The sequence below is a fragment of the Notechis scutatus genome, chromosome 6 (genome assembly GCF_049901735.1).
Source record: "Notechis scutatus isolate UNSWTSFEM ecotype Mainland chromosome 6, rNotScu1.2, whole genome shotgun sequence".
In the NCBI taxonomy this organism is placed as follows: Eukaryota; Metazoa; Chordata; class Lepidosauria; order Squamata; family Elapidae; genus Notechis; species Notechis scutatus.
Window position 1 is genome coordinate 23,139,266 of NC_142014.1, and position 106,010 is coordinate 23,245,275.

The 106,010-nt window shown below is 43.7% G+C and overlaps 5 protein-coding genes across 5 annotated transcripts; 1 reads left to right on the forward strand and 4 right to left on the reverse strand.

The window, feature by feature from the left end:
- Positions 1–1,674: 1,674 nt before the first annotated feature.
- On the reverse strand, positions 1,675–7,545 carry PKDREJ (polycystin family receptor for egg jelly). Its single transcript, XM_087969096.1, has 2 exons — positions 7,071–7,545; positions 1,675–6,599 (listed from the first exon to the last, which is right to left on the reverse strand). The coding sequence occupies exons 1-2, from the start codon at positions 7,543–7,545 to the stop codon at positions 1,675–1,677; spliced, it is 5,400 nt and encodes a 1,799-aa protein (XP_087825222.1).
- A 4,457-nt stretch (positions 7,546–12,002) lies between these two features.
- LOC113419698 (polycystin family receptor for egg jelly) lies at positions 12,003–19,727 on the reverse strand. The gene has a single exon (XM_087969097.1). It carries the CDS (start codon positions 19,725–19,727, stop codon positions 12,003–12,005), a length of 7,725 nt encoding a protein of 2,574 aa, XP_087825223.1.
- Positions 19,728–21,897: 2,170 nt separating this feature from the next.
- Positions 21,898–29,598, reverse strand: LOC148130143 (polycystin family receptor for egg jelly-like). The gene has a single exon (XM_087969119.1). The coding sequence runs from the start codon at positions 29,596–29,598 to the stop codon at positions 21,898–21,900; it is 7,701 nt and encodes a 2,566-aa protein (XP_087825245.1).
- A 4,847-nt stretch (positions 29,599–34,445) lies between these two features.
- Positions 34,446–67,862, forward strand: TTC38 (tetratricopeptide repeat domain 38). The gene is made up of 14 exons (XM_026679257.2): positions 34,446–34,533; positions 43,920–43,997; positions 47,315–47,396; positions 48,400–48,571; positions 49,031–49,204; positions 50,385–50,460; positions 53,079–53,198; positions 55,261–55,320; positions 56,748–56,786; positions 58,812–58,893; positions 59,897–60,062; positions 61,635–61,794; positions 64,593–64,666; positions 67,442–67,862. Exons 1-14 carry the CDS (start codon positions 34,510–34,512, stop codon positions 67,533–67,535), a joined length of 1,401 nt encoding a protein of 466 aa, XP_026535042.1. The 5' UTR covers positions 34,446–34,509; the 3' UTR covers positions 67,536–67,862.
- Positions 67,863–72,096: 4,234 nt separating this feature from the next.
- On the reverse strand, positions 72,097–104,175 carry LOC113419719 (protein mono-ADP-ribosyltransferase PARP12-like). The gene is made up of 13 exons (XM_026679258.2): positions 103,618–104,175; positions 96,267–96,399; positions 93,779–94,019; positions 92,747–92,866; positions 89,904–89,996; positions 87,998–88,121; positions 86,965–87,133; positions 81,971–82,091; positions 80,637–80,730; positions 79,830–79,938; positions 79,088–79,218; positions 75,991–76,142; positions 72,097–74,097 (listed from the first exon to the last, which is right to left on the reverse strand). The coding sequence occupies exons 1-13, from the start codon at positions 103,896–103,898 to the stop codon at positions 73,817–73,819; spliced, it is 2,049 nt and encodes a 682-aa protein (XP_026535043.2). The 5' UTR covers positions 103,899–104,175; the 3' UTR covers positions 72,097–73,816.
- Between the last annotated feature and the right edge of the window lie 1,835 nt (positions 104,176–106,010).

Genomic DNA, 106,010 nt, shown 5'->3' on the forward strand with positions numbered 1-106,010 from the left:
GACTCTGTCGAACTGGATCAGCAGCTCCTTGGGCAGTTTGAGCTTTCTGAGTTGGCGCAGAAAGAACATTCTTTGTTGTGCTTTTTTGATGATGTTTTTGATGTTAGGTGTCCATTTTAGGTCATGTGATATAGTAGAACCTAGAAATTTGAAGAAATTTGTCTACTGTTGATACTGTGTTGTCTAGTATTGTAAGAGGTGGTAGTATGGAAGGGTTTCTTCTGAAGTCTACCACCATTGCTACGGTTTTGAGTGTGTTCAGATCCAGATTGTTCCGGTTACAAAACGAGGCAAGTTGTATAACCTCCTGTCTGTATGCAGATTCATCGTTGTCTCGAATGAGACCAATCACTGTTGTGTCATCAGCAAACTTCAGTATTTTAACAGATGGATTTTAACAGATGCAGTCATCTTGGAGGTCTTCTAGTCCAACCCCTTGCTCAAGCAGGAGACCCCATACCATTTCAGACAGGTGGTTGTCCAGTGTGATGATGATGCCCAATTAAATAGACTTGCTGGAAGGAAATCCCGTGCAAATCAATCATTTTGGTTTCTCCATGAATTCAGGGGATAAGGCAAGACTCTGCCTACCCAGCCAAGGGCCACTTGTCCACCTGCTGAGACTCCCCGAGGAAGCAGCATTAGCCCGGGGCAGGGCTGAACCTGCAGAGGTTACCTCGGATGGATGACCACCAGGTAATCCCAGGACAGGATTGAGTGAGCCCGGCGAACTTGGAAAAGAATTGATGAAGTGGGGTGTGGCGAGCTATGTCCACTGTGCTGGCAAGAAGATTTGTAGGGATGTGTCAGCATGTGAGAAAAGGACATTTTTAATACACACACACACACACACACACACACACACAAAACACACATGGTCATAAGTGTGAAAACGGTCATACGTCATTTTTTCAGTGCCATTGTAAGTTCAAATGGTCGCTAAATGAAAGGGTATTATCTGTACACACCTGTGCACACACACACACTTGCGCACTCGGATTATTTATCATTTATTATCCTTGTAGACACCCCTAATGGATGCCAATACTTTATTGTGCTAATTCCTAAGGCAGAACATAGTGTAGCAGCTTTGAAAACGTTAAAGATGAAAACAGGACAATCCAAAAAAGACTTAAAATATTATTTAATCTTGAAGGTGATCATTCTTTGGCAGTTTAAGGTGCTCTAATGTTTGTGAGATTCCCTCTGAAACCTTTAAAAAAAAAGATTAATATTTCTTGCTTTAATTTGACTTCGATTCTTCCTGTCTAACAAAGATGCTTGAGACAGTTCAGCCACTGGCTTCCGTGAGGAATAAAGAAAGGAGCTTGCATTTAAAAAAAAGTGCGCTCTGAAATAAATACAGAGGTTTTAAAATAATTACATAAAAGTCTTTGTTTCTCCATAGCCAAGATGATAAAGTCCAGCAGGCATGAAAATGGAAGAAATCAGGGTAAGGTATATTCGTGTTTTTCCTCACGATTGGCTGTATGCACGGTTGCCAATAATTAAAGAATAATTATTCCAGAAAATTGTGCTGTGAATAAGAGAGTCTAGGCTGAGGAGATTTTAGGAAAAAAGGATTTTAGAAATTTGAGTCCTGCTTTGAGCAACTCGTTTGTCGTCACTTCTTTTTTCCTTTTTTTTTTTTTGGGGTGGGGGGGGAAACAGCACTCAAATGACAAGATACACCATTTTCTTCCCATTTATTTTCCGGGCTTTGAGTCCAAGATGATGCATGTTTTTGCGCTCAGGAAGCCCAAAAAGGACCCGATTAAAAAGTTCCGTATCTGTCGTTGATACCTTCCTGAAGGTGATGAGAGCCCATATTTGGCGGATTTTATGGAAGAGAAAATTAACCACCTCGGCTTCATCGGAAGGCTCTTCGTAAACTGGCTGCTTCATGTCCTCATAGGCCGACATAATCACTGCTTGGAATAAATTGATCAAAACGCAAATCATCACCATCATGAAGGAGGCCAGGAAAAGCCCTCCCAGAGCACGGTTGGATCTGAAGGCCGTGTCTTTAAAGGCTGAAACACAGTAGGAGAAGATGGTCTGTGCTGAATGGGTCATCGTATTGTAGTTCCATTCGTATTGGCCAAAGACAAGGTAGCCAAAGGCCATGTAGACGAAGAAGTAGACTGCCACCACTAAAGCCATGGAGCAGATACCCGGCAGGGCGGCCAAAATGGACCTCTGGGCCAGGCGCACGTCGTAAAAGAAACGAGAGTACCTGAGAGTTTTCAGGATGATCAGAAAGGCCAAAAACCCTAGAGTGATCCTCAAAGTTTTATCGACAAAAGAAACTTTATGGAAAGGGATGTATTGGTTCGGTTGATGAAGATAGAGCTCAATTAGGCTAGAAGCCAGTTTGAACTTGAATGCAAGTTGCAGGAGGAAAAAACAACACACTGCCTTGATGCCAAAATTAATTAAATTAGAAACACTTTTTAGGTAGCTGAGCCTCTGTTGCTCCACTACGCAAAACTCGTCGATGATGTAAAAAACTAGCATGTAGCCCACCAGGATGAAAACAAACTTTTCCCTTCGGTCCAGCTGCTTGAAAATGGGGAGTTTATAGGAGTGGATCCACAAAGTTGTGTTAATAGGGCCTAAGTGAGAAACTTCAAAGATCACCGATATGCTGCAAAATAAGTTCGTATCAAAGTTAAAAGTTGTCATCTCGACGATTAGTGCCCAAGTATTTTCATCGAGCCAGCTGTTTTCTTCCAAAGATGCCATTCTTTTCACTGATTCAGAGAGAGTCTCCTTGGGATAAAAATTGAATGTATATCCTCCTGCTTTGTACTCATTTCGCTCTCCGTAGGAATTGTATCTCCAGGGGTCTCGGACTTTGTGATAAGTGAAGCCTGTGAAATTGCCCAAATGATTCACCACAGATTCGTTAACTGGGTTTTTCCATGACCCGAGATAGTTCTTATGATCTTCTTCATCAACACCATATTTGTGAAGACAATGGCTTTTACTAATCACAAATTTATTTACAAAACTGTGCGGATAGAAGCATTCTTTTTCACTATGCTGTGCTCTTATCTGCCGCATTTTGGGTAAACCCAGGATTTTGGACCAGGTGTCTGGGAGAAAGGTTGGCTTCAGGGGGTTGTGAATCAATTGCAAAAAGACTTCTCTCAACCAGAGATAAATCTCCTTTATTTTACCAACTTCAAAAAGCTCCTTCGACAATTTTGAGTTCATATCTTGATTGTAGTAAAAACTCGTGGTATTTTCCATGGAGTAGGCAATGTTCAAAATAAGGATTAAAAAGACAAAGTGGCATAGGACGTCCTTCAGGAAAACAAAGGCTTGATGTCGGATCTTCTCCCTTTTCTTAAAAATGGTGATCTCGTCTTCTTCCAAAGGCTGGTATTGCTTGCTGCCTCTCATTCTTACAAGATCGTAATGCAGTTCTCGCATGTCGTCAGCATTCATACGTGGTTCATTCAGTTTAATCTCTAGGAAACTTTCTTTGATTGACCATGGAATGTTTTTGCAGGAATTGGGATGAAGCGATTTTAAGGCTGAAAAAAAAAGGATGTTCAGGGTTTGAAGGAAGACCATACTGACAAGGAGCGAGATGGCCGAGGCCGCCAACCACTCTAAAGAGGTTTTGTAGTCCTGAGATGTTCCATATAATATGATAGAAAAAGAGGATGAGGCAGAAATAACCAAGACCAGAATCCATGAAGCATACTTGTTCCACCAAGATACGATCTGGGGCCTTTTGAAGAAAAGCATGCTGGGAGTATTCAGTGGCCTTGTTTGGTGGTCTGCCTCCTTCTCCATGGAATTATTGTTAAAATTGATGTTGGTATAGCCAACTTGCGAAGCCTCTTCCTCTGTTGAAATTATATTGGCATCCCCCTCTGGAATCGTGCAGTTGTATCGGGTTTTTGCTGTCTGCCGCCACCTAATGTTTTTAGGTTCTGTCAGGTTTTGGGGATTGGAAGCAGCAGCAAAGCTGCTGTCTGGAAAACCAGGCCCTGGGGATTTCGAAGCAGTTTCTAGAAGGTAACATTTCCGCAAGAGTTCTTTCCAGTTCCTCAGATTTCCAGTTGTTAAATTGGAACATACTTTTTGCTGTGTTTCAGTGGCCTTCTCATCAGAGGGCTCCTTCTGCGAATATTTGAACAGAACGGTTATAATCATCTGCAAAGGGATCGAAATGAAAGCACTCTGAATGCCGATGATTAGAAACCTCAGATACTGCAGTTGTCCTGGATACATCTGCTGATCCACGTCAATCTTGAAGAACAACATGTTGATTAGCAGGATGCAGAAGAGAGTGGCTAAACAACAAGACAGCCTCTGAAGTCTGTTGAAAGAACCAGTGCACACGTGGGCAAAAGGGGAGAACCATAAGTGGTTGTCTGCAAGGTCCTTGGCAAAGCTGATGAGGAAAAAATCCATTTTGTTTAAAGTGGCCAGTGGCTGGACCACAATAAACACCCTCTCAATCAGGCCATTGTCCTTATCCAGAGCAAGCCATTTTTGGCATATGAACATCCAAGACTGTTTGGTGTACATATTTTCCACCTTGACTCTACTCAGGAACCAGCTAGGGGAAGAGCCGCCATTATCATGCCAAGCTTGAAGGCAATAAATATCTCCCAGGTCATTCTTAGTGGTCAGGAGGAAGGTATTGATGGACCCACGGAGGAAAGGCACATGTTCAGGATGGCTCAAGCAATGGACGTCACTGACTGCTTGGTCCCCGATCAATTGGATGAAAACAGTGGCTGTTGTTCCTGCCCCAATGCGGCTGCCTGTATAGATGGTAACCAAGTAGCAAACTTTATCAAAGGGATCGTTGTCAGGCAAGACAATGGTGTGGGCTCGGCTTTCTACATCAACCTTATCTTTTCTCATTGCCCAAATAGCCAAGAAGATATATATAAGAAAAATGAAAACGACAGTCAAGATTATCACTGGGTTTTTCTGGATTTGAGCCAACTGGATCTTCCTCATCTCTGCTGGATTCGGATGGATGGTTACCTTCCCTGCTAAAAATGTGACATTTCCCATGGAGGTTCCTCTTGTTGGTTGGTCAACAGTCCTTGCAGTGCGTCTTTTGCCTGCACAGATGCAGTGTAGCTTTCGCCATGTAGTCTGAGGTCCGAGATGACACTTATCTTGTCTCCAAAGTGTTTGGGCATCATCCAGATACAAGCAGTCCGCTGTAAACAGCGCGAGGCCAAGTCTCTGCGAGTTGTGGTCCCCCAGAAAGTGGTCAGATTGGAGAACAATGGAAATGTTTTGTTTTTCAGATTTGCTACCTCGGAATATGGATTTGAGTAACGTCTGCGAAAGGCAAAAAATGTAAGGCATCTGAAATAGACAATCATTCCCTGTGGAATTCTTAGTCTTTGAGATCGCTGGCTTATTGTAGGAAACATTAAAAATAGCTAAGGGAGGATGACTAAGCTTGAGACCTACATATATAAAAACCTGGAAAGTGAGTTTTAGTTTTGTCACTATCTGGATTAAGATGTCTTTGGAGTTTCTACAGACTTCGAAACTGAATCCTCCAGAAGCTCCAGGAAAGTTTTGGTTGCGTTCCACCGTCATCTCAAATACAGCTGTCTTTTCCTCATTTCTGGTCAGGATCATTTCAGCCACATCAGGCACAATTTCAATCACATCACCATTAGATTTAATTCCTGCCATTTTGAACCCTGCCACCCTGGTGCTTATGTCGTCTGAAGAGGGCAACCAGAAAAATGGATTCTTGTCAAAGTCATAAAGTACCGTAGATATTACTGCATCATCAGGCAACTGGTCATATTCCACCTGCTTCATTTTGGGATAGAAACAGTTTTGGCAGTCTCTTCTCTTAGCAAAAGGTTCAGAAATATCCCACTTTTCTTCTTTCTTTAACGTGATGGTCCAGTCATCAGCTCCTACGATGGTTGCATGTTCTCCTGGGACTTTGCCTTCTAAAAGGAGGTCTACTAACATGTCAGTGACAGACATGATTTCCTCAGCCATGAGTCTGTGGCTTTGTGGGTTTTTTAACAGAGAAGCTTTCAGAATATTGGATAACCCCGCAAGAATAGCAGTTCCAAGATCATAGATTTCCTTAGAACCTCCATTTTCTCTGTTATGTCTTCTCAACCCATCAGTCATGTTCTTGAGCTTTTGGACTACAAGAAGCTGTGATTTCCTGTTGATTTCCCCAATTTCTTGGGTTATCTGCAAAATACTTGAGATCACGTGACTTGCCTCCATTATATTTGTTGTTGGAATCCCAGCCAAATGGTTTAAAAGAATTTCACGCAGTTTGGTCTTTGAGGAGTGAAGCCCTGGAAGCCCTTCTAGGTCATTTAAAGCAGAAGCCACCATGTGGACAAAATATCCTGCACTAAAATAATTTCCACTGTTGAGAAAATATGGGATGGGAGCCGATGTTCCACCGGTTAAGCTATGCAATTCCTTTAACACAGCCTCTGGTTCCTTGGCTTTCAGTGGGCTGTGCACTGTGGTGAGTAGTGTAATTTGGGAATAAGCACCAAGATCGTCATATACTTGGACATATAAGTTCAAGAGATATTGCTTAGAAGGTACACCAACGGGTAAAAAAGATGGCGGACTTTTGGATTGATCACCAAAATAGACAATGGTGCCCAAGGTACTGTTTCTTTTAGTAGACATTTCCATTGAATCTAATGCCACTTTGACCTTATAGGTAAGAGGCAAATGTTGATCTCTAAAACCACTACAGTGCACAGAGAATTTTGTTAGAAAAGCTATTCCTGTGGGAGGGTTAAGGCGGCACTTTCCAAGTGCTGGAGGTATATTTACAACAAATTGATAGTTATAGCGCAATGGTTCACGTCCCTCCAGGCTCACTTTTAATACAAGTCTAAAGTCTTCTGCCATATGCATCAAACTCAATGGTTTCATACAGAGGTATGGATTAGTTCTCCCTGTTGAAGTTCTGGAGGCCCAGTCAAACTGGAGCTCAGAGGAGTTTCCTGAAAAAAGTGACCAGTGAAACCGAGGCCTATTAAACCTTTGACAATTTAGGCATTTGCCAAAAAGGCAAAATCTTTCTGTGGGAATCACGGACCTTCCACAGTTCTCAATGCAGGTGACGTTCAGTGCTAGCCAAGCGTCAGGCTGCACCTGGACCCGTTGCCCAGCCTGACCCTGTCTCTCTCCTTTATGAACCACCAGAAGAAAATAATACGTGGCATTTTCTTGAAGTGTTCTAGGTAGAACAGTTTGCACTGGTTCTGAAGAAGCAGTCCATTTCAAGTCTGCCTGATCTGGATGACACTTCCCAGTCTTGCTCAAAGTCATGGAAGTATAGTCTGCTTTTCGTCTGGAGCAGTACCAAGTGAAGGTGAGGCCTTCAAAAGGTTGCGAGGCATCTGGATCAGAAGAGGCAGATCCATTCAGAATCCATCGGTCAGAAAATCCAACCATCTGCAAATCACCTCCAGCAATGACCGCCCAAAGTCTGTTGGACCTAATCCTGACAAACACAGAATCAGAGTCCTTTACTTTCTCTAAAGTGTCCATTGTGATTAATGATATGGTCAAATTAAATAAATACAAGCCTTCATCTAGGCTATCAGCAGGAATGTTTAAGATTAAAATATCTTTTTTCCCAACTCCAGGAGGGTTCAAAGGTTTTGACCAGTCGGGACCAGTCTTCATATCTGGAACTTTATAGATTCTCCAAATTATATGTGTTTGCTTTGGTTCTGGACAATTCACCTCAACATGAGCTGAGAGGTTGAATGAGACCTTTTTACTATAGCTTAATCGAGGATTAGTATAATGAGACTCCCGGATTTTTACTTTTTGAAGGAAACAAAGTCTTTGAAGGCAATCCACTGTGGACTTCAGGATCTTTGAAGTATAAGTACTGACGTTGGTTTCTAAAATGATACGTATTTGGCCGATTTGTGTGCAATTGACTTGCGCTATGAAGCCTGCATATAAAGCAGGGTTAAAAGGAAGATCAGATATAAAACGGGCAGCGTTTTTGACACGATCTCTGTAACTGTAAGTAGCATTCCAGAGAAGATCTCCCTTCTCTACACCCAAACATTGTAGATGGAAGGTCCACTTGTGCTGGAGTAATGGGTTCTGCAGTGGAATAAACCAAGCAATATAGACCGAACTTGGCACAAATGAAGGGCCACTGTTGAAAATGTGAATTTCTACATCTTTCTCTGAATAAGACTTCAAACGGACTCCTTTTCTGTTAAGATACAGATGGAGGCTGAGCCTGTACCAGCACTGGTGGACAAATTCAATGGTGATCAAGTAAGAGAGACTTTGCTGTTGGTAAAAAAGGTAGTAAGCACTGGAAGGAATGTCCAAGTCACTAGAAGAGCCTTTGATAAGATAGGAGAAACCCCGTCTGTCAGTAAAAAAATAGATGCCTGCCTTGTTTTTCCATGAGTTGACAGTAAGATAAGCCAGAGGCTGATTCCTAGTCCTAAGACTTAATATGGCACCTGAGAAATCTAATGCCCCACTCAAATCCCCAGATTCTGCCTCTTCAAGAACCAAAGAGAAATGAGCCACAATTTTGTTTCCGAAAGATGGTGGACTAGGAGCAATGGAATAATTGTTCCGTAAAGCATATGGATTGTATGTGGTAGACCAGAACCATCTGCTGTGAGCATCCACCAGGCTGTAGGTCTTTCGTTGGGACTTGGCTGAGGAGACATTCCAGAATAGACGGATAGTCCTATGAGGGATGCGGAGTAATGTGGAATGGGCACTGTAAAGATGTAATATGATGGGTTCCACCTGCATGTCCAAACTGACCAAAGGGCCTTGCTTGACATGGAAGGAAGGAAAGCATAGTCCTTGGTGGGTGTAGTGCACCATTTGACAATGCCTGAAATGAGAGGAGCACCTGTGAGGCAGCCGACCATCACAGTAGTGGTTGAATGGTGAAGAATATGGATGATGGCTGGTGGGAAGGAAAAGGGCTGGAGGGCCACCCCATCTATAAATGCAATGATGGCACCATCTTGCTTTATCAAGGCATGCCCAGCAGCTTAGCCACATTTGTTTCCAGTCATGTTTGGGGAATGTGGATGGCCAGAGCAGGAACAGAGAGACATCTTGGCGATGCAACTTAATTCTCAGATGTTGGTGAAGATGACTAGGCACACTGCAGGAACAGGAGACACCCTGGATTGTGATATGAATGGAGGTTGGAGAAGGATGGAAGTCCCGTTCTTCAAAGACTAGTTCCAGCGCCACATGTCCTGGGCACAGAAGCATGCTATGCCTCAGAATGGATCTCCAAACCCAATGATGCTGGAGAAACTTCCAAGTTCTCGAAAGAAGCTCTACAACTCTGAATGAACCATTCTCACAGTTAGTGTTCCATGCAGACGAGGTGTGAGGTTTGCCTTCTTCCTGCCCATAGGTGTGGTTAGATATCACCAGTGATGGAGGCAGGTAAAAGGAAAGGGGCATGATGACCGCCCATGGGAAGCAAACCCTGAACATGAAGAAGAAATGCATCTGGCTAGGTTTGGATCAAACAGCCTTAACTGCTGAAGATGGAATGACTGTGGGGATTCTAGAACTTGGCAACTGGGCAACCTCTGTTGGAGTTCTGTTGGGTTGTAATTCTGACCACCCTTCCACATGCTCTTATGTCAGCGTTTCTCAACCTTGGCCACTTTAAGATGTGTGGACGTAAAAGTGCTGGCTGGAGAATTCTGGGAGTTGAAGTCCACATATCTGAAAGTGGCCAAGGTGAAGAAACACCGCTCTAAGGGGCAGGAATTCCTCAGGACCCGGGTCAGAATTTTTCCCAATGTGCTGAGAGAGTGACAAGAATTTTTTATTGTTGAAATTATTATTATCATCCAGATCAAGATCATCATCATGTGCTTTATGTCAGTAAGCTAGATTATGATGATACTTTTTAAGTTCTTAAATTTGATACTCACTGGCTGAAGGTTGACTGAGCCTTCCATCCTTCTGAGGTAGGTAAGATGGGGACCCAGATTGTTGGGGACAATAGACTGATTACAAAGTTTACAAACTGCTTAAAGGGGGAGTTGTGGCCTGCTGGCAGCTGACAGAGCTGGCAGCAGAGTCAGACAGTAGTGAGGAAGTTGGGAAGGAACCTGGGCTAGCTTTGGAGGCTGAGGAGGGCTCGGATGAGGGCTCTGCATCGGAGGCAGGGATGGGGCCAGGGCAGGCTGGCAGTCACCAGTTGCCTTCAGACTTAGACAACAGTGAGGCAGGGAAGTTTCTGGAACTGGTTTCCAGCCTGCGCATGCGCAGAACTACCAGAAGACAAGAACAACTGAGAAAACAAGGTCGACTCAGGAGTAAGGCCACACCTTCAAGATGATTGGCCCCTCCCATAGGGCATAAAAGAGCGAACAGGACGTGACCTTTTGCAGGAAGCAGTTAGGTTGTCTGGTCGATTCAAGTTTTGAAAAGTTGTGTTTGACTCTGTGTCAAGTTTGGTCTTGCCCTGCGTTTGGCAATTAGTTCTCTGGCAGGATTCCAAGTGCGATATGGTGGGTGTTTATAAACGTTCCCCAGAAAGACTATTTGTGAATGAACGTTAATTCACAGCCGTGGAAATAAGCCGAGGCTTTGCGAGGAGTAAGATTGTGCTTTATGCTTTCTAAGGAAGCCTAGGTCAGAACAGAGGGCTGTAAAGCACTGTGAAGCGGTGTATAAGTCTGAGTGCTAAATGCTATTGCTATTCCAAATTGAAGAGGGAGATAGAAATCAAATTGAATTAGAAACATTCCAGAAAGGTATAATAAGGACAGGCAATGTTCATATCAAAGAAAGACTAACTGAACAAAACTGCAGTATTTATTGAGATAAACAGGAAAGTTTTAACACAGAGAAATGCTTACAAGTGACTGATTAAAAAAGAACTTTCAGTTCACTTTTTCATATATCATATAAAAAGTGCAAAAAAAGTCGCAATCCTAAAAATGTCTCCTAAAATAAGAAGCTGTGGATAAAGAAAGGAAAGATAGGAACCAGGAGGAAAAAGTTCAAGATTTCAGTAAGGAAATACCCCAACTGCATAGCATTTCTAGGAATCTCATCCCACAAAAGATATAAACATCTGGGGGGGATATTAGTAGGACAGGGGATCAAAAGCCTAAATGAGAAGCTGTGAGTTGAAGCTTTTCTTTTCTTTTACATACCTCACAGGCAGGAAGTACATTAAAAGGGGCCAGGTGTCAATCAGATAGTCACAGCCACCATCTTGAATTTCTTGTCCCTATATCTCCCATCTCCTCTGCAGCCCCTCCCCCTTGCAAACATTTCTACTCTCTGGGTATCCAATGTTTCTGAACATTCTATAGGACAGGAGTCCCCAAACATGGCAACTTTAAGACTTGTGGACTTCAACTCCCAGAATTCCTCAGCTATTCCTCAGCTGAGGAATTCTGGGAGTTGAAGTCCACAAGTCTTAAAGTTGCCAAGTTTGGACACCTCTGATATAGGGCATCGTGTAGTGGTGTCTTGGTTCTCTGTAGTAGCTGATTGTGAAGTGGAGAACTTTCCACCACTGTGTTGACCTTCCAAACAGGGTAGAGCATGGATTGTGAAGGACCTAGTGACCAAAAATGTGCTTGGGTTTTCTCGTTTCTGCATTGTAAACCTTCTTGTGGTTTTTTTTCTGCTTAGCTCAATGTGTTTGGATGAGTTGGTCAGATCATAATTACTGTCTGAAGTCCTCGTTCTGGACAGATTTTGAGGAAGCTAAATATCTCCCCAGAAAGGACTTCACCACTAACCTCTGTCATTCAGTCTTTGTACTGATGAAAATCAGATTGGTCACTAGCCCAGAGCTAGGAACTGAACTGCTACAGGGCTTCCTGAATAACACATAATGGCCATTTTAAATCAAAGCAGCGGAAGACTATCTGGGATAGTAGAAGATGGTTTGGGAATTCAGAATGATCCAAAGGAATAGCCCAAGGAAATAAATTAACACATGCTTCTGATTGTTTTCCTCAAATAAGAACATAAAGTCTTTCGTTCCTTCTCAAGTGTTTTCCCAAGGGTGGTTTTCTACGTTTCTTAAATTTCCCATACAGTACAGTGTTAAAAACATCGGTCTCTGCTGTTGTGTAGGTACCAGTGCGAGCAAAATACCACATTCTGTACACCTTCTGTAGTATAAAATACATGACCTCTGCTTCATTGGAAGGCTCATTGTAAACAACTTCCTTCATGTCCAGGTGAGCTGATATGATGACGACTTGACTTAAATTGACAAAAATGCAGATCATCACCAAAAGAAAGGATCCTAAAAAAAGACCCCCTAGAAATTTGTCAGACAAAAATTCAGTGTTCTTAAATGTTAAGGCGCAATAAGACAACACCGTCGTGAAGGAATACATCATGCTACGGAAATTCCATTCATGTTGGCCAAATCCCACATATCCAAGTGCCGTGTATGCATTGAAAAATATGCCACCCATTACAACTATATTGATGATACCAGGGAGGGCTGTTCTGAGGGATTTTTGGGCTAAGCGTAAATCAAACAGAAATCTGACATAGCGATACGTTTTCAGAACCAGGAAAAAAAGCAAGATCCCCAGGACACCTCTGACTGTCTGGTCAAATTGGGAAGCCATATGGAATGGAATAAACTCTTCGGAATGGAGTAAGTAAAATTGCACCAAGTCAGAAGAAAGCTTGAATTTGCACAAAAGCACCACCAGAAAGAAGATGCAAACTGTCTTTATCCCAAAGTTGATCAGGTTGGTCGCAAGGGTAAAATATCTCAGTCGTTCTTGGTACACCATGCGACATTCATCAGCAGTATAAATAATGAGGAAGTATATTGTTAGACAAAAGAAGAAAATTTGGCTCACGCTTTGATGTGTGAAAAACGGGAGCTTGTAAGAATGCAGAGAGATGCTGGCATTTACAGGGCCAAATAAAGAAAGTTCAAAAATGACAGAAATGCTGCAGAACATATGCTCATCAACGTTAAAAGTTGTTAGTTCTAAAATCATGGCCCACGTTTTGTTGTCAATCCAGCTTTTAGTTTCCAAAGCTTCCAGCCTTTTTGTTGAATTCACTTGTGGTTCTTCGGGGAAAAAATAAAAAGTATATCCCCTGGAAGGATATTCATTTAATTGTCCCTCGGTGATGTAGTCCCAATGGGTACTACTCGGCTCATAACTGAAGCCTAAAAATTCAGCATGGTTCTTGGGAACTGAGGTGTCGGTAGGAGTTGACCACGAGCCCATGTAGTTACTTTGATCTTCCTGGCTAAATCCATATTTGTTCTTGCAGTGAACATCATGCAACAAAAATATGTTTTTCACTTCATGGGGAAGTACACACCTGTCTGCAGATTTCCTTCTTATTTGCCTCATTCTGGGCAATCCCAGGATTTTGGACCAGGTATTCGTAAGATAGCTTGGGTGATCGGGATTGTGTATCAGCGGCAGAAAGTTATTGTTTACCCATTTGTAAACATCCTGTGCTCCATTCAAGTTGGGCAAATTAGGAGAAAATTTCCTAGACATGGCTCGATTGTAAAAGAAGGCAGTAGTAACGTCGATTGGGTGAGAGATTGTGAAAATTAAAGCCAAGAAGATAAAATGGCAGATCATGTCTTTCACATACTTGTAAGCTAAATATTGGATCATCTTCTTCTTTTGCAAGGCTGTAACGTCTTCTTCTTTGATGGGTTGGTAATTCTTGGAAGCTCTCAGTTCAACCAGGTCGTCGTGCAACTTCACCATCTCGTCAGCTTCCATCGTTCTTGGTTTGTACGTCATATATTGATAGCTTTGCCATGGGATGTCTGCACAGTATTTTGCCAAACAGATATTCCAGCCGGAGAAAATAACGATTTGTATGGTCTCAAAGAAGCTGACGTGGAGACAGAACGATATCAGAGAGGCTAGTAGCCATTCGGTGGATGTTTTGTTGTCAAAAGACAGGCCAATGAACGTGATGAAAAATGATGCCACCCCAGATATAAAGAAGACAAAGAACCATGCACTGCAAGACAAGCATCTGTGCCATTGCGATTTCTGAGTTTTGCCCAAAGTTGCTTTCTTGTCTGTTGCATAATTGTTACTAAAATTGATATCTGCAGCTGAAAACTGCTGTGATTTTATCTCTGAAAGTTGGGTACCTGCATTAGGAGGGCTTTCAGGCGCGCAAGTAAAGCTTTCCTTTCCCTGGCCCTTGGTGATGTTACACTGGGAAGAGGACCCCTTCATGGAGTATTTAAACAAGCCCACTGCAATCCATTCCACAGGAGTGGAGATGAGAGCACTGAGAACGCCCGCTGTTACGGATTTCAAATACTGCAGTTCTAGGAGGAAAACCTGTTCTTCTTTCTTACTGTTGAAAATGACTGTGTTGACCAGCAGGGAGGTCAAAAGTATCACTAAGCAGCAGGAGAGCCTCTGGAATCTGTTCCAAGAGCTGTCAAGGCTGCGAACAAAGATAGAGAACCAGAGGTGGTCTTGGACCCAGTGATAGCTAAACATTATCAACACATAATCAATTCTGCTGATGGGGACTTGTGGATCAGTGACCTCAAAAGTCCATTCTATTTGGTAGTGACGCCTGCCAAGGGCCAACCATTTTCTACACAAAAACAGCCACGACTTGTTTGTGTCTACATTGAGGACTTTGATTCGGCTCAAGTACCAGTTAGGCCCAAAGCCACAATAATTGTGCCAGATGTGGATAGAGAGGAGGTCTCCCAAATCTTCCCTGGTAGTTAGCATAAAAGTATCGATGCAGGTGTTCTTAAGGATCTCTGGAAATGATGGGTGCTTTAAGACATGCACATCGCTTGATCCATTCTGGCCAATCAGTTCAATGAAGACATCTGCTTTGGTCCCTGCACTTGGGCGACTCCCGGTATAGATGGTCACTAGGTATCTCATGGTGTGAAAGGGGTCATTATCTGGCAAATCTATAATCTGCTCTTCAATATCACTTCTATCTTTTCTTCTCACCCAGACAGCCAAAGAAATGTAGATTAGGAAAATAGCAAGCACAATCAACCCCGGGACAGGATTCTGTCCCATTGGTTCTAAAAGGTAGTCTTTCATGTCAACTTGATTGGGAAATAGTAGTAACTTCCCAGCCAAAAATCGGATTCCGGGTTCTGAAGGCCCTCTTGAAACAGATCTAGTTGATTTTGTGGTCTGTTTTTTTGCTTTGCAGACACAGTGGATTTTTGACCAGCTGGTTTGAGATCCAAGGCTGCAGGTTTCTTCTTTCCACTGATCTTGAATGCCTTCAAGAGCCAAACAGCCTGCTCCAAAGACAGCGATGCGAAGAAACTTTGCAGTTTGGTATCTCACAATAGGGTGTGACTGAAAGACAATAGAAAGGTTGAGCGTGTCTACTCCCCTGTTATAGGCTGGAGAGGAAAGCAATGACTTTGGAAGGCAAAGGAGATATGGAACTTGGAGAGCACATCCAGCGATAATTGTATCCTTTTGGATAATTGTTGGAGGACTTAAATGAGAAGCATTATATAAAACTAAGGGGGGGTGGCTCAGATTGATGCCTAGGTAGATAAATACCTGGAAAGTAACTTTCACTTTGGGCACAAGTTGGATAAAAATATCACTGGAGTTTCTTTTAATTTCCAAGCTGAAGCCGCCTGTTGTTTTAGGAAGTTTTTTATCTTGCCCCATAGTCACCTCGAAGATGGCCTTGTCTTTCCTAGTCAAGATAATTTCAAACACATCAGGAATGATGGTGGTTAGGTTCCCTTTAGAATCGGTTCCTACCATCTTGAACCCCGTTACCATTGTGCCAATATTGTCAGCAAAAGTCAGCCAAGGAAAAGGATTCTGTTCAAATTCATATAGAATGGTGGAAACAACATTATCTTCTTCTAAGTCCACATGAGACCCCTGCTTCAGTTTTGGATAAAAGCAGCTCCTACATTGCTTCCTGTTTGAGAAAGTTCCAGAAACATCCCATGTTTTGTCTTTCCAGAGGTGAATGGACCAGTGTCGGGTGGCCATTTTAGTTTCATGCCCACCAGGGACTTTGCCTTGTAAAATGAGATCTGCTAATATTTCAGTCACAGAAATAGCTTCTTTAATGGCATCCACATTAGGATTTCTGTAATTCAAGAGGGAAGCATCCAAGATATTGGACAATCCTGTCAGAATCCCGTTGCTAAGAATCTCCGTTTCCTTTGAGCCCAAGTCTTGATTCCTGTGTCTTTTCAGACCTTGGCTGACTGTTTTTAATTTTCTTACTGCAAGCAGCTGAGATACTTTATTGACTTCAGCAATTTCATATGTTACTTGACAAATACTTAGGACTGCCTGATTGATTTCCCCAATACCAGAGCTAGGAATCCTTGTGGTTATATTGAGGAGGTGTTGACGCAAATCTGCTTTAGGAACCTGATTGGAGGGTGAAGCTTCAATATTGTTTAAGGCCAAGGCCGCCATGTATATGATATACCCTATACTCAGGTAATCCTTGGTGATGAGCAACTTGGTCATAAGGGCATTTGATCTATTAATCAAATCAGGTAGTTGTTGATGGCGGACAGCATTGGTTGTTGGTTGTCTTTGATCAAGCACCGTTGCTTGCAAAGTGACTTGAGAAGATGCACCAAGGGTATTGAAAACTTGAACATATATAGTCAAAGCAAAGTTATGTGATGGTCTACCAGGAGGAAGGAAAAACCAGGGAGTTTGGGATTCATGTCCAGCATAGATGATTATCCCCAAAGTATTATTTTGAATTGAGGATATTGAACTAATTGTCATTTGATCTGACCCTGCTATTATTTTGTATACAAGAGGCTGATTTCTGTCTTCAAAACCATGGCACCAGATAATGAATTTTGTTAGAAAAGCTACTCCTTTTCTTGGATTAAGGACACATTTTCCTATCTGTGGTGGAGCATTAACATAAAAAGAATAGTCACAGCTAGAGGACAGTCCATCTTTGGTGATGACTTTTAGGCTCAAAATATAGGACTCTTCTGCCATGGAGACCAAAGCAAAGACTTTGAAATGTAAATATGAGCTGAATCTTCCAGTAGTTGTTCTGGAAGACCAGTCAAATTTGATTTCATGGGACTGGGATGAGCGCAGTGACCAATAATACCACGATTCGATTTCCCTGCAGTTCTCACATTTGCCAGACAGAGAAAATCTTTCTGTTGGAATTACTGAAGTTCCACAATTTTCAATGCATGCAATGTTGAGAATGAGGGCACCAGGAGCCAGCACATATACAGTTTGCTGAGCATGAGCTATCCAACTACCATTTTGAACTACCAGGAGAAAATGGTATGTATTATTGGCTTGAAGAGTTTCAGGAAGTATCACCTGAATTGAATCAGAGGATATGGTCCACTTCAAATCCACCTGATCTGGATAACATTTCCCATCTCTGCTGAGAGTCATCGATGTATAGTCTGTTTCCTGTTTGGTGCAATACCAAGTACAGGATAGTCCCTGAGACAGACTGACTAGCTCACCATTGGACAGGACGGATCCTTTTAGAATCCACCGATCAGAAAATCCAACGGACCGAAAGTGGCCTCCCGTAATGACAGCGCCCCAACGATCTGACCCAACCTCTATCAACACTGCATCTGAGCGCTCTATCTTCTGGGGTAAAGTGGATGAAATTAATTGCACAGTAAAATTAAAAAGATACAAGCCATTATCCAAGCTGGAGCAAGGGATTTTTAACCTGATGAAATGTCTTCCTTCAATGCCAGGTGGATTAAAAGGTTTGGACCAGTCTGGTCTCTTTGACAGATTAGAGACTTTATAGATGTTCCAACTGACTTTAGTTGCTTTGGGGCCTGGACAACTGACCCGCATGTCTGCTGCAAGTGTAAATCCAGTCCCCTGTGCGTAATGCAGGATGTGTTTGGTATTAACCGCCCGGTGGATCCTAACTTTTGGAATGGTGCAAGTTTTTTGCTGGCAAGCGATTTGGGATTCTATGACTTTCAACGCATAAATATTAAACCTGGCCGTGAATACTATAGGAATTTTTGCACTCTTTGTGCATTTCACTCTGGCAACAAATCCCGCATACGAGACAGGATGGAAAGGTAAGGCAGAGTCAGGAAGGAAATGAGCTGCATTTCGGGTCTGATCATTGTAGGCAAAACTGTAGTTTTTCACCAGACGTCCGCCCACGGAATCAAAAATGTGCAGATTGAAGGCCCATTCACACTGCAGAAGGGGATGCTGCACAGGGATGAACCATACAATATAGGACAAGCTATTTTCAGAGGAAGTGCTGTTGAAGACATAAATGTCCATCTCCTTTTCCTCTAGAGATTGGAAGAGAGCCCCTTTCCGATTCAGATATAGATCCAGGCTGAATCTAAATAACTGTAGCCGCATGAATTTAACCGTAATCAGGTAAGAGAGGCCTGCTTGCTGATAAAATACATAGCAGAGGCTGGAGTTCTCAGCAAGGCTGTTGGTCAAGTTGCCTTTTTGGGTGGAATAGTAGAGGCCTTGGGCCCGGCTAAAAATATAAGTGCTGATTGTGTTTTCCTGTGGGTTGAGTCTTATGGAAATTGAGCTTGTCCTGCTTGTTCTGAAAATCAAGGTCCTGTTTGAGAAATCCAGTCTTCCGGTCCCTCTCTCTGATATCCTCTGGCTGGTATGGAAGTACACACTGGTCACGACTGTTTCCTTGGTCTGGTGTGATGTGGGCACAGTGCAGAAATGGCTGTGCAGACCAAACGGGTTGTAATCATAGGAATGGGCCCACTCTAGGGAACCCTGTGTGTCCAGGAGTTGGTAGGCTACTATTTCTGGGCTGAGCTGCTGCAGGTTCCAGGAAAAGCTCAGGGCCCCTTGTGACTGTCTCTGCAATCGGGAAGTTACCCTGAAAACAAAGAGCAGAGCAGGCTCCACAAAGAAATCCAGGCTGAGACTGATCTGGGGTCCCGGCTTATAGCTGACCGAAGCGATGTAGGTTCCACGAAGTGGGTACTGCACAGTCAAATGGTAGCTATAGTAAGACATACAGACCTGGTACAATTCGGCACTGGGGTAGTCACTAAGTAGGAGGGGCTCATTGTGCTGGTTGGTGGGAATGAGGAGGTCCTCAGGAAGACCCCCTTGGCTCTTGAAGTAGTAGTGCCAGGCCGAACTCTTGAGGCGTGCACACCAGCCCAAGCGCACTGGCTGCCTCTCCAAAAGGGGAAATGTGCGAGGCTGCAGCTGGAAGAGATGAATATCTTGCCCCACAACCTCAATGCTCAGGTTGTGATACAAGCACAAGGGAGCCAAGCATGACGCTGAGATGCACTGTACAGAGATCCGAGTATTAGCCCAAGGTGGATGGGGACTTTCCTTTGATAGGCCTGGACCGAGCATCAGCTCACCTGTCCAGGAAGTTGTCCAGTTGACCCGGATGGCATCCCGATACCAGTGGCAGAGAGGGGGCATTAGTGATTCCGTGCCTCCCTTCTTGGGGTTTCGCTTGGGGGCTTTTGAGTAGTGCAACACCACATATCTGTCCCAAAGACACGAGACCTGGAAAGGGCGGTCTTGTTGTTGATAGACACGGTTCTCAGGCTTGGCACAAGTGATGGACAGCGGTGGTGGCATGAGATGAAGCTGTGCTGCCAGGGTACTGGGGCAGCCACCGAAGCAGCAGAAGAGGGAGAGCAGAGGCCAAAGGAATGGCCGGGCTCTCACAAAGAAGAAAACGGTTTCAGTAGCTCCAGGCATCACACCAGCTGTTGCTTAGTAACCTTAGAGATCCCAACGAGAGGAAGTGAGCCAGTGGATTCTAGAATCTTTCTTCGGTTTCCACTTTCAATATGGCCACCAAAGTTCGTGCCAAGTTAAAACAAAGCAGACCAAATAACTTGGGGAAAAAATTGAGAATAATAATTATATATGAGAATGAATGTGTGTGTGTGTGTGTGTGTGTATGTATAAAGGTATATATATGTGTGTGTATATATGTACGTGTATATGTATGGTATTCAGCTTTGTTCGGGTATTTTCCCACGTCATTATAGTTTTGCTTTTAAAGTTGTAGCAACGTTTTGGCAGAATCTCATCTGCCATCATCAGGCTTCTGTATAGTGTTCGTCTGTGAGTCAGGCTTTCACAGCCGTTTACACACACACACACACACACACACACACACACACACACACACACTGTTGCCTTAAGAAAGTTCAAAACATTCTTAAATGTTCATCTCATCCTGGGCACCCTTTTTTTTGAACTATTACCATCTGGCAGACGGTACAGGATAATAAAAACAAGGACAAATAAGCTGAAAAATAGCTTCTATCCCAGAGCAGTAACTATATTGAATTCTACTGTATAGTGCAATATTAATGCAACATCAGGGGTTTTCAATGCAATCGTATAGAATGCGAAGGAGGTGTGTTTGTGTTTTATTTTTATAGTTACAATGTACATTGAAGATAGCATTTAATTTCATTGTAAGAGATGCAATGAGAATAACTAAAAGAAAAAGAAAAATAGTGAAGTATAAATTTGACTAATTAAACAGCATCATTAAGTATTTCAATATTTCAATCGTTTGCATTAATCTAACCAATTTGATTTAGACTTCCACAATTACAAAGTCCAAAGGTAGGAAATATGCTATGTCCTCATGCTATAATGTCCTCATATCTACGGGTAGCATTTGTTGGGTATTTTTTGAAGATGCTAAGTGTAAAATTGGTGAGCAAAATAAATTCTTCAAAGAGGAGGAGCATGTTAGCAAAATAGAAACATAGAAAATACATACTGATTGGCACATAAAAAAGATAACCTTGAAGTGTCTGGTTCTCAAAACAGTTGTATCAAAATTTCTGTGGCAATGTAAATATATTTCTTTTATATGTATGTATGTATGTGTGTGTGTGTGTGTGTGTATGTATGTGTATGTGTATATATATATATATATATATATATATATATATATATATATATTTGTTTTCTTAATTTTGTGTTCATGTATGGTGCTTGGTTCGGGTATTTTCCCACGTCATTGTAGTTCTTTTAAAGTTGTAGCAACGTTTCAGCAGAATCTCATCTGCCATCATCAGGCTTCTGTATTGTGTCCGTATTGTGTCCATGTATGTAATAGTAACAATAGAACTAACTTGAAGTTTGCTAATTATGAATACCTATGCTTACATCATCTATTACCTATGCAAATGTGTGAATGTATCTTCTTTTCCTCCTTTCCAAAATATATACATATGTTGCCCCCTTTTATCTATAGGAATTACCCCCATTATTCTCTGGAAGAAAGTTCTATATAGTACAGTGTTCAAGGAATAAATACTGCCATGAGCCATGATTATTTGCTTTGGGTCCTACATTTTGATTGCACAACTTCCAGGGATGACTTTTTTAAAAATACAACTATATCAGAACGTTTACAATCACACAAAATACTGGTAATGATTTTAGAAATACCAGGCTAAAAACTAGAAAAGCGGTAACACACTATCTATTGTCTTGTCTCACACTGACTTGCTTCCATTCGTTACTTGCTTTTATTTGTTCAACCTGATTGCAAATGCAGTGCAAATAGAATTTGCTGCAATGGCAGAATTATCTAGTCTTACTAACTCCCCCTTCCTAAAAAAAAAAAAAAAACACTTGAAAGAGCACATGGTTTAAATAGATTATTTATTAGGATAATAACTGGAATATAGAACAAAACAAGTTTTTTTTTAAAATGGCAATGTGTATGAAGTAACGGGCTGCTTGTTGTTACAGGAAAAATAAGAATTTGGGGGGAGTCAAAATTGCATTGAAGATGAAGATGGTTGCAAGAGAACCTTTTGAAACTGAAAACTCTGTGGAACTCAGCTTGAGACAGAAGCAATAAAAATGTACCTGGTTTTTACTGAAGCCTTTTTCAAATGGTAAGAGAAACCATTTTCTTGCCTTCTATTTTATGGTATTTCAGCCCCGGCTGTCGACTATCCCTATCCACTGATTTACCAAATATTGTAACATTGGCATAATCATCTCCAGAGTCTGGCTGGCGGGTTAAATTACGCCATATGCTTCGCAACTTCAAATACAAAAAGTTGATGGCTTCTGCTTCATCTGAATGCTGCTCGTAAACGGTCTGTTTCATCGATGTGTAAGTTGACATTAATAGGCTTCTCCACAAATTGACGAAGATGAACACCACCGTAAACAGGAACGACACTTGGAAAAATATGGTGAGCCACCATCGTGATGCAACATCCAGCTGTTTGAATCCCGAAAAGCAATAGAAAACGACAGTCTGCAAAGCGTAAACCCAGGTACTGAAAGACCACTCATGTTGACCAAATATGAGATAGCCAAAGGACATGAACGTGCAAAACAACAGAACGGCAAGGATTGTCAGATGAAGGAACACGGGGAAGACTTTTGACAAGGTTTGTTCCGCAAGGCGCATCTTGTACAAGAACCTGAAATATCGGTAGGGTTTCAACACCAGGAGAAAACCTAAAATACCCGCCACCATTGTGTAGAGCTGGTCAATTTGAGAAACAACGTGGAAGGGGACAAATTCTTCTGGATTAAGCAGATAAAACTCCAGCAAGGTAAATGCCATCTTGAATTTCAGGGCAATGAGTAATATAAAAAACATACAGATGTTCTTTATGGCGAAATTGTTTAAATTGGTCGCTGTCTGGAGATAACCTATTCTTTCTTGACGTAACATGTGAAATTCATCTGCTAAGTAGAAGACAAGAATGTAGATCATGATTCCATAAACTACCAAACGAGGGGTGGTTTCATACTTGAATTTAGAGAGCTTATAGGAATGAATTGACAAAGTTGAACTAATAACGCCAAAGTTGGTAAACTCAAAAATGATTGTGATGCTGCAGTATAGGTCTACATCTAGAGTAAAAGTTGTCAGCTCAAAAATCAGAGCCCGGGTCCGTTTATCAAGCCATTTATTGCTTTGTAATCCTTCCAATCTCATTGTTGTATTTAGTCGTTGTTCTCCTGGAAAAAAATAAAATGAGTATCCTCCCGGGCCATATGTATTTACCACACCGAAAGACTTATATTCCCATTGATCAATATCTGACTGATACGTGAATCCTTGAAAATTGGAAATGTGGCTGGAGACGGACATGTCGATCGGCTTGGTCCACGACCCAAGGTAATGCTTTTGATCTTCCGGATCATGAGCAAAATCATAGTGACAGGGTTTTTTGCCAATCAGATAATTGTTTGCAAAGTGACCTGAAGAAAAACAAGGCTTTTCAAGATGCAGACCTCTGACCTGTCTCATTCTGGGCAAACCAAGGATTTTGGACCATGAATCTGAAAGGTAGGTGGGTTGATAGTCATTATGTATCAACGGTACAAAAGTGTCACTCATCCAAAGGTAAATGTCCTCAAGTTTGGTTACTTTGGATAGACCAAGATTAAACTTATCATGGATGAATTTGTTGTGGTAAAATAAAACAGAGGGTAGAGTCGTGTAAGCCACAATTAGAACGCAGGAGGCAAAGATAATATGACAAATGATGTCCTTTATGAAAACAAATGCTAGGTGTTGGGCCCGTACTCTTTTCCTTAAGATGACAACTTCGTCTTCCTCCAAAGGCTCGTATTCCCTGGTCTGCCTAATCCTGACCAGTTCGTGGTGAACCTTTCTGACCTCTTTAGGATCTATATTCACTTTGATCAGCTTCATCTTCTGGTATTGCTCTGCCGATATCCAGGTGATGTTCTTGCAGTATTTGATGCTGATGGTACTGACTCCTGAGATGAGGGCCATCTTTAGGGTTTGCAACAGGAAGACACTCTCAAAAAATGATGTCATGGATGCTATGAACCATTCTGTGGAGGCGCTGGAGCCGTAGGTGAGGCCATATAAGATGATGAACACGGCAGAGACGAAAGACATGAAAAAAACTATGGCCCATGCGACGTATCTCCACCACCAGGCAAACTGTGGCTTTCGAGTAAACATCTTGATCAGCATAATTATTCTTTTTCTTGTACTGATTTTAGGGGGCTCCTTTTCTGAGACATTAACTGTGCTACCAGCTGCTTTGGCCTCCTCTTCTTCATCAGTAGTGGACGAAGAGGAACTTTCCTCATCTTCCTCACTTGTTTCTGAAGACGAGGGACTATAGTCAGGCATATCTTCCTTGTCATCGGAAGGCTTTTCCATGGAGTATCTAAACAGGACAGTCATAGTCACTTGTAAAGGAACACAACAGAGAGCACTGAAGAACCCAATGTACATGGATCTCAAAATCCGGAATTTTAATGGAATAATTTCTTCTTCCTGACCGCTGTAGAACATGATGTTCAGGAGCAATGTTGAAAGCATTATAGCCAGGCAACAAGAAACTCTCTGTACCCTGTTGAAAGTACCAGTGACCACTTGAGAAAATATGGAAAGCCAGAGATGATTATCTTCTAAGTCACTAGCCAGGTGTATCAGAAAGAAATCCATTTTCTCTAACCTTGTTTTTAGATTTGAAGCAAAAATGTATCTTTCTATTTTGCCATCCGCCTTGCCAAGGCCTAACCAGTTCCTACATATAAATAGCCACGATCGTTGAGTATCCACATTAAATACTTTGACTCTGCTTAAGTACCAGTTTGGGGAAGATCCAGCATTATTGTGCCAGATGTGAATGCAATAAATATCCCCTAAGTCATATCTTGTAGCGAAAAGAAAAGTATCCACAGCTGTACGATACTGGGTTGGGAATTTGGGGTGCTTCATACGATGGACGTCACTGTAACCATCCTTCCCAATCAACTCAAGAAAAATATCAGCTGTGGTTCCAGATCCCAAGCGACTTCCGGTATAGATGGTGATCAGATAATGCATTCTGTGATAAGGGTCATTATCTGGCAAGACAAATATTTTTCCCTTTCGTCTCATGTCATCTTTATCTCTAATTATGGCCCAGGATGAACAGAAGATGTAGCCAGCAAAAATGAAAAACACGGTCAAAACTGTCACTGGATTTGTGTCAAAATCTGCTAAAAGTACTTTCTTGATGTCCAAAGGATTGGGATAAATAACAAATGTGCCGCTAACAAATCTGACTTCAGGTTTTAAAGGCTTTGATAATTGGAGCTGAGCCATTTTGGGATTTGCTCCGCAGACGCAGTGCAGTTTGGACAATCTGGTCTCAGGGCCAAGGTGGCAGGTCTCTTTGGACGGTTCAAAGTTTGGAAGGTGGCCCAGATCTCGGCAGCGTGCGGTAAAAACCACAATGCGAACTATCTTGGTGGTCTGCTTTCTCACCACGGGCGGAGATCTTAAGACCACTGAAATATTCCACTTACTCCCAGGTTCAGACCAGAGCAAGGCCCGTGGGAGGCAAAGGATGTACGGAGCCTTAATTGCACATTCAATATTGGTCCCCCTTTTCTGCGGGGTAGGAGGTTTGTCAGAGAAAGCAACGTAAGACACAACTGGGGGGGAGCTAAAATTGAGTCCCAAGTAGATGGAGACATTGAAGGTGATGTTCCTATGGCACAAAATCTGGACGTATATGTCTGGAGAGGTTCTATTGACTTCTATGCTAAACCCACCAGCTGTTGCAACACGCTTTTTGTCCAGCCCTATCGTCAGATTAAATGCGACAGGATCCTTATCTATTCTATCCATGATCACTTCGGCCACTTTAGGGATGACCCCAATGACGCCACCATTTGCTTTGGCACCAGCTACTTTGAACCCCATCACAACTGTGTGATTATCTACTGCCTTCATAAGCCAAGGGAAAGGATTCTTCTCAAATACATAATGAACCACGGAAATCGGAGCATCGGCTGGTAACTCCGCCTGGCTTTCCAACTTCACTTTAGGATAAAAACAATTCTTACAAGATCTTCCCTCGGAGACAGTCCTAGAAATGTCCCGCTTTTCATCTTTCCATAAACGGATGGACCAGCCTTTGGCTTCCATGTTAACATGGTCTTCCCCGGGCACCTTGCCTTGCAGAACTATATCTGCCAATAACTCTGACACGGAAATGATTTCCTTGATGGTGTTCACAGGCCCATTCCTGGGGTTCAAGAGGGAAGCTCTTAACACATTGGACAGCCCAGTAAAAATGCCACTGGCAAGGACCTCAGCTTCTTCAGAGCCAAGATCGATGGCTCTGCGCCTTTTCAGAGCTTCACTGGTTTTTCGCAGGATTCGGACTGCAGCCAGCTGGGATTTCCTACTGACTTCATTTGCATTCTGCGTTATTTGACAAAGGCTGGAGATTATTTGGTTTAGTATTCCTGTCTCGGTCATGGGAATCCGCACAGATTCGTTTAGAAGCATTTCTCGTAGTTCAGTTTTGGAATGGTCAAAACTGGGCAACGGCTCAATGTTATTTAATTCGGAAGCCACCATATAGATAACGAAGCCCGTGTGAAAGTAATCTTCAGTGTCAAGCAAGACAGAGGCAGAGCTATTGAGCTGTCCGACTAGCTGATACAGTTCATTGAGAATTACATCTGTTGGCTTGCTGGTCCTTGACTCGTATACTGTTGCCTGCAAGCTGACTTGAGAAAAAGCACCATCGGTGTCGTAAACTTGAATAAGTATGTTCAGAGCATATTTTTCAGATGGTGTCCCGCTGGGAAGAAATGAGGGTGGGGTGTTCTGCTGATGACCAAGATAAACTATGGTTCCAAGTGTGTTATTTTGCAAAGATGATATGTTAGCTATTTGGGCTAGATCAGAACGGGCAATAACTCTGTAGAGAAGAGGTCCTTTCTTGCCATCAAATCCAGTGCACTGGAGAGTGAATTTTGTCATCAGCGCAAAGCCTTCCCTTGGCTCGATGAAACATTTTCCAATCTGAGGGGGGATGTGGACATAAAAGGAGTAGCTACCCACAGCCAACTGCACTCCCTGCATACTCACTTTCAGTTTAAGGATATACAACTGGCCAGCCATGGATCTAAAGGCCAAAGAATGTATGTGCAAATATGGACTTGTTCTCCCAGTGGTTGTTTTGGAAGCCCAGTCAAAATATATTTCCTTGGAATCTGCTGAAAGGAGGCACCAAAAGTAAACCAGGTGGGCTTTTTCACAGTTCAGACACTTTCCATACAAAATCAATCTTTCCGTGGCTTGGATGCCTTTCTCGCAGTTTTCCAAACAGATGATGCGCAGGATAGGCCCAGAACCAGCAAGAACCTGAACGGCTTGAAATGCGTGTGCAGATTGGTTTGTCTTGATAGTGACCAGCTTAAAATAATACTTTGTGTTTTCCTGAAGGGTCTTCGGTTCCACGACTTGCACTGGCTCTTTCAAGTGGGTCCAGTGCAGATCACGTTGTCTTGAGTGGCATTTCTGACCTGGACCTAACTTCATAGCAGAATAATCTAATTCCCGTTTGCTGCAGAACCAGTGAAACAGAATTCCTTCCAGAGGCTCAATAGAATCAGTATCCAAAGATAAGGAGCCATCCAAGGACCAGCGATCAGAAATGCCAACAATCCGGAAGAGGCCTCCAGCTATAACCGCTCTTAACCCACTTTCTAGAATTTGGAGGAAAACTGAATCAGACAGAACGAATGTTATATTTTCTGCAAGTAGATGCACGTTCATGGTCAAATTAACATGATAGAAACCACACGACAGGGCATTTTCAGGTATGTGCAACACAATACCCCTTGTGTTCATCCCTTCGGAGATTGCGAGAGGATTCGGCCAATCTGGAATGGACCACACAGTGCTGAGCTTGTATATTTTCCAAAGGAAATCTAGATCTGGACAGGTCCTGCATTTCACTTCTGCTGTCGCTTGCAAAGTGATGGCTTTCTCTCTCTTATAACGCAGCACGGGTTCCAAAGGGTTGGGTTTATGGATTACAACGATCAGTTTACGGCAATAACTTTTCTGGCAGGGCACAGCTGGCTCCATCACTTTTGAAGCATAAGTCCCAAGAGCGGCTGTTAAAACAGCTCGTACGAGTCCATTTTGCCTGCAATTCACTTCTGCTACGAAGCCTGTGTACTGTGTGGGTCTGAAAGAAAAGACAGAATGAGGAAGAAAACGAACGGCATTTTGAACACGGTCCCTATATGTGTATGTCTTATTCCAAAGGAGGTGTTCTTTCCTGGAATGAAAAAGCTGCAGATGGAAAGCCCAGTCACACTGCAAGTCGGGGTGTGGCACAGGAATAAACCACACAATGTAGACAAAGTTTTTATTGGGAGAATGTCCACTGGAAACATGAACTTCCATTTCTTTCTCGGCCAAAGATTTGAACAGACTCTCTTTTCGGTTCAGATATAAGTGCACGCTGAACTTGAACCATTGCATCTTCACAAATTCAATAGAAATCAGGGTAGAAAGGGCCTCTTGTTGGAAAAAGAGGTGGTGGAGACTGGGTGGCCCACTGCTTTCTAGAGTGGAATACGAGAACCCTTGCTCCTGGATGAAAAAGTACATCCCTACTTTGATTTTCTGTGGGTTCAACCTGATGGACATTGGGCCAGCACTGCTTCCTTGGAAAACCAAAGTGTCATTAGAGAAGTTGAAATGTCCCCTCAGCATCTCAGAGAATGTTTTGCTGGTACGGAAGTAGATTCTGGAGATCACCTTTCCCCCAGAAGCTTGCGAGGCGGGCAGAGCGCAGAAATTGCTTGGCAGCGCAAAAGGGTTGTAGGAAAGAGACCATGCCTCCCGACCTTGTAGGTCCTCCAGGGTGTAGGCTGTTACGCTGGAGCTCAATGGCCGGAGACTCCAGGAGAGGGTGAAAGACTTCTGGGTTCGGCTAAGCAGGGCAGAAGCAGCACTGAAGACATGGAGAAGAGCAGGCTGCACTTGGATGTCCAGGCTGAGGCTGAGGGGAGGCCCATTCTCTAGGTGCAGCAAAACTATATAGAATCCACGCTGGAGATAACGCAGAGTGACGTAGTAGTGGTAATAGACTGCGCAGACCTGAGGCAATGGTGCGGGGAGGCCTTGAGTGGAGGCAAAGGGTTCGCCATATTGGTTGCTGGGAATGAGGCGGCCTGCCGGGCTGCCCCCTTCACTCTTCAAGCGGTAGCTCCAGGGGGAACTTTTGAGGCGGGCACACCAGCCTACTGTCACAGGCTGCCATTCCCAAATAGGAAGGCTCTGTGGCGATAGGAGGAAGAGGTGGATGTCCTGCCTGGAAATTTCCACACTGAAATTATGGTGAGGGCAGGGAGGCTGACCACACAGGGCTGACACACATTGCATGACAATCCGAGTCAGGGCCCAGGATGAGTAGGGCCTTTCTCCATCCAGGCTTTTGTTCAGGACAAGCTGTCCTGACCAGTCATGGGTTTGCATGACCAAGGTGGCGTCTTGGTACCACTGACAGTGAGGAGGGGGAGGAGGGAAAGGAAGAAGTTGGGGATCTGGTTCTCCTCTCTCAGTCTCTGGTGTCCCTGCAGGCATCCTGGAATACCTCAGGTCAACCTGTCCATCCCAAATGCATGAGAGGCTCAGTTCGGTGTCGTGCTTCTGGTAGACGCGGTGCTGGGCGTTTGAGCAGGTCACCTGCAAAGGGGGAGGCCAAATATGGGACGGCGTGGCTTTTGTACACTGACCGACGTACCCCAGGAGAACCACCAGGAGCTCTGGGCAATGCATTTGGGGGTTTGAGCACTCAAGGAAGAAGCAGGTTGCCAGTATCCCGCTCAAGCCAAACACACGGATTGTTTGAATTCTAGAACCCCTGGACGGTTGCCCTGAGCAACTGGAATTCCGGGCCATTGTAGAAGATCCTGTAAAATTCCTGAATGCTTGATGCATCCTGCCTGCTTTTCTTCATTAAAAAAGGGGAAAAATAAATAAATAGCCGAGCTTTTAGTGCTTGGCTTTTGTCTTTATAGGTACTCCCCGATTTACGATCACAATCGAGCCCAAAATTTCTATTGTTAAGTAACAATGGCAGCCTCATATAGGGAAAATCTTTACAAGATTTTTTATCCTTGGCATCTAACACTATCGAGATTGGCCAAGATATATCCAAATTTGAGTCCAACATGTTGGAAGTGTAAATCAACAACTTGTTGGAAGTGTAAATCAACAACACCTTCTCTCATATGTGGTGGTTGTGCCCGAAAGTTAAAATTTTTTGGAATAAAATTAGAATCTGGCTACAAGAAATAACAAATGAAAAAAATAGAACTTAAACAGGAAATGTTCTTATTAGGAATAATTAGAGGCAAATATAAAAAAGAAATTGAATATCTTATACATTTTGATAGCAGCGAGATTAGCCTATGCTCAAAATTGGAAATTGGAGGATAATCCCATGGATACAATGTTGATTAAAAAATTGTGTGAAAATAAATATGCTTACGATGGAGTTACAAGAGAAAGACAAAAAAGAATTTTATACGGTATGGGAGAAATTGTATGTTTGGATAGACAACAGAAATAACAGATAAAGTATAAGATAAATATAATGGATGGATGGATGGATGGATGGATGGATGGATGGATGGATGGATGGATGGATAGATAGATAGATAGATAGATAGATAGATAGATAGATAGATAGATAGATAGATAGATAGATAGAGGGAAGATGGGGAAAATCGATGCTATGGCAAATTGCAAAAATTATAAACATGATTCGTGTTTTTTAAAATTTTGTAAAACTTTAATAAAAATTATTATTTTTAAAAAAGAGTTGTGTTTTCAGATGAACAATGTAGAAATTTTTTGATTTCATTCATTCATTAGCTGAAGACTATCCCAAAAAATGTTCCAAACATTTTGTCCTGGATGTGCCTTGGACCCAAAGCAAAGCATGCGTCTTTTGAGAATGTGATTCAATCAGTGGTGGGATTCAAAATTTTCTGCTACCAGTTCTGTGGGCGTGGCTTGGTGGGTGTGGCTTGGTGGGCGTGGCAGGGGAAGGATACTGTTGTCAGCTTTCAGATTCGGGATAATGTCAGCGTTTCAGAAATCCTCCACTCCAAACAATAACTCCGAGACAGGCATCTTCTCAAAAGTTCTGTTTTATTTGGATAGCAAACTGGCACATCTGGGAAATCCTGAATCTGAAAGTTCCGGGTTTTCTTGCAATAAGTAAAAACTACAAATCCACCCCTTGCACCCATCATCACATCACATGCCCCAATCACCATCCATTCCAACTTAAGACATCCCCTCACCCAGGTGCAGAAAGAACATGACCTTGACTTAGAAGAAGAATGCTGTTATGTCTAACCCCATACACTCCAAGAAATTCCCCCCTCCCATTTTCCCACGCTCAAGAATGTGGCAGTGTGGAAGCGTCTGGTGTTAATATGGCTTCCAAAGCTGACAACTATAAAATCCCCATTCCCTCCCCACCCCATTAACCTGCTTTCCAGCTCCGTTCTCCTATGAAGGGCAACCAAAGAAGACCCAGCCAATCAGCTGAGACTCGGGAGGCAGAGAGTAGATGGGGGTGGGGCCAGTCAGAGGTGGTATTTTCTGGTTCTCCGAACTACTCAAAATTTCCGCTATCGGTTCTCCAGAACCGGTCAGAACCTGCTGAATACCACCTCTGGGTTCAATCCCATCCTCTTTTGAGCGTTATGTTTTGAGGCCTGCTCCAGTTTCCAAATGTTTTCATTGGGCTGTTGGTTTACCCACCAATCTGTGAGTCACCATTTTGCAAATGTTTTCCAACCTCACCGGGATTGCAGCAATCATGCCTCAGATAAGGCAATCAGCTTTAGATAAGGAAGAAGAGATGTGTGAGTCTGGAAAGCAAAGAGGAAAGAACAATTAGGGCAGTGTTTTCCAATCACGACCATTTTAACTTGTGTGGACTTCAACTCCCAGAATTCCCCCAGCCACATGCTGGCTGAGGGGATTCTGGGAGCTGAAGTCTAGACATCTTAAAATGGCCGTGGTTGAGAAATATTAAGGATATGGTCAAGCCTCAAATAGATTGCTCTCAGTTCATACATGCTATATTTGATTTGTAAGGAAGGCAGGAAGGAAACATTCTGGTGTTGCTTACAGAAACTGCCTCTCCATTAACCCTTATTACATTCTTGGCAGGACTAGACTTCCTGTCTCAGGAACTTCTCTGGAGTTATTTTCCCCTCCTTTGCTGGTACTTTGCTTGTGTGGAGTGACCATTCAAAGTTACAATGGCACTGAAAAAAGTGACTTATGATCATTTTTCACACTTACGACTGTTGCAGCATCCCCACAGTCATGAGAGGCCAGGAGAGGAGATGCATGCCTCGATGTGAGTGATGTTGAGTTGGCCACACCCAGCCAGTCACATGACCACCAAGCCACGCCCACCACCTATGTCACGCCCACAGAACCGGTTGTTAAAAAATTTGAATCCCAACCCTGACCTGAAGGCAGGAGAAGAAGCAATGGATGGAAACTAATCAAAGAGAGAAGCAACCTAGAACTAAGGAGAAATTTCCTGAAAGTGAGAACAATTAACCAGTGGAACGGCTTGCTTTCGTCAGTTGTTGATATTCCATCACTGGAGGTTTTTAATAAGAGATTGGATAGGCATTTGTCTGCCATGATATAGGGCAGTGATGGCTAACCTTTTCCACGTTGTGTGCCTGCACCCAGGATGCAATGCGCGTGCGACTCCCCCGCCCTCTGCGCATGCATGCATGACCCCCGCACCTCGTGCCCCTGTGCATGCGCACACGCAAACCCCCCTCACACGCCGCATGCCTCTTTGCATGCACGCATGTCTCCCCCTGCACATGTGTGGCAGATACCCGACAATCGGCTGGCTCGTGGGGGGGCACATGCATGCGCAGTGGGGCTCTTCTGGGAGACCTCTTGCATGCCGGCAGAAGTGGCTCTGTGTGCCACTTCCGGCACGCATGTCATAGGTTCGCCATCACGGATATAGGGTCTCCTGCTTGAAAATGAGGGTTGGACTAGAAGACCTCCAAGGTACCTTCCAACTCTGTTATTCTATTATCATTCTATTACTATTACTGCTATTATTATTGATTTTCAATCACTGTGTATTTGCGACAGGTAGACACATTTTCTTCCAGTAGTTCTGTAGCTGCTAGCCCTGGTTGCCCAGCCAACAGTCCTGAATCCTGCAGCCCATTTTTCACCAGATATTGAGGAACTCCAATATCTAGTTCACCTTGTTAACCTGGGCAATATCCAAGCCAGTAAGGATTTCTGAAATTTACCCTATTTTTAATGGGAGTGACATTCTTTGTCTGATTCCTCTGATGAGATCTGTGCAGTACGGTTGGACCTGTGGCACAGCTCTCATCTTCCTCAGAGCACACAAACCCCACAACCACATATTATTATCATCATCATCATTATCATTATTCTTGGTCATTGCACAGTCAGACAGATGTCCAGACTGGGTTTGGCATTTTCGTCTGCCTATCAAGTCCTTACCAAGGACCTGGGATAGGCAAATCTGGATGTTTGATGGTGTTACAGATATTGTTGTAGGATGGAAGCTGTTCCAAATAAAGCCATTGACTGATGGCAATTGACTTATTATGGTTTATTATTATTGTTATTATATTATTATCATAATTATTATATTGTTATTGTTATTCATCGCACAGTCAGCCAGATTTCACACTGGGTTTGGTATTTTTGTCTACCTATTGAGTCCTTACCAAGGACCTGGGTTGTTGTTGTTGTTGTTGTTGTTGTTATTATTATTATTATTTTCATTAAACATGAAACACAGTCAACTGAACATTGAAAAATGTATTTTTATTATTATTTTTTATCATCATCTTTATCGCATTCCGTTCTTCAGCTTGCTGGTAGTTGTCAGCCAGGTCAAGAGTGAAATCTTGAAACATTCAATCTTCTGCCCAGCAAGGAATAACAGCATAACAGGGTTGGGAGGGTCCTAGGAAGTCGTCTAGTCCAACCCTCTACTCAAGCAGGAGATGCTATATAATACCATTTCAGCCAAAGGGTTGTCCTATCTCCTCTTAAAAACCTCCAGTGATGGAAGTCTGTGGAGATTCTTAGTCATTCAGGTCATGGTTGTCCCAAAGATGCTTTTTCAGGAGGCAACTGGACTTACTTCTTTGTTTCTTTTGAGGGCGTCTCTGGATCCTTTGAGGATCCTTCCTTTCCCCGCTACCCTGTCAGAACTGAGGAAGCTTCTTGGATAAGAAGCGAAACGTCCCCAAAGAAAAAAGTCCTGAAAAAAAAGCACCTTTGGGACTCCAGTGATGGGAGCACCCACAATAAGGGCTGTGGGGTTAGGCCGCCTCACGAAGGGACCATAACCCGGCTCGGGTGAGCTGCCGGGGGCAGCCCGAAGCTCCGGCGGAGGAGAACGGGGAGCCAAGCACCTCTTCGCTCTGGGAACGCCCCGAGGGAGCCCGGCAGGCTGACAGGCCGGGGCGGGTTGCTTTCGTTTCGGAGGGCGGCTCCCGGCGTCGGCCTGCCTCCGCCCCCTTCCTCGTTTAAGAGGCCGGAGCTGCCGGGCTCGGCTCCTCAGACGGGAGGCGACAGGGTTGGGAGGGTCCTAGGAGGTCGTCTAGTCCAACCCTCTACTCAAGCAGGAGGAGCATGACGGGGCTACGGGACTGCAAGGTGAGGCGGGGGCTCCGGCCCGGGGGGGGGCAGGCCCAGCGGAGACCTCTTGACCGGGCTGCCCGCCGTTGCGGCGTCCAGGACCGTTTTGCCCCACTTCCAAGTTTTTGCACCCGTCGGTGGGTTTGCCGAGTCTCCCGCTTTGCCAAGTGGGCGTTTCGGGTGGGCTCCTGCCCCGTCCTGTTCCTTTGTCCGGACCAGCCGAGATTGGGGTGGGGAGCTTCCATGGGTTCCGTCCGGCCAGATCTGGTTTGGGGCCGAGCAGAGGCGAAGGCGGTTCTTACAAGGGGCGCTGCGCAGGAACGGAGAGAGCCGGGTTCAAATTCAGCCCTAAGCATAGAGCTTTCCGCGGGTGGACTTTGGGCCAGTCTGTCCACCCACTGCAGAGTCAGAGCCAGAGAAGCCAGGGCAACTTGCATGCCATCTTGAGCTGCTGAACGAAGAGAGTGTCATAACTCAGAAAATTGATCTTTTCTTGACTGCTGTAGTAGGAAAATAATTTGCCATTGCAAATCCAAATTTCTTGGATGTTCTTTTCCTGGTGGTGTCCCATCCATCCTGCGCACAGACTGTCATAAAGACCCAGCTGCTTGCAAGAGAAGCTTGTAGGGTCAAGTGTTTCCCCCAAGTTGCATCAGAAGTTATGCTGGGGGGGCGCGGGGGGGGGGAGGTGTAAGATACTGGATGGGGAGAGCCATGCCAGTTTGCTTGCTTGACACGGAAGACCTTGCTGATGGTCATCTGTTGCAACTCCTGGAGGCAGAATTGAATTGATCGGATTGGGAGCCGTTCCAGAGTGTACTACCGGAGTGGGAAGTGTGAGGCGAAGGAGGGAAGAGGTTAGGAAGCAGGTTATCCATTACCTGGGCAACCGAATCGTGGACAAAGTTCAGGAAATGACATTTGGGACTCTTGGGCAGGACTCTGTGGTTGAAGCTACTTTTGCAACCATCTCGCAAAGGTTGCTAGAACTGGCTTTAAAAGAAGTTGGGTTAAGGATTTTTGGAGTTTCTGCCTAGCTAGGTTCTTGCTTGGGTGGCCCTAAATAGACGTCCAATTGGGGGAAAGGGTGGTGAATGACATGACATAGGCTGCACTGCATCATTGCTCACAATATCTGGTGCACGGGATGATACGTGATGACATCTCAACCCAAGGGGTGTGGATAAATGACCACGAGAACCAATTTAGTGTAGTGGTGGACGCATCAATTACTACCCACCTGCCTTCAATCGAGGACCTGTATACAGCAGGAGTCAAAAAGTGGGCTGTGAAAATATCTACAGACCCCTCACATCCCGGATATAAAATGTTTCAACTCCTTCCCTCAAAATGACGCTATAGAGCCCAGCACCCCAGAACAACTAGACACAAGGACAGTTTTTCCCCTAACGCCATCACTCTGCTAAACAAATAATTCCTTCAACCCTGTTCAACTATTACAAAGTCTGCACTACTACTACTGTTAAATCTTCTCATCACTCCTTATCACCCATCCCCTCTCACTTGTGACTGTAAGATTGTAACTTTGTCGCTTGTATCCTTATGATTTATATTGACTGTTTCCTAGTATGATTTGATTGCTTATTGCACCCTATGACTATTATTAAGTGTTGTACCTGATGATTCTCGACTCTTGACAAATATATCTTTTGTTTTATGTATGCTGAGAGCATTTGAACCAAGACAAATTCCTTGTGTGTCCAATCACACTTGGCCAATTTAAAAAAAAAATTCTATCAAGCTAGAAACCAGGAGACTGGGAGTTCTAGACCCACCCAGCTTGTGCCAGTCACTTTTTCTCAGCCCTAAGAAGGAGGCAATGGCAAAGCACTTTTTTTTTGAGACAGATTTTATTAATTTTAAAGACAAACAAAGCATCATTAAACATTGAACACATAAAACCTCTTTCCATTATAAATTTTTACAAGGCAGATAAAACATTATTTTATACAACATAATTCTAATCTATCCCATTTCCATATGGACACATAAATATCTTTTAGCAAATTTCTCATTATTTCTCTTTACTCTTATTCAATTACCTTTCTTTTCTATATTCATTTTATAGTCATCATATTCATATTTCCCTCTGACTTGTTTACAAGTATTCTCATCTGACATTCCTCCAAGGTTTTATTAATTCTCAAACATAAACACACAAAACACAAAAACATAAAACTTCTTTTTAGAAAGTGGCTTGGCCCCGGATTACCTCTCTTTATACGGACTTCAATTAAATTCATGCTCATCTTATATACCATTACCTATCTTATTTACCATTCTATATCTTCTATATAACTTCTCCCCGCTTCTCACTCTTCTTAATTCTATTTTATTTATTTCATCTTAGTTTAAATCATTATACTTGTATCTTTTGTCCATTCTTTTCCAATTATCCATTTATCTCATTCCCTATAATAAAAAAAAGATTTCTCCTGAAATCACTAATCGAAGTATGATGCCTTTCTATCGTTCCCCTAAATTGACATTTAAAATAACACCTAGTTCCCAATCTGATTCTGCTTAGTACATTCTACCTACTAAATTTTAAGGAAAAGAGAAAATAGTAAATCTATAAAATAATTAAGTACATAATTAAATATTAAATCTTGTAACATTCCAATTATCTATTTCAAAGACAAATGCTGCAATAATAAATTTATAACATTAACACAATAATCAATTAAACTCTATAATTGAACTAAATATTTTAAACATTCCCTTTAATATTTTATTAAATCTTAAAATCTATCATTATTAAGCATTTTAATATTTTAATCTTTTTTTAGATCTTATAAAATTCTAATTTTCTATTTCTAATACAAATACTACAATACTATCTTATGTACCTTGCAGAATCTTTTTTTTTTAAAAAATTATACATTACCCTTTATCCCTAAAAAATTTTTGCTTTTTCCCATCTTGTTTCATACCTTTGTGGCTTTCCCCCTTTTCCCTTCCTTTTCTTATCCCACCTGGCCTTTTACCCCCCACCCTCTCCTAACCTCCGCCTTTTAGCTTCCCCTCTCTGTTGTATTTCTCTTTTCTTTTGCTTTCTAACATTGTATTGATTTTGCATCTTATTTTTCTCTTTCTTGGGTGTTTTTTTTAGGTCCATCAGTTGTTGTGTTTGCTGATAACTAGCAAGCGCCATTTCTAAAAAGTGAAAAGCTTCTTCCAAAGCATCCTTGCCTTCTTTCTTTGTTTTTCCATATTCCTTTCTTAGTTCATCAACAGATAAAGCCATTATAAACCTTTTCTTCTTTTTTCTTTTTCCCTCTTCTTCTTCTTAAAACAACCAAGATATTTCAAAGCTTAAAACAGTTCCCCAAAGTCCCAGAGTCATCAAGCAGTCCAAACAGAACACAAAGTTCTTCCCTTTACACTTTCTCTTCCTGGGGCAATGTCAATTGGAAAAAAAAACCCCAGTCTGTATTTTAAAGCCTTATTGCAATTAACTTCTAGTCTCAAAATCTTCCAGGCATCTCCTCCAACAAGATCTTAATATAAATTTTTTTTGTCCTCTCCCTTCCCACTTGTAACAAAGTGCTTTAAATTTTTACCTTCTATAAAAAAGCAGGTTTTTCAATGTCCATTTGTTAACTCCATAGGGAAGGAGAGTAAACTTTCTCTTTCAGCACTTCCATTCGCCGCTTTAAAAATCTCCTTTGGAAACAAAGTATCATTCAAAAAATCAAAGTTTTCAGGATGTTAGATGTATCTTAAAATCCCGGTTCAGCCAAAGAACTTTCACTTCAAAACTTTCTCCTTCTTCCTCCAGCACTCTCTTGTCCAGCTGCCGGCTTCTTTGTGGCGGCCATTGCTGACCGCCGCTCCACCGCCTTGAGAAAAGGGGTTTTGCCGGCTGGGGAGGGGGTCTGCGATACCCCCAAACCCCTATCCGGATCCCCCCTATCTTTGGCTGCCTCTACGGGGCAGCCTTATCCTCCAGACCCGTCGGGATCGGAGGCACCAAGACGGCTAGCGCAACAGGGATCGCGCAGGATCGCGAATCCCTGCCGCCGCCGAAGCCTGGCAAACCGGAAGTCGGCAAAGCACTTCTGAAAAAGCTTGCCAAAACACTGCAGGGTCTTGAAATCTATGAGAAATGTACAGGATTGAACAAAAGGGGGGGGAAAGCCCATCTATGCGCGATGCTATATTTGTAAACACTAAAAGTAATACCCTGCCAATGTCAATGAGGCTCTTTGAGGCATACTGGGGTGTGAAGAGGTGGACTTTGATCTGAAAGCGAATGCCAGGTTGTGGGGGGAGGGCTTGAAGAATATACTTTGAGAGGTGATTTTGTGTGTATGTGTGTGTGTTTGTGTGTGTTTGTGTGGCCAGCACATGCAAGTGTGTGTGTGCACTGCCTTCAAGTTAGCCTTGACTCCTGGAGACTCCTTGGACATTTCTTGGCAATGTTTTGAAGTTTCAAAACCATTTCCCAGATGGTTTTTGAGACTGTGGCTGGAGTAGAACTCACCATCTGTTCTGATCCAAACCCTTTTCCAATAAGACAAACAATAACCAAAGGGAACAGAACCTTTTAATGAGTCTAACAGTTAAAAGGCTGCTGCAAACTAATTAACTTTGATAAGCACAAACCTTGCCAAAACTGTGCGAGACTGCCAAGAGTCACAGATAAGAAATATTTTACAACACAAGAGTCTTCAAATACCAAATTAAGATACTGTAATGTCCATGAGGCTGAGTTTCAAAAGGTCTTTGCTTCCTGCAAAAAACGTTCGCTTCACGGCTGGCTTTTATCTTCTTGAAGGAGGGGCCATTACCTTGCAGCCTTACTCTTGAGTTGCCTGTGCTGTTGCAGCTGCTCTTTGCTGCAAGCAATCATGCACACACTCGCACTTGGCACAAGGTCCTCAGGAACCTCCTCATTGTTGCTACCAGCCCCCACAATCTCTGAAAGCAGCAGTCCACTCCCTAATATAAGTATGCTCACTGCCTGGAGTTATTTATCAACAATAATAAAGATGGGATATAAATAAATAAAACCACTACAACTTTGAGGGATGAAGCCAATCATTAGTTGCTATTTATAGAAAATACCGGGTTTTGCTAGTTATGGAAAGTACTGTTGCTACTATTGATTGAAGCAACGGTAGATTATGGGATGGAGGGGAAGATAGACTGACTAGCCAGACGGGTAAAATATAGCATGATTTTCTGAACATATAAAGCTATGCAAGATTGGGCTTCTTTAAATGCTTCGATGGGAGACTACCAGGAGATCCCAGGCCTGGGCTAATTGGAGAATCAAAAGAACATCCCAGAAGAAGGGACTGGTGAGGCCAAGAAAGCAACTTGAAGTGAGCAGGTGTTTAGCTCAAATCAAAGAAAGATTTACACTATCTCTTTCCTGCCTGCCATGTCTTTTGAGAGAAATAGTAGTGCTATTATGAAAAGCAATTATGTCAGCCTTGGCTCCTGGGGGAAGAATTTCAAAACCCTAGTTGGGTAATGATAAATTTTGTCTCAGGATGTATTCTCACAGTGCTAAAAGCCAACGGCATTCGCAGGGGTGGCTGTGAATCAAAACCTTTTCAGTAAGGCATTTGACAAAGTAGACCGCAACCTACTTCTTGGTAAACTAAAAAATATGTGGGATAGACAGCATAACCCATCAGATGGATTTGTAGCTGGTTGACAAATTACACTCAACATATGGTCATCTGCATGGAAGGAAGGAGGCACAGAGATACCTCAAAGTTTTATTTTTAGGCCCAATTCTCTTCAACATCTTCATAAATGATTCAGGTGAGGGGATAGAAGGAGAACTCAGCAAATTTGGAGATGACACTAAACTAGCTAATACTCCAGAAGATAGGCCCAAAATCTAGATGGATCTCGACAAACTTGAACACCGGGCCCTTTCTAACACAATGAAATTCAGTCTATGTAGAGTTTTACATTTAGGCAAGAAAAAAAAATCAAATGTCCAGATACAGATTAGGTGAAACCTGACTCAATAGCAATATCTGAAAGAGGGATCTTGGAGTCCTAGTGGATAATCACTTAAATATGAGCTAGCAGTGTGCGGCAGCGGCCAAAAAAGCCAATGCAATCATAGCTTGCATTAACAGAGGGATAGAATCAAGATCACATAAAGTATTAAAGTAAAGGTAAAGGTTCCCCTCACTCATATGTGCTAGTTGTTTCTGGCTCTAGGGGGCGCTGCTCATCTCCGTTATAAAGCCAAAGAGCCAGCGCTGTTCGAAGATGTCTCCTTGGTCATGTGGCTGGCATGACTAAATGCCGAAGGCGCACGGAACGCTGTTACCTTTCCACCAAAATGGTCCCTATTTTACTACTTGCATTTTTTACATGCTTTCGAACTGCTAGGTTGGCAGAAGTTGGGACAAGTAACGGGAGCTCACTCCGTAACGCTAGGGATTCGAACTGCCAAACTGCCGACCTTTCTGATCGACCAGCTCAGCGTCTTAGCCACCGAGCTACCGCTTCCCTCAGCCACCATGTCCCTCGTGGTGGCTGAGGTACTAATGAGGTACTTATAAAGCGGTACTAATGAAGTATTCGTACCGCTTTATAAAGCCTTAGTGAAACCACATTTAGAATATTGTATCCAGTTTCGATCACCATATTATAAAGAAGATGTAGAGACTCTGGAAACAGTGCAGAAAAGAGCAACAAAGATGATTAGGGGACTGGAGGTTAAAACATATGAAGAATGGTTACAGGAATTGGGTTTGTCTAGGGATGACATAATAGCACCGTTCCTATATTTGAGGGCCTGCCTCAATGAAGAGAGGGAGTCAAGCTAATCTCCAAAGCACCTGAAGGCAGGACAATAAACTCTCCAATAAACAATTTGGTTTCAGAAAAAAAACTATCCTGTAATCTGCAACTCTTACACTGCAAAAACATATGGACGACACAACTCGACCAGGGCAAAGCAATAGACGCAATCTACATAGACTTCTGTAAAGCCTTTGATTCAGTGGTACACGACAAACTACTCCTAAAAATAAAATCCTATGGTATCTCTGGACAACTGAATAACTGGATAGAAGCATTCCTGTCAAACAGACAACAAATGGTCAAAATCGGGAGCGTCCTATCAAATCCAGTACCTGTCAATAGTGGTGTCCCCCAGGGCAGTGTTCTAGGACCAACTCTCTTCATACTCTACATAAATGACCTCTGTGATCATATTAAGAGCAATTGCGTTCTCTTCGCTGATGATGTAAAGCTGTTCAATACCACAGACAATACTGCTACCCTACAAAAAGATCTTGACTATGTATCAGAATGGTCAAACAAATGGCAACTTCAAATCTCAACAAATAAATGCTCTGTCTTACATATTGGCAAAAAAATCAGAAAATAAAATACAAGCTGAATAGTCAAGATCTTGTTGATGACCTTGGAATACTCACCTCTAAGTGCTAGAGCCCACTGCAACTACATAGCCAAAAAGGCATTAAGAGTTGTTAACCTAATCCTACGTAGCTGTAGCTTTTTCTCTGGTAATATCACACTACTAACCAGAGCATACAAAACATTTGCTAGACCAATACTCGAATACAGTTCATCAGTCTGGAACCCTCATTACGTATCTGATATTAGCACAATTGAGAAAGTCCAGAAATATTTCACAAGGAGAGTTCTCCACTCTTCTACTCGTTGTAGAATACCTTATGCCACCAGACTTGAAATTCTAGAACTAGAAAACCTTGAATTACGCCGTCTTCGGTCTGACTTAAGCATGGTATATAAAATCATACATTGCAATGTCCTACCTGTCAATGAATACTTCAGCTTCAACCATAACAACACAAGAGCACACAATAGATACAAACTCAAAGTAAACCGCACCAAACTTGATTGCAGGAAATACGACTTCAGCAATAGAGTGGTCAATGTCTGGAATACTCTACCCGACTCTGTAGTCTCTTCCCCAAACCCCAAAAACTTTAACCTTAGACTGTCTACTATTGACCTCACCCCCTTCCTAAGAGGTCCGTAGGGGGCGTGCATAAGCGCACCAACGTGCCTACCGTCCCTGTCCTATTGTTTCTCTTATTCTTTTATTTTTTCTTATATGTACCCATATCATGTATTCACAACTATGTATACACTTATACTTATTATCTTGTAAACAATTGGCAAATCAAATCAAATAAATAAATAAATAAATTAAATAAATAAATAAATAAATAAACAAGAAGCAATGGATGGAAACTAATCAAGAAGAGAAGCAATTTAGAACTAAAGAGACATTTTCCATCGCTGCAGGCTTTTAAGAATCTGACAGAATCAATGGGGAAGCCAGATTCACTTACACAGTCATGTAATAACTTAACAACTACAGGTAGTCCTTGACTTACGACCGTAATTGAATCCAAAATTTATGTTGTTAAGTGAGACATTTCTTCAGTGAGTTTTGCCCCATTTTTACACATTTCCTGCCTCAGTTGTTAAGTGGATCACTGCAATTGATAAGTTAGTAACCTGGTTGTTATGTGAATCTGGCTTCCCCATCGATTTTGCTTGTCAGAAGGTAAGCAAAAAGTCCCGTGATCTTTTGGGACACGGCAACGGTCATAAGTATGAAGCGGCTGCCAAGCACCTGAATTTTGATCACATGATCATGAAGAAGCAGCAACGGTCATAACTCTGAAAAACGGTCATAAGTCACTTTTTTTTCAGTGCCGTTGTAACTTTGAACCGTCACCAATTGCAGGAAATACGACTTCAGCAATAGAGTGGTCAATGTCTGGAATACTCTACCCGACTCTGTAGTTTCTTCCCCAAACCCCAAAAACTTTAACCTTAGACTGTCTACTATTGACCTCACCCCTTTCCTAAGAGGTCTGTAGGGGGCGTGCATAAAGCGCACCAACGTGCCTACCGTCCCTGTCCTATTGTTTCTCCTATTCTTTTATTTTTCTTATATGTAACCATTTCATGTATTCACAACTATGTATACATTTATACTTATTATCTTGTAAACAATTGACAAATCAAATAAATAAAAATAAATAAATAAATAAATAAAATAAATGAACCATTGTAAGTCGAAGACTACCTGTACAATGGTTTACTTAACCACTCTGGCAGGAAATTTTGTAAAATGGGGCAAATCTCACTTAACAACTGTCTTCCTTAGCAACGGAAACTTTGAATTCAATTGGAGCACCTGTACTATACTTTAACCCATTGAAGGTAATGAAAAAAATACATTTACCAGAGTTGTATAGATGTTAGGCCTCTTTGTTGTTTAAGAAAAGGGGGGGAAAAGCAACATAAACAACCGTTTGAATTGAGAAAAGCGTCTTTCTTTTGTGTGTCTTCTGTATTTTGTGCTTCTGTTTCAGTTTTCCATTTTGCATCTTTTCCAGGCCTGGCAGGACGCCGGACTTGTCCTTTCAACCACCAATAACGACGCTTGTAAACTGTTTGATGCTGCGTTGACTCAGGTGGGGATGAGGAAAAGATTATTGAAGAGACAGGCATAAACATTCTTTTATTACTGTTGGAAATAACTCAAAGCCAACAAAAGAAACTTGGATCATTGAAAACAAAGAGAATTTATTCAAAAAGAAATAATAGGTGGTTTGCAAAGCACCGGTGGCCCCTTTGAACCTTAACAAGCAGGTTCAAAATCAAAAGCCACATCTTTAAATTCCAAAACACACTTTATATACAGTTTCATCTCCTCACCCAAGTCCCCTCCTTCTTGAGTCTCATTCCCTCCCAACTTCAAATTCATTGGATATGCCCTCAGGTGTTGCAGATAATCCTAGGATGTCTCCAGGGTGAATTATCTCCTTCCGTTATGTTCTCATCCGTACCCCTCCGTATCTCTTACTTTGGCTGCCCACGTGGCATCTTTCCTTAGCGTTAAGGAATGTAGCATCCCCTCATCAGGGCCTCTTTCTAACTTCTGAAGATACAATTTTACAATTTCATCTTATACTACCATTTTTCCAAAGAGTTTATAACAACCCCTCCAAAAAAACATAATAATAACATAAAAGGCATAAGATAAAAATATAAAAAGGCTTAACAATGGAGCATGTTAAAAGTATAAAAGCAAAGCATGTATATACAGGGAGTTATATTTCATTTGATAACAGATTAACAGAATTGGAAGGGACCCTGCAGGTCATCCAGTCCAACCCCCATTTGTGAAACCTTTCAGCATCTTATATACCATTTTATTTTTGAGTTTACTTATTTCTTACATTACTAATGGTCAGTGGCAGACATTGTGACAAGGATGGGGGAAAATGGCAAGAGTTTTATACCGTAAAGGAAAGCAAGTTGATGGATGCTCCATCATTGGAGGCTTTTAAGAAGAGACGGGAAAGCCACTTGTCTGGAATGGTGTAGAATAGATTCTCCTGTTTGAGCAAGGGGTTGGACTAGAAGACCTCCAAAGTCCCTTTGAACTCTGTTATTTTGATTCCGGTTATAGTTTTTGACAGGTTTCGTAGCACTTCATACATGCAAAGGAAGATACGGGGTGTGTATGTGTCAGGATGCCTACTTTTCTTTCCCCCTTTTTGAAAAATAAGATGCACAAACTGGTGTCTTGTGTACAATTCTGTCTAGATGACAAATATACACGTGTGACATTTTTGGGAAGGGGTCAATTGTGAATGGGTAACAGATGTGAAGTATCCCCCCTAAGAATTCTCTTTATCAGTGGCCGCACACAAAAGGAAGTCAAACCAGAAATATCCAGGCAATAACTGGGGAACTTTTAGTTCCAAGAACATGCTATTATGGATGAGCCATGGTGGCCCGGTGGTCACACTGCAGTACTGCAGGCTACTTCTGCTGACTGAAATTTGGCAGTTCAAATCACATCAGGCTCAAGGTTGACTCAGCCTCCCATCCTTCAAAGGTGGGTAAAATGAGGACAATATGCTGACTCTGTAAACCGCTTAGAGAGGGCCGTAAAGCACTGTAAAGCGGTATATAAGTGTAAGTGCTATTGCTATTCCTGGCCGGATGGCAACCATTCTTGAACAAACAGACTTATCCCAGTCAGTTTGGGTTGCAATCTACGAGAGCTAAAATACAATTCATTCAAAAATGCCTGAAGGGAGAGAAAGGTTTAATTCTCAATCAGCATATATGTTCATTAACCATTCAGAAAAAAACAGTATGTTCTTGCCAATAGCTATTTCCTGAATGATCCTATTAGTTACTGACTGTTTGATCTGTTTTATTTCCCTTGATCTTTATGTTTCTCAGATCCTTCTTTCATGCTTAGGTTTCTTAAGCATCATAAAACACCCTGCAGAAAAATTGGTACCATTCGTTAACCTGCAAGTTAATGAATATACCTCACAAAATACTAACTTCATAGATATTTTTTGGGCAAATCCAAAGAGGCTTGTGGCATCTCTAAGACAAATTTTCTGTGCTGGCAGTTTTGGCAAGAAGGACTAAGGAAGACATGATAGCAGTGTTCCAGGGACTGCCACAAAGAAGAGGGAGTCAATCTATTCTCCAAAGCACCTGAGGGCAGAGCAAGAAGCAATGGGTGGAAACCAATCAAGGAGAGAAAGAACGTAGAACTAAGGAGACATTTCCTGACAGCTAGAACAATTAATCAGTGGAACAACTTGCCTCCAGAAGTTGTGGATGCTCCAACACTGGAAGTTTTTAAGAAGATGTTGGATGACCATTTGTCTGAAGTGGTGTAAGGTTTCCTGCCTGGGCAGGAGGTTAGACTAGAAGACCTCCAAGGTCCCTTCCAACTCTGTTATTCTAAAGAGTGAAAAGAAGCCATTTTAGTTTAGTTTACTTTATTGCCATTGCACCTCCTACAATGAAATCAAACACCATCTTCAGTGCACATCATGACCATGAAAATAAACACAAACACACATCCTTCACACTCCACACATTGAACCGAAAGCCCCCGACACTGCACCAACACTGCACTATACAGTAGAATTCAAAAGAGCTACTGTCCTGGGATAGAGGCTGTTTTTCAGCCTATTTGTCCTTGTTTTTATTATTCTGTACCGTCTGCCAGAGGGTAATAGTTCAAAAAAAAGGGTGCCCAGGATGAGATGGATCTTTAATAAGAATGTTTTGAACTTTCTTAAGGCAGCGGGAGCTATAAAGCTCTTCCAAAGAGGGGAGAGGGCAACCCATGATCCTCTGGGCAATGACGTTAACCCTCTGGAGTGCTGTTCTATCTGCCCCTGTGCAATTGGCAAATTTTCATTTGGTCAGGTGCAAATTCCTGTACGTGTTGAACAAAATCAAATTGAATAAACGCTTGCTGAATTTGAAAGTGCATTTTGCATGAAAATGCTGGAAGTAAATTCTTGAAGTTAAAGTATGTAATTCATCATAGTACTCGTGACGTGGTTGGAAGGCTTGCATAAGCGCACCATCGTGCCTACCGTCCCTGTCCTATTGTTTCTCTTATTCTTTTATTTTTCTTATATGTACCCATTTCATGTATTCACAACTATGTATACACTTATACTTATTATCTTGTAAACAATTGGCAAATCAAATAAATAAATAAAAGAAATTCAAAGACTAGTGTTCAGTTTAATGACCAAAGAAACGGAAGCTAAACAAAACCCACTAGTAATTTTTTTTAAAATACGTATAGAAATAAACTAGCAGCCTTAAGAATATTTTGCTACATGGCCCCATTTGGAAGAAGTGGCTTTTCAGCTAAAGTTGTCATTCCTCGATCTCTTTCACACAAAAGTTCTCCTTGGATTCTTCACCGACAGAGCTCTTTTCTTTATTCCAGTATGTGACTTGGACAAACGACCAGAGTCTCGGGGGCCTGGAAGGAACCCTTTCAAAACTACAGGTTGCAGATCCTAACTTTGGTAAGCAGGCCTTCCAGGATAATCTGGGAAGGATCCAGGATGTGGAATCGCCTAGAATTCTAGGGGAAAGGGATATGGCATGTCCTCTCCTGAATTTCAGAACTTCGATATAAAATGCAGCAGGCCCACCGCAAGAAAATTGGGAACACAGATGTGAAAGCCTGAAATAGTTTTTCTAGTGCAACAGCAGAGGCAAACTCTTGGCATGGAAAAGGTTGGCCGTTAGCTTTCCATTATTTTACACGTTCATTTGGGAGCAGGTTCTGGTTGAGGAACCTAGAATTGTGGGCTGAATGGCATTAGCATGGTTCTGCTAAATCTGGTTCTGCCAAGAGTTTTCCACTTCACTTCCTTCCTCCCTCCCTCCCTTCCTCATCTTCCTTCCTTCCTTCCTTCCTCCCTCCCTCCCTCCCTCATCTTCCTTCCTTCCTCCTTCCCCTCATCTTCCTTCCTCCCTCCTTCCCTCATCTTCCTTCCTCCCTCCCTCCCTCCCTTATCTTCCTTCCTTCCTTCCTCCCTCATCTTCCTTCCTTCCTCCCTCCTTCCCTCATCTTCCTTCCTTCCTTCCTCCTTCCCTCATCTTCCTTCCTCCCTCCCTCCCTCCCTTATCTTCCTTCCTTCCTTCCTTCCTTCCTTCCTCCCTCTATCTTCCTTCCTCCCTCCCTCCCTCCCTCATCTTCCTTCCTTCCTCCTTCCCTCCCTCCCTCATCTTCCTTCCTTCCTTCCTCCTTCCCTCATCTTCCTTCCTTCCTTCCTTCCTTCCTTCCTTCCTTCCTTCCTTCCTTCCTTCCTTCCTTCCTTCCTTCCTTCCTTATTTTATCCTTTAAACACTTACAATATCATATACAAATACAACCTAGAGTATAACAGTTTTTTTAAAAAGTTTAGCATTAAGCTTTTAATTTCGTAAAAATATTGTTAGTTGGTTGAATAATCGGTTGGTTGGTTGATTTGCTGCCAACCTGCCTAAAGACTTGAAAACCCGTCTGTTCTTTATTGGCAGTCATGGGCAATGTGATTGCCAATGGTTTGGTCCTAATTGGTACTGGGAGTTCGGTGCGGCTGGACAAGAAACTGGACAATGCCATCAAGAACATGGTGTCACTTTCACACTCTCAGTCCTTGAGCGAGCGGGAGAAAATGCACGTGTCTGCTGTGGAGCTCTTTGCTCGTGGGTATGTTCACTCCCTAATGTTCCTGGCTCCTCATCTGAGTCCTCGCTTTCCTCAGCTGTCCGCACCTGCTGCCGGCTAACCACAACACTTGCTTACTGCGCAACTGCAACTCTTTATCAAACTAGGCCAAGGTCAACAGCCAGATGTCTGCATCATCACCTGAAGATGCTCCACATGACAGTATTCACATCTTTGATTGGATGGACCGTTTGAACTATTGTGGGTGGGACCGTTGCCATAACTTTGTATATGTGATTTCCGCCCATAAATCCTCACATCTAGATTTCTTTTGATGCTACCGCTTGATGTCCAGTAAAAGTCCTTTTCTCTATAACAATGCAGTCTAAGAGCATCTTTCTTGGATTTTGAATGGAGCACTATCTGACACGTACGTTGAAGACTAGTTTTACTTAAACAGCCTGGTGTGACCATTAATTTGTAAACTGTTCTCTTCTGCAGGCAGATCAACCAAGCCTGTGATACGTGGGAAGAAATCCTACAGAGCAATCCAACTGACATGCTGGCCCTAAAATTTGCCCATGATGGCTATTTTTATATGGGATCCCAGACTCAAATGAGAGACTCAATTGCCCGAGTTTATCGTTACTGGACTCCAGATATTCCTCTTAGTAGGTAAGGCCCTTTTTCGTTCCTGATACAATTTTTTTATTTATTTTGTTTATTTTGTCAAGCGATTATAAGACAACAGGTATAACATAGTTATGAATACATGAAATGGATACATATGAGAAAAATAAAAAAAACAATAGGACAGGGACGGTAGGCAAGTTGGTGCGCTTTATTTTTTAAAAAATAATTAAGGCTGTAATATATCCTACTTCTTAATCATAAGAGTGCAAAAGTGAATCAGTAGAATTACCTTTTAGAGCCAAATTTGAGCTCCATGTTTTATAGGCTATTATTTTTCCACTAGTGTAACACAAATGGTTCCAGTGTGAAGGGTTTCTATTCACAATTCAAGTTCTTCCATTTTCTTTCCTCCCTGCTTTTTTTTTTTTTTGTCGTGTTTCTCCTCACACATTGGTCCAAGCTCCAGTAATGTTGCATGCACTGTGACATCACAACCCCACCGTTTGCATTGTATGACACCATTTGCCTTCCCAAAAATGCCCTTCAGACCCAAGTATCCTAGTTTCCGCTCCTTAAGAGGGTTTTGTGTGTGTGCGTGCGTGCGTGTGTGTGTTAACAACCATAAGAGAAGATGGAAGAATTGGGTAGAAGATCTGAGAAAGAATGGAATGAACCAGGATTCCATTAGCAAACTTGTGATGAAACACAGAAGAAAGTCCACCTGCTCACCCTTCGTGCTTGGTCAATATATTGGCCATGTTAAATTATCCCATGTTCAGACAGGGCACAGCCCCTGAACAGACTGTAGGCCAGGTTCACTTATCTTGCTAAAGCACAAATAGAATACAGAATAACAGAGTTGGAAGGGACCTTGGAAGTCTTCTAGTCCAACCCGCAGAGAGGCTTGTCCTGCTGCCTTCCTGCCATCCCCAACTTCAAGGACTTTTTGAAGGCTTCAAAAACTCACCTTCAGCAGACTACAGATTCAGCCCTAGGTGAGGCAGGGAGAGGGGAGTCATGCCATGGCCCCTCAAGACAAACCCCAAAGTTAGGATATTGTCTGGAGTTGTTTAACTTGATCTGGTTTGGGAATTCAATGACCTCTAACCCTAAACCAGATTGACTTGGCCTATCAGCGAAGGTCAAAAATATTGCTTTGAAGAGGCATATCAAAGCACTGCTGATTAACCTTTTATGTGAAAGTTTTCTCTTTTTCCTTTAGCTACATTAAAGGCATGTACGCCTTTGGCTTGGTCGAAACCAATTTCTACGACCGTGCTGAGAAGCTGGCTTATCAGGTAACTGAAACCAGACTTGTGCAAATGAAGAATCTTACCTTTCATTTCTTGACAGAGAACCTGAGTCAGGGGAGAGAGAGAAATCAGAAGGGATTGATCATATCTTTCTGAGCCACGTGTTTTATTCACAGGCCGATGTTTCCATGAATTCCATCCTTGGATACAGAAAAAGTTTCTTTAAATAAAATTTGTTGGAAGAAGCTCTATCAGACATTATCTGATGTTATTTTTGCCATCCTGGATGTGTGAGAATGGTTGTTGATGGCAAAATGTGACTGTGTTAATTTCCTCAGAGCTCAACAGGAGATTCCTTTGAGATTTCCAAAATGTTGGTTGCTACCCTGATTTTTGCTCCCAGGGGCAAAGAGGAACCAGAACTGATGCTCTTAATGCAAATTGTCTGAGCATTATGTTATCTTGTCTGACTAGAGCATTTCACACACCCCTCTACAGAAAAAAAAAAATCTACTGGAGCATTTACAGGAATGTTATGATCCCAGTGGGATTGACAGAGAGGGAGAAAGAGTGACATCCTAAAAACTGACCAAGTGGAAGAAGGATGGGATGAAAACTTTGATGACTCTTGCTTCTGATTTGAGGTCCTGCTGCTGAGTCCAAACTTAATTGTTTTCCTTGTGGGAAGATGGGTGTTCAAGAAGTCCTCCAGGTGAAAACCCAATATTACACTTGGGAACCTTCATAGAGGACATGCACCCAGTTGGGCCTCTTGTTGAGCTGACCCAAACTCAGCTTCTTCTCTTCATCAGTGAAGAGGATCTTCTGAAGTCACCAGCTTCATTTCTTCCAGGAACCCTGGAGAACAGGTGTCTTCTGAACTTTTTGCTCATATATCAGGCAGCCCGGTGTAAAGGAATGTAGGGATGGTCACTGACATAGAGTAGGAGTGAACAAGTTGATGGGGGCTTTTGCAATACACTTGCACAAAATGTTATACAGTCATGAGAAAGAGGGAGGTGTGAGAACAAAACTGAAAAGAACCTCACCCTAACTTTGTTAAGTAAAAGACAGGAAAGAAGGAAACTCAGATAGGGTTCAAGATTGATGTTAGCACTGTGAGGCAGCCCAGGTTAAGAAACATAAGCTAGAAAAAAAGTGGAATAGATAGCACCACCACTAGATGGACTCGCAACTGGCTGACAAACCGTACTCAACGAGTAGTCCTTAATGGGTCTAAGTCTACATGGAGGGAAGTAAGCAGTGGGGTACCACAAGGTTCTGTCTTAGGCCTAGTACTCTTCAATATCTCCATTAATGACTTAGATGAGGGAATAGAAGGGGAACTTACCAAATTTGCAGATGATACTAAGCTGGCAGAAATAGCTAACACTGAGGAAGATAGGCTCAAGATCCAGATGGATCTTGACAGACTAGAACACTGGGCCGTATCTAACAAAATGAAATTCAATGTAGAGAAAAGTAAAGTCCTACACTTAGGCAAGAAAAACCAAAAGTACACATATAGACTGGGTGAAACCAAGCTAATAGCAGTAACTGTGAGAGGCATCTTGGAGTCTTTGTGGACAACTAGCTAAATAGGAGCCAGCAGTGTGCAGCAGCAGTCAAAAAAGCTAATGCAGTCCTAAATTACAATCAAGATCAAGGGAGGTACTAATACTACTCTATAAAACCTTAGTAAGATCACACCTAGAGTACTGCATCCACTTTTGTTCACCACAAAAAAGATGTTGAGACTCTAGAAAAAGTACAGAGAAGAGCAACCAGGATGATTAGAGGACTGGAGACTAAAACATATGAAGAAGAGGAACTGGGCTTGGCTAGTCTAGTCTAGTAAAAAGAAGGACCGGGGAGACATGATAGCAGTCTTCCAATATTTGAGGGGCTGCCACAGAGAGGAAGGGGTCAAGCTATTTTCTAAAGTGCCTATAGGCCAGACAAGGAACAATGGATGGAAACTGAACAGGGAGAGATTTAACCTGGAAATAAGGAGAAACTTTCTGACAGTGAGAACAATCAACCAATGGAACAGAAGTTGCCTTCAGAAGTTTATTTTATTTATTTATTTGATTTGTCAATTGCTTACAAGATAATAGGTTATATATAATGAGCTGTGGGAGCGCCATCACTTGAGACTTTCAAGAAGAGATTGGACTGCCATTTGTCAGAAATGGTGTGGGGTCTCCTGCTTGGGTGGGTGGGGGGTTGGACTAGATGACCTACAAGGTACCTTCCAACTCTGATTATCTGTTAATCTGTTAATACACAAGGATTTGAGCAATGCTTTTTATGGTAATAAAGCAGAATAACAGAATCTTGAAAGCTTGGTTGAGTTCTACTCTGTCCCATCTTAACTCTAAACAAATTCAAGATGGTGTTCTTGTCAATTTCTCTTTTGTGCTTCTGACTTTCTCAGGATTTGTGATCTTTCCTGCAACTCTCCCCTTAATGCTTCCTTCCTCAGCCACCCCAAACCCAGCTCTACCCTCCTTTACACCTCACTCATTTGAATCTGGATTTGGGGTTCTCCAACATTATTACTCATGAAAATCTAAGCAAGTCTCGTGTGAAGCTCTCCTCGTAATGCGATGACAGCTTCATTAGAATGTATAATTCTTCTTTTCTCTGCATTCTTCAATTAGGCTTTAGCCATCAATCAGAGAGATGCTTGGTCTGTCCATGCTTTGGCTCACGTGAATGAAATGAAAGCGGATTTAAAGAGTGGGCTGGCATTCATGAAGCAAACTGAAAACAACTGGAAGGTAACCGTCTACTTATCTGGCTATTCTAAAATGTCTGCTAGCTTCCTCTCAGCCTGAAGGGTTTGTGGTGCACTTTGGCACATGTCACATTAGGTAGCAATAGTGGTTCCTTAAAGGGTGCCTGCAGGTTGGTCAAAAGAGTCAAGATGGCGACTGAAGCATTGGCCCTGTTTTTTGTGTATGTGGAGAGCTGTTTCAATGATACTTGCAGATCATTAGCGGATTTTGAATGCTTTTATCAATGGCCCAGATTTTTGTTGCACTTTAATTTATTATTGGGGCCTTGTGTGTGATCTGTTTTGCTAACCTTGGATAGTTCGCAGGAGACTGATTAGGAAACCAAAAATAAGCAAGGAAATGAAATGATCCATGTTTGGTGATCCATCGGGCAAGCAGTTAAAGCAGGAGTGTCAAACTCCAGCCTGTAAAATGCTTAGATCTGGCCCGCGGGTGGGGCCGCCCTGGAAAGAGGGAAAGACTGCCCCCCTGTGCTCCATTTTTGCTGGCAGAGGGCTGCAGGAGGCTGTTGTGGCTGAAAACAGCCCAAAAATACGCACAACACCCAGGGCCCTGTTTTCGCTGGCAAAGGACTGCAGGAGACTGTCGTGGCCAAAAATGGGGGCCAGGCGGGCCACGCACAGCTCCCTGGAGCTCTGTTTTTGCTGACAGAGGGCTAGCAAAACAAAACAAAAACAAAACAAAGAGAAAAGTGTTTCCCCTTTTGCATTTGAGGATTCAAGAAGGGACAGGAAAGGAGAAAGGGAAAGAGGAAAGAGAAAGAAAAAGAAGGAAAGGGGGAAGAGAGCAAGAAAGGAAAAGAAGGAAAGAGGGGAAGGAAAAAGAAGGAGGGAGGGAGGAAATGAAGTGTGATGATCCGTAGTGTCTTAAAATAACCCCAAACCCAAAACATACATTAAAGTCCGGTAAGGCCTTCAACTTAACTTCACTGTTTTATTAGGCACAGTTTAAAGTCACAAAAGTAAATAATGAGGCAAAAAGAAAACCAAAACAAACCGCATTGTCGAGAGTTCCGAAGCAAGCCAAGATAACTAATCATAAACTCCAGGAAAATAACCAAGGAGAGTCCATGGGAAGAACGCCAGCAAAGATAAACCTCTTTCAAAGTAAACACTAAACTTTGACTCCAGCAATTCTGACTGCTCAGTTGCAAACTTATATACATAGCTCCCACCTGCAAGCCACGAGGAGGATCATGGTAATCTCCTCTTGAGTAGACCTCGCTTTTCCCTGATCCTCTCCTCCCTGCGTGACCTAGGATGGATAGGGGATGGGCCTGGACTGCTCAGCTGGCCTCTGCCCTTCCCCAGCCTCCTCCACCACCTCTGGGGGCACACTCCCACTCCCTGTTGGCTGTTCCTCCTCTTCCTCAGAGTCAGTCTCCACCAGGGGCATGACAGGAAGGAAGGAAGGAAGGAAGGAAGGAAGGAAGGAAGGAAGGAAGGAAGGAAGGAAGGAAGGAAGGAAGGAAGGAAGGAAGGAAGGAAGGAAGGAAGGAAGGAAGGAGATTATAATGAGAGGGAGGGAGGGTCTAAGGGAAGTCCTGCCTTAGAACTTGGCCACCACATGAGTGACGTCAAGCTGGCCATGTCCACCCCAGCCATGCCCACTCTGGTCCCCCCGAGGTTAAACACAACCCTGATGCAGCCCTCAATGAAATCGAGTTTGACACCCCTGAGCTAAAGGATTGGTGGTGAGAAAGCTCTCCACTCAGATCTTGTCACTATTGCAACGTTGCTAGCAGGTCTTAGTCAAGTCACTGTTTGCTTAACTCCAATCCTTTAGGAATATGGAAGTTTATATCCTGATCTATCTTAGCAGACGGTTCTGAGAATGAATATTGCAACAGGGTCTGTCAGCATCAGGAGAGGGATGGGGGAATGTTTCACATCTGGAACAGCAACAGACAAGACCAATCTTGGGTTGATTATCCTGGCATTTCTCTAATGATAGTTTCTGATAATATAATTCTGGAGGGTGTTTATCTTTTGGTTGGACCAGAATAAGTTTCTAGCTTGTGATGATTGTGCTTTCTCCATTCCAGGACAGTGATATGCTTGCTTGCCATAATTACTGGCACTGGGCTCTATACTTTATTGAAAAGGTAAGCGGATTCTTCCACCACTATCTATCCTTTCAGAAGGAGTGAAATGCATATGGAAAGTGGAAAGTTGGCATGCCAAAGGTGATTGTTTTTTTTCCAAGCGGCAACTGGACTTTCTGGTTTTTCTTTGAAGACTTTTTGCTTCTCATCCAAGAAGCTTCCTCAGCTCTGAAGAAGATTCTTGGATGAGAAGTGAAACATCTTCAAAGAAAAACAAGAAAGTCCAGTTGCCTCTTGGAAAAAAAAAAACCACTTTTGGAACAACCATGACCTGGATGTCTGAAAATCTCCGTAGACATTTGGCATTGTCACCAAGCAGTAGAAATAAATATGTTAATCAGGCCCTTTTGCTCTAGATGTGCAACTGGGATGGAATCGGGGCCATTCACCAGCAGTTAAAATTAAACCATGAGAATCAACCATGGATTTTGCTTTGACAACAAAATAATCTTGGGATAGATGTGGCATCCGGTTTGTGTGTGTTTTTTTAGTGGGATGATGGGACCTGTTGCATATGTGTGGCTATTTCCTGAAGGTGATGGTGGAAGTGATTTTAGCAACCACAGTGCTAAGAAGACTCCCATGAAAGGGTTGGGCCAGGAAAACCTTCTTCCTTTGCCTAGTTTGGCTAGTCTAGAGCAGGGGTCCCCAACCACCGGTCCACGGACTGGTACCTGTCCGTGGAACAAGTCCTACCGGGCCGCTGGCTTGCTGGGCGCCACCATCTTGTTTTGATGAAAAAGTGCTTCCGGTGAGCTTTTCCGGGTAGAAAGCTCACCGGAAGCACTTTTTCATCAAAACAAGATGGCGGCGCCCAGCTGATGTCGGTACCGGGCCACGCCATTAAAAAGGTTGGGGATACCGGGCCGCGGCGTAAAAAAGGTTGGGGATCACTGGTCTAGAGAAAAGAAGGACTAGGGATAACATGATAGCAGTATTTCAGTATTTGAGAGATGGCCACAAAGAGGAGGGGGTCAACTTATTTACCAAACCACCTGAAGGCAAGACAAGGAATAATGGATGGAAATTAATGAGGAGAGAAGCAACCTAGACTTAATGAGAAACTTCCTAACAGTGAGGATAATTAACCAGTGGAACAGCTTGCTTACAGACGTGGGTGATTCACCAATGGAGGCTTTTAAGGAGAGATTGGACAGCCATTTGTCTGAAATGATATTTGAGCAGGGGGCTGGACTAGAAGACCTCCAAGGTCCCTTCCAGCTCTATTTTGATTGATTGATTGGCCAGAAATGTGTTTACAAATCATTGTATGTTGGGCTTTTTATATTCTCCATTTTCTTTTGGATCCCAATGCACAGTGATTGCAACTAGGACAACAGGCTACTTGGGTTAGAATCTGAGATACTAAAATTCTAATGACTCTTTTTCCTTCTTCTTCCTCCCTGCTAACATTATTATGCATGCAGGGTGATTATGAGGCTGCTTTGACCATTTATGATACCCATGTAAGTACTAGATTTTCTTGCTTTAATTGTATTCTTCTTATCAGTTGCCCTTCAAGCAGTGAGTTTACTGCCTGTGAAATAACTACATTTCTCTATTAAGTAAAACTGGATTTGCAAATTGAGCATGCCAATATGATTTACATAATTGGTGCTCCTTTTTGGTCTGCATCCAGTTTTGGTCACTATACTATAAAAAGACATTGAGACTCTAGAAATAGTGCAGAGAAGAGCAACCATGGTGATTAGGGGACTGTAGACTAAAACATACAATGAACGGTTGCAGGAACTGTGCATAGCTAGTCTAGTGAAGAAAAGGACCAGGGGAGACATGATAGCAGTCTTCCAATATCTGAGGGGCTGCCACGGACAGGAAAGGGTCAAGCTATTTTCTAAAGCGCCTGTAGGCCAGACAAGGAATAATGGATGGAACCTGAACAAGGAGAGATTCAACCTGGAAACAAGGAGAAACTTTCTGACAGGGAGAACAATCAACCCATGGAACAGAAGTTGCCCTCAGAAGTTGTGAGAGTGTCTTCACTTGAGACTTTCAACAAGAGATTGGACTGGCATTTGTCAATGGCTTGGGTGTGTGTGTGGGGGGGTGGACTAGATGACCTACAAGGTCCCTTCCAACTCTGTTAATCTAATCTAAGCTAATCAATTTTTTAAAAAAACAATACATGCTCCTGAGTATGTGACAAGAGAGTGTTTCAGAGTAAAGACATGCTTCTCTCTACACCAGGTTGCCCAGTCCCTGTTACCGGTGACCCCTAGAGCAGTGGCCTCCAATCTTTGGGGTACCAGGGACTGGTTCTGTGGAGAAAGGTTTTTCCGTAGAGCGGAGGGGGCCGTGATTTTGCTTGCTGCCTGCATCCCCTTCACTTGTTTGTACGGCCTGGTTCCTGGCATGCCGGATGGGTGCCAGTCCACGGCCCGGGGGTTGGGAAACCCCTGCATTAGTGGGGTTAGCTTTTTGTTTAGTTATTAAATCAACCTGGAATATTAGAATTCTCTCTGGAGTTAAGAGATCTCTGTATCTCTACTGCAAGGATGTCAAACTTGATTTAATTGAGGGCTGCATCGGGGTTGTGTTTGCCCTCGGGGGGACCGGGGGGGCATGGACAGGGCGGGTGCAGACAGCATGACCTCACTGGTGTCGGGGGCGCCTAAGCATTCTGCCAGTGAAAACGGGCTCCTAAGCTCCGTTTTCAGCTGTTACAGCCTCCTGCAACCTCTGCCAGCGAAAACGGAGCTCGGGGGAGGGGGGCATGTATGGCCCTCACGAGCTCTGTTTTCAGCTGGGACGGCATCCTGCAACCCTCTGCCAGCCAAAACGGAACTTGCGAGGGCCGCGCGCAGCTCTCTCAAGCTCCATTTTTGCTGGCAGAGGCACCACGGGCCGGTCCTTCGCTGCTTCCAGGGTGGCCCTGCAGGGCCGGATCTAAGCACCCCGCTGGTCGGATCCAGCCTCCGCCCCTTGAGTTTGACACTCCTGCTCTACTGCCATTTAGAGATAATCCAGATTCAGCAGTTAAGCTCTTGAGAGTCCTACTCTACCCTCCAGTCCGTTGTGTATGAGTCAGTGCTCGCTTAGCCTGAGAAATGAGTGTGAGAAGAAAAATCTGTGCCGTAGGAAATTGTGGTTTTTGTGGATCTCATGTATATATTGAGGCCTGTTTTCTTGTGGGCAGACAGTATCGTTTGAGGGCGCTTCTCCTTTGATATCTCTAGCATGTGGGCACTTTGATTTGTCATTTAGGATTGCAAATAGCCAGGTCCAGACCCTGAAGAAATGTACAAAATTTCTGACCCTTAATTTAAAGGGCTTTCCTCTCTTCTATGGAATCCTTTCTTTTTTAATCAGGAATCGCAGCCGTAAAGAAAAGCAAAGTAGGAATAAGGTAGAGGAAAAATTATTCTGATAGTTCTGTTGAGGAAATTGAACGGTTCAAGAAAATGCTCTTCTTCCCCTCCCCCACCCCCCAAATATCCCAGTCTAAACTCTTAATGGTTTGGGGTTTGCAGATTGCTCCCAGCTTACAGCAGAGTGGAACCATGTTGGATGTCGTTGACAACTCTTCCATGTTATATAGGCTTGAATTAGAAGGTAAAAAGAGTTCTCATACGTATATTATCTAAATATTTTCCAGAAGAGATCTCCTTCATTTTATTTCACCTTCTTCTTTACAATTCAAGTTGATATTTATATTCCCTTTCAAACAAAAAGCTTGTTCAACTCCAAGTGTTGGATGTCCCATTGGTGAGTTGTGTTTAATTTGGGAAGAGTGAGCAGCTGAGTTAGGAACTGAATTATTATTCTGTTTGGTTCCATTCTATTCTGCTCTGTTTTATCCCACCCCATCCCATCCCATCCCATTCCATTCCATTCTGTTCCTGTTCTGTTTTATTCCTGTTTTGTTCTGTTTCTATTCTATTCTATTCTATTCTATTCTATTCTATTCTATTCTATTCTATTCTATTCTATTCTATTCTATTCTATTCTATTCCATTCCATTCCATTCCATTCTGCATTCTATTCTATTACGCTATTCTACTCTACTCTGTTCTGTTATTCTATTCTGTTTAGTTTTAATCCAGTTCTGTATCCAGTTTTGGTCACCACACTATAAAAAACATGGAGATGAACAACTAGGATGATTAGGGGACTGGGTACTAAAACATACGATGAACGGTTGCAGGAACTGGGCATAGCTCGTCTAGTGAAGAGAAGGACCAGGGGAGACATGATAGCGGTCTTCCAATATTTGAGGGGCTGCCACAGGGAGGAGGAAGGGGTCAAGCTATTTTCTAAAGCCCCTGAAGGCCAGACAAGAAATAATGGATGGAAACTGAACAAGGAGAGATTCAACCTGGAAATAAGGAGAAACTTTCTGACAGGAAGAACAATCAACCAATGGAACAGCTTTGCCTTTGGAAGTTGTGGGAGCACCATCACTTGAGACTTTGAAGAAGAGATTGGACTGCCATTTGTCAGAAATGGTGTAGGGTCTCCCACTTGGGCAGGGGGTTGGACTAGATGACCTACAAGGTCCCTTCCAACTCTGATGATACGTTATCTGTTTTAAAAAAAAATGCTCCTTTATTCTTAGGGGTGAATGTGGGTAACAGGTGGAAAGCAATAAACCAGCTGACGAAGAAACATGCGCGGGACCACACCTTGCTCTTCAACGATGCCCACATCCTGATGGCCTCCTTGGGTGCTCAGGATCAGGAAACTTCCAATGAGCTTCTGACCACTTTACAGGACCTGGTCCAGTAAGTGACTCACCACCCTAACTCCAGGCTTCCTTGGTCCTACCTGTTCTCTGGGGGTTCCCATGGGGTGTTTACGAGGAGCATATAAAGTCAATAGAGAGAGTGTTTTGATTTTCCAGTCTAGCCTGCAGATGTGGGTCGCTGTTCTTATCCAAGAACTACAGGAAGTCCTTGACTTAAGGCCATAAATTGGAAGTAGAATATTGTTGCTAAGCAGGGCAGTTGTTAAGTGAGTCAAACCCCATTTTACCACCTTCTTGATCACAGTAGAGGTGGTTCTCGACATACGACCACAATTGAGTCCCCCAATTTTCTGTTGTTAAGCGAGACATTGGCTAAGTGAGTCCTGCCCCCATTTTACGACCTTCCTTGCCACATGTTAAGTGAATCACTGCAGGTGTAAGTCGGTAACATGGCTGTTAAGTGAATTTGACTGCTCCATTGACTTGGCTTATCAGAAGGTTACGGAAGCTCATCACATGACCCCAGGATGCTGTGTCCGTCATAAATACGAGTCAGTGGCCAAGCTTCTGAAATTTTGATCACGTGACCAGGGAGGTCATGTGAGCCTGAACTATCTTAAATACATGCCCAGGTTTTTATCGCTTGACTGTCAAGATGCTGCAGTGGTCGTAAGTGTGAGACCTGATGGTCTCTTTTTTTGTGTTTCTTCAGTGTGGTAACGTCCAACATTTGCTTAAATGAATGGTTGTAAGTCAAGGACTACCTTCAGTAAGATCTGGCTAGATTAGATCTGGGCAATTCTTTCATTTGGACTCCCTGGCCTTACAGTCTCAGTTTTCATTCAGGGTTAATTCAGTGGTGGTATTCAGCCGGTTTGCACTGGTTCAGGCGAACCGGTAGCAAGGATTTGGCATGAGTCGCCAAAACCGGTAGTAAGTACTGGCTGGCCACGCTCCTGGTCCGGTTGCCCAGTCGCCACTGGCTCGCTTGCCCCACCCACCCAATGCTCACTCACCCCGCCCACCTGACGCTCGCCCCTTAAGGTATTTTTTTCCCCTCTCCCGACGATCAGCTGTTCATACAATCAGCTGTGCTGGGATTCCCCTTGCTGAGACCCAGCAGAGCCTTCTGGGAGCAAAACCGCCCCATCCAGGAGGCTTGTCTGAGGCCCAGAAGGCCCCAAAACAGAACGAGGGGGGTGTTGTGTGCCCTTACTATGTTCCGTTTGTTTTCTTCCTGCGCCCCAGCAAAAACGTCCCCCCAGAGGCTCCTCTGAGGCCAGGAAGGCCCCAAAATGGAGCGAGGGGGGTGCTGGGCTCTCTCCAGGCTCCGTTTTCTCTCTTCCTGAGCCCCAGGGGAGCCTTCTGGGAGCAAAACACCCCGCCCGCAGGAGGCTTGCTTGAGGCCCAGCAGGCCCAAAAAAATGGGTGAGGGGGGGTGGCTGCAAAAAAAAGCAAATAATTAAATAAAGCCACACCCACCCAGTCACATGGCCACGCCCACCAAGCCACGTCCACAGAACCGGTAGTAAAAAAAAAATTGAATCTCGCCACCGGGTTAATTGGTTTCATTGTACACGGTCACTTCTGATCTGGATGTCTTTCCTAGGACCTGTACAGAAGATCACGAGCTGAGCCTGGTTCCAACACTGGGAATGCCTCTTCTACAAGCGTTTGCGGAGTTTGACCAAGGACATTACGAGAAGGCAGTGGAACTGTTGTACCCCATTCGATATCAGATTGTGAAAATAGGAGGGAGCGATGCCCAGGTGAGAAGGGAGCTGGCTTGTTCCATAAGCGTTGTTATTCCTTCATCCCAGACTTGGGTCACTTTAATTATGCTGGCTGGAGAATCCTGGGAGTTGAAGTCCACGCATCCTAAAGTAGCCCTGGTTAAGAAGTAGGGTTGAAGTTAAAGTTTTGTAAACCAAAGAGAATGGAATATAATGGACCAATATGAGATGATATGAATGCATGAGTATAAAAGACGGTTGTAAATATGTATATAATTGTAGACAAATGTAGATAAATGTAAATAGAGATAATATGCAGCTAGCACTATACTAATAACATAAGGGAAAAAGGAAATTAACTGTTATGTGTATCTCTATACTATAGTTTGTATGGCCAAAATGATAGCCAAGAAAGTCACATTGTGTTCAATTGTTTTTAATGTTTATTCAATAAAATCCATTAAAAAAGAGAGAGAGAAATAGCAATAGCAACTGCACTTAGACTTATATACTGCTTCACAGTGCTTTAGAGCCCTCTCCAAGCGGTTTACAGAGTCAGCCTCTTGCCCCCAACAATCTGGGTTTACCCACCTCGGAAGGATGGGAGGCTGAGTCAACTTTGAGCCTGGTGAGATTCAAACTGCCAAATTGTAAGCAGCTGGCAGTCAGCAGAAGTAGCCGGCAGTACTGCACTCTAACCACTGAGCCACCGTGGCTCATACTGGTTGTCCTGTGGGGGAACCTCAGGAAGTCATGTCCTGCACACTTACATACACACATAAATAAAAGAGTGACTTGAGAAGCCCACAGATCCATAACTTAGATTTGGAAACTGAATTAGTGAAGGCCCAAAATGTCAAATGGCCTCCTTAACCCTGGTTCCAGGGCCCTCCACCTCCAACTCTGAGCCACGTGCAGGACAGAAGACTTTTAGCTGGCTGGTGGGACTTGAACACCCATTTTGCATTCTCAAAATTTGTCTGGGATTTGTCAGCTTGTTGCTTCTTTGCATTGTTAATTCTTTAGTTTTCAGTTTTCCTGGGAATTGGGTCCCTATCCCGATTTCGTCTTTCTTTCACCTAGGAATTGGGCTTGCCAATCTTCTCCTGCGTGGGAAGGGTGTTCAGCCTTAGGCATCGTACTGCTTCCTTGTTTCTCTCTCCTCAAACTGTTGGCTCTTCCTGTGCTTTATTTCTCTGTTTTAGAGCACAGCTGGTTCGCGTGGAAGAGCGGTTTGCAGAGCCTCAGCTGTTTTATTCACAGGGACTGCAGTAGAAGGTGTTAGAGCTGAAAAATGTGCTTTTTAAAACACGGAGCACGCGCTCCCCAAACTGTTTGTTACACCGGTTGAATCACACCACTGGTTCCAGGACCTCGGGACCCTATAAATACATGCTGGTTGCATGTCACCCAAAGTTTGATCACGTGGGGATCAGTGGTGGTATTCTACCAGTTCAGCCCAGGTCTGCTGAGCCAGTAGCGGCGATGAGCAGCGGAGACGGAACCGGTTTTCTCTGCTGTTCTGCTGTTGGGTCCACTTGCCCACCTGGGCATTGTGCTGCTTCCTTGTTTCTCTCTCCTCAAACTGGTTGGTTTTCTGCCCAGAATGACCGCTGCGTTACTAGTTTCGTTGGTTTTTAAAGGAGAGGAAGAAACTAGCTCAGAAGGCAGTGAAATGAGCTCATGGAAGCAAAGAAGAGGGAGGGCACTTCCTCTAAATTGGTCAGTTCCTTATAAGCCAAAGTAGGAGGTATCCATGGGGGGGGGGAATCGAAAAAGGTCCAGATGGTAGCCAAGACCAGGTGATCAAAAGCCCGCCTCTTTGTTTGTGTGTACAATGGATATCAAAAAAGAGGGGGAGTGTTCTGACCCAGCTCCCCAAACATGAGAAACCCTCTGAAGTTAATTCAGAGGTTCCTTTACTGGGAGCGCCACTAGCCCTAGCAAAGAGTCTCTCTCTCTCACAGCAGGTTAACAAGGTTGTCCGACAGGGAGATGAATAGTTGTCTGCCAGTTGTCTATTCATCTCCGCCCTCTGCCTTTTATCCCCTAGAGCTAGGGTGGGGCTTCATTAGCAGCGGTGGCTCTTCCGTCCCAAGGACCGGCCCATAGATTTCCACTGTTCTCCTCTCCTCTGCCTTCAGTGCATCTGTACATCAGGCACTGGACCCAGCTGTTCCTCCTCTTCCTCATCAGCCACCTCCAGACCTGGGGGCTGTTGACTCTCCATCTGAGGGCTGATGGACGGCCCAGGCTCTGCCTCTGTCTCTCTCTCTCTCTCTCTCTCTCATTCTCTCTATCTTCTCTCTCTCTCTCTCTCTCTCTCTCTCTCTCTCTCTCTCTCTCTGACAGCTCCATTCCCTCTTCCCCCTCAGAGCTCTCAGGTTGTCCTGATGCTGACCCTAACTCCCATGCCGCCTCCTCCTTCTCTTTCTTTGCGGCCAACAGGCGACAAACATGGAGCTTCATCCTGGCCAATATCTTGACTTTTTCCAACCTTCCTCTGCAGATCTTCCACTCAGTCTGAGGATTTGCCAACCTGAGCAGCAAGCGTGAATATAATTCATCCCGAGCACCACATTCCGCCTTGTAATATTTCCTTAGAGCCCATAGCAGCAGCCATTGATTTAGAACAAAAAGGGAATCTGCTTTATGCTTAATTTTGGGGAAAAAACCAGACACTCCTTTCCTTTCTAATTCCATGTTGGCTAACTGGTTCCTGGAAGTGGGCTGCAAATTTTGTCGCATTTACACCTAATTGGTTCCAGATGCTGACCTTGAAGTCATCTTGCTAGGAGTGAATAACGCCTCTTCTACGTTTCCTTCTCTTCCAGAGAGATGTTTTTGACCAGTTGCTGATTCACGCTGCTTTAAAATGCAAATCTAAAGCCAACCAAAGACTTGCCAGGTAAGTACAGTGTCATGCCTCTGTTGGAGTCTGACTCCGAGGGAGAGGAGGAACAGCTGACAGGGAGTGGAAGGGTGGCTCCGGAGTTTGTTGAGAAAGCTGGGGAAGGGCACAGGCCAGCTGGGCAGTCAGAGGAAGACCCAGGCCCATCAACTCTGCATCCTGGGGCACGCAGGGAGGAGAGGATAAGGGAGAAACGTGAATGGCGTGGTCTACGGGGGAGGAAGGGGCCCTGATCCCCTTCATGGGTTGCAGCTGTGAGAACTGTTTATAAGGACAAACTGCACATGGGCCAGTGCTGGAAGCAAAGCGTGTTTTATTCTTGTCGGAGCTTATCTGTGTTTTGGCTTCCTCCCAACTGGGATGGCTGCGTTACCTGGTAGAAGTCTGCAATTAATCATCCTTGCCTGCCATAGTAATTCCTTCAGTGTGGTTTGTGTGTGGTTTTTAATTTCAAATTAACTTTAATTTGGGTGCAGACTGCATTTACTCCCTTCGTAAACTGTTTTCTTTAAGAGTTTGATTTCCAGCTGAGGATAATTGGACATTGGGGCCAACTTGGAGGCATTAAAGGAACTTTATTCTATTTTTGTGACTTGGTTATTTTTGTGTCATGCCCCGGGTCATCACATACAGCAAGTACTAGATTCTGGATTTTACCTGGTTGAAAGATAGCCATGAACGTAGAGGAGAATCATGGTTGCAATCAGTAAGAGGAGCAGAGGTTCAAATTTTGACTGGCTCATGGGTGGAAAGATCTGCAGTCATCACCGGATAGCAAGGAAGACAATTTTCTTGGGAGGAGACAGGGACATCTGTTGTTATTTGGAAGAAGACCGAGAACTTTTCGCTTTTATTTCCAATGCCTACAGTTCATGACAAGACTTCCATTTATTGGAGATGTGCAGAGAATTATTATTAGCCCATCTCCTGCTATTAACGAATTGGCAGCTAAATTGTGTCTGCCTGGAAATGCAATCTAAACCGTTTTAGAGTTTCCAAAAAAGCTAACCGCGACCCTCCATTCCAGCTGGAGGGTTGTGACTGCCTGGAGACTGCCTTGCTTCCTTTGATGATTGTGTCTTTATTTCAGGGTGTTTTTTGATTTCTCAATGTAATCCACATCTCCGTCTTAACAACTTTTAAGATGATCATGGAGTCCTTGACTTATGACCCCCCAACGGAGCCCAAAATTTCCATGACTAAGCAAGGCAGTTGTTATAGTGAGCTGCGCTCCATTTTAGGACATTTTTGCCACGGTTATTAAGTGAGTCGTTAGAGTTGTTAAGCAAATCATTCCATTGTTAAATGAATCTGGCTTCCCCCATCGACTTCACTTGTCAGACGCTCCCTAGGAAGGTTGCCAATGACAGTTCCAGGTAGGAGTGGGATTCTACTGGTTTGGACCGGTTCAGGCGAACCGGTAGTTCCGTTGAGCATTTTCCCCCTGCCCCTCTGCTCTTTCCTGTACTTTATTTTAGAGCAAAGCTGATTCACGCGGAAGAGCAGTTTGCCGTGCTTCCGCTGTTTTATTCACAGGGGCTGCAGTAGAAGATGTTAGAGCTGAAAATGGACTTTTTGAAACACGGAGCGCGCACGCAATGTTGCGCGCTCACCAAACCAGTTGTTACACCGGTTGAATCACACCACTGGTTCCAGGACCCCGGAACCCCATAAGTACATCCCGGTTGCCTGTTATCCAAAGTTTGATCATGTGGGGATCAGTGGTGGTATTCTACTGGTTCAGCCCGGTTCTGCCGAGCCAGTAGCGGCGATGAGCAGCGGAGACGGAACCGGTTCTCTCCGCCCGGGCTCTGCTGTTGGGCCCACTCGTCTGCCATAATCACCTTTATCCTCTGCTTTTGAAGCACAGCTGCTTTGCGCGGCACCGCAGAGTGCCGCGTGGCAGCTGCTGAAGCGACCAGGAAAGTGCAGGCTTGCAGGAAGTGAGTTGGAACCCCTCTGTGCCTGTGTAAAGTGTGTGTTCGTTGCGCACACGGAAAGTGTGTGGATGTGCATGAAGCATGCCCACCAAGCCACACCCACCGAACCAGTGATAAAACTTTTTGGAATCCCACCACTGGTGTGGATGTTTCAGTGGTCACCAGTGTGAGAATTAGTGATAAGTCACTTTTTGCAGTGCCATTGTAACGTTGAATGGTTCTTAAACAAATGGTTGCAACTGGAGCACACTTGTATGTATTTCAGCTGCAGAATTCTGGGATTTGAAGTCCACCCATTTAAAGTTGAGCAACTTTGGACTAGATGAGCCATGAGTTTCCTTCCAAGCGTGATTCTATGCCTACCTTTGATGTCCGCAAAGAAAGTTGTACTTTTTTTCACATGGCCGTTCCAGGTCTTATTCGGGGGGAATCTAATGATGCGCTTTGGGTTTTAAGGGTTTTAGAGCCAATGGTGAGGCTGTGGTTAGAATGCAGCATTGCAGGCTAATTCTGCCGACTGCCAGCAGTTCGATTCTCATCGGCTCAAGGTCGACTCAGCCTTTCATCCTTCCGAGGTTGGTAAAATGAGGACCCAGATTGTTAGGGGAATATGCTGAGTCTGTAAACTGCTTAGCGAGGGCTGTAAAACAGGGGTCTCCAACCTTTGCTGGCTGTGGAATTCTGGGAGTTGAAGTCCTCCAGGCTTAAAGTGCCCAAGGTTGGAGACCCCTGCTGTAAAACACTGTAAAGCAGTATATAAGTCTAAGTGCTATTGCTATTTAAAGAGTTCTTCTGTTTCATGTTTTAAGAGCATTGTCCCTTTGTTCCTTAGATGCCTCCTTATAGAACGTGATGAATTCAGGCCAAACTCTCCATTAACTGAACGACTGATGCGGAAATCAGTAGCTCTTCATGCTCTGGAATAAACCCAACATCATCAAGAAATTTCAAGTCAAGGAGATCGTTGTAGTCCAGACTTGCATGAATCCAAAGAATTTATGCGTCCTTCAGAAAACAGTACCTGGAAGATTTACCCTGGCTTAATTTTAACCCATCTTGATCTTGTCCTGATTAGTTTATTGAAGGCTAGTTGCTTCCATGCATCTCTACAGAAACAAAAGGCAAGGCAACCAGATATAGAAGGCATCTGCTTATGGTCCCCTGGCAATGCCAGTTTGCAAAATGGGGCTCAATTAAAAGCTTTTGGGCTGCAGGGATATCAAATAAACATTTGGTTATTCAGAAAGTACAAATTTATAGATTGCCTTTTCTTTTAATGTTAAGTTTTAGTTTAGTTTACTTTATTGTCATTGCACCTCGCACAAGGAAATCAAACGCCATCTTCAGTGCACAATCATGACCATGAAAATAAACACACTTCCTTCACACTCCACACATTGAACCGAAAATCCCCGACACCACACCAACACTGCACTCTACAGCAGAATTCAAAAGAGCTACTGTCCTGGGATAGAAGCTGTTTTTCAGCCTATTTGTCCATGTTTTTATTATCCTGTACTGTCTGCCAAATGGTAATAGTTCAAAAAAAGGGTTCCCAGGATGAGATGGATCTTTGATAAGAATGTTTTGAGCTTTCTTAAGGCAGCGGGAGCTATAAAGCTCTTCCAAAGAGGGGAGAGGGCAACCCATGATCTTCTGGGCAATGACATTAACCCTCTGGAGTGCTGTCCTATCTGCCACTGTGCAATTGGCAAACCATACAGAGGTGCAGTAAGTTAAAATGCTCTCTCTGGTGCAGCGGTAGAAGGTCACCAGGAGTTTTTCATTCAGTTGTTGTTTTCTGAGAAGTCTCAGGTAGTATAATCTCTGCTGGTCCCTTTTGACCAGGGCTGCAATGTGAGCACCCACAGGTCAGGTCCTCTTTTAGGGTAACACCCAGAAACTTAAAACTGGCCACTTGCTCCACTCGGTCTCCATGGATAAGCAAGGGCTGGATGTCTGATCTGTTCCTTCTATAATCCACTCTAAGCTCCTTGGTCTTATTGGTGTTGAGGACCAAGTTATTGTCTCCACACCATGAAAGCAACTTCATCTCAGTAGGCAGACTCATCCCCCCCGGAGATGAGTCCCACCACTGTTGTATCTGGATTTCAAACATGTTTACAAGCACAGAAATATTTTATATCATGAAAGTGTCAATAAGCAGCACTATCCAAAGCTTTTCTGCTGCATTTTGAAATATACCATGTACACAATCTAAGGGTCTATGGAGCCTGTTGAACATTTCCAACTATCCCCCAAATAGGGTCCAGGCAGCCCTTGACTTGCCATCACACCTGGGACTGAAGATCTGGTCATTAAGTGATGCAATCACTAAGTAAGGCATTATATCACTAGACCTGACTTTACGGCCATTTTTACTCTGTCAGGTGAAGCACCAGTTGTTAAGCAAATCCCATGGTCGTTAAACGAAACCGCCTTCCCTCGTTGACTTCGCTTGTTCAGAAGCCAACTGGGAAAGTTGCAAATCAAGACCCCATGACTGCAGGATGTTGCAACAGGTCATAAAATGTGAATTGGTGGCTGTGTGTCCCAATTGCAATTGGGCGATAGTGTGGGTGGGTGTGACATAACAGTCATTAATTTTGAAGAAAGGTTGCAGTCACCTTTTTTCATTGCTGTTGTAACTCCAAGCAAAAGGAAATGCATAAAGGAGTGCAGTCATAAAACATTTTTTTCTGCTATGTATTTATGTACGTATTGGATTTATAAGCTCCTTAGGCAGACATGCAGAACAGTATAATCTCTCCATCTGCGCAACCCACTTTCTAAGATGCATCTGACTGCACCCACATACACGTTTATCAGCCTGTCATACTAAACCACCTTTTTCCATGGTCTTCAGCTCAGGTGCGCTACTGACAAAAGTTTGCAACCACTTTCTTCTTCTTGTGCCCTATCTGTCTGTTCTGACCCACGCCCTTTTCCAACAAATCAAACACAATCCAAAAAGAGCAGAAATCTTGTAATGCTTTTACAAAATAATTAGCTGTGATAAACACAAGTCTTGCCAAACTGTGCAAGACTTGCCAAAAGATAACAGACAAATAATTTGCAAAATAAAATTTTTCAAATACAAACTCAGGATACTGGAATATCCACGAGGCTGGGATTTCAAAACGTCTTTGCCTTCTGCAAAGTATGTTCGTTTCACAGTTGGCTTTTATCTTCTTGAAGGAGGGGCCATTACTTTGCAGCCTTACTCCTGAGTCGCCAGTGCTGTTGTAACTGCTCTTTCCTCCAAGCAATCTTGCGCGCATGCGCACTTGGCACAGGCTTCTCGGGAACCTCCTCATCACTGCTGCCAGCCCCCACAATCTCTGAAGGCAGCAGTCCGCTCCCTAATAGTTCTGGCCCTTCGAGTCCTCGCTCTCCTCAGCTGTCCGCACCTGCAGCAAGCTAACCACAACATCGTCATTGGACGTTGACAATCATGTTGGTGATCCTATTTTTATCAACAGCCACACGAAAAAGTGCTGTTTTGTCCAAACCGGTCCCTTAGATGTTGAAGCCATGATGTTATTCTTTTGCCTGGACCCTGTTTGCCTTCAGTCTTTCCTTGGAGGATTAAGTGAAGTAGGACGTATTTTTCTGGGTGTCGCATCACATGTCTGAAATATTCTAACTTTTGCTTTTTTTTAAATGGTTTTGATGATTTCCCTTGGTTTTCCCAGGCGGCTTATCAACTCCTTGTTTCTGATTTTGTCAACCCAACTTAACAGCCGCCTGTAAAGCCACGTTCACATTGCAACCAGCAGGGAAACAAATAGAGCATCCATAGAAATGTTCTTCAGGCAGGGTGGGAGGATCCCAAAAAGTCATGATGGCTGCAGTCAAGATCAAAACCTTGCCTAGTTTCTTCATGCAAAACATCACTTAAAAGGTGGGTAAATAACTCAGCCTTTTATCATTGATCATACAAATAATCAAGAATCCTCAACTGGGAATCTGTGACTGGAAATGAAAGCAGGAAACACCCCACTCACACTACTTCTTCCCTCGCCCTGCCAGGGAAACCCTACCTGCTGCAGATAACTGAAAAGTGATGTCTTTTTTTAGATTGACAATGCATGGAATGGAATGGAATGGAATATTTTTATTTGGCCAAGTGGGATTAGACACATCAGGAATTTGTCTCCAAGGTGCAGCTCAGTGTACATGCAAAGCAACAGAATGATAATCATAAAATAATTAGACCTCTCACATCCCGGACATGAACTGTTTCAACTCCTACCCTCAAAACAACGCTATAGGGCACTTTACACCAGAACAACTAGACAGGACAGTTTTTCCCCGAATGCCATCACTCTGCTAAACAAATAATTCCCTCAACACTGTCCAACTATTTACAAAGTCTGCACTACTATTACTATTAAACTTCTCATCACTCCTGATCACCCATCCCCTCCCAGTTGTGACTGTATGACTGTAACTTTGTTGCTTGTATCCTTACGATTTATAGATTGTTTTCTAGTATGATTTGATTGCTTATTGTACCCTATGACTATCATTAAGTGTTGTACCTTATGATTCTTTACTCTTGACGAATGTATCTTTTATGTACACTGAGAGCATTTGCACCAAGACAAATTCCTTGTGTGTCCAATCACACTTGGCCAATAATTCAATTCTATTCTAACAATAAGAGGGAGGAGTAAGGATAAGGATAAATAAATAATGCCATGCTACATGGGGAAACAACTTGTGTAGACATTAGACAGCCCTGTGAGAATTGTGTGTCCGGCAGAGTGATGGCATGAGGGAAAGGAAACAACTGTCCCTGTATCTAGTTGCTTTGGCCTGCAATGCCTTGTAGCGCCATCCCATGGGGAGAACCCAAAACACTATATCCAGGATGTGAGAGGTCTGCAGATATTTTCCCAGCCCTGACTGTGCAGTATACAGGTCCTCAATGGAAAGCAAGGTGATTGCAATGACACTTTCTACAATCTTACCTATCCGTTGGGAGTCTGCACCTGTCCCCGTTTGGTTGCTGTATCAAAACGGAGAGTTGTACAGGTACAAATGATAGACTCAATAATTCCTGTGTAGAACTGTATCAACAGCTCCTGGGGGCAGTCTAAATTTTCTGAGTTGACACCGGAAGAATATTCTTTGCTGTGCCTTTTTAATAATGGTTCTAATGTTAGGTATCCGTTTTGCGTCCTTGGGAGATTCTAGAACCCACACATTTGAAGGATTCCATTGCTGCTACTGTGCTGTTGAACATGGCCAGAGGTAGTAAAATAGAAGGGCTTCTCCTAAAATCCACTGATCTCTTAGTTTTTTAAGCCTATTCGTCATCAAGTTACAACTGCACCACAAGGCCAGTTGTTCAACCTCCTGTCTACATGCAACCTCATCACCATCTCGAAATGAGGCCAGTGACCATTGCACCATCTGCAAATTGCCCAAATGTACACAATTTACAGGTGAGGAGCATTAAAAAAAAAGATGACACACTTGTTAAAATTAAACTGTTTTATTCTGGAAACACTTTAAGCAGGGAAGTACAAAAATCACTACAGAAGTTCGCAACTTAGGACATCAGGAAGTGGAATTTCTGTTGCCAAGCGACGTGATTGTAAATTATGTGACCGAGTTACAACAGCAATCCCGGCTCTCCGTTGCGGTCCTTAAGTGAGTACCCACACCAATCCAAGCCACATAGCACTGAACCTTGGTAAGGGCTTGTCTCCAGCTCCTATCATCTCTCTTCCATCCTTTTGCACTCTGCCTTGTGGGGTGCCGGGCAGTTCTAGAACTGAACCATTCAGGGACTGTTGGCAATACCACCGGAAGCCACGGCCATCTCAGCCCAATCCCAGCCCCCCTTGCCATCTTATACTCCAAGACCCTGCCACCTGCACTCCGCCATTTTCTTACTCCCACTATGAGGCGTGCTCGGCTGCCAGGTGTGAGAAAGGAAAAAACGCAAGAGCAGTGCCTAGTTTGGTATGCTGTTGTTCGACTGCTTTTGGCGTTTATATTTTTCTTTCCGCGGCCCTAAAGTCCAGCTCAGTAGTCAGGCCCAGCCCCCCTCAGCAGTAGGTGCAAGATTGAGTTCAGCTAGGGTGGTGGAGTGCAAAGAAGGGCATATAAATGGAGGAGAGAGGCAGGGGAGGGCGTTAAAGTGCCCCTTTAGGCATAATTTTGAGTGGGCTGCCAAATCTCCAAATTCAAATCATGTTAACAGCTGTTAACTTCAGGTGTGGCTCTTAAGTCTCAAGGACCATTATGAGTTTGAACAGTCACTGAACAGAAACAGTCATATGTCAAGGATTATCTTTATAAAATAACAGAGGTTTTCTTTATAAGGCACAACTAGACGTTTCTTGATAGCTAGGGTCTAACGCCAACCCCAATCCTAGCGCTTCTATTACCACAATGACATTTTTCAAGCCAAACTGCAAAAATCAGCATCGCATTTTCCCCAAATATTCATGTTGTATAATCAACAGGCAAATATACAAAACAAGGAAATGTAATACTAATCTGGTCTAAAATGAAAAAGTGAGGATCACATGCTTGCTAAACTGAAAATACGAATGTTGAAATTGGATGCCAGAAAGTGTTACATTAAATCATTAAAAGAGAATACAACAAGAGGAGGAGGAAGATAGGTACAGAAACATGATTATGTTAGTTGAAATAGAAAACGAAGAACTTTAATCATGGATCCAGAACCACAGGTATATTTTCAAACCGTTAGATCTTATAGGTGATGCGAACTTACACTTGTACGCAGAGCAAACAGGAGTTTCTTTTGATAATCGCTCACTGTATGTCTTCAATAATAACAATTTGCATCCGTCTAGGTCGACAAAAGAATATAATTTGTCCAACCTTATTGATGGATTAAACACCCATCCATAATAAACGTCATATATTAAAAACTAAAGGCTGAAGGAGGACAAAAACTTTGTTTACTAAGAAACAAAGTTAGTAAAAACGGATTAAAAACCCTAATTATTATTATTTGTAGAAAATTTCCGGTATTCTTTCTTAAAACATCTTTTGTGATTAAAAATAAGAGTCGGGTTTCCATTCCATCAACAATAGCGGTTCAGCCTTTCATACTCCTCTGAAGGTACCTATTGCCTCCATAAAATTGGACTGATTTGAAAAAAAGGCCTTTAAGGCGTTTAAACTACTAAGAAGATTATGGTAATGTAAAAGCATTTTTTTAAGATAAAATGCATTTCTTTTCTTCCCTGTAAAAGATAAGATACGCAGGATAAGCCTGATGCTTCTCAAAAATGACAAAGATAGACGGGTTTATTGTGTTATCCACACAGCTGTCGTAAGAGTTGAGCACGTCGGCCAATTTTGCAGGTGGGCGGGTGTAGACCTGACGCCCCACCGCAAATTCTCCCACTAGAACTTGAGCTAAAAACATCGCCTTCTCATCCTCCTTAGCCTGACTGTAGTGGTCTGAATAACTGGCATCTCTGGCAAAGTAGCTTCCTGGAAAGGAGCACAGGGGGTGGGGGGGAAACATTCAAATTGCTTCATGCAGACAGAGCAATTCCTTGACTCTAACCTAGGGGTGTCAAACTCAAGGCCTGGGGGCCGGATCCAGCCCCCAGTGCTTAGATCCGGCCTGCAGGCCTGCCCTGGAAACAGTGAAGGACCGGCCTGTGGTACCTCTTCCAGTGAAAACGGAGCTCTGGAGGGCCACATGTAAGGCAGGAGCCGCATGCCGCACTCAAGGGCTCAGTTTTCACTAGCACAGGGCTGCAGGAAGCCGTCGTGGCTGGAAACAGAGCCTCGTTGAGTGACGTCGAGCTGGCCATGCCACCACCACCCCGGCTCCCCCGAGGTCAAACACAACCCTGATGCGGCCCTCAAATGAAATCAAGTTTAACACCCCTGCTCTAACCAAACCCCGTGGCCTTCTCACACACGCATGCACACGCGTGCGTGCGCGCACACACACACACAGAGTACATGGCTGGGCTCTGCTCCTAGCCCATGTACTACCCCTACTCATCACTTTCACCAAGTTGCTGGGATGTCACGGAGCTTCCGGTTTCGAAAGATTCTTATTTTCCTCCCAAAAAACTAAGCCCGACCACATAGTTTCATAGTGAAGCAGGGGTATCAAGCTAGTTTGACATATGGGAGTATTGTATTTCTTATAATTTATGTTGATTGCGCTGCAGTGGGCTGAGAAGCCATGGGCTTTTGGATAAAGTTGCTTGGCATCCGTTTTGTTGGAATAAAGTTGTGTAGATAGTCTGCTTCCTTTTTCTGATATTCTGGGTAGCTGCAGTGTGTTTGTGCTTCTCTGAATGATATTCTCACACGCAGCAGCTCCTCTTATGGCAGTTGTGTTATTACTTTGATAACAGAGGACATGATTAGGGTCTGTTGTTTCTCTGACAGACTTGTGGTTCTAATTTGCCATCATTTCCTCTGCTGATGAAGAAAACCAGGAAGGACAGTGTGGTTGTTGTTTTCTTCTTCCCTAGTCCCTCCTCTTCTCTTTATTCCCAGAGGAATAAAATTCACAAGGGAGGAAGGCAACAGCAACACACTCCTCTTCCCAGATATCCTTTATCAGCCAAGGTCAGAGAACACTGAATCCTTTCTTAGATGGAAAATATCTCAGCCACAAATCATAGCATAGGCCAGTGGTGGTTAACTTTTCGGTCTCCTGTGCCAAAAACTGCATGTGCGCCAGAGCGCACGCATGTGCCAGCACCCAGAATGCAATGCGTGCCCCCCCACGCCCCCTGCGCATACCGTGCGCAATCCCCACCCCACCCGCCTTACCTGCACTGTGCCTCACAGCTGATTTTTCGGCTGGTTTGAGGCCTTTTTCAGCCTCCCAGAGGCTTGGAAAAAGCCTCTGCAGTATTACAGGAAGTGATGAAACGGGCCTATTATTCGTCCTGAAAAGCCTTGCAGAGGCTTTTTCCAAGCTGTGAGGGGCGTGAATGAGCAGTGAGGTAAGTTTGCCTGCGGCTTGCGTGCCAGTACAAATGGCTTTGCGTGCCACGGGTTCGCCATCACGAACGTAGGCAATAGTGTGGGGAGAAAAACTTGTGAGTGGTTCCTGATGACTCCTGGGTTCCTAATGACTTTAGGGACATCTCCACATAGTTTCCTCAGCAACTTTTGCTCATTTTTTTAACCCCCTAATCTCCAAACCAGGCCAACCACCCTAACGTTTCCCACAGCCTCTTGTTCCAAGTACCAACCAGATCTTCCTAAGCTTCGGAGAAGCTTCCAGGCAAAGTCAGGGAAATGCTGCCCCCTAGTGGGTCAAAAGGAAGAGCCGCTCAGCATGATCGGTCTTCCCTGGGAACAAAACTCCTTCCTGTTTTGGTTCCAAGCACCTTAAAAGTGACGTACCTTTCCCGTAAACGGTCCCATTTGTGCCACAGAGTCTCCAGTCAAAGTTGTCGGTGCAGATGGCTTTCAAGCTAGGGGAGCTTGTGCCATGGAAGAGGAGCCTTTCGTCAATTTTCTGTCCCCCTTTCTTCTTCTTCATCTGCTCCTTTTGCCTGGAACAAAGGGAAGGTTTATCTTGTTCTACCCACCGCTGAGGCTGAAGGCAACTACGTTCCTCCATAGGGGCCGGCTGGCTGCTCAGTTCAGCACCACAGAGAAAAAGGGGGCACTTAGGAAGGCAAACTTTCTGGGACGATAGAAGGATGGATCGTGTCCGATGAGAACCACATTCTTCTACCACTGAGCTACAAGCAAGACAAAATGTTCTGACCTAGGCTTCCCCCAAAGCAGAAGCCAACTCCTCATCCCAAGAAATCCCTTTTATTTAGTTCACAGTGAATTCCTCTCCAGCAAAGTACCGGCCAACAGTCTTTACAGAGATTTCCCAACTTATCAGGCTTGGAGAGTTGCCAGGCCAATATCTTTCAGACGCCACACTGTAGCAGACAATACTTGGCAAGAATGCAGGAACAGATCTTCACCCAAATGAACTAATTGTCTCCTGCGAAACCCCACTCCCCCTTTGCTCCTCTTTTATTCCCTATGGGAGGGGCCATTCACTGTCCACCTGTGGCTTTACTCCCAAGTCGACCCTTGTTCCTTAGCTGTTCTCTTCTCCTGGCAGCTCTGCACATGTGCACACAGAACAGGCTCCAGCTGTTCTTCTGCCCCACTGATCTCTGACTCCAAAGGCAGCTGATAACTGTCGGACGGCCCTGGCCCCATCTCTGATGCAGAGCCCTCGTTAGAGCCTTCCCCAGACTCCAGGACTGGCCTATGTTCCTCCCCAACCTCCTCACTGTCCAAGTTGACAGAAAATAGCTTCTCCTTTCTTAGTATCTCCTCTTTTCTCTGAATGAAGGAGCTCTTATTCCAACCCAGTTCCAATTCCACACCATGTCAAATCTCCATGCCACAAATATTTTGTACTGCTGTCTTGCACAAATGGGTTCATCAATACCATTTATGTTGTTGTATAACAGGGAGTCCTCGATTTAACCACAATCAAGCCTAACGTTTCTGCTGTTAAGTCAGGCATTGGTTGAGTACCCCCATTTGATGACTTTTCTTGCCACAAGTGAATCGCTGAAAATATGATAGTCACGCGGTTGTGGAGTGAATCTGGCTCCCCAATTGACTTTGCCTTTGTCAGAAGGTCACAGGAAGGTCTCGCATGACCCCAGGAATGCTGCAACCGTCATAAATGTGAACCAGTGGCCAAGCTCCTGAATTATGATCACAAGACCACAGGGATACTTGCCAATGGTTGTAAGGCCATAAGTCATTTTTTTCAATCCTACGTAACTTTGGATGGTTATTAAATGAACTGTTGCAAATCAAAGACTACCTGTGCTCACTTTTAATTCAGAGATTTGAATTCGGAGCTTTGATTCTGTTGGGGGTGTTACTGACATCTGCATTCTTTTTTGAGGGGGGAGGAGACCCTACCCATCTTAAATGGACTCCAGAAGATGATAGAGGACAGGAAGGCCTGGAGGAAGCTTGTCCATGGGGTTGCGATGGGTCGGACATGACTAACCACAACAGATTCTGGATTCTGAAAGATCATCAGGCATTTCTGCCCTCTGTTAAGGCCAGAAACTCTACTGCAGGGGTGGGATGCAAATATTTTTACTACTGGTTCTGTGGGTGTGGCTAGGTGGGCATGGCCATGTGACTGGGTAGGTGTGGCTTCTTCTTTTTCCCCTCCCGACGATCAGCTGTTCCGATGATCACCTGGTGCCAGGGCTCGCTGTCTTACTGCTTTGCCCAGGCGGCAAAAAACAGAGCACACAGGGGGGGCAGGACATACACACACACACACACACACACACACACCCTGCCCCTTTTTGCCTCCTGGGCCTCAGGGAAGCCTCTTGGGTGAAGCAGGAAGACAGTGAGGGGAATCCCGGCACAGCTGATCATTGGAACAGCTGATCGTCGGGAGGAAAAAAAGAAGGAAAAAAAAAAGAAACACCGGTTCAGCCAAACTGGTAGCTGTTTTTTTACTACTGGTTCAGCCAAATGGTAGCATTTTTTACTATCGGTTTGCCCAAACCGGGGCCGAACCAGTAGAATACCACCACTGCTCTAATGAAGTTGATAATAATCCCATAATCAAGATGATATACTTTTGCTAGTTTGTCTATAATTTATTTTACCCCTCAGTCTAAGAAATTGTGCTTGTATGTGTTGGAAGAGACCCTGAAAGGTCGTCTAGTCCAACCCCTCTTTAAGCAGAAGTCCCCCCCCCTTACCTTCACAGGGATTTGCTTCTGATCATAGGAAAGACAGAAATCAGGCAGGCATGTAGCTTGATGGTATTCCAAACAGTGTTTAAAATTGAGCTTTTTTGGAGATTATCTGGAGAAGGATCAGGTTGGCATTCCCTTGTTCTGCAGCTAATTATGACAATGTTTTGTGGACTCCACATTCTCATTTTTTTATTAAATTAATTACTAAGAAACTTCATTGTCTATAGGGCAATGTTACTCAAGCAGGGCCACTTTGAGATGCGTGCACTTCAACTCCCAGAATTCCCCAGCCAGCATGTTTACCATTCTGAAAGTGGCCAAGCTTCAGAAACACTGCTATAGAGGTATAAAAATTAAAGATATCATCCTCTTTTAACCAACCCACAATCCCTTGTGGGGTGGAGTCTGGGCAACTGAATGGAGCAGAGTGTTTACTGGCTGGATGCCTTTCCTGTCACCAATGTGGAGTTATATTCAGCAGATATTATCTCAACATGCCCAGAGAGAGAAATATCTCTCTCTACCTAGGGTCAAACTCAAAGCCTCCTGACTGTGAAGTGACAGCTCCACCTCTAGGCCACCACACCACTTCTATAAGATATGCATCTAATAAATTTTGAGGGTCGACTGAAATGTCCTGGGTAATTCAGTGGAGGTAATAAAGTGACTACCTTAAGAAGTCATGATGCTCGGCTTCTTGTAACATTGATAGCAATGATATAATAATAAAATAAAATACAAACCATTGGTAGACTTGCCAAAGAGATGGGTTCTGAATTCGTTCTATTTTGTGAATTTTATAGTTTTTCATCGTCAGCTGAAAGAGATTCTCAATTTTCAAGAACTCCGGAGAACCTTTGTTGAGTTCAATGGCCTAAAACCAAAGATATTACAAAGTGTTGAAGACATTCTTTGTCATGACTCCAGAAAGAAAGGGAATGATTTATTCAATTTAAATTCCCAAATTGGAATACTTGGAACCCTTATAAATTTGAGTTCACATCGGATTTGGAAAGACTACAGAGCATCAACCCCCACGATGAACAATGGCATTATATTATATTTTCTCCTCAGATTGCTACACTTCTCTTCCTTACGGTTTGGCTTTTTATGGAAATCACGAAAGACCATAGGAGTAATGAAGCTATAAATAAGCACCTCCTCCCCCACCCACCCCAACTAGAACTTCCACCAATCAGCCTTGTAACAACAGGTTGTGAGAGAAATAAATTTATTTTACAATTCAAACTTACATATTCTAATGTACTTCTGGATATTTTAATGCAAGCCTAAAGACAACATATGCTTTTCAGGCACCTACATACTATTTTTCAACAATTCACTTAGAATATTAGATTATATTCAGGTGATAACTTTTCTCTAGCACTGCATTACAATGGAATATAAGCTTTCTATAAAATAGGGAATAGGGCAGTTAGAAATATACAAGAAAAAAGAGGCAAACAACATCAAGAAATCAATTACCGCGTATCCAATAGCAGGTAGAGCTGTATTATCCCAGTTTGGAGGGTAAGTTGGAATTGATACGGGAGATGCTGTGGGTGTAGGAGTTGTTGTTGCTGCTGCTGCGTGTCTGGGTAAATGCAAAAGAAAAAGTGGAGGGACAATGGTTAATCTGCTCCATCTAGTTCCAACTACAAGAACCACTCTGGGAAAAAGCAAAAGGAACAATAAAAAAAAAAACACGAACTCTCCAAAATGGAAAAAAAATGTTGCAGCAGGATTCTACCTGTCTTCAAACACAGCTCCTTTTCAAGAAATTAGAAAAAGAAGGAACAAAGCAAACTAAAACAAAAGAATATCATGGGGCTCCAGCTACCAGCCCTGGACCGCATCTTGCTGTTTGAGGAAGTTTCACAACATTCTCAGAGACTCTTCCCATCCTGCTCACAATCTTTGTGGACTGTTGCCTTCTGGCAGAAGATACAGAACAATTAAAACTCAGACCTCACATTTTCTGAACAGTTTTTATCCCAGAGCTATAATTGCATTTAACAATGAACTTAAGGACCACCATCAGTGAGCTGTTGGACAGTATTACTTGGTCTGTTGTGGTGGATGCTTGTGTGTTTTTAGGGGGCGGGGAATTTTGGCGGTGGGGAGGTGTTTGGGGATTGTCATGTGTGTGTGCATGTTGAGCCTGGTCTCTGGGTGTTATGTGAATTTCGCTGTATGCATACTGTGTATATACAATGACAATAAAGAATTCAAATCAAACTGACGCAAGGGGTCTTAATTACATTCGGAGACTCCCACAGCCCACTACTTTACCCTTTCTTTGTCTTGACATCTTCAGCGGAAACAAACTTGGGACGTCTCCGGACCTCCCGTTGGGTAGGATAGTTCACATTTGTCTGGATCATTTCTTGAGAAAGAGGATAGAATGCTTTTAGGTTGAAAGAAAGAAAAAATCCAAAAGTCACAGACTATGCCTAGAGAAAAGATGCAGAAAAAAAATGGGAGTGATGCTTTTATCCCCATATCAGATTCGAACTACTGTATTCTTTGGACTATAAGTCGGTGGAAATGTCTGTGCATCTTATAGAGCCAATACGGGCTCATTTTTGCCCTCCCAAAGCTTCCGTGTGTCCTGTTTTTGCCCTCCCCGGCCTCCAGAAGCATTTCCACAGGTCTCATTTTCGGCCTCCAGAGGCTTCCACAGGTCCCGTTTTTGGCTTCCATAGGTCCCATTTTTGGCTTCCAGAGGCCTCCACAGGTCCCATTTTTGGCCTCCAGAGGCCTCCACAGGTCCCGTTTTTGGCTTCCATAGGTCCCATTTTTGGCTTCCAGAGGCCCCCACAGGTCCCATTTTTGGCCTCCAGAGGCCTCCACAGGTCCCGTTTTTGGCTTCCATAGGTCCCATTTTTGGCTTCCAGAGGCCTCCACAGGTCTTGTTTTTGGCCTCCTCCAGAGGTCCTGTTTTTGGCCTCCCTGACATCAGGGAGGCCAAAAATGGGGCCTGTGGAGGCCAAAACCAGGCCCGTTTTTGGCCTGCAGAGTGCTTCTGGATGCTGGGGAGGGCACAAATGGGACGCCTAGAAGCAAAAAACTATTTTTTTCTTGTTTTCCTCCTCTAAACCAACTGGTCCAGTGCATTTATGGTCTGAAAAATACGGTATATCTCAAAAGCTGGAGTAGCACCTTGGCCCCTGCAAAAACTCGCAAATTCCAAAGCCCCATTTTTAACCTCCGGAACTTTCTTCTTTTGGAAGACAACCTAAATGTTAGAGGATTAAAGGCCCTCATTTCATCTCCACAAACTGGAGTGGTTTTAGTCTTCATCTCCCTCTTCAATATGCCAAAAAAAAAAGGGGCCAGTAATTCTGGCTCTTCCCACTTGGCCAACAAAAATCATCAGAAAACAGGGGTGCCCCAGGACGCACTAAACAAATTATAGCTCCGAGGTCAAAACTCAATTGCTCGTTTTATTCAGTGGGAATTTCAGAGCAGAGTAGCAACCATAATAATAATTAAAAAAATCCTCTGTGCATAAGCCAACTTACAAAAACAATTTCCACTTAATGTCAAGATCGTGTTGAGGGAACCAGACATGGGGATATTTTGAACAGACGGTACCCTCAATCTGTTGAAGTGGGATTCCTTACTTTTAAAGCTCAGCAAATATTTCTGAGAGCCAGCTTCAAATTGGATATTTCCATTTGGATCTGCTAGGAAAAGATTTTCCAGGTCATCTGAAGTTAGACTGGCAGGCTGGAATTGCTTGTCCTATAGAAATGAAGTATTATATGTCATTTTTTGGACAGTTTTTCCCCGCATGCCATCACTCTGCTAAACAAATAATTCTCTCAACACTGTCCAACTATTTACAAAGTCTGCACTACTATTACTATTAATCTTCTCATCACTCCTTATCACCCATCTCCTCCCACTTGTGACTGTATGACTGTAACTTTGTCGCTTGTATCCTTATGATTTTTATTGTTTCCTAGTATGATTTGATTGCTTATTGTACCCTATGACTATTATTAAGTGTTGCACCTTATGATTCTTGACTCTTGACGAATGTATCTTTTCTTTTATGTACACTGAGAGCATTTGCACCAAGACAAATTCCTTGTGTGTCCAATCACACTTGGCCAAAAAAGAATTCTATTCTTATTGTTAGAGGGTGCTTCCCTCTTCAAGCACATTCTTGAATGAAATACTTAGGCAAGAATATATTCTGCGTTGACAACATGAGATAGTCCTGAACTTATGATTGTTCATTTAATAATGGCTTGAAGTTACAGCCTTGGAAAAAGTGACTTATAATCTGTCTGCAAAGTTATGACCATCGTACCATACCACCCTCCCACAATTGCAATTCCAGTGCATGGCAACCAGCTCCCATTAAATAAGGTGGCAGCATCTTGTAAGTTATGTGATCACAATTTGTGATCTTCCCAACTGGGGAAACTGTATTTATTTCATGACCAAGTGATTTGCTTAGTGAGCACAGTAAAAGTGGTCATAAAATCAGGTCCAGTCACACGATGACTTATCGACTGAAATTCTGGTTGTAATCAAGATCATAAGTCAAGGACTACCTGTATTTAGAACAGGTATTCTTTAAAACACCAAAGAAATCCACTGACATGATAATAAGGCCTTATCAAAATTCTGTTCTACCATCAGCTTCACTTTTTCTGTTATGTTTATGCTCGTTGTCTTCTTCAAGGCAAACCAGTTTTAGCTCCACTGCTAGCATCTAGTGTTAATTATTCTCTATCAGTGTTTTTCAAACTTGGCAACTTTAAGATGGGTGGATTTCAACTCCCAGAATTCCCCAGCCAGCATGGGGTGGCTGGGTTGGATGGGGAATTCTGGGAGTTGAAGTCCACCCAACTTTAAAGTTGCCAAGTTTGAAAAGCACTGGTCTCACCCATAATTCACATGCAATGTAAGAAAATACCATGTTGCTAGTAAACTTTCTCACACATTCTTTCCTCCTCCTGAAACCGCACAAGGAACATGGAAACTACCAACCTCTGAAAGGGAAGGGGAGGGAAAGAGAAATCCATCACATAACCTCTAAACCTTAACCCTAAATCATTGCTTCTCCTTTCCTAATATTGTGTCCAATCCAACAACTAAGGAGGCAAGACTGACACAGAATCACCATAGTTAATTACTAACGTTGGAGAAAAAGAGGTTAGTTATGGAATCTTGAAAACTAGACAGTAACACTCATGTCTTGGTGAATACTTTAAGCCAAGGTGTTTTGTGAATTGTCTGGGCTTCTTTCTCAATGCCATACTTAAGAGTCAATGCTGAAATGTCTGTCTGCTCTTGGTCTGATACACTTTGAAAGCTTCCCATTTTCCTCAGCAGAGGCTGAGAATGGATATCATCATCGGTCAGAGTATTCATGAACTGGAATAGAGCATAGTAACAAAGTCAGCCAATGAGGACTGTTTGGAAACTCAAACCAGAAGTAGCCTAGCGTGGCTCTATATTAAGCTCGGAAGCTAGGTTAAGCTCTGAGTCTGTCTACTGAAAATGAAACTAACTTGTTTGCTTGCCTTCTGAACTAAAGTGAAACTGATGTCTGTTTCTGAGCTCCTGAGTTGCTGTTCTGCTCTGAACCTGTAACATGTCTGCTTCTGTTTGAGTTTGCTCCATGTTGGAGAAATCTACAACTGGTATTGTAAAATTTACTTTATGCGTTTATAAAGAAGTTAAATGAAGCCTCAGCCATCTGTGTTTACTTTTCTGGCACTGAATTTACACTCCAAAAACTCTGAACATTATCATGGTGTTTTCTGACCTTGGTTGTTTTTATGCAGATGTTTCATTACCCAAACTACCGTGTTTCTCCAACAATACGGCCTCCACCAATAGGAAGCCCAGCATGATTTATTGGCATAAAATCAAATTAAGCCCCTCCCCCAAATTAAGGCCCATATTAAACATGCGAAATGGGGGGAATGGCGGGGGGCTTGCCGTTTGGAAGTACTTTGTTGCATGCCCGGATATGGTGCTGCCTGCGTTGGTGGAGCACTTCATATCGGAGACCTTCTGCCACCGTTAATTTCTTCTCCTTGCTGCCGTGGCAGCAGCAACGCCGCGGTGTTTGGCGCAGCCACGTGCAGCCAGTCAGGGCTCCTCCTGCAACCGGAGCCCTGAGGAGACATTTGAGCTTCAGGCGCTCCTGTCGCCTTCCCTTTGCCTTCGATGGTAAAGGTGAATTATTTTAAAAACCTCCGCTCATCCTATCAGGGCCGTGCGAGCTGAGCAGAGCCGGGAAAGCAAGCCGGGGTGTTTCCTGGTTCTGCCCAGCCCGTACGGCTCTGCCACGGCCCTGGCGGGATGAGCGGAGGTTTTTAAAATAATTCACTTTACCTTCTAAGGCAAAGGGAAGGCGGCCACAGGAGCGCCTGAAGCCAAGTATACCAACAACAAAAGGCAAATCCTCAAGGTGGGCTGGAGGGAGGTGGCTACGTGCTCCCGCTGGCTGCTTCAATGCAAGGTCCTGACTTGCAGCATCCTGCCGTTGCCGCCGCGTCCTCCCTCTCCGACTGCAAAACTCGTGGTGCTTCGCCAACGCTCCGAGCGAGGCGAGCTCTTTCATACATAGAGAGAGAGGGAAAGACGCCGGCGTGCTCCGAGAGGCTGGCTCTTTTCTCTAGCCGAGGCTGACAGGAAGTGCCTCCAGGGCCGTGGCAGGCAAGCGCGGGTGTTTCCTGGTTCTCCCCAGCGCGCGTGGCTCTGCCACGGCCCTGGCGGGATGAGCGGAGGGCCCAGCGGGGAGGCACTCGTTGCCTTGGTGACATTTCGGTGCCTCCGCCGCCTCCTCGCCCATCGCAGGTGGCGGTGGCGGCGGCAAGCTGGCGGCGCTTCGCTGAGGGAAAAAGAAGACAGCGCAGCCACCTTGCTTGCTTTCCCACCTGCCCGCCCCAGATGGCCTCAGGAGCGGCGGCAGTGGCAGCAGGCGCGCACACTCCTGCCGGCGAAGGGAGGAGAGGCGAGGAAAGAGAAGGAGTGCGGCAGCACCGGCTGTCACAGTATCGCCTCATAGCGCAGGGATCCCCAACCTTTCGACGCCGCGCCCGGTTCCGGCGTCAGCTGGGCGCCGCGGCCCGGTTCGGGCGTCAGCTGGGCGCCGCCATCTTTTGACGAAAAATCACTTCGGTGACGTCACGGAAGTGATTTTTCGTCAAAAATGGCGGCGCTAGCACTTTCTGGTGAGCTTTTTCGGGTAGAAATGGCTTTCTACCCGAAAAGCTCACCTGCTTGGCGCCGCCATCTTTTTGATGAAAATTGCTTTTTTACCAAAAAAGATGGCGGCGCCCAGCAACCAGCGGCCCGGTAAGGCTTGTTCCGCTGGCCCGGCACGGTCCGCGGACCGCGGTTGGGGACCCCTGTCATAGCGGGCAAGGCTGGCAAGCTGAGGTGGCCGCACCAGAGAGCGTCACTGCCGACCCCTTTTCTCTAGCCGATTCTGACTGAATCTCTATCCCGCTCCTTTATCCTCACGACAGGGTCGGCAGTGACGCTCTCTGGTGCGGCCACCTCAGCTTGCCAGCCTTGTCACCAAGGCAACGAGTGCCTCCCGCCGGCCCTCCGCTCATCCCGCCAGGGCCGTGGCAGAGCCGCGCGCTGGGGAGAACCAGGAAACACCCGCGCTTGCCTGCCACGGCCCTGGAGGCACTTCCTGTCAGCCTCGGCTAGAGAAAAGAGCCAGCCTCTCGGAGCACGCCGGCGTCTTTCCCTCTCTCTCTATGTATGAAAGAGCTCGCCTCGCTCGGAGCGTTTGGCGAAGCACACGAGTTTTGCAGTCGGAGAGGGAGGACGCGGCGGCAACGGCAGGATGCTGCAAGTCAGGACCTTGCATTGAAGCAGCCCGGGGGCATGTAGCCACCTCCCTCCAGCCCACCTTGAGGATTTGCCTTTTGTTGTTGGTATGCTTTGCTTCAGGCGCTCCTGTGGCCGCCTTCCCTTTGCCTTGTAGAAGGTAAAGTGAATTATTTTAAAAACCTCCGCTCATCCCGCCAGGCCGTGGCAGAGCCGCACGGGCTGGGCAGAACCAGGAAACACCCCGGCTTGCTTTCCCGGCTCTGCTCAGCTCGCAGGCCTGATAGGATGAGCGGAGGTTTTTAAAATAATTCACTTTACCATCGAAGGCAAAGGGAAGGCGGCCACAGGAGCGCCTGAAGCCAATGTCTCCTCAGGGCTCCGGTTGCAGGAGGAGCCCTGACTGGCTGCACGTGGCTGCGCCAAACACCGCGGCGTTGCTGTAACGCCACGGCAGCAAGGGAGAAGGGGAATTAACGGTGGCGGAAGGTCTCCCGAACATCCAAGCTGTCGCCGCCCGCCCACCCGAGGATGCAAGGGGGGAAATTAAGTCACCCGAAAAGACGTCCTAGCCATTTTTTCGGGGGTCAAAAAAAAATAAGGCCCGGCCTTATTATGTGAGAAACACGGTAGGTAACATTATCCTAGTTTGGGTAATGAAACATCTGCATAAAAATTACCAAGCTCAGAGAGCACTCCTTGATTGCTACAAATGTTCTCTTTTGTCGGCTGAGAATTCTCCTAGGACTGGCACCAGCTAACAAAGCACTTCTACGGACTAGAGGTGCTGCAGTCCTCTACTGACCTGTTTCCCATATTCGATCCATTGGCCCAGGTCATTCTTCCAGTACCACAGCCACTTGGTTGTCATGACAAACTTAGGGTCTTTGGTGACGGATGACACAGTGGACAGGCGCCGAATTGGAACCATGACAGAAGTCATGGTCACAAAATCTAGCTCTAGAGCTGGAAAACTGTGAAGGAGAAAGACTTCGGCTGAGTTTATCCACTCTGCTAAATCAGGCTAGTTTTCTCTCCCCTCCCGTGCCCTGACAAGCCATAGTTGGCTGGTTTTACCCAGCCCACTAACCCACTTTCCAGCTCCGTTCTCCTGTGCAGGGCAACCAAAGACCCAGCCGATCAGCTGGGACTCAATGGGAGGCTGAGAAGAGATGGAGAATAGCCAGTCACAGGTAGTATTTGCCGGTTCTCCAGTCTAATCAAAATCTCTGCTACCGGTTCTCCAGAACTGGTCAGAACCTGCTGAATACCCACCTCTGATTTAGAGAGTTGGACAACTTAAGCACCTCAGGATTATTTACAAGATTCCAAAAAAGATGGGAAACTAAAGCACTTATAGATTAAGGTTTCTTTGAAACCAAGTTTTTTTGCTACTAGCTTTCATCCTCTGGATCCTGGAGTAACATGATGAGATTTTTACTTGAATGGCCTTCTTGGTTAACACACAGCTAGAAATCTGCTTGTTTCCGTAAGTAACATTTCTTTAAAGTTACGCAACTCATCTTTCTTGTAACAAAACAGCAAATTTGGTGAGTTGAAACCCAGAACCACTGAACTGGAAGCTGCCCTTTGGGCACCTGTAAAAATCTGCAGGGGGAGAGGTGTGGCATTATCACTGAAGCCCCACCCGCTTTGCATGCTTGAATCCTGAAGCCGCCATCTTGCAAATTATCTTCTCCTTGCAGAGGCCCCTGGCATTAGCTCACCTCCACTTTTTCTAGAGAAAAGAACCCAGGGCTCCAATCCCATCAGGGAAAAGCAAATACCCACTAAGATTATTATTTTTATTAAACGAAGAGCATAATTTCATCTTCTACCTGGTAATATTTGGGTCACAGTAAGCCTTTTCAATTTCCTCTCTTCTGGGAAGATCCTTCCAGCCTTTGTTGGTGAAAATCTGCCACCGATAAGGAAGATCATAGTGGATCATACTGCAATTATCTACAAAATGAATGAGCAAAAAGTAAATCATCTATGCTTCTTTATACATTTTATAAAACAAGCTTACAGACATGCTTATTACAAAAAGTACAGTGGCTGGCTCTTTGGGAAATATACTTTGGGTCAAATTTCCATGCTGATGGATAAAAGCAAAAATCTAAATTCATCATTTTCTAGCTGATAAGAAGTTTTGTCTACTCTGCAGGATGTAAATCCAAAGTCAACAGTAAGGCTCAACTTCGTATCCTCTTTTGTTATGTCCTATTTTCACATTCCTATAATAGAGCAGCGAATCTCTAGTTTATCAAGTGGCGTTTGTTACATAAACTGGATTAGATCTCCAGGAAAAAGCCATGAAAATCTGTATCTACATGATTGTCAAACAAACCATACCTTTCCTTTCTCTATTTCCTCTTTTCCCCTCTATTCTATTCTAGAACAGGGGTTGCCAACCTTTTGGACCTCAGGGACCACCAAACTCATAATTTTAAATCCCAGGGACCACTAACTGGTTCTGTGGGTGTGGCCTAATTTGTGGGTGTGGCTTGGTGATCATGTGACTGGCTGGGCATGGAGTGTATGTAAATATTATAAATATTGATATAAATATTGATTTTTTATAACAAAAGAGCAACTTTTACCCAAAATCAGGCAAAGCAGGCAGGCAGATTGAGTTGCTCACAGATTCATTCATTCAGAAATCTATCTATCTGCCATTGGCTAGCTCAGTCTGTCACATAAAATTTACTTGCAAACAAACTCATAAAATTAACTCACAACACACCATGCATGTAAATATTGATTTTTTTATTTTTTTAAAAGAGCAACTTTTACCCCAAATCAGGCAAAGCAGGCAGATTGAGTTGCTCACAGAATCATTCAGTGATCTATCTACAGTATCTGCCGTCAGCTAGCTCAGTCTCTCAAATTTGCTTGCCTGAGTCTGCACTGAATTTGCTTGCAAGCAAACCTTCAGTCCCCTAAGAGAGGTTCGGCTGTACTTAAAGCAGAGCCGAAGATCTAAAGACAAGCTAGAAAGCAAGAAATCCAACCATTTTCTGCTTCCTAGCTAATCTAAATCTTCTGGCACAGCAGAACAGATGATAGTCGCAAAAAGGAAAAATAGAAATTTAGCAGGCAAGTTTGCCAGGTAAGGAGTGAGTGGGCGGGGAGGGTTCCTGCGGGCCATGTGGGCGGCGTAGCCTTGTGTTTCTGTGCAGCCTGGATTAAGTGTTTGGGAGGTGGGGGTGCTCTGGGGGTGAGATTTCTCTGCGGCCCACCAAAATTTTCTTGTGAGTGCCCATTGGTTGGTGACCGCTGCTCTAGAGCAATGTTTCTTCACCTTGGCCATTTTAAGATGTGTAGACTTCAACGCCCAGAATTCCACACATTTTAAAATGGCCAAGGTGGAGAAACAATGATCCACGATGAACTTATTATAGGCAGAAGAACAGCACCCATCATTGTTATAAGCTGGATGAAATAAGAAAGCAAAGGTTATCCAGATTCAGTCAGAAGTGATCAAAAGAGGTTGAGAACAGCAAAATAGTTGACTGCCCTTTGATGGGGAGACAGGTAAGGTAAATCATGCCACCAATGATCTCGATGGATCCCTCGCTTCACCTGAACATCCCAGGATCAACCCATAGTTTGATCCACATCCACTTGCTGCTTTCTAAAGCAAGCAAGGGCAGAAACACTATGGCTAACGTGGATGGAACCTGCAAAGACATTACAACTCGCAAGGGCAAATTAATCGTCATCTTCTTCGCCACGACTTACTTTTATTTTTACAGAACTGCCAGACATAGTGCAGACAGATATCATCGCTTTTTTCCTTCTCTGCAGTTGGAGGTATAGGAGCTCTTTTTACACCTATAAAAAAAGAGAAATTACAGAATGGGAAAAGATTTGGACCAGAAATAACAAAATTACAAAATCGGCAACATACAAAGAAAATGCTTATAAAATGTTCTACAGATGGCATCTTCCTCCTTCGAGATTAGCAAAGATGTTCCCCAACATGAATCCAAATTGCTGGAAGTACAAAAAGAAACATGGAACATTCTACCACATGTGGTGGTCCTGTACAGAAGCCCAAAGATATTGGCAGAAAATTAAAAAAATGGTTGGAGGAAATTACGACTGAACAGATTGAACTCAAACCAGAATCCTTCCTACTAGGAATATTCAACAGACAATTCCCCAAAAAAGTCAAATATATATTACACACACTGACGGCAGCTAGATTGGCCTTTGCACAACGTTGGAAACAACCTTATACTCCAACAGAGGAAATGACTATTCAGAAAATAGTAAGTTGTGCAGAAATGGATAAATTTACTCTAGCACTTAGAGACAAAGAAACATCAGAATATTATAAGAGTTGGAATTGTTGGTATGATTGGATAGAACGAAGATAGATAATATAATAATAAATAACAATAAACTGTAAAGGAGGTTAAGCTATAACTGTAGTAACTATATACTCACACTAAAGTTTAACTGTAAATATGATACCAATAATAATGCAAATAAGGAACCACAAACTGTCGATAATGGAAGTGTCTTTTATTTGTTTTTCTTTATTTTTCTATGTTGTGTATGTGTGTTGTTCATTTAATTGTAAAATCAATAAAATTTATTTTTTTAAAAAAGAGAGAGAAATTAAGGGACATGACACCCTGCTTCAGTAAAAACCACAGAACAGGGTTCTTTCCCAAGTGCAGAAGGAGGGGCTCTCAGTTCTCTGCTCAGGATTAGTACCTCTTGAATGATGGAGGGTGCAGAGCGGTTGGTTCCCAAGTTGTAAGACCCAAGACCCACTGACTGGAACCCCTCGCTCTCCTTTCAGCAGGTGCTATTTCAAGGATCCACCTTAACAGGTGAAAATATGGGAGAACACCTTTTAGCATGTGGTGCTCTATGCTCCATTTGATTGGGGGGTGGGTGGGATGAAGATAAGCTATCTTGGAAGATCATCTAACCCAAGGGTGTTAAAACTTGATTTCGTTGAGGGCCACATCACGGTTCTGTTCGACCTGGGGGGGGGCGTGGCCAGGGAGGGCGTGGCCAGGTTGATATCACTCATGTCGGGAGCACCTGTGGCAGCCCGAGCACTCTGCCAGCGAAAACGGAGCTCGGGGGCAAGCTCTGCTTTCACCGCAGAGGCACCGCAGGCCAGTCCTTTGCTGTTTCCAGGGTGGCCTCGTGGGCCAAATCTAAGCACCGGATCCAGCCCACAGGCCTTGAGTTTGACACCCCTGATCTAATCCAATGCAATACCCACTGCAGGAATTCACTCTATTTAAGCAAATTCAGGAGAATCAAGCACTTCCTGAGCAAATTCATTGTTGTTGCATTTACCGTCAGGAACTTTTAGAGAAAAACTCCTTGTCCATCCTAGCTCTGAGGATGTGTTAATTCTCAGTACCAGACTTCTATACAAATAAGATATGTATTTATTAACCTACCCGTCTTTCTTAACCTCCTCACATCCAACTTCCTGTCCTACAATCCTTTTTGCTTATTACATTTTTTTAACAGATAGTCCTTGAGTTATGACAATAGAGGCTGCCCATTACAGCCATAAATTGTGACAGATGTAAAAATGGGTCAGTTACCACATGTTTTGTAGTAGTCATTAAACAACCATTGTTGATTAAGCAAACCCATGGTTTGTTACAGGTGTGGTTTTGCTGAAAACAGGAAGTTTTGCAGCAAAACTGTTGTAAAATGTTGTCACATAAATGCGACCAGGTTGCCAAGTGCCCAAAATTCAGTCACATGACTGCACACTGCACGTGACAACCATCAGAACTTTGGAACTGGCTCATAAGTCCTCTTCTTTGGGTCCATTGTAACTTGCAACGGTCACTAAACAACTGATAAGTGGGAGAACTACCTGTACACATCTAATGAAGCAGAAGTTATGTGATGCAGGATGCGTTAACCCTCTGTCTCATAAAATTTCTCAACCTATCAAATTAGACTAGTATTTCTCAATGTGGAGAACTTGAAGATGTGTTGACTTCAACTCACAGAATTCCCCAGCCAGCATATCTTCCAAGTTGACAAAATTGAGAAACATTTATCTATATAGATGGATATAGATGAATAGAAAGTCCATACAGAGAGTAGTAGGGACAACCGAGATTATAGGAAGCTTGCTTCCTGTTACTCAGGATACTACTTATAAGCGCTATGTGCTTAGAGCTCAAAGCATTGTTAGAGACCCCACATACCCACTTCACGGTCTGTTTCTATTGCTCCTTTCTGGGAAGAGGTTTCTAGCAGGACTACCCAGGATTCGTTTTTCTCGCCATGTACATATATACATTCAAACTAGACTGTGTTGTTTCTCTGTGTCATATAATATATGTGCATATATACATAATTTTGTATTTATTTATTTTGTCATGTTTATGTAGTGTATGTTGGAGATAGAGACTCTTTGTATGCAACAAAATTTCATTTTAATGAATGCCGATTAGTGTACATTCAAAGTGACAACAAAGTTTTTCTAAGTCTACAAACACAAAAGTGTGCACCTTGATGTAGTCTGGCCCTAGTGACACCCAGGCCTGGCCCCAACAGCCAAAGGTGCTAAAAAAGAATTGGCTTACCTTGGTCAGGCTGATCTACTTTCACAAAGTTATTTGGGTTCAATGTTACCGTAGGTCTCTCATTTTTGGGAGGTGCGTTTGGGTATTCTCTCTCTGGTGCAGCTGCACAATTTGGGATTCCTACAAGAATGGACAGGAGATGATTCCTACGGTTTTGTTGATTAAATAGATTATAGAAAGAATGCTGTACCTTATAATTATTTATAGAAGTGCTATGAAGATTGGAAGTCACTTCTTTGTATTTTCCCTCCTTCTCTCTTCTATTTTTCTTTTTGCCCTTTTAGCTTTCTCTTTTATTTCTTTTACTTTTCCTTACTTTATTTTTGCATTAGGTTTAATGGAGAGGAGCAAGTGGCCAGTTTTAAGTTTCTGGGTGTTACCCTAAAAGAGGACCTGACCTGGGGTGCCCACATTGCAGCCCTGGTCAAAAGGGCCCAGCAGAGCATTTTAATTTACTGCACCTCTGTATGGTTTGCCAATTACACAGTGGCAGATAAGAAAGCACTCCAGAGGGTTAACATCATTGTCCAGAGGATCATTGGCTGCCCTCTCCCCTCTTTGCAACAGCTTTATAGCTCCCGCTGCCTTAAGAAAGTTCAAAACATTCTCAAAGATCCATCTCATCCTTGGAACCCTTTTTTTAAAACTATTGCCATCTGGCAGACGGTACAGTATAATAAAACAAGGACAAATAGGCTGAAAAACAGCTTCTATCCCAGGGTAGTAACTCTACTGAATTCTGCTGTATAGTGCAATATTAATGCAATATCAGGGCTTTTCAATTCAATGTGTGGAGTTTGAGGGATGTGTGTTTGTATTTATTTTCATGGTCATGGTCATGATGTGCACTGAAGATGGTGTTTGATTTCGTTGTATGAGATGCAATGACAATAAAGTAAACTAAACTTCCTTTCAAAATCTTTCACAAAAATTATCGAGGGAGGGAGGGAGTTTCAACAAGGGAATGAGAAAAGAGATGTTCTGAAATAGGAAGTGGCCCCAAGAAGCTTGGAAGTGTGTAAAAGGGCTCACGAAGGTCCCTTAGGAAGGCAGCAATCCTGGCATCACAAATGGCTTGGATGTTCCAAATTGTTTCTTGATTCAGGCCTTCGGAGATCAGCAGACTCGTAGCAAGGGAATCCAGAAGATTGTGAGATCTCTTGCAACGTGGGAACCGGCATTCTCCTTTGAGAAAGTAGCGGCAAATGTGAAGCCGGGAGCAACTATCATTCAGAGTGCAGGCCCCTCCCCCTTTGTTATAGGCACCGCACACCTGGAAAGAGAGAGAAACAGAAAGACACCAATATTGGGATTGCACAAATATTTTACACCCTTTTTGCCTAGGTATCAGTGTCATCTTCCTTACTCTCTACAATCCTCTCTCTACAATTACAGACCTGGCCATATCACCTGGTACAACCCTCTGCAATGTGTAAGAAAACCAATTCTTAGAGGAGACTGTCCAGCCTCTTATTAAAAGCCCCAGAGATGGAGAAGCCACAACTTCTGTAGATACTTTTCCAATGTATCCTTTTTTAAATTATCAGGCTCAGAACTTAAGTCATAAACCAGTACATGAATACAAACCCTAAAAGAACCCAGCTTCAACGATGATACAAGACCACGTGTACATCCATCCATACATAATTCAATATATGTATTAACTTAGATCTGTTATTGAAATAAAAGTAGCGTAAGGTAAAAGTTCCCCTTACACATATGTGCTAGTTGTTTCCGGCTCTAGGGGGCGGTGCTCATCTCCGTTACAAAGCCGAAGAGCCAGCACTGTCTGAAAACGTCTCCGTGGTCATGTGGTTGGATGACTAAACGCCAAAGGCGCAGGGAACGTTGTTAACTTCCCAGCAAAGAGGTCCCTATTTTTCTACTTGCATTTTTTTACATGCTTTCGAACTGCTAGGTTGGCAGAAGCTGGGACAAGTCACGGGAGCTCACTCCATTACACAGCGCTAGGGATTCGAACTGACCTTTCTGATCGATAAGCTCAGCGTCTTAGCCACTGAGCCACTGCGTCCCTATAAAAGTAGGGTGGATAGCTTAAATCAGGGGGGTCCTACTCAATGCCCGTGGGCCAAATCCGGCCTGCGATGTGGTCAGATCCAGCCTGCGGAGCCATCCTGGTCTATCCAGTGCGAAGCGGAAAGATCAGGCCAGCCTTGCTTTGGCCCGATCTACCCAATGTGAAGAGGAAACATACCAGCAATTTGGGGAGTAGCGGCAAGCTGGCCACGCCCACCCAGCCCCGAGGTCAACCACAGCCCTGATGTGGCCCTCAATGAAATTAAGTTTGACACCCCTGGCTTAAATGATACGAAACAAATCTGAAGCAGAAGGATCAGGATACAGAACATTGCTCCAACTGATAAGTTGTGGTTAGTTATGAAGTCGTGCCCAACCCATCGCAAACCCGTGGACAAAGTTCCTCCAGGCCGTCCTGTCCTCTACCATCCTCCGGAGTCCATTTAAGCTCATGCCAACTGCTTCAGGGACTCCATCCAGCCACCTCATTCTCTGCCGTCCCCTTCTTCTTCTTTGTCCCTCAATCGTTCCCAGCATTAGGCTTTTCTCCAGGGAGTCCTTCCTTCTCATGAGGTGGCCAAAGTGTTTGAGTTTCATCTTCCAGATCCAACTGATAGATGTTACTAAATCATGATTTAGTATAACATGCAAAGCTGGTCTTCCAATGAGAAAGTAAACCTGTAGGATTTGATTGTCTTAAATTTTCTTTTTCTATTTCTCTTTCAATTTCATACCTTTTTTCTTCTTTTGCCTACATTAGTAGTCTACAGACTACTTATATAGTTATATAGTGTGGGACCAGGCTTTGGGACCTTCATTGAATCTTTGGGAAATGTTAATGGGTAACATGGAATCCACTGCATTGTTCTTTATAGGTGCCTTTCCAAATGTGTCTTCTTTCGAAGCAGAGGCCTTAATACTCAACCCTGAATCTGTTTCTAAGAAAGTTTGCAGAGTCATGCTTTTATCAGTATTATTCCAGGGCAGGCTAGCAGTTCATGAGAATTTTTAAACTGTCTTTTTATTCTCTTTTTACAGGATGTGAACTTTTTTTAACTCAAAGGAGACTTAATAAACACCAATTGTAGTGTGTGCTTAGGCGCCATCTGTTTGACATACACTTTGACACTGTATGTTCATTGGCCATTCAAACCATGTTTGTGTATTAACACTTGTTTGTTAGCCATCTCCAGGCGAGTCTTGGGATGGCAGCTATAAAAAATTGAATAGATTCTACAAATAACACATAACCTTCGAACATGTTGTGTCTGTATAACATGTTGTGTCTGTACAACATCCCTAACTCCTTACACTGAGCAAGGATTTTGTCCTTCATATCAGAAGCCGCAGTCTGGGAGAGTAGATTATCTGACCTAAGTCAGATAGACAAGATCTATTCTTGCTAAAGCAATTCTAAAACCAAGGTCTGGTGAGATCAGTGGCTCTGTAACAAATAACTGGTCTGTAAGTTCGGATAACTTACATCAGGTAAAAGAAAAGGGTCGTTCTGTAAAAGTAAAACACACAATTCCTCTTCATTAAGGCCAGAGAGTTCATGGTTTTTCAAAATTTTCCGGTTTGTTTCTGAGAAAATATCATGTGAATACTTGCAAGAACTAGAAGAGAATAAAAGAAACACAGATAAGTAAACTACTCAAAGTTCTTAAAATTATAGCTGCATTTATGGAAACTCTTTATATTCCATAAGCCTATTTTTTCCCTTCCAACTCTGAAATGCTACTTCACCCTGAAAATAAATACCAAGGATTGGGTCTCACAAAAGTATTACTCTAAGACAGGGGGGGGTCTTACTCTATTGGGAATATTACTCTAAGACAGGGGGTCTTCAGACTTGACAGCTTTAAGACTTGTGGACTTCAACTCCCAAAATTCCACCTCCAGTCATGTTAGCTCAGGAATTCTGGGAGTTGAAGTCCACAAGTCTTAAACTTGCCAAGTTTGAAGACCCTTGCTCTAAGGAGCAGTGACAGTCACACCTAAAAAATAAACAAACCTACAACACCAACACTTTCTGGGCTTTGAAAAAAAAACTTTCTGGACTTTAAAACATAGTGATGATTAATCATTTATTTAGGAACAACTCTGCAAGTTAACTATTGCAGAGAAACAGATCAATGTGTGAGAAAACTGTGCCTCAAACCCCGAGCATGCAGTCATTACCAGAAAACAAACATTTTCAAAACTTTACCTTCCTTATATCTTTTTTCACTTAATTTCTTTATTGAATCACTTGGTTCAAATCATCATTACCTTTTGATGCTAAAACTGCATCATTAAATGGTGATTCAAACACAGTTGAGGATAGAGCTGGGAGTTTTTTAACAAAATATATCCAGGCAAGTATCATCCTTATTTTTTGCAAGTTCTATAGAACAGGGGTCTCCAACCTTGGCAACTTTAAGATTTGTGGACTTCAACTCCCAGTCCACAAGTCTTAAAAGTTGGAGAACCCTGCTATAGAATAAGGTTATGTGCTTAATTAGTCTGAGAAAAAGTGCTTAATTTTCATATACATACAGGTAGTCCTCAACTTATGACCACAACTGAGCACAAAATTTGTTGCCAAGTGAATTTTGCCCCATTTTATGACCTTTCTTCACTGTTAGGTGAATCATGCAGTTGTTAAGTGAATCTGGCTTCCCCATTGACTTTGTCAGGAGGTCACAAAAGATGATCACACAACACTGGAACTGCCATAAATATGAGTCAGGTGCCAAGCATCTGAATTTTGATCACATGACCCTGCAGATGCTGCAACAGTGCCAAGGTGGCGCAATGGTTAGAATGCAGTACTGCAGGCTATTTATGCTGCCTGCCTGCAATTTGGCTCTTTGAATTCACCAGGCTCAAGATTGACTCAGCTTTCCATCCTTCTGAGGTGGGTAAAATGAGGACCCAGATTGTTGGGGGCAATATGTTGACTCTGTAAACTGCTTAGAGAGGGCTGTAAAGCACTGTGAAGTGGTATATAAGTCTAAATACTATTGATATTGCTATGTGTGAAAATCGGTCATAAGTCACTTTTTTCAGTGCCGTTGGTCACTAAATGAATTGTTGCAAGTTAAGGACTACCTGTACTATTTAAACACAGAAGTTACATTTTTAGCACTAGAGAACAAGAGCAAACTGAAAAAAAACATGTCCATAAATTTCACCTCCTTCCAGTTCTGAATGAGACATCTTCAGGGGTCAGGGTCAACTGAGGTTTGATATTGCCAGTGTTGGCTGCATTCAGGGACAACACAGTAAGCCGCAATCCATAACACAGAAATCCTGATGAGAAGATTTATTTCCACCCTCTTAAACCAAAGCTCAGTGAAGCAGTTTACGTTTCAATGTGAAATTTTGCAATTCTCCACTAACCCTGTTGCTTTCTTTCTCTCCTGGTTAACACTAGTTCCAACCCTGGTGAGTCCCTTCAATGTATGTTTCAGTGATGCTTGCACCTGCTCTGTGCTCACGCTTTTGCACACTTAGGCAAGGCACAGGTAGATGGAGATGTTGTGACCGAGGCTTATGGAGACACTAACAAACACATGTTAGTCCCCAGACTCTTTTTTCTTTATTTCATCGGCTGTGAATTTTAATCATTCACAGCCCGTAATGAGTCTCACACAGTTTCTAAATAGTCCCATGGAAGTCTGCCAAAGTCCTTCAGGATAAGTCTGATAAGCATGCATCTTTATCCTCCTTGAAATGCTACCAATGACTAAATTGCCAGTTATTGCTGGTTATACGAGGCCAAAATGGAACACAAATTCAACACCGGGCTTCAAGTTTCAAACTGACCAGCACAAACAAAGTTGCTTCCTGCAAAGATTCCTGTCCCTTTGCTCCTCCTTTATGTCTTATCGGAGGGCCAATCACCTTCAAGCTTTACTCCCGAGTCGCCCCTTTTGTCTTAACCGTTCTTGCCTTCTGTCAGCTCTGTGCACACATGTGCACTGGGAACAGGCTCCCTTTGTTCCTCTGCCTTGCTGCTGTCAGATTCTGGAGGCTCTGGAGTCAGCACATAACTCCCAGATGGCCCTGGCCCCATCTATGAATCAGATGCAGGAACCTCATCCGAGTCCCCCACAGACTCCCGGACTGGCCCATGTTCCTCCCCTCTGTCCAACTCTGCTGCTGGTGGACCACAACAGAAGAAGCAGAAACCTTTCCGTCTCTGCATCCTGCTTTAACTAGGGGTCTGCCAGCCCCAAGGCTTGGTAGTGGGCTGCTGTAGCCCATGAGTCCCTCAAACTATTATCTCTGGGAAGAGGCTAGCAAAGGGAGGGATCAGTCACAATTGGCCCAATCAGCCTGTGTTAATCTGGTGCCAAATCAAATCAAGTTACCTGCACTTTTCCTCCTGCAGCTTACAAGCTAAAGACCAGGTTTGTAGCTGGCATGCAAGAGAGATCAGTGACCAATACAGTCTTGTGATGTCAGCAAATAATAAAAGGTTTTGGATTTTGGGGGGGTGGCTTGGCTCACCGGAGCTCAGCCCATTAAATCCACTTGCACAGAACATCCTTTTCATTTTGAACTGATTAAAAGGACTAGGGTGATCCTTTAGTCGCAAGGGGAAATTGCGGTAGCCCATTTGTGGAGCTAAAACAACAACATCAGTTTGTGCAGCAAAGTTAAGCCTGACTTTAACTCTAAAGTTTGTAAGCTAGTTGCTCACCCACCCAACTTGTACCCACAATTATTAGTTTTTCCAAGACTTCTCAGCAATTCGTTTGATCCTGGCCCTTCTGCCTTATCCACTGCTTTTTCTACCCGTTCCCTCAATCCTCAAACTGGCCAAAGGATGTGCGTTTCTCTCCAAGAAATCAGCCAGCCTTTATGTCAGGGTTTTTCTTTTTCTTTTTTTATAAATATAGTTTATTAATTTTTACAATTAAAACCAGTCACAATACATACACAAATAAGCAAAAGAAAGAAAAAGAAAGAAGAGAGAAGAGGAAGAGAGGGAAAGAATTTTGAGAAAAGAAAGAAAAAGAAAGGGGGAAGAAAGAAAGAAAGAGGTTACAAATGCAGTTGGGTGTAATAAAGGATAGTTGATTTAGGTCAGGGTTTTTCAAGCCTGGCTGATTTAAGATGGGTGGACTTCAACTCCCAGAATTCCCCAGCCAGCCTGTTGGTTAGGGAATTCTGGGAGTTGAAGTCCACCCATCTTAAAGCGGCCTAGCTTGAAAAACGCTGACCTAAATCAACTATCCTTTATTACACCCAACTGCATTTGCTTCAATTTGCAATTTCCTCCCTCTATGAAGACCCTGTCCTGCATTCAAGAATGGGAGTCTTCAGAATTCAGCCCACCTCATAAATAACCCTGGTTTTCAGGGCTTGAAATTATGCAGCAGTGATCTCTGGCGAAATCTATCTTGCCAGTTCCCCTCTGGCCTCTGTATCTTTTACTGCTAGCTCTGTATTTACAATCTCCAAGGCCAGCCACTTGGCACCCCCCCACCCTTCCCTCCCTCCCCAAGATCATGCATAGGCTGTGTCAGGGAAATAGAAGCCAGGGTTTTAGAGAAGAGCCTCAAAGGGCTGAAGAGGGAGTAGACTCTAGAAAGAAGGGTGAACTAGATGGCCTCAGAGACCCCTCTTAGCCTTTATATTCTGTAAGGGTGCTGCAGGAGAAGTTTCCTACACTGGGGTAGAAAACTCCAAAATTCCTCCCAGTCCAAAGAATATGTGAAATCTTACTCTTCCTTAGACAAATTTAAAATCTAAAAGTATCCAAAAGTCTGTGGCTTTTGTAGAAACCCTGCCCAGTTTTCTGGGGGTGGGGTGGGTGGGGAAATGATATACTTTTTAGGGCAAGGGGCAAAAATTGAGCTTAAAATACAAACGGAGCCCTTACCAAAGCAGAAAGAATCCAGGGATTTACTCTGAGAGTCAGGTAGCATAAAAGTTTAATGAATTATTGTGAGGAATCTCCTATTTAATTTACAATGCAAAACTGGCAGGAGCCTGATAATTCAAGTCCTAACCAAGAATTATTAAAGTGACGATTAAGGATATAGGCAGATCCTAACAGGGTGGGGTATTTTGTTTTGGGTTTTTTTTGTGTGGGGGGGGGGTTTAAAATTAAGAATGTTCATGTCCTATAAATTAAAAAATTCCAAATATCAAGGGTATTCTTTAGTTATTCTTCTGAAGTCTCCAATTATTATTGGTATAACAACATATTTATTTTTCCCAGAGACGTGGAACTTCGATCTTTAAGTCCTGGCATTTTGTTATTTTTTCTAATTGTTATTCCTCAATAGCAACATCAACAAACCCGACTTTCTCTTGTCAAAGACTATTTATATTATATTATTTGGGACTTGCTTGGGCCTGCCTGCCTCTTTTTCTCTGATGGCCTTTGACCCCATTTTTTCCCTATCTGATGCTGCCCAACAGCAGCAAAGACGATTTCCTTCTTTCTGGTCTCCTTTCTGGATTCTTATTGTACCCTCCTCCTCTCAGCGTTTTTGTTTAGACTCAGTTTTTCCACAAAAATCTTGCTCCCCCTTTGCAGACAGAAACAATGAAAACCTCAAGAGACCAAACAATCCTCAAACCAACTATACACTCCTGGTGGGAAGCTTCCTTGAATTGACATTTTATTTTCACTTTCTATTTTGAAACACCCCAAATAAAAATCAGTAGAATTTGTTTGGTTTTTGACTAGTCCCCGGGGACCACTTCCAGTATCTTGATCCTGTACTGTTTGTCCATGTTTTTAAAAACATTCCTCTAATAAGGAAATGTTGTAACGTGGAGAGGGTAACCATATTGGATTCAGAAAACATATTTTTCTACCCTTAGTGAAAAATCCCAGAATACAAATCTATTGGGCAATGAATAAAAATCAGGCCATAGGAGGACTGAGAAATTCACAACTGATGTAAGTCAGATTAACACAAACTGGTCTCTAAGGCAGGGGGTCTTCAAACTTGACAGCTTTAAGAGTTGTGGACTTCAACTCCCAGAATTCCTCCTCCAGTCATGTTAGCACAGGAATTCTGGGAGTTGAAGTCCACAAGTCTTAAACTTGCCAAGTTTGAAGACCTTTGCTCTAAAGAGTCAGTTTGGTCTAGTGCAGGGGTCTCCAACCTTGGCAACTTTAAGACTTGTGGACTTCAACTCCCAGAGTCCCTCCAGCCAGCAAAACTGGCTGATGAACTCTGGGAGTTGAAGTCCACAAGGCTTAAAGTTGCCACGGTTGGAGACCCCTGGTCTAGTGGTTAAGGCACCAGGATAAAAAGCAGGAGACTATGAATTGTAATCTGGCCTTAGCCTTGAAAGTCGAATGGTTGACTTTGGGCCAGTCAACTCTCTCTCAGCCCAACCCACCTCACAGGGCTGTTGTGGGAAAAATAGGAGGAAGAAGGTGTATTGGATATGCTAACCACTTTCAATTATTAGTAGAAATAAAAGAGGGGGAAGACTGGGAGTTGAAGTCCATCCATCTTAAAGTTGCCACGGTTCTTCTAGAATATAACTCTAAACCGCACAGAAAAAGCTGCATTACTCTTTCCCCAAAAGAAATGTTTGCTATATTGAAAGCTTGAGTTATAATGGGTCTATTTTTAGAACAATGTTTTTCTACAGGACTTCATTCATCATTGAAGCAACTAGATCTCCACCAGGAAACTGACTTGGGAGATCTTCAAATTAAATCGTAAGCCACTTCCCTGAACCGTTTCACAACATTTTGATCTGGTGAATAAGCAGACTATCCAATTCTCCATTTGAAGATTTAAGACGGCCATTTTTATAAGCGGCATTCGGCTAATTAATTTTCACTCGGTTCCTTATTTTAATTGTTAGCTGCCCAGTCATGCATATGGGATGGGCAGATAGATAGATAGATAGATAGATAGATAGATAGATAGATAGATAGATAGAGATCGATAGATAGGTAGGTATAGATAGGTAGATAGAAATACACACACACACACACAAGCTACATTTAAAATTAAAAAGAAAAAAAACTACATTCACTTTTACCCCAAATTTTTAGACCTTTCTTGTTCCTTTGAAAACAAGGTCAAGCACAGGCTGGGGGAAAATTTGTTTCTGTGTACTCAGCACCATTTTAATTCACTGCACATTCTCAGAAAGCCATTTCTGCCGCCCAAAATGTCCAGAGCACAGACAGTTCCATGTTGGGATTTGGGTCTGTATTTGGAAAATGTTTTTTTTTTTAAAGTCGATACAGGTGGAAACCAGCCAGTAGGATCAAATGAGGAATTAATGCCCATTTTATGGGGTTTTATTATAGGAGGCTCCTTTCTCAAAGAAGTTCAACAGGTCCTTGAAAAGCAGCCGGCCTCGTGATGAGACTCATGTGGGAATGAAATTAAGTGGAAACTGTGAATTAAATAAAGCCATAACAACAACAAAAAACGATTTCAGAATTAAGACTTGGCAGGTCGTCCCAACTTTCTGATTACTTATAAGACGATTTTTAAAAGGGTTTTTTTTTGCTTAGAAATAAGACTCTCCGGCTGCAGTTAAAGAGACGGACACAAGTTTTCATTTTTTTCTTCTTAAGCGATGTTGTTCATCCCTTTACGCCCTTTATATTTCCCCCCACCTCCCATATCTCGGAGCCCCGCTTGATCCAAGACACTTAATCCCACGGCGACCTTCCCCACTGTGCCTCTCAATCTCCCCCCCTTTTTTTCCTGTCCAAACCTCCCGCCCCCCCCCCCTCCCCGGCTCGACTTGCCACAAGTTAGCCAGGCGTCCTGAGGACTAGCGTCCCATTCCAAAAGGCGCCCGCTGCTTTTCGGGCGAAGAGCGGGTGCTCCGCCGCCCCGACTCACTTGACTCGGCATCTCCCGCGGAGGTTCAGCTTGCAGAGGTGCAGCCGCTCGCAGCCCATGCAGACCTGGCGGACGCAGAGGCGGACGGGCGAGACGGCCAGCACGCAGAGGTCGCCGCCTCTCCGGGCCGACAGAAAACGCGACTGCCCGGCGTCCTCCAGGACCTGCCTCAGCTGGCTCAGGGACAGCCCCATCTCGTCGGGCAGCTCGGAGAGGCGCACGCAGCCTCCCCGCGAACACAGCACCTTGGTCAGGTAGCTGCACACCGCCGGGTCCGCCATCCTCGCTCGCTCGCTTGGCCGCCTCCGCCTCCGTCGAGCCGCTCGCGCCGGGCCAGCGGGAAACGAAAGCGAAGAGCTGCCGGCGGGGGCGGGGCCGAGAGAGGCGAGGGGAGGCGCGCCTGCGTGATACGGGGTTGGCGGGGGGGGAAGGGGGGCGGGCCAGGGTCCCAGTCCCTCTCGGAGGGTGGGTGTGGGGTGGAAAGGCTAATTTGCTTCGCTGGGTTGCGCGCCCTCCCGCAGCTTCCCCTTCGGGGGGAGGGAGGGAGACGGCTGCCCTGGCCAAGACCGTGAGGGGCGGTATGCGTGCCGGACACGGGAGTCAGAGGGCGGAGTGGAGGAGCTGCAGGCGGCCACGCGTGACCCGGGGATTTTACTGACCTCGCCCCTTGGCCGCCCGGTAGGCAGTATTGTTTCCAGTCTTGGGTTAAAACAAAGTATTTATTCAAGAAGAAGGGAGGGAAGAAAGAAGGGAGGGAGGAGGGAAAGAGTCAGGGAGGGAGGAAAGAAGGGAGGGAGGGAGGGAGGGTGGGAGTGAGGAAAGAAGGGAGGGAGGGAAGAAGGAAAGGAGGGAGGGAAGGAAGGAAAGAGGGAGGGAGGGAGTAAGGGAAAGGAAGGGAGGGAGGGAGGAAAGGAGGGAGGGAGGAAGGAGGGAGGGAGAGAAGAAGGAAAGGAGGGAGGGAAGAAGGAAAGTAGGGAGGGAAGGAAGGAAAGAGGGACGGAGGGAGTAAAGGAAAGGAGGGAGGGAGGGAAGGAAGGAGGGAGGGAGGAGGGAAAGAGGCAGGGAGGGAGGGAAGACGGGAGGGAGGGAGGGAAGAAGGAAAGGAGGGAGGGAAGGAAGAAAAGAGGAAAGGTGGGAGGGAGGAAAGGAGGGCAGGAGGATGGGAAAGAGGAAAGAAGGGAGGAAAGAAGGAAAGAAGGGAGGGAAGAAAGACAGAAGAGAGAGAGGGAGGGAGAATTTTCCCAAAGTACAGGTCGTCCTCTAATTACAACAATTCATTTAGTGTCCATTCAAAGTTACAACAGGTGTGAAAAAAATGACGGATGACCTTTTCTCACACTTGTAGCATCCCAACGGTCACATGATCAAAATTCAAAATACTTGGGAACCGATTCGTATTTAGGGCAGGTTGCAGTGTCCTGGAGTCACGTGATCACGAAGCCAGGTTCACTTAACAGCTGGGTTACTACCTAACTAGTGATTCACTTAACCACGGTGTCAAGAAATGTCGTAAAATGGGACAGAACTCACTCAACAAATGTTTCACTTAACAGCAGAAATGTTGGGCTAACAATTGTACTCCTGAGTCGACAGCTATCTGTAAAATACACTTTATGGATTGCTTGCAAATGCTGCACCCTGAAGCACATCCAGCCCCTGGGATGTTATTTGGGGACATTTGGTTGCAATCCAATGATGTCAGAGCCTTCAGCCACCGAAGGAAGCTGTGCAAAATAAAGTTAAACTAAACTAATAAACAAATACATACAGTACCGCAGACTGTTGATGGTATGTAACAGGCTGTGGCAACGTTGTCTATTTTATAAAAAAAAAATACAGCAAGCAAGACATCAGAACAGAAGGGTTTTTTTTAATTGGATTTTTTTCTGTACAATCAAAGTATACAAAATTTTAAAAAGATTGAGAGGAAAAAGAAAGAGAGAGAAAGATAAAAATAAAATATAATTATGACTTTTGCCTTTCTTTCTCTCAAGTAATTGCCATGTTATTCTTTCCCCTTCAACCTTTGACCTTTTCTAATCCCCAAATCTATAAATAATAGATTTATCTTTCAACAAAATAAGAATTTCATTTTTTTAAAAAGAAGGCTTTTTCCTTCATCAAACTTCTTTAATTCAGTTCTGCTAAAAGGCCATACTTCCCATGGACTGGTAGCATAGAAGAAAACCTCCGAATCATTGCAACCATTGCAAGTACGGTTAGGCCTTGACTTACTACGGTTCGTTTAGTGACCATTCAAAGTTACCACAGAAAAAGCGACATGACCATTTTTCACGCTTACGACCGTTGCAGCATTCCCAGGTCACGTGATTTACATTTGGATGCTTGGCAACTGACTCACATTTACGACAGCTGCAGTTTCACGGAGTCAC

Excerpts from the sequence above, each read along its gene's own strand:
- PKDREJ (XM_087969096.1), bottom strand. The coding sequence starts at position 7,545 with ATGGACACTTTAGAGAAAGTAAAGGACTCTGATTCTGTGTTTGTCAGG. Across the intron at positions 6,600-7,070 it reads GTCCGTGATTCCCACAGAAA|TTTTACCCGTTGGTGTACCT; the intron begins GATTTTGCCTTT and ends GTCCGCCATCTT.
- LOC113419698 (XM_087969097.1), bottom strand. The coding sequence starts at position 19,727 with ATGCCTGGAGCTACTGAAACCGTTTTCTTCTTTGTGAGAGCCCGGCCA.
- LOC148130143 (XM_087969119.1), bottom strand. The coding sequence starts at position 29,598 with ATGCATTGCCCAGAGCTCCTGGTGGTTCTCCTGGGGTACGTCGGTCAG.
- TTC38 (XM_026679257.2), top strand. The coding sequence starts at position 34,510 with ATGACGGGGCTACGGGACTGCAAG. Across the intron at positions 47,397-48,399 it reads GGTTGCAGATCCTAACTTTG|TCATGGGCAATGTGATTGCC; the intron begins GTAAGCAGGCCT and ends CTTTATTGGCAG. Across the intron at positions 48,572-49,030 it reads GTGGAGCTCTTTGCTCGTGG|GCAGATCAACCAAGCCTGTG; the intron begins GTATGTTCACTC and ends TCTCTTCTGCAG.
- LOC113419719 (XM_026679258.2), bottom strand. The coding sequence starts at position 103,898 with ATGGCGGACCCGGCGGTGTGCAGCTACCTGACCAAGGTGCTGTGTTCG. Across the intron at positions 96,400-103,617 it reads CGCGGGAGATGCCGAGTCAA|TTCTTGCAAGTATTCACATG; the intron begins GTGAGTCGGGGC and ends ATTCTCTTCTAG. Across the intron at positions 79,939-80,636 it reads GATGTCAAGACAAAGAAAGG|ACACGCAGCAGCAGCAACAA; the intron begins GTAAAGTAGTGG and ends GCATTTACCCAG.